This window comes from Sceloporus occidentalis, unplaced genomic scaffold, assembly GCF_023333645.1.
Source record: "Sceloporus occidentalis isolate IW3139 unplaced genomic scaffold, rSceOcc1.0.p SCAF_3, whole genome shotgun sequence".
NCBI lineage: Eukaryota > Metazoa > Chordata > Lepidosauria > Squamata > Phrynosomatidae > Sceloporus > Sceloporus occidentalis.
Window position 1 is genome coordinate 16,765,475 of NW_028316983.1, and position 142,055 is coordinate 16,907,529.

The following is a 142,055-nucleotide window of genomic DNA, read 5'->3' on the forward strand; positions in this document are numbered from 1 at the left end:
AAATGATTCCTGTTAAATGAAAGTGTCCTCCACAGGCCTCTAGCCAGTCTGTCTGCAAGCAGATTATTGCATGCTTTTAGCAAATTATCTTTAAGTACCAGCCTTTACCTACTCCTTTCTATTTATGCCTATTCTATGGTAAGGATGCTTACCACATCTCCATGAATACAATGGGCCCTTGGCATCTGCTGGGGTTTGGTTCCAAGACCCCCATGGATACCAAACTCCATGAATGCTAAAGTCCCATTATATAAAAATGGTGTAGTCAAATTGTATCCGTTATATAAAACGGCAAAATCAGTGTTTGCTATTGAATCTGACCATCAGAACTGAGCAGGAACTGCAGTGCTATTCTGGAAGCTTCTGTGGCATATGAGGGTGGTGAAGCATCTGCCCCTCTATCATAGAATGCTGTGGTGCAGAGAGTATTATCTCCCTATTTTGCTTCCAGGAGCAAAGGGAAGAGAAGATCTGGAATGGCTGGGGGTCTGAAGAGGAACTGGTGAAAGGAGAAGTTCTCAGCCTGCTCCAACCAGGAGGAAGTCCTGATATTGGTGCTGTGGGTGGAAACAGTTGCTACTAATTGTGTGATGACAGCAGTACAAAACAGAGGTAAAGGGGATACATGCAGCCTGTGAAACCCATATTACCCATTCTCAGATTAAATCCTTAGAGTAGACCACAAGTGAAATGTCATTGCTAATTGAAGTCTCCTTGTTTTAGTGGGTCACTTCTCTAAGTATGATGGACCTACATTTACCTTTATGGATACTCCTTTAGCTATACACATAAATAGAGTGAGAAATGGACAATTGAAGAACAACTTCATGAGTAACTATTGGAAATAAGTACAAGGGGTAATTTAGTTTAACAGTTGGAAAGGATGTATCTGTCCGTTTAGATGGCAATCGGTCCGGATGGTAGTAATGTGATAAAAAAGCATGTGCAACTGGAAAACCACATTGAAAATATTAAAAAGCACTGTTCTAATGATCTAGGGGGGAAATGTACAAGGGTATTCCAAAATGGACGATGAAACTGACCACCATAAACAATGGCAGCAATTGGAAGACCTACTGGAAATCATGGGAGTCAGGAATGCCAATTGAAATAAAGGCAAGCTAGAAATAGAGCAAGGAATGAATACTGGTCATAGGGATAGACCATCTTCATCACATTTACAGAAGAGGAAGGAAATGGATGGGGGACAGCAATAATAAATCCTGAAAGAAAGTAATGGCAGAAGTGAGATATCATTAAGCAGGGATGGCTGGTTGAGTCATTGCTGAGAGGACGAGAATCCACTATCTTATAGCAACTGCTCCTCTCACAACTTCCTGGATTTTTACATTACCTGTCCAGGCCTTCAACTCTATTCCTGTCCAGCACTGAGAGAGCTGTGCTACAACTCTGAAGATACTGGAGGAGAGGCAGATGTAAGACCAAGTGTGGACTCAACTCTACTCTTACAATAGCTCTGGGTCCCTCATTTTAAGAAGGCTAGAGACAAATTGGAACAGGTTCAGAGAAAGGCAACGAGGATGATAAGACGTATGGAGAACAAAACATGTGAGGAAAGGTTGAAGGAACTGGGCATGTTCATCCTGATGAAGAGAAGACTGAGGGATAGATATACTCTTTAACTACCTCAAGGGCTGTCACAAAGAGGAGAGGGAGGTCTGATTCAGAGGTTAGGGCCAGGTCTAATGGTTTTACGTTACATGAGGTTAGATTTCAATTGAACATTAGAAAGAAATTCTTGACAGTAAGAGCAGTTTGGCAATGGAACCAATTGCTTAGAGAGGTGATGAGATCTCCTTCTCTGAACGTTTTTTTAAAGGCTGAACAGCTACATGCTGTGGATGCTTTACCTGGAGATCCTCCATTCAGCAGAGAGACAGCAAAATATATGCTGAAATACAGTGAAAAGTGAGAGAAAGAACACTTTTGTATGTGGTTGCTGAAAGGAAGTTCATAGGTTACTGTTGAAAAGTATGTGGCGGTCATTTTGCCAGTTACACATATGATTGTCCGTTTAGATGACAATCAATAGAGATGCTAAAGCTGAGATAAAAAGGCACATGCAAGCAGAAACCATATAAAAATGCTCCTCAGATGATCATGCAATCTAGTCACATATTGGACTTTACTGACAGGTTGGGCAACAGAGTAAATGAAGGAAGCCCCTACCCAGCTACATCTAAGGGTGGTCAGGGAGAAGTGAATAACTACAGCAACAAGAGGTTGGAGCATAGTTCTCTTTTGATGGCTTGTTATCTAATATACATGTTCTTTTTATAAAAAATTGAAATCTGCAGAGATTTTTCCCCCTTGTAGATCTGTCGAAATAGGAGCGCTGTGCATCCTGGTTTCACTGAGGACCATCACAACAACTGAGAGCCATCATTTGCCCTGGAGTCATGCCCATAAATTTCCAGCTGCCAGTCCTCATCCTGGCACCACTACTCTGTGCTTATGTCTGCCACTCTCCTGCATCAGCTGCTGGCCTATACTTCAAGGAAGGGCAAAGTTGCTACAAGAAAATGCCACTCAAGACTCATGGAGTTAGGTAAGCTGACAATCCTAGTTATCCCTACTTCACTTTGTCCCTATATACCAGCTTAGATCTTAATTTAGTAATCTGCCACATCACACAGAGTTCTGATCAACTTATTGTTACCCATGAGAATCCTCCAGACGGGGGGATCTTGGAGCTATCCTTCCCACAAAAAAAAGGAGAGTGACATTCCTGGGGAAGGCGTATAGCTCTTCAACAGGATTTGAAAGGATCAGGTTAACCTGTTGTCCTTATCTTAGGAAGGAGCTTTATTAATACTATAACATGAATTCTGAATTGTTGCTTCATTGTTTGGAAAGGGCTGTAGCTCTTCACCAGATGCTTTATTTGCTAATCCAAAGAAAGAGATGAATGAAAGCTATTTGCTAGGTCCTTTTCCCACTTTGAAATAGAGCAAATTGCTGATCGGTGTAAATTAGCCTTGTTCCCATTTGAAACTGGTTCCTGTCGCAATGTGATTGATTCCTGTCACAATGAAGCAAAGCAAAGACAAACAAACCATTTTTTTCTAGAGAGCTGTTACAGACTGCCAAAATAAAGCTGCTTCGGGTCTCTTTGGAGGTATGCTGTTTAAATGATGCATGCACTCTAAGAATCCGGAAGCTGCACCAAAGCTGCACTCCAGTACTTAGCAATGGAGTGTGGCTTTGGCGTGACCTCCGGACTCTTAGGACCCATGCGTCATTTAAATAGCATACCTCCAAAGAGACCCGAAGCAGCTTTATTTTGGCAGTCTGTAACAGGTCAATAGTTTGAAGGAGGTTATTTTGAGAAGAATCAATTCTGAAGTGAGTTCAGTAAGTGGGAACAACAGCTCAGAATCGATTCTTTCTGGAGCGGAGGGACGAATGGCAGAGGGGGGTTTACCATCCCTCCTCAATTTGTGACAGATCCACGCCCCCCCACCCCCCCATATCAGTGCTGCCTTTGTGCCTCTTGTGTGACCAATCGGTCATGTTTGTTTGTTTTTAAATAAAATTCATAGAAAATTCAATTCATTGATGTTGCAACTACTTGCAAAGGCAGGTAGATGCAAAACCAACAAATTGAGTTTTCAATGAATTTATTTTTTTAAAAATACCCCTGCCATGCTTGGATCAGGAGATCCAGGGATCTGGGAGGGACCCGCTTACGTCATTGATGATGCACAAATGATTGACATGCATTTTGAAACAGTACAAACTAGTGGGGATGACAACTGCACCAAAAAAGAAGCGATTACAGGGAGGTAATGAAGAGATCCGCTTTCATAGTGAGAATGAGGGATCTTTTGGAATCGATTTACCAACATGGAGTGAATGTGAATCATACTCCAATTTCAATGTAAGTGCAATGAGCCCCTCAGAGAGAGAGGATGAGTGGAGGCTCCTGATGTGATAGGACTGAGTTAATCTGTTATCTCTGCCTTAAGAAGGAACTGTATTAATATTACAACAGCAAATCCCACCCTGGACCTTCCTTCAGATTCAGAGCTCTTCTTCTTTGGCAGAAGCTCTCTGAAGGAAAAGATGAGTAGCTTGATGAACCACATGCCACTATGGTTGACAGCAAGGATGTTCAGCATGATGTTGATGGCTAGATTTCCAAAATTTGCCAAGGAAACTAAAAGAAAAAAACAACAGTGGGGGTACTTATTTTCTCTTGTCAAACTATGGACAAGAGAAAGCGGGTCCCTCCCAGACACCTGCCATGCCTGTATTGCCCGATCCAAGCGTGATAGGAGTATTTTTTTAAACTAACTTGTTTTCATTCCTGTTGTCACATCACAGAACTTACCCTCGTCCCCATGAGTATCTGAAGATGTCTGAGCTCCCCAAGAACTGGGACTGGCGAAACGTAAATGGAGTCAATTACGCAAGCCCTACTCGCAACCAGGGCGTCCCACAGTACTGTGGGTCTTGCTGGGCTCATGGCACCACCAGCGCCCTAGCTGGTATGTGGTTGTTATTCAACTGTTACGGCTGTCATCCTGCCCATGTCCCCAACTCCAGTAGAGGAGGAAATGCAAAATGCATCTGTGGGGCTCATGCAGCCCACCCTGGGCCCCGATGTGATCTCTTAAGCTCCCCAGCTCCCCTCCACATCCCCCCCCCCCGCAATCTCCATCAAAATAGCCATAGCCATGTCCCCAGAAGCCTCCAGAGGCACTGCCAGTCATCAAAGGCTATTTGCATTATAGGCCCAAACTAGCCTTTCAGGTAGTTGGAAATGGGTTTGAAAAATTGACAGATTTTGATGTATAGTAAGTGACCTCTATATCATCTGCACCTGCCCAACTCAGTCATAGGGATACACTATGGGGGGAAACACACAAAGTAAATGTTGCTGTAGACAGAGACAGGGTTTCCAACAATTAACTTCTATCTACAATCTACTTCAAACTATAACCTTTTTGCACGGTCCCCCAGACTCCAGAAGTTGATTATGGGGATGTGGTATCACAAATTACAATGAATAATGGGACAAGAAAAAGCACTTGCTGTGAATGTAAAATGTGTGTCATTCCTGCAAAGAAAGTCAGGATTCAAGCCTGTTTACTTATTAATTTGCCTACATATCAATTTGATTTATATCCTGTCTTTCTCCCAGAAATTGAATCCTAGTCAGGTCACAATAATGTTGAAATGCAGATTAAAAAATGAAAAAATAACAGCCTTTTCAGACATATGTAGGGGTTGTTGTGCACGACAGAGTAAAACACAACAACATCCAAAAGCCACAAAACAGCAATACCTTTACGGGGCCAACCAAAATGCACAAAATGTATGATGCAAACTTTCAGTGCTCCACTGGCATTTTCATCAGGCAAATGTATTAAAATCATTCAGGAGGAAAAAAATCCTTTTCAAAGTCATCTGTGTCAAGGACATTGCAATAACTAACTTGTTATACAAAGAAAAGTGGGCAGCTGTGTATTGACATTAATCAAAACTCAGGTACACACGAATACACAATAGAAGTCACACTCAGAGTGGTTCCAGGTATGGTTTGTATTCCATGCCTCATTCACTGGATTTTGCAAGAACAGTATTTTTGATTCTTAGAGAAATTAGCAAAATAGACTGTGCTCCAAGAAAAAGCAATCTTGCATTGCTGGGCGATAAAACCCTGAACAAGGCAAATCACAAACTGCAACACTCACAATGGAAGAGGTGGTGTAAGTAGTTGTTGTGTGCCCTGAAGCCATTTCCCACTTAGAGCAACCCTAAGGCTATCTCTCATGGGTTTTTCTGGGGCTGTGACTCACCCAAAGTCGCGCAGTTGGTTTTCATGACTGAGCGAGGAATTGAACCCTGATCTGCAAAGCCATAGTCTAGTGTCCAAACTACTACACTACACTGACTCTCATCCCAAGTAGAGGTTTTCTGGTTTTCATGCCCACAATCATTTTTTCATCTGGTTTAAGCGAAGATCTTATATAATCATGGAATCATTTCTCTGAGTGCAGATCTGTGTGTAGCCTCACATGACTTCCAGTTCCTTACAGGGAGATATCAACCAGCTTGAAAAAGCTTGCAGGAAGACATATAAGCCTTAGAAGAAAACTAGGGAGGGCAGCCTACAAAATTGTCAGTTTATAATAAAGTACAATGTATTCTTAATTAATGCCCATGAAATGCTGACGGTAAAATGGAGGTTGTGGAAACATCATAGAGTATGTGTGAAATAGAGTGCTCTAGAAGAGGGCTCAGCTGGCTGGAAATGCAAACTCCAGAGCCCACTGGATGTATTGGAACTGCAAAATATTCACTAAGCTGCAGAATATTGAAAGTCCTTATTTATGCCTTAAACCAACCACTGCTTATATCTGTCTCTTAGACCGCATCAACATCAAGAGGAAAGGGGCCTGGCCCTCTGCTTTCCTCTCAGTTCAGCATGTTGTTGACTGTTCTGGTGCTGGGACCTGTGCTCAGGGTGGATATGACTTAGGCGTATGGCTATACGCTTACTTCCATGGCATTCCAGATGAGACTTGTAGCAATTATATAGCCAAGGATCAAAGTAAGTCCTGAATTTCTATAGTATTTATCCTTCTACTCTATCAAAAAAGTCTGTTTTTTTTTTTTTAATCAAGATTGTCTCACAAAGAGTTAAAACAGAACCTGCAGAAAAGTGTAATACAACTGAAAATACATGTTGGAATTTGCAAGTCTGCAGTAGCTTCTTCTGTGCCTGGCAAACACTGGACAAGTGGCAGGCTATTCCTCCCAGAAGAGGTCAGAACCTATAGATCGATTTGTTTTAAAAATGAATGTTGTATATCTTTTTAGGTAAGGATTTTTATTAGTAGTGTGATTTAAAGATTATTATACACATATTAACTTTTAAATAAACTAAAGGGAGTTAGATACATTAGGTAAAAGTGGGTATGCTGAAAGCCATGTTTTCCTGCTTCGTGAGTAGTATATTTTGTTTTTTGCTTTGTTTGTTGTTAATCATATTTGGTTTTTCCTTCTGTTTTTAGATATAGAAAACGTGTGTGTGAGTGTGTGTAAACTTATAGATGGATTTGAGCATTGATACCCTAATGCTTAAGGCCTAAAGACATGAGATCCGATGTGATCTTGGAAGCTAAGCATGGTCAGCTCTGGTTAGTACTTTCACGGGAGACCAGCAATGAATACCAGGTGTTTAGGCTGTATTTCAGAGGAAGGAGCTGGCAAAACCACCTCTGAGTACTCTTGCCTAAAAAAACCGTATGAAATTTATGGGGTCACCACAGACGACTTGAAGACACACGCATGCACATGTACACGCACACACACAACTTGATGCTGTAGGGATGACGAATGTACTTTGGAGTTTAATCCAAACTTTAAAAAAAACAATCAGAACAGTGGAACCCTGTTCCCAAAACTGTCCCAGCACCATGGGCTGCTCCTTTAAAGTTAGACTGGCCACAAATCACTTTAGAGTAGGGGTGAGAAAGGTTGGTGAGGCTCCACCTGAGCCATGCAGCTCGAAAGAGGACTCCTCCAGGCTTTGGGGCCCATGTCCATCCTGACCAGAGAAGGAGTGGGATGGGAGAAGGTGCCTCCTGCTGACTGAGTGACTAGAAAAGTGACCCACCCTTGGTGTCATCCATCTGGGAATCTCACCACTCACTCACCCAAATAAATGTTCCTCTGAGACTGAGAGACTGTGGTTTGCCCAAGGTCACCCGGTGGGTTTCCATGCCCCAATTGTGATTCAGACCCTGGTCTCCAGAGTCGTAGTCCAATACTTAAACCATGCTGGCTCTCCCTGCAAATTCAATTTCTGTACTTGCTAATACCCATAATAACTCTCTTTAGGTATCTAGGTATCTCTAGGTGAAATAAATAAATAAATAAATAAATAAATAAATAAATAAATAAATAAATAAAATGAACCAAAGCATGAAGGAAGGCAGCTATTGCAGAATTTCATCTCATTCTTTTTAGCCAGTGAATGGAAGGCAACTTTCCATGTCAGTCAAACGTATCTCTTATCAACATTTTTGCAGAGTGCAAGAAGTTTATGAAGTGTGGGACATGTGTTACTTTTGACAAATGTCATGTGATAAAGAATTACACCCTCTGGAAAGTGGGAGATTTTGGAATAGTCAGCGGGCGAGAAAAAATGATGGCTGAAATCTATGCAAATGGACCAATCAGGTAAAAAAAATGAAATCCTTATAGCAACTGACTAGATAATAATACATGGGAGGGGTGAAAGAAGGAATAATTTCAAATAAGCTGCTAAGACCACACACACAGACCACACACACACACACACACACACACAGCCCAGTAGTTCTCCCCATGGAAGTCTAGATACTCAGTAACATTTACAGTAAGATGAAAAAGCATGAGGACAGAGGCTTAACCCAGACTGTCCTGTCCAAATCAAAACAGTTAAGAAATATGGTAAGCCACTGTCATTTGTAAGAAACTGCTTGAGAACTCGGGCCAAATAATTGAACAAAGGGCTTAAGGCTCTTCACTCTGTTGACTAAATGGGCCTAAATTTGTTTTTTGGTTTTGCCTTGTTTCACATTATTTATTCATTCATTACCCTTTATTTCACGTTATTTAGGCAATTCACGTTATTTAGTCATTCTTTACCCTTTATTTCATGTTATTTATGCAATTCACAAATTCAAAATCAGTCCAAAGCAACCTTGTGCTTGGATTGAGCATTGGACTATGGCTCTAGAAGGCAGGGATCGAATCCCACTGGGTGACCTGATTGATGCAAGTCACACTCTCAGCCTCCTCAGAAAATGGCAATGGCAAACCCCATCTGAATAAACCTGCCAAGAAAACTCAAAAGCGGGGTGAGAGTCTCCAGATAAGTCTCCAGCTATGGGGGGGATGGGGGGAGAGAAGGAGTCCCTCCCATTTGGGAGAGCCTTGCTGCAGTGAGGTTGTGGGGGGCCTGGGTCCTCTCTGGTTCTAACCTGGCCCCTTGGGAGACCCATTGAAGGCAATGGCGCTGCCTCCTTGCCATGAGTTGGAGGAGGAGGGGGAAAGGGGAGGGGAAACTGTACAGGAATCAGAGCTGGTGATTAAGGCTACACCCACACTGGAGAAATAACCCAGTCTGGCACTGCTTTAACTCTTTGTGATTCAAGGCTATGGAATTCTGGGAGTTGGAGTTTGTTGTGAGCCCAGAGCGATGCCCCTGAGAGGAGGAAAACAGACCCCCATTCCCCAGGCTGCATCACTCCATCATCCCCCAAAGGAGGAGGAATGAGGGAAGAAGAAGAGATCTTTGGGGCTAATAAAAAAGGGGGGTCTCTCTTTTTGAAGCCCCCTGGCCCTGGAGGCAGGCAGGCAGGCAGAGGGGCACAAGGGGCCAGGAGCAGGGCAAGCCCCAAGCCCACCGTTTTGGGCAGAGAGAGAGCTTTCAGGACGCCTCATGGACAGCCACTCTTTCCTGTCAAAAACAGTTGCTTTTCCTCCCGGCTGCTGGGGAAGACCTAGGAGCCTTGGAAGCCAAAACAAAATGGAAGATCATGGGAATTGATGCGGGGAGAATACCAGGGCCACAGCAGACATTCATATCACACCAAACAACACTGCATTGAATGCAAAGTAGCCTGGGAATAGGATTTGTGAATTTCCTAGTTCACCGAATTTACTTAAGTGTGGATTGATGTGTGATTGCATTCACAGTGTGTTCGGAATGCGAGCGAATGCATCTGATAACCTTTCACACAATAACGTGAATACGCATGATTGCGTTCAGAATGACACGGGATTATACTTCCGATTTCAGTCTTGTGATATCGTCCATATCTAATGCTCAAACCACTATGCCAAACATTGGACTATGACTCTGAAGACCAGGGTTCAATTCTCAGCTCGGCCATGAAATCTGGGTGACCTTATGCAAGTCACACTCTCTCAGCCTCAGAGGATGGCAATGGCAAACCTCCTCTGAAGAAACCTGCCAAGAAAACCCCGTGATAGGGCCACCTTAGGTTCACCATATGTTGGAAATGACTTGAAGGCACACAACAACAACAACAACAATGGTGATATGACCTGGAGGAGCATTTTGAAATAACCTTTCCTTTCTCCAGCAGAGAGCCTTTTCTCTGATTGTTGGAAGAGGCTCAAAGTTCTGAGATCATCAGATTATGATCTTTTATTTTGGGGACAGCACTTAGAGTGTCAGATGATTCTCAACAGTGTCTTTAAAATTGTATTTTGTTGTTTTTAAACAGCTGTTCAATTATGGCCACTCCAAAGCTGGATGAATACACAGGAGGTATTTTTACTGAATACAACAAGACAATACTACAAAACCACCTTGTCACCGTTTCTGGCTGGGGGGTAGAAAATGGAATGGAATACTGGATTGTCCGCAACTCTTGGGGCGAGCCCTGGGTAAGACAAGCAATGGAAACACAAATGAGATGAGTGTATAGCTAAGGATTTAGCTGGATGAGCATAGTCCATGGTGGGGTGTAAATATGAACATCATTCCTTCAGAAACAATACAAGAGGAAGCAGATGCTCTCCACCCTTGGGATCATATGCAGTATTCACTGGGAATGGATGGAGCAAAAATTACAGAAGCGCTTCCATGCACACTATGCACAACACCATGTGGTCCATAATTTACATATAGCAATAGCAGATACATTTCTGTACCACTTATCAGTGAACTAAGCACTCTCTAGAGGTTTGCAATCTGTAAACCAATTGCCCCAACAAGGTGGATATTCATTTTACTGACCTACAAAAGGATAGAAGGCTGAGTGGACCTCGGAGCTCTCCTCTAGGATCAAACTTAAAATGTTGTGGCTGTTGTACCAGCATTTAACTACTTTGCCACCATGGCTCCTTATACACCCTGGCTATTTTTGCAATTCTTTTATACCTGTGCTGCCAGAATTGGTGTTGCTAAATTTGCATGTACAAATACTGGTATTTCATAAGCAACCAAAGCAATAACAAAAACCCTTCTCCCCTTCCTTTCCCAAAGGAAAGGAGATTGTCTAGGGAAAGTACCTTTATGTTTATTTGATGGAGGAGAATGTTCAGGTACCTTCTACAGTTATCTTGGTGGCCTCCAAGTGGTCTGAAATCATGCTGCCTCCTGCCAAGGGAAGTATTTACTCATCATTGCAGGAAATGGTCCATCCCTTCACACTTGTTTACATTATTATGTTCTTTTGCATTCCTGTATTATTAGCAATGAGAAGTTCACTGGTGAAAATGTTTCCTTGAATTTTGTTTCTTTGGTACCAGGTCCCCAGAGGCTTTGGATATGTAGTTGATTTGTGTATGTATGCAGCTTGATCATAAATGGAGGCTCACAACTTAAACACATTGCAACATATCTTGGTTCCCATCAGATTTTGAGGAAACCCACCAACAACAAACTGGGTGCCCCCAGTCTAAATTTGTTTTTGTTAAAAGGGATGCCTGGCCTCCAAACAGCTGGCCTAATAGATGGCATGCAGAGAGTTGGTGTTTTAGCAGTGGAATTTTCCAGTAAGCCTGTGGGGTGGGGTGGGGTGGGAAGATGGTGGGATTTTGGTTTAGCTCCTCTTTACTCCCTTTGTGACTCCCTGATCAGCATTATGTGGTTCCATACCTGCCCATAAACACCCAAATAAGGTTGCCATTTCACAGCTTCTGGTGGCACATTCACGTTTTTTTGACCTTGGGGAAAGTCCCATCCTGCCAAACTAGTGAGAGCTTTGGAGGAGGCAGGCAGAGAGGCAGTGCGGGTCTTTCTACAAGGCCTGGTATGCCTCACTGGGTGGGTGCTGCCAAGGGTTTTGGAAGGTTTCTCCAGAGTGAGTTTGCCTGGGGCTGAGAAAGAGTGATTTGCCCAAGGGTTTGGGGAAAGGAGTTTGCCTTTGCCATCCTCTGAGGCTGAGAAAGAGGGACTTGCCCAAGGGTTTTCTTGGAAGGTTTGTTCAGAGAGAGTTTGCCTTTCCTTGTGGCTGAGAGAGTGTGATTAGCCCAGTGGGTTTTTTTATGCCCAAGGAAGAGATCAAACCCTGGTCTTGATCCACTACTGCCTCCTGCCACGTTTCCTCAGATGCATTTAGTCTCAGAGGTGCTCCAAAATCTCTGTGTCCTTGAATATTATGATTATTATTATAAACTGAAAGAGTCTGCTTCCTCAGATGCATTTAGTCTCAGAGGTGCAACAAAATCTCTAAAAGGATTTATATTAATGTTATATATATATATATATATATATATATATATATATATATAAAAAAATATTGTTTGTGGCTTTTAGTTGCTTGTGTCCTCCATTTTCTTGAATGTCCTACATTTTGGCTTAAATTTTGTCCTACATTTTGTCCCGGTAGTGAATTATAGCAACTCTACACCCAAATATCCCACCACAAGCACCTGCATCCTTGGGAGATAGCCCAGGACAATTATTCTTTTCAGTGTACAGTACATTCAATTAACTCCTTAATGCATAAGCATTTTCAGAGCAGGATCATCATCATCATCATCATCATCATCATCTTTAATTTGAGCTCTTTCCAATATATCTATACCAATTAATATCTTACAGGGAGAACATGGCTGGTTTAGAATTGTAACAAGTGCATATGAAAATGGAAGAGGAGCTGACTACAACTTGGGTTTGGAAGAGGACTGCAGCTATGGAGATCCTATCGTTGCTTGACTCTGTAGCTGGCCTGACTTTGCACTCATGCTTCTGAAATGAATCCTCTCAAATATTTTTTTTCTTTCTTAAGAAGGGAAGGATAGCATTTTAGTGTGTAATACAGTGATGAAAAATTAGCATGGAGATGTCTGCTTATTTAGTTACTTTTTGCATTCAAAACTGCATATATTCACCCCAAGGAAGGGCAGTTGTTGACAGAGACTGAGGTGGGGAAGGAGGGAGACTTATGTGCTGTAGCTTGAGGCATTTCATGCAGTCTTCTGTTTATTTTGGGGTGCTTCTCATTTGGGGACACAGTTGGATTGCTCAAGAATGAAAGATGGATGACGTGTGTAATTAACTGCTGATTTACGTTCTGTGCAAACTGCTCTTCCTCCCCAATCTTTTTCCTCTCTGCTTTCAAAATATACTTCTATTGCATTTCATTAGTTGTCTGCCTCTGTGTTGGTTAGAAAAAGATAAAAGGGTACTGAGTCTCAAAAATATGCTGCAAAAGGGGAACAGTTTATGCTTTAGAGAAGAGAACTAGTGACAAAATTGCATGGAGACTGCCTGCTCCCTTCATTTTTATCTTTTCACTGTGGAAAGATTTAGGCCTTATATCTGAAGATCTTCAGAATAAATCTTAGCAGCAGCAGCAGCTAGCTTCCATGTCAGTGGGACAGAGAATCAATTTTGAGTTCTGGTCCAAACCTTAAAGAAGCTATGCAGAGTGCTGAACCTGTTTTGGAAATGAGATTCAGCACTTTGGATAGCTTCTTTAGAACCCAGAGCAGATTCAGTGCCCTGTGGATGTGGAAGCCACATCACTGTGACTCTCTGATACATTGCATCACAGTTTGGCAGCTCTACATGCTTATATCAACTTAATCTTATGCCAGCCTTCTAGTACTGCATATGCAAGATCTGAGGGGTCCATTTAAACATGAGACACAGCATGAATACTACATTTTATTGTTTATTTAATATAATTAAATTTGTGTTCCATAGAAACAAATGGAACATGAGACTAGAGATATGACTCAATGAAGCCCCAAAGGCACTGATTTATGATTAACCCAGCTGCCCTGTCCAGTTTCCAGCGTAGATTACTCAGTGAGCTTAAGGAGGGACTGAGGAGCTCAATGAACCTGGGTATCTTCACACAGAGGTGGCCCATAGGATACATACAGTTTTTGTTCCATCAAGAATGTCCCAAGAAATTTAGACAAAAAACATTTGCTAATTTTTTTTTCATTTGGCCTAAAGTTTGCTTCAATTGACTCCAGTGGAACCCAATTTGCCCCCAAAATGCCATTTTAAAAAAAGAGCTGTTCTAATTTCTGCACTTGATTGCAACCACTGTGACGTCCACATCCCCCAACAAAAGAGTATCAGAGAAATTTTATGTATCATTAGAAATTCTTTGCAGGCCCTTTCAAAAAGACACAGGTTCTTTATGGTGTGGAAAACTCTAAATTGACATTTCCTTATTAGTTGTAAACAGGTATCGGCTAAGAAGCTAAGCAGGTGAAGTTTAAATGGCTTGAGAGTTGCCATCTTGAGCTTGCTAAAGGGTTTTAATTCTTGAAAGCTGCCTTGAGTCTCAGTATTGGGGAAAGGATGGGATATTAATTAATTAAAGAGATGAAATATCATTACATCACAACACAGAAATCAAAACCATTCATGTTAGTCCAAAAGAAAATATCTTTATTAGGTACATCAGGCACAGGATCATGAACAAATTTTAAAACATCTTCATCAGTCTAGACCAGCAGTCCTTAAGTATTGTGCCCACAAGATATTTTGGACTACAACTCCCATCAACCCTTGTCAGCATGGTCAGTGATGAGTAATGAAAAGGCACTATGTTGGGAAAAGATTGAAGAATCAGGGGCAAGATGCAATAAAAGTCACAAACTACACATGTAAAGGCATGTAATGTGAGGCAAATACTGTGTTACACCAGAGTACCAAAATAAAATCCAGCAGGGATCCAGATCTGTCACTGCAACACAATTTATGACCTAACAAACTGACCAGCAATAAAAAGGTGTACACTCACCATGTTTTTTGGCTTTCCAGATGTCTGACAACCCTTGCCTCTGGCAGGAAAAAAGTGGTTTAGTTTATGAACGTAGGAAGGCTGGGAGGGTGCCAAAATTACACATGCTTTTCAGCCATAATCCTATCAAACACATGCACCGATGGGTCAGAGAAATAACTTTTCCCTTCCTTGACTCATTCCACAAATGAGGAACAGAAAAAGGACCACTATGTGAAAGCAATTTCCAGATTTAATCTTATAAAGGAATACTGGACTTCTACAACATTTAAGAATAGTTGGAAGCAGCAAATTTAGGGTTCGGCAAGCTGCTATCACTTCAGGAACCAGATAGGTTCAGATATGTGTGGAGGGCAAGCAGGCAAAAGACTGCAGGAGTCGGATATGTGCCTTGGTGCAGCCCTGGACCAAGCTGATTTAATTAAGAGCTGTATCTGGCCCTTGAAGTGAGAAGACAATTAATGTGATGGCAATGGCAAACCTTTCTTGTAACTATTGGATCTTGCCACTAGTCTGGACTGCACTGAAGTTGCTCCCCTCCATGTTTAGTCTTGCTTCTAACTGACCAAACAAAATTGGATTTTTTAGAAGTATATTTGCATCCCATGTTCAGGATGCTGTCAACTTACTTTTTTAAAAAAACAAAAAACCAAAGCATATGTTGGGTCCTGCTGCAGATCAGGACTTTGGAGTTGGAGGCCAGCTTAGCCTGTTCCATCCTGCTATGGCCTTTTCCCCACTGGGAGGCCATCTCATCTCCCACAAGGCTCCTACATGTTGCCACTAACTTTCAGCAACTTTTCAGAAGGAAATTTTAGCAGTGAAAACTGTATAAATCCAGATTTTAGGGGAAGCTAGGGGTGTATGGAGCTGCTTTCTCTCAATATAGTATAGAAAGAGAAGCTCAAGATGGATTTAATGATACATAAAAAGTAACATTCAATCTGGCCCTGAGCAGCCATTGCAACCATAAAAGGCAGGGAACAGATTTGGATTTCATCTATTTTGCAAGAAAATCCGAAGATCTCTCCACTTTTTTCTTCTTCCCTGCATTGCCTCTGTCCTTTGCCTCCCCCATCATCCACAATGTCTCAGTAAGAAGAGGCTTGAAGGGGATAACAGTAAAACATTGAAAAAGAAAGGGCAAGCATGCAGGGAAGAAAGTATTACAAAAGCAGGGATGCTCTTGTTCCACCTTAAGAGTTGTAGGCATCTTAAGGTTGAGCTCAACCTGAAACACGGCTCAGACCCAAATAAAACAAAAGGAATTATAAATACACACTGCATGTTTTTCCCCATGGATAAGTCTCTCCCTCAAACCCCCTACGTACAGGAAATGTTTATCACAAAAGTTCACAACCCCCTACGTACTGGAATTATTTATCACTGCAGTTCACAAAGCTGCTTCCTTGCCCTCGTTCTCTCTCATGGTGCAATCAGTACAAAAATTCATTTGGTTGTTTTTTTAGAAAAATCACACATAGAAACACAAAAAAGGTATTAGCACAGGAAAGTCTCAATGAGTCCTTCATTAGTTTAAATTGTAGTAAATCACGGCATCCCTTTGAAAAGAAGAGGTAACTGGCTGGAACAGTCCTTGAATTCCAAAATGGTGATCGCAAACAGAAGGCCGGGCTGACTCATGGAAGAACTGGGTCTCCATAAGTACACCGTGATTCAATACCAAGATTGTAGTCTGCTCCTTTGCCTCCTTTGTATGCACTTGTCACAATCCTAAGCCAGCCTTTCTCACCCTGCAAAATATTAAGGTGCATTAGTTATATAGGCATAGCAGCTTTTGTATGTCAGAGAACACTTACAGAAGGTTCATCCCCCGACCATCATGTCTGTGGCTAGACATTTTTCAAGTTCTTTTCTAAATAATATTTCTATGCCTAAATTGTGTATACACTTTGTTGGGGCGACTGCATCTCAATATAGCACATGGGCCCTTCATATAGTGACAGATTGGCACGGGCAGTTGTCCTGCAAAATGTGTCGCCAAGTGAGTAAAAGGATGCTAGAGGTCAAACTGTTGGATGGAAAGACAAAGTATCACACAGCAGGTGGTTCAGTATTGTCATCTCACAACTGGGCTCAAGTAAAAAGATTCCTGTTGACAGGTTATTCAAATGGATATTGTGCCACCTTTGAGACAGAGAGAAAAATGACAGTTGCATAAGCTTTTGTAGATGCATCAGATGCATCTGATGAAGACGACCGTCTACAAAGGTTATGCTACAAAGTTCTTTCTCTTAATTATTCTCAAAGATGCTACAATATCCCTTTGCATAACAATCCAGACTAACATAGCTACGTCTTCAAATTCTACACAGGCTTGGACCCAAGAGCAGCTTGTACAGGAAAGTACTTCTGCTTTGTTACATGAATGGAACCCATGGCCAAGCTGGGAGAAGAAGGGGCTTTCAAGTCTGCCTCAGCCTGCCTCTGGAACTGTGGGAACAATTGTGCATGAAACGGTCGATAATTATTTTGATTGACAGGTGACATATATTCCATGGGGCAACCACAGTCTTCTGTGTCAGGAGCACATGGCATGAGGCAAAGTTACAGGAAAGTTGTGTCATGCTATGTGGCATAGACTAATGGCTCAGAGCCAACCTCCTGTATAAGTGGACCAAGAGACTGGTCCCATCTGGTTAACTTGGGTTTGTTTGAAGAGTCGAATGTTGTATTATATTGTATTATATTGTGGACATTGCAGCTAAAGATAAAGCCTCCAGAACTTTGGATGAATGAACTATGTCTATGTTTCTTTTAAGTGTGAAAAGTGGTCAGTGCATTGCCAGTACCAATAGCTGGGTGTTTTTGTTTTTGAACTCTGCTATGATGTTGTTTTGGCTGCATCTGGGTAGACTTGTCCCCAGACTGTGCTGGTAGTTGGCTTTCCCCTCACCAACAGGAACATCCCCTCTGGCACTATATAAATGGCAGAATACTGTCAACAGATTGCCAACACCTGGAAACCCTACTGTGGGCACTATCAAGGGGGCTTCCAGGGCACAACTCCCATCTCACAGGCAGAACTCTCTCTCCTGGCTGAGCAACACTTCCACCATATCCCTTGGTCCTTTGCATTTTATACCCTCCACCCCATTTTCACACACACACAGAGGCTGGAATCCTGTATGGCACAAAGTACCATATTAGTTCCTCATGCATTACTAGAGAAGAATCTGGCTATGTCCTCATGGTCAGACACAGAGTGATTACATTATTCACTGAGGTCTGCCAGGATCTTCCGGAAGTCTTAGCAGATGACATAACCATTTTGCATCTAGCAACAGGTACATAGCTAGTAGCTTTTCCAATCCCCTCTGCCCTCCACCAGCCACAGAATAGCCATGGTGGAAGTGCAGCAGTCTGGAAATCTTTGGTTGCTGTGGAAGGAGGAAGGGAATACCAACCTCCACAATGACCAAATAAAGACATATGCAGATGTAATGTGGACTTATACTTGTGGTATGTCACTAACAGTCCTATGTGTTCGAAACAGCATCCAGAGTTTACAATGCATACATTGCCCATCTGTCACATGTATTTATGGGTGGGGGGGAGAGAGGGGGGGGGGGAGAGAGAGAGAGAGAGAGAGAGAGGTAAGGAGAAGGATTTTGTTTGTGTTCTCTTTCTGTTGCTTACCCAGGGCTCGCCCCAAGAGTTCCGTACAATCCAGTATTCTATTCCATTTTCAACTCCCCAACCAGCAACAGAGACTATGTGGTTTAACATATAAGCAGGCTGGTATTCTGTATAAATTCCTCCAGTGTAGTCATCCAGCTTTTCAGTGGCCATGATCGCACAACTGTTTTAAATGATATTATATTGATTTAAATGTTAACCAAAATCATACCCCTTTCGTTATCTGCTCTGAGTTCAACAGTTTCCAAATCATTTCTCAAAATAACATATGCCAGTTTTCTTACATATTATGCAAACCCATGGTCAGTAAGAGAAAAAATTGGGATGGATATTTTCATGAAATCAGTTGGTGCTTCCATAGATTCATCAGTATGATCCTGTATGTGTCTATGCCAGACCTGCACAACTTGGCAGTAAGAAGGAAACAAAATAAAAAAAGGCTAAACTTCATTGAGTCACAGACAGATTTTAATTAAATATAATTAATTAATAATATTAATAATATTATTTAGAATGAATTAACATTAATACTGCACTCCTCTTCCTTGAGGGGAAAGCATTTGCCTGTCCTCCTCCTCTTCCTCCGGAAAAAGCCAGGTGGCAGAGGAGCTTTGCAGGTCAAGCATTTGCCTCTCATTTTCTTCCTCCTCTACCCCCCTTTTTTTTCTTGGGAGAAAGCCAAGCATCAGAGGAGACTTGCAGTGCAAGTATTTGCCTGCCTTCCACTTCTGCTATCTGGCCTTCTCCTCAGGAGTAGCCTTGAGGGGCGAGCATTTGTTCATCCTCCTCCTCCTGGCCCTCTTCTCAGAAGAAAGCTGAGCAGTGGAGGAGCCCTGCAGGGCAAATGTTTGCCCATTCTCCTCCTTCTCCACCATGCAGCCTTCTTCTCAGGAGAAAGCCAGGCAGCAGAGGAGCTTTGCAGCACCAACATTCACCCTTCCTCCTCCTCCTCTCCATGGCCCTTTCCTCAGGAGGAGGCTGAGTGGCAGCAGAGCCTTGTTGAAGTCATTCCACATTTATGTGGGCTGCCCAAAATCCTTCGGTGGGTCCCATGTTGCCCTGGGCCTTATGTTGTGCAGGCCTGATCTATGGAGAAGTATGTCCTAGTGGGTTCAGCGGAACTTATTTCCTGGAAAGTGAGAACAAAATTGCATTCTAGAGAAATTAAATAAAAATTGACTAGTAATCCCCAATTGCTTTCTGGAACAAGTTAGGGCATCGCTAAATATGAAAGCAGTGTATCTTAAAGATTTTTAAAGAGAACAGAGGTGGTTGTAAGGAAAGCAATCATATTTGGCTGTTCAAAAGTCCTCCTGGTAGAAATCCAACAAGGTGAGTCTTGGTAACCTTTTTCTGTGTTAGCAGCCATCAAAATGCTTCAAATAAACACATTAAAAATTGCTGCTAATCCAAGAATAATTTAGTTATCAAACAAGAATCCATTATGAGGATTGCTGTTGGATCTGCCTAAAGAACCTCATTCAGAAGTTTTAGCCAAAGTCCTGTACCAAGACTGTTGTCCCTATGAATTTGTCCTATGAAACTTACAAACTGAATGCGTTTCTGTGAAGAACAAAATTATCATTGCAGATGCTATGTGGAAACTTGAAATAAGTTTTGTAGTTGACTTAAAAAATTGTGTCACTAAATTTTAAGAGCAAACCTAGCAGGTATGGTCCAAAAAGCAGAACATATTTTCTTAGAGAAAGGTGAAAAGAAACAGACCATGATCATTTATTATGTAACTTGCATGTTGCTTTACCTGATAGGACCATTCTCATAGATTTCTGCCATCATTTTCTCACGCCCAAAGAGAGATCCATAATCTGCAACTTTCCAGAGAGTGTAGTTCTTTATTAGGTGACACTGTCCAAAAGTAACACACGTTCCACATTCATTGAACTTCTGACATGCTGCAAAATAAACAAACAGAAAAGGGTATCAATCTACCATCCTTCTTGCAACAAAAAATAGAAAAGTTTACCATACAGAAGCTGCTATAATGTCATATTCATTTGTTTTCTTTCTACCCCATTTTATGAAATAAAGTGTTCCAAACTGTCTTACATGACAGAAGCAAAACAAAAATAACATGCAAAATATCATTAAAAACACAGCTGATTTTTACAAAACCAAGAAAACAAACAAAAACACAAAAAACTCAGTTATAAAACAATTTCCAGCATAGAACCATTATGAAATGCCATCTAAAAATGAGAAAAGATGGAGCCTGCCTGACTCCCCCAGGACAGATTTCCACACATGTGGGCCACCATCAATAAGTCCCTGTCATTCTCCCACAGTGGCAAGAGTGGCAGTTCTCTGATCCCAGTGCAACGTCCTAGGACTCTGGAAAACCATGATTTGAAACCATGCTTGGCCATGGAAACCCACTGCATCACCTTGGGCAAGTCACACTCTCTCAGCCTCAGGGGAAGGCAAGGGCAAACCTCTGAAGAAATCTTGCCAAGAGAACCCCATGATAGGTTCGCCTTAGCACCACCAGAAGTCAGGTATGACTGGAAGGCAGACGATAGTGACAAAAATGTATTTGCAAGGCTCCGTAAAAACAGCAAGAGGAATTGCTTGTCATTCGGGAAAGTATACAGTGACACCTTCCACAAACTGGACTACTGGAAGCACCGATAGTCATTGACTGCAAACCCCATCATCCTGAGTAAGTAACAAAATGCTGAAATAGCTTCACATATCTGGAATTGTTTATATATTGGATAATTATTATTCCTGTTCATTTCTTGTTAATCTTATTAGACCAGAAGAGATCATCCCAATGAACATGGCCAGTGGAATTTATTTGCAAAAACTACTATTAAACTAATGAAGCCATCTGAATTTCTTTCTTTTCTTTAAAACCAACTTTGTATAGGAAAGTAGCTTCTGCTTTTTTGCTCACATACGTTGGTCTTTTGCTTGGTAATTGTTGCAGGTCTCATCGGGGATGCCATGGTTATGAGCATACTCCCAGACAGGACTGTCGTCTCCTCCATTACAACCTCCCGCATTGGCACAGTCAATGACATGCTGAACAGAGAGGTAAGCTGAGGGCCAGGCACCTTTCTTCTTGATGTTGATGCGATCTGAGACAAAAAGAAATGAAATGACCTCTTCAACATTCTATAAAGCACACATAACATGGGACATATATACTTTATAATATAATATTATAATATGGGAGTTTCAAGTCCCAAATGCAAAGGCATATCATTAAACATCAAAGTCAGAATCTTCACAACTACAGTATTTCTGATTTCTATGTATGGATGTGAAAGACTTCTGACAGGAAGAAAATCAACACATTTGAAATGTGATGATGGAGGAGAGTTCTGCAGATATCATGGACTGCTAAAAGGAGCAATGCAATGCAAACTAGAATCAAGGAACATGAGAGACACTGCAGACTGGGCCAGCCAGAAAAATCAGCAGTGGCAGAACACATTACAAACCATCCTGGGCATAAAATACTGTATGAAAACACTGAAATTCTGGAGCATTCCAACAACTACCAAGTCAGGATGATGCACAGGGAAGCCATTGAAATCCACAAACAGCTGTACAATTTCAACAGGAAAGAGGAAACCCATAATAATAATAATAATAATTTGTTTTATTTATATACCGCTATTCCAAAGATCATAGCGGTGAACAGCAAGTAAGCTAATTAGCAAGTAAGCTAATTTGCCCCCAACAGTCTGGGTACTCATTTTAGCGACCTCGGAAGGATGCAAGCCTGAGTCGAGCTTGGGCCCTTTTGCTGGTCTTGAACTCACAACCTTGTGGTTTTGAGTGAATGGCTGCAGTACAGGCATTTAACCACTGCGCCACCAGTGGTTTACCGCCACCAGCAAACAAGATTTGGCGACCAGTCCTGAAAGATAGCAAGATGAAGACTCAACCAATGCAAATGAGAAATCTCCCAGCAGACAATAAGCACTAATCAAGCAGACACTCATCCTCCTCTTTTGCAGACCCTCTCAACCTGAGGCCTGCCATTAGCAACAGAACAAGTACATGCAAATTACTCCCGAATTCCCAGGTTCTCACAGTATATATATACCCAACTCCATTCCAGGCAAGCATTCTCTGAAGATGCCAGCCACAGATGCTGGCGAAACGTCAGGAAGAAATTCTTCTAGAACAAAGCCCAAAAAACCCACAATAAACTATGGATGCCGGCCATGAAAGCCTTCGACTCCACATTGAGGATGCCATACTTTGGACTTATCAGGAAATGTCATGACTCATTGGAAAAGATGATATTGCTCAGCAGAATGTTAGACAGTAGGAAAGGAGGGAGAGCGCATTACAGTTGGATTGATTTAATCAAGGAATCCAGGGCCCTGAGTTTGCAAGGCCTGAGCAGGTCAGCTGATGACTGGGGATCTTGGAGGTCACTCATTCATAGGTTCATCATAAGTCTAAGTCAACTTGATAGCAAATAATAACAACAAAAATGTGGGAAATCTGCAACTGAATCTTCTAATGATTTCATAGTTATTTACACACATCCCCCCCACCCTTAGGGTGGGGGACCTGAACTGGATCAGACTAAGGGGAAAGAGATACCTATTATTGCCAGCATTTCAAATTATTTACATTTTTGGGCTTCAGCCTCTCAGTGAATCAAGGAGTCGGAAGATACCACAAAGGCCATTCAGTCCGATCCCCTGCCATGCAGGAATGCACAATCACAGCACTCCCAACAGAGGGACATCCTGCCTCTACTTGGCTCTCAGAATCTCCTAGCCAACACTGGCATTGGCCATGATGGCTAGGGAATTATGGAAGTTGTAGTTCCAAAAAGTGATTTCCCCCTCCCCATTGCTATTACATTTTCCCAGCAAGGGGAGCGTCACTTTTCAGGGAGGAAGGAAAATGTTGTGATAAGGAGGAGGTGAGTTGTAAAAGAGTAAAACACGCTCCTTTCCCAGTGTTGCTGGTCTGATCCAACTCAAGAGCCTTCTCTAACCCACCTTTGCTTTTAAATGAAAATGAAAAGCATCAGAGCATCCAGCCATAGGACTCCTCCATAATATGTAACTGATTATCACTGAGTAACACTGTCAGCATACATGGTGCTTTACAAAGTAAAAGTTTGATACCTGCCCCAAGGACCTTAAAATCTAAACTGTTAAGAAGAGAAAACAGCTGAAGGAGAAGTAAAGGAAGGATTAAGCAGGCAAAGTGTGTGCTGTTATTTGAGTTACAAGTAGTTTGGCCAAGAGTTCATGTTTTGGAGACATCCTTAGAGAACAAGGCATGTAACTGGGGAAAAATATACAAATGGATTTTATATCACCTTTAAGACTAACTGAAAGAAAGAGGCTGGTAGCAGGAGCTTTCATAGACTTTACCTCCTGAGATGTATGGGGTGGAAGGGAATGGCCAGCGACAAACCCATTGCATCTGAGGAAGCAAACTCATGAAAGCTCATGCTACCAGCTTTTTTGTTTCAGTGAGCCTCAAAGAGATTACAAGATCCTTCTGCACTCTGATTCCCAAGACTAACATGACTATGTATTTGAATTCAACCGCTCTGGGGGGGAAATGCAACAGTGAAAACAAATGAGGAACCAGCACTCTTTGTGCCAAACACAGCATGTCAACCCAGCCCATCTGGCCCAAAGGGGTTCAGGACCAAGCTACATCCAAAGCCTTGTCCCTCTACCAGTGTGACAGGGCGGTAAACCAACTGTGCCTCAAGTCTTGATTAGGTCACTTCCTCATTCCCAATCAGTAACTGCTTTTAATGTTCTCAGGGATGGTGGCGTTACTGTAGAATTTCAAGATTTTCATGTAATGATGGTATTCTCTATGGCAAGCTTTCTTAACCTGGTGTTCCGTGACTCCCGGGGTGACAGACGGAATTTCACAGGATGCAAAAAAGAGTGGTTTGTGTCCTTGAGTGATGAGTCACAACTCAACACTCAGTTAGCTCCCTGTATCCCTTTAGAAGTGGTAGTAGGTAGCTGTGTTGCATAAATAGTAGTCCAATTATTTATTTAATCAAAAGGAGAGAATTTTACAATTTAAAATAGTTAACGTTTTTCCAATTGCTCAATTTAGATTGACATTTAATGCACTGAGTTAAAGGCTTATTTTTCTAAGTTCAGTTTCTTCACCAGCAATATTGTTTGCATTTCAATTTGTGGTTTAAAAATTAGAAATTAGATTTCTTCATCTTCAAATGCGGTATTAGTTTTTTAGGTGGTGCAGACATTAATCAATCGTTTCCTAGGGGTGTCGGCAAAGGAAAGGTTGGGAACCACTGCTCTATGGGTTTGAAAAATGCTAGCATAGTGTATCTCCATGAGTAGAAATTTTTGCTGTGCTGAAGGGATGCAGAATTGCAGCCACTGAGGATGACTTGTGGGGTGAAAACGGTAATTGAAAAGATAAATGGTAACTATTACTACCCCACACACATTACTTTGCACCTGCTACTGAGCAGTAAACCTCAGAAAGCTAGTAAAGAAAGCAGTACATGTCACAAAAAGCCCAACATCTGCTTACTTCTGCTTTAGGATTACTTTATCACTTCCTTCTCCTTTCTTCAAATCCCAGCTGCTCTCTCACTCCTGTTTCAGCTATGTCACTTTGTTCTCAAAATACTAAACCAAAGCACGAGTTATGAGCAGATTGTTAAATCTTAATTTTTGAAATCTTCTAATTCTAATCTGCCATTTTAATTTTTTAGATTACAGTTCCCAGAATCCCACAGGCAGCTTGTCCACTGAGTTGTAGACTACAAAATTATCATTTGCAAACTATGGTTATGAATGGCCAATTTCAGTCGTATACATAATATAAACGGGCTGCAGATTATAAAGCAGGTGGTTATGGCTACCCGCACAACTATCTCCACACATCCATTTTCCTATCAGTGAGGACAAGACTGGGCCTCTCCCAGAAACACCAGAACCAGCAGAGAGACTCCGGAGGCACAGGGGCCCAGCTGTTTTCCCCCCTATGGTCCTAGATTGTAATGTTTTAAGATTCTGTATCATTTATATTGTTTTTAGGATTGGGATGGGAGATTGAGAATGGGGATTATTTTTTATTTTACTTGCTTTGTTCATTTATTGCTATGTAATTTGCTTTGTTAATTTTATTTCTGCTGTGAATTGCCATGTATTTTTTGCTACTTATTGCTACTGTGAATTGCTTCGTTATTTTATTGTTATTGTTAATTTGCTTTGTATTATCTTTATTGTTGTAACCCACCCTGATTTCTTGTGATTGGGGGCTATAAATAAATCCATGATGATGATGATGATGATGATGACAGGCTGACATTTCCAACCCTTGCCAGTTCAGTGCAAGGAGGAAATGCAACTGGGTGGGAATTGAAACTGGGATCCTGTTGCATCAGAGTTCACTCATAGGAGAAAGGTGCAATCATCAGTCTGCTGTGTCCTGATCAAAAGGAGAAAAGACCCTGTTGTTGCTCACAGGGGCTTCTGCGGGGTAAGCCAGCGGGTGGGTGGACATGCTTGGAGATACTACTTAGCCAGACATAAAGGTAATTCTGTAACTAAGTATCTGAATCTCAGCCAGTGTCCTTCTTGTCAAACATGGCAAAACACAACAAATGAAAGCTGGCTCATTACAAAAGGGAATTTGTGACTTTTTACAAAGGTAAAGAGCAAGGAAAGAAAACCCAAGTGTTCTCCTGGATGCTGTGTGTATTCTGTAATCCTGCACATGGCCAAAACTGGTCTAGCCCACTTGGTCATACCTGCTAAGGCACTGGTGCTTCCATGGGCCCAACAGGACCCACAGTACTGAGGGATGTGCTGGTTCCGAGTAGTGCTTACAAAATTGACACCATTTACGTTTCTCCAGTCCCAGGCCTTGGGCAATGCAGAGATGTCCAAATATTCGTGAGGGCGAGGGTACGTTCTGTTTGGCAAAAAGAGAGTGAACAGATTAAATCTTGATTCCATATTTAGGAAGGGGTAGGCTACTATTTCTCAATGTTGTTTATTTCATTTATATGAAATCTTGAGGAGCACAAGGCAGTGTGTGTAGTTCTCTCCTTCCCACTTTACTCTCATAAAGTAGGTTATGCTGAAGGAAAGGGACAAGTTCACCCTGGGAAACTCATGAGTGAATTAAAGTTTGAATAAGCTCTCCATCCCCACAGTTCCAGTCAGACATACTAATCTATCCTTTCCCAAACCTGATGCCCTCCACAGAGGGATGTTATGTGACAGCACACCTCTGCTCAGATTTTAAGATCTTCAGAGGAGACACCTTTTGTCCCAATACTTTTAAGTGGCACATTCAAAAGAGTTTATCACTTGGAGGCAGAAACTAGATTTAAAGTGAAAACAATCCACTTTTGCAGGTAGTTTTTCACATGACATTCGGAGTTAACCTGAACAAAAAGTAGAAAAAACCCACAAATACGAGTTGTTTTTCAGATGACATTTGCGTGAAAGAGAAAAAAGGTGACATTAACCTGAACAGAAGGTCACCCAAACCTGCTCCTTTTTACTCTTGGGAACTTCTGAAAGTAAAAAGGAGTGGATTCTGGCTTGTATTTGTAGGTTTTTTCTACTTTCTGTTCAGGTTAACCCCGAATGTCATGTGAAAAACAACCCACAAAAGTGGGTTGTTTTCACTTTAAATCTAGTTTCTGCCTCTGTGTGATAAACTCTTTTTCTGTTCAGGTTAATGTTGCGTTATTTCTCCTTTACACAAATACGCCTGAAAAACAACCCACTTTTGTGGGTTTATTTCAGACTTTTAAATCCCGTTTCTGCACGGGGTTTAAGCAATTTGCCTCATGTGATAAACTCCAAAGAGAGGGCCTTCTCAGTGGCTGCTCCCAGTCTCTGGAATTCCTTCATTGGAAGCCTAGGATGCCCAACTGACAACTGTCCTTCCACAGCAAGGGGTTTTGGGGGGCAGGGGTCTATCTGTCTTCCTCAAACTTTGGCAAACTTCTGGCTACTGAGGATGGGGATTTTAACCCTCATACCTACGTAACCATATTTCATTTCCCTTTTTTACTGAAGTGGTTGAAACTGCCTTTTATTTGGTTATTGTTTTAAAATGATAATCTGTTTCATCGTGTTGCAGTGTTGCAACTCACTGTGTTTCTCTCTGTATTTTGCTTTTGGGGAAATAAATAAATAAATAAATAGTAATAAATAATTTGGAGGGATGCCATCCTGAGCTGGTATTCTAATCCAGAGGTGGAAACCCTTTAGTCTCCTAGATGTTTTGGATTCCAGCTCCCCAAATCCTCAGCCCACATGGCCAATGGTAAAGGAAAGTGGAAGCTGTGGCAAGACATGTGGGCAGCTATCAGTCCCCCTCCCCTGCTCTTATCTGGCATAGTCTGACCTCTCCTCACATGACTGCTCTTGCAACCATAACATTTTTCTCCAGCAAACATCTGCTCTTTCTTCAGAAACCTCATGTGATCACAGCCTAAAGTAGGAATTTGACCCGTCTCTTGCAGAAGTGTCTAGAAAAATGCTTAGATAAGTTAGAAAGACAAATATTTGGACCTTGTCAGCAGTTGCAAATAGACAAGAGGAGATTATTGTTGTGTGCCTTCCTATTGTTTCCAACCCAGGGTGACCCTATGTTATCACAAGTTTCCTTGGTCAGATTTGTTCAGAGGGGGACCTGCCTTTGCCTGTCTCCGAGGCTGAGAGAGTGTGGTTTCCATGGCTGAGCAGGGATTCAAACCTGATCTCCAGAGTGGTATCCCAGTGCTTAATGAGGTTGAAATTTGCAGACATCAGTGTGCAATATGTACACTGTATCTTTATGTATTCTCAGAGACCTGGGTTCAAATCCCTGTTCAGCCATGAAAGCCAACTGGGTGACCTTGCATGATTCACATACTCTCGGCCTAAGAGGAAAACAATGACAAATCTCTTCTCAGTAAATCTTGCAAGAAAACCCTGGGATACTATAGGCACATATACCGTATATACTTGACTATAAGTTGAGCTCATATATCAGTCGAGGACATGTTTTGGGGCCAAAATTATGGATTTTGATATGACCTGTGGATAAGTGGAGGGGCATGTAATGAAGGATGTAAAGGATGAAGAAAAGGAAAACAATGCCAAAGAACTTACAAAATTCCAGCAGGCATAACTGTTTGTGCTCATACTAAAGACTGTATGGATGAGAGAGTAGAAGGGGGCAGTGCTTCCAGGGCAGATTAAACTCTGGCCTTTCACCATATGAATGTTAAAATACAGTATCTACATTGACCTGTGGATAAGTCGACTCAGGTTTTTTGGGTCAATTTCTTAACCTAAATTTCTAGATTTATACAAGCGTATATACAGTAGGTACCTATATAAGTAATATATGTACATAGGTACATAGGTACCTATATGTACTAATAACCACAGCTTGAAAAACCTAGATTAACTTTGTGTGTTTTTTAAAAAGTGTCATTTGCTGAGCTGACATGATTGAACCTGAGTTTCCCACATGATCCACACAGGCTCTTCTAGGCTTCAGGCAAAGATCCTTTCTCAGCCTTATGGGATGCTTGAGACAGAACTTGGGATCCCCCCAAACACACACTGAAGATCCCATGCCCTCTAGCACCCTTCCCATAAAAAGTGGGGAAATGTTGTTGTTGGTTTTTGAAATGTCCTGCTGTTCTCCAAAAACCCAGGTTCAAGGCAGCTCATAACATTGCAAAGATGTAAACTGAAGTGTGCAATGGGATCTTGTAGCGTCTTTCAAACTGTGTGAGAGAAGTTGTAGCATCTGCGTCTATGAAAGCTTATGCTACAGCTTCTTTCGCACAATCTCAACTGTGCTCCAAGACACCTTAACATAGCAATATTCCAGACTAACTTGACTAAGGTCCAAAACACACTGCAGAAATAATCCAGTTTGAGACTGCTTCAACTGTTCTGGCCCAGTGCTAGAGAATTCTGGGAAATGTAGTTTTGTGAGACATTGAGCCTTCCCTATCAGAGAGCTCTGGTGCCGCAGAAAACTACCGTTCCCAGGATGCCATAGCCTTGACAGTTCAAGTGGCATCAACCTGGATTATTTCTGCAGTGTGTTTTGGACCTAAATCTCTAAATAAAAAGTTCCTTTAAAAAAAAACAACAACGTATAAATAAAAACGATGTGAGCTGGCAGAGTCCTGCGTTGAGTGTTGGGCTAGGACTCTCAGGGACCTGGGTTCAAATCCCTGTTCTGCCACGGAAGCCAACCGGGGGACCTGACATGAGTCACATACCCTTGGCCTAAGAGGAAGGCAATGACTAATCTCTTCTCAGTCAATCTTGCAAGAAAACCCTAGGAGAGGGTTGTCATATGCCACAAATCAAACAACAAGAAGCCAGAGTGCTGGCACTTACACAAAACTACCAATCCCAGGATTCAGTAGGAGGGAGCCAGGGCAACTCAAGTGCATTATTTCTACAGTGCAGATGTACCCCAAAAGTTGTGGAGGCAGAGAGAGGAAGGAGAGAACTGGGCCCCTTGGGCTAGTACTCCTTGGCATGTATGCCCCTTGCAACTCCTGCCCTGACCCTCGGGGCTGTTGTTGTGATGATGGTGCGTGCGCCTAATGGTGACCCTAAGGCGAGTCTATCTTGGGGTTTTCTTGGGAAGGTTTGTTCAGAGAAGGTTTGCCATGGCTTTCCCCTCCAAGGCTGAGAGAGTGTGACTTGCCCAAGGTCACTCTGTGAGTTTCTATGGCCAAAGCAGAGGATTCGAACCCAGGTCTCCCTTTCCCAGGACGCCTCCTCCCTTTCCACCTTCTGTCCAGGAGGAATGCCAAGATGTCCTCCATTCAGAGCAGGGCTGTTTCTTACCGGAGGGAAGGGGGTTTCCCCGGGCGGGGCTTGTAGCAGCTGCGCCTGGCTCCCCGGAAGAAGGCTCCGTCTGCCAAGGAGAGCCCCAGCAGCAGCAGCAGCAGCAGCAGGAGGAGGAGGAGGGCAGGGAGCCTGGCCATGGAAGGAGGGAGGGAATGCCAAGGGCCAAGGAAGGAGCAGCGCAGGAGCTCCGGAGTCAGCAGCTGAGCAGCCCCTGAGCCTGGGGCGCCTGCTGCTTTTGAAGGGGAGCCGCAGGGGAGGAGGAGGAGGAGGAGGGCGGAGGAGGAGGAGGCAGAGCACACTTTCTTCCAGCCTCCTCTGCTTTTCCTCCCCAAGGGACTGAGGGGCTCTTTCAGCTTCGTCCAGAGAGTTGCAAAACCGGAGAGGAACCCCCTCTGAAGGCCAGCCTTGGAAGCCAGGGCAGTCCAAGCGGCCTCAGACGGCAGGGTTTCTGCAGGGAGTCTTGGGGACCCGGAGCAATCATCCACTTTGAGAGAGACCGCTTTAACTGCCCTGGCATTTGGCAGACATCGAGCCTTCTCTCTCAGGTGCCACAACAAACTCTACTTCCCAGGATTCCTTAGCACTTCAGAACTGGATCTTTTTCTGTAGGGTACTCTGGACCATCATGGCATCGTGGTTTGAGCCTTGGACTCTGGAGGTGAGGGTCCAGAAAGGTCAGGAATAAACTCTTCTAGAACCCCCAAAAAACTCCACAAAAAGCCCCATGGATGCCAGCCGTGACTTGAGCCTTTGACTTGAGATGGCAACATCTATATTCTGCATTTTGGCCCATGTTTTTTCATGTATTTTTCTGGTGAGTTTATCTTCCTTAAAATCCATTGTTTGGAAGATTTGTGTTTGATTTTGCTAAAGGGCCAACATGGCCAGCCCTGTGATAAACCTATGATTTCATCCCAGGTTTCTTTCAGCTGCTCTGGGCAATCCCTCCAGCCCCATGGCCGCCTGCAAGGAAAGGCCCTGGGGCTGCAGAGGCTGGCTGACCCCTCCCTTGACCCTGGACCCTCTCCTCCCTCCCTTGGAGAATACTTGCCCATTGTGAAAACAGACTGGCCCATAGGAAATAATAGGAGAATACTTGCCCATGGGAAATCAGTGGGGAATACTTCTCCATAGAGAATCAGTGGAGAATAGTTGCTCATAGGAAAACATTGGGGAATACTTACCTATAGAGAATCATAGGAGAATACTTGCACATAGAGAATCCTTTGTGGATTCCTTTTTTGGTGTTGAATGTTTTAGCAAGCCAGCCTCTATGTTCTCTATTGGCAAGTATTCTCCAGGACTGTCTGATTTGTGTATGTTGTACTTATATCCATTGGAGGTGTCACACTTTCACTTTTTGTGCATTGCCACCCCAACCGCTTGTGTGTGCCAGCTCTGTCCTTTTTTTAACATGCACCTGCACCGGTGTGTTTATCTGCAGCTTTAGGGTTAGGGTGAGGATGGATTGCTCCTTCAGAACCCCTTTGCATCAGGCGTTTATATGCAGTTTGAATTTCCGCATTTTCCATGCTAAGTCAGAATAACCTGATTTCTTTTTTTGCTCCGGTTTTTAGTCCCTGAGTACAGCTTCAATCCAGTTTCCACCCATTTTGGAGGCTTGTGTCATCTAAACGCCCCGCTTTCAAAGCAGGTGGAAACCACTTTATTTGGCCTGTCTGTTCACCTCAGAGTGATAGACAAGAGTATACTGGGTTGCCATGCTTAATTCTATATACACTTGTCCCTCCATATTCACTAGGGTTAGGGGCACAAGACCTCCATGAATATGGGAAAATGCAAATAACAAAAACACCATGTTATTACCTGAGAGGACACTGCTCTAGGAATCTCTAGGTCCTCCAGTGCAACTCTGTGGTCAATGTCCAACAGACACTGACCATAAAACTGCACCAGAGGAGCTACAAATGCCTAGTAGAGTATTCCCTCTAGGAATCTCTAGGTCTTTCTGTGAAACTTTTAATTAAAGTTGACCATAGAGTTTTGTACTTTGTATTTTGCACTGTTGGTTTTTGTTGTGATCCTGCCACGATCCTCAGGGAGAGACGGGAAATACAAATAAAACTTCTTATTATTATTAATCAAGGAGATGAAATATCATTACATCACAACAGAGAAATCAAAACCATTCATGTTAGTCCAAAACAACATATCTTTATTAGGTACATCAGGCACAGGATTATGTACAAATTTTAAAACATCCTCATCAGTCTAGACCAGTGGTTCCCAACCTGTGGGTCAGGACCCCTTTGGGGGTCGCAAGAGCCGCCTCTCCAGAAGCCTCCCTGCTGAGAGAGAGGCAGAATGGCCTCTTGGGGGCCATGAGGCCAGAAGGAGGAGGAGGAGGCGTTGCCTGGGAGCAGAGCCTCTTGCTGGCCATTTGGCCCTCTCTCTCTGGGGCATGTGAGGGAAGGGAGGAGGCTGCCATGATGAGGAAAAGCAGGGGCTCCTCCGCATGGTCCTGCTGGCCACTTCCCTCCAGTCCCTCCCTCCTCCTCCTCTTCTCCTTCCAGAGCAGCCTCAGCCCAGCTGAGCTACTCATTCACACTCCCTCGCTTTTCTCTCTCTCTCCCTCTCCCTGCACTTTGAGACCCCTTTAACTGCCCTGGCTCAATGCTCTGGAACTCTGGTGTCTGTGAGGCATTTAGCCTTCTCTGTTAGAGAGCTCTGGTGCCACAATAAACTACAATTCCCAGGATTCCATAGCACTGAGCCCTGGCAGTCAAAGCAGTGTGTTTTGGACACAGATATCCTCCTTTTGTGAGTTAATGAATGAATCCAGTCCCTAGCTTTTATATCTCTCTCACACTCTGCAGGAATAATAACCCACTTTGAGACTGCTTTAACTCAATGGTAGGGAATCCTGGGAATGCTAGTGTTTGGGAGACATTGAGACTTCTCTGTCAGAGATGGCTCTGAAACCACAATAGACAACAATTCCCAGAATTCCCCAGCACTGAGCAGTCTCAAACTGGACCATTTCCTCAGTGTGGATGCACCTGGTGAGGAATTCTGGGCACTGCAGTTCAACTACGTTTGGAGGGTTATGGGACACCCGGTCAGAGATAGCTCTCTGGGGCATAATCAAAATAGATAATAATAGATAATCAAAATAGATAAGAGTTAGAATAAAAGGTAAATTGGTGGTAAGGAAATAGCGAGTGAGGATTGTATGTGGGGTGGTTGGATGGCTGGGGAATATGGGGGGCTGAGAACGTAAAGGAATAATGTAGCTATGCTTATTTTATGTGTTTACCATATTCTCCTTTTCTTTGTATGATTGACAAACGTGGTCTTTTGTTATTTGAAAAATTGAATAAAAATTATTTTTTAAAAAAGAGATAGCTCTGGGGCCACAGTGTACTACAATTCCCTGCATTCCCCAGCACTAACCCAGGACAGTTAAGTCACTCTTGAACTGGATTATTTCCTGAGTGTGGATGCATCTTTGGTGAGGAAATCTGGGCATTTCAATCCAGCTATGTTTTATTTCTGCAGTGTATTTTGGACCAGAGACAAGGTGACCAGACATCCTCCCCCTTTTCCAGGACATGTCCTCTTCTGTCAAATTTCAAAATGTCCTCCATTTTGATCATGGCTAAGAAGCAGGAATTTATAATTACATGGGTGTTTTTAGCTGTTATTTTTGGTCATCTCCTACATTTTTTGCTTGAGTGCCCTATATTTTGGGGTGAGGGCATTGGTCACCTTGGTCAGAGAGTTTTATAGGGGTTTAACTGACAATTCTGCTGTGGTGAGAGTGAAAGCAGTGTCAAACTGCTTTAATTCTGCAGTGTGGCAGCAGCCTAAGTGTGCTTAATGCAGTTCTTAACATGGTGCACCTCTTGCATACCGAGTCTCGTGAGACTTTTTTGTTTAACAACTTGTACCCATTAACTCCATTTCATGTCCCCAATACAGACAAAACAAGGCAAAAATTAATTAATTGATTAATATCCCATTTTTCTCCCAGTACAGAAACCAAAGCAACATACAACTTCAAAAACACAATACAATTCTTTAAAATCCTGTTAATACCTAACTTAAAAAACAACTAAACCAACTTTAATTTAAAAGAGGTCTATCATATATTGTAGTGTAGTGGTTTGAGTGTTGGACTAGGGCTCTGGGAGACCAGAGTTGGAATCCCCAAAACCCACTTGGTGAACTTGAGCAATCACACTCTCTCAGCCTCGGAAGAGGACAATGCCAAACCCCCTCTGAGCAAATCATGGCAAGAAAATCCTGTGATAGGTCACACTTAGGGTCTGCCGTGTATCAGAAACGACTTGAAGGCACAGAACCAGAAAGTGAAACAGAACCGGATTCAGAAGGTTCTGGAATGCTGTGAGAAGACCAAGACCATTGGAAAACACATATTTCCGATGGTCTTAGGAACTGAGACACCACCTCAATATGGTTGGGGATCACTGCAACATGAGGAACTGTATTAAAGGGTCCGGCATTAGAAAGGTTGGGAACCACTGGTCTAGACCAACAGTCCTTAAGTATTGTGCACACAAGATCTTTTGGACTACAACTCCCAAGTTGGGAGTAATGAAAAGGCACTATGTTGGGAAAAGATTGACCAGCAGGAAACGGGGCAAGGTGCAATATAAGTCACAAATTGCACATGTAAAGGCATGTGATGTGAGATAACTATTGTGTTACACTGGAGTACCAAAATAAAATCCAGCAGGGATCCAGATCTGTCACTGCAGCACAATTTATGACCCAACACACTGACCAACAATAAAAAGGTGTACACTCATTAATGTTATGGCAATGGCAAACCTTTCTTGTAACTATAGGATCCTGGCACTAGTTTGTACTGCATTGAAGTTGCTCCCCTCTATGTTTAGTCTTGCTTCTAACTGACCAAACAAAATGGGTTTTTTAGAAGTATATTTGCATCTCATGTTCAGGATGTTGTCAACTTACTTTTGTAAAAAAACAAACAAACCAAAGCATAAGTTGGCTCCTGCTGCAGATCAGGACTTTGGAGTTGGAGGCCAGTTTAGCCTGTTCCTGTTATGGCCTTTTCCCCATTGAGAGGCCATCTCATCTCCCACAAAGCTCCTACATGTTACCACTAACTTTCAACAACTTTTCACAACAAAATTTTAGCAGTGAAAACTGAATAAATCCAGATTTTAGGGGAAGCTAGGGGTGTATGGAGCTGCTTTCTCTCAATATAGTATAGAAAGAGAAGCTCAAGTTGGATTTAATGATATATAAAAAGTAACATCCAATCTAGCCCTGAGCAGCCAGTGCAACACTTAAAAAAACAGGGAACAGATTTGGTTTTCCTCTATGTAGCAAGAAAATCCAAAGATCTCTCCACTTTTTTCTTCTTCCCTACATTGCCTCTGTCCCCTGCCTCCCCCATTATCCACAATTGATGTTTATCACACTATACTCTTAAAGTGCTACTATTCCACTTTGACTCCTCTAGCTGCCTCCTGTTGCATTCTGGGATTGGCAGTTTTAAGGAGGGGTATTTAGAATTTCTGCCTGCGAATTCTAAATACCCCTCCTTAAAACTGCCAATCCCAGAATGCAACAGGAGGCAGCTAGAGGAGTCAAAGTGGAATAGTAGCACTTTAAGAGTATAGTGTGATAAACATCAATGTCTCAGTAAGAAGAGGCTTGAAGGGGACAACAGTAATACATTGACAAAGAAATAGCGAGTGTGCAGGGAAGAAGGAATTACAAAAGCAGGGATATAGGCATCTTAAGGTTGAGCTTAATTTGAAACATGGCTCAGACCCAAATAAAACAAAAGGAATGATAAATACTCTTGATATTTTCCTCCATGCACAAGTCTTCTCCCTCAAACCCCCAACATACAGGAGTTTGAGATTTAAAGAAATGTATCACAATCAATTCAAGTTCACAAAGCTCTCTGGTTTCTCATAGTGCAATCAGTACAATAAATTCATTTGGTTGTTTTAAAGACAGCCCTGATTTTTTTAAACACACACACACACACGCACACACATATACACACACAAAAATGGTATTAGCACAGGAAAGTCTCAATGAGTTCTTCATTAGTTGAAATTGTAGTAAACCACGGCATCCCTTTGAAAAGAAGAGGTATTGCAAAATGGTGATCGCAAACAGAAGGCCGGGCTGACTCATGGAAGAATTGGGTCTCCATAAGTACACTCTGATTCAATACCAAGATTGTAGTCTGCTCCTTTGCCTCCTTGGTATGCACTTGTCACAATCCTAAGCCAGCCTTTCTCACCCTGCAAAATATTAAGGTGCATTAGTTATACAGTGCTACCTCGGGTTACGAAATTAATTCGTTCCGCGGCACCGTTCGTAACCCGATACATTTCACAACCCGAAAAGGCTTTCCGTTAGCGCTGGAAAGCCGCTAGCCGCGCTTCGCATTTGAATTTCACGCCGAAATGAATTTTGTAACCCGAAAAATCTTTCGTTACCCGGAACAGTTTTTTCAAATCTAACTTTTTCGTACCCCGGAAATTTCGTAACGCAATCAATTCGTATCCCGGGGTACCACTGTATAGGCATAGCAGCTTTTGTATGTCAGAGAACACTTACAGAAGGTTCATCCCCCGACCATCATGTCTGTGGCTAGACATTTTTCAAGTTCTTTTCTAAATAATATTTCTATGCCTAAATTGTGTATACACTTTGTTGGGGCGACTGCATCTCAATATAGCACATGGGCCCTTCATATAGTGACAGATTGGCACGGGCAGTTGTCCTGCAAAATGTGTCGCCAAGTGAGTAAAAGGATGCTAGAGGTCAAACTGTTGGATGGAAAGACAAAGTATCACACAGCAGGTGGTTCAGTATTGTCATCTCACAACTGGGCTCAAGTAAAAAGATTCCTGTTGACAGGTTATTCAAATGGATATTGTGCCACCTTTGAGACAGAGAGAAAAATGACAGTTGCATAAGCTTTTGTAGATGCATCAGATGCATCTGATGAAGACGACCATCTACAAAGGTTATGCTACAAAGTTCTTTCTCTTAATTATTCTCAAAGATGCTACAATATCCCTTTGCATAACAATCCAGACTAACATAGCTACGTCTTCAAATTCTACACAGGCTTGGACCCAAGAGCAGCTTGTACAGGAAAGTACTTCTGCTTTGTTACATGAATGGAACCCATGGCCAAGCTGGGAGAAGAAGGGGCTTTCAAGTCTGCCTCAGCCTGCCTCTGGAACTGTGGGAACAATTGTGCATGAAACGGTCGATAATTATTTTGATTGACAGGTGACATATATTCCATGGGGCAACCACAGTCTTCTGTGTCAGGAGCACATGGCATGAGGCAAAGTTACAGGAAAGTTGTGTCATGCTATGTGGCACAGACTAATGGCTCAGAGCCAACCTCCTGTATAAGTGGACCAAGAGACTGGTCCCATCTGGTTAACTTGGGTTTGTTTGAAGAGTCGAATGTTGTATTATATTGTATTATATTGTGGACATTGCAGCTAAAGATAAAGCCTCCAGAACTTTGGATGAATGAACTATGTCTATGTTTCTTTTAAGTGTGAAAAGTGGTCAGTGCATTGCCAGTACCAATAGCTGGGTGTTTTTGTTTTTGAACTCTGCTATGATGTTGTTTTGGCTGCATCTGGGTAGACTTGTCCCCAGACTGTGCTGGTAGTTGGCTTTCCCCTCACCAACAGGAACATCCCCTCTGGCACTATATAAATGGCAGAATACTGTCAACAGATTGCCAACACCTGGAAACCCTACTGTGGGCACTATCAAGGGGGCTTCCAGGGCACAACTCCCATCTCACAGGCAGAACTCTCTCTCCTGGCTGAGCAACACTTCCACCATATCCCTTGGTCCTTTGCATTTTATACCCTCCACACCATTTTCATATACACACAGAGACTGGAATCCTGCATGGCACAAAGTACCATATTAGTTCCTCATGCATTACTAGAGAAGAATCTGGCTATGTCCTCATGGTCAGACACAGAGTGATTACATTACTCACTGAGGTCTGCCAGGATCTTCTGGAAGTCTTAGCAGATGACGTAACCATTTTGCATCTAGCAACAGGTACATAGCTAGTAGCTTTTCCAATCCCCTCTACCCTCCACCAGCCACAGAATAGCCATGGTGGAAGTGCAGCAGTCTGGAAATCTTTGGTTGCTGTGGAAGGAGGAAGGGAATACCAACCTCCACAATGACCAAATAAAGACATATGCAGATGTAATGTGGACTTATACTTGTGGTATGTTATTAACAGTCCTATGTGTTCGAAACAGCATCCAGAGTTTACAATGCATACATTGCCCATCTGTCACATGTATTTATGGGTGGGGGGAAGAGAGGGGGAGAGAGAGAGAGAGAGAGAGGTAAGGAGAAGGATTTTGTTTGTGTTCTCTTTCTGTTGCTTACCCAGGGCTCGCCCCAAGAGTTCCGTACAATCCAGTATTCTATTCCATTTTCAACTCCCCAACCAGCAACAGAGACTATGTGGTTTGTGATGTAAGCAGAATGGTATTCTGTATAAATTCCTCCAGTGTAGTCATCCAGCTTTTCAGTGGCCATGATCGCACAACTGTTTTAAATGAGATTATATTGATTTAAATATTAACCAAAATCAACATCTTTCTGAGTTCAACAGTTTCCAAATCAGTTCTCAAAATAACATATGCCTGTTTTCTCACATATTATGCAAACCCATGGACAGTAGAAGAAAAAAATTGTGATGGATATTCTCATAAAATCAGTTGGTGCTTCCATAGATTCATCTGTATGATCCTATATGTGTCTATGCCAGACCTGCACAACTTGGCAATAAGTAGGGGCCAAAATTAAAATAAAACAAACTTTTTTGGGCCACACACATATTTTAATTAAATATAATTAATTAATAATATTAATAATATTATTTAAAATTAATTAATATTAATTTCACCCTCCTCTTCCTCTGCCCTGCCCTCTTTTCAGGAGAAAGGTGAGTTGCAGAGGAGCATTGCCTGTCCTTCTCCTCAGAACAGGCAAGCAAAGGAGGAACCTTGAGCATTTGCCCATCTTCCTTCTCTGCTGCCCAGCCTTCTCAGGAGAAATCTGGGTGGAGGAGAAGCCTTGCAGGCGAAGTGTTTGTCTCTCCTCCTCCTCCTCCTCCTCCTCTTCCTCTTTCTCTTCTTCCACCCAGCCTTTTTCTCAGGAGAAATCCAGGCAGTAGTGGAGCCTTGAGGGGCAAGCATTTGCCTGTCCTCCTCCTCTTCCTCCTCCTCCTCCTCCTCCTGAGAAAGCCAAGCAATGGGCTAGTGTTCAGATCCTTGATAAACTGCTGTTGAAGTTGATTTATCTTGCAAAACCTACAGGCTTAAATGCCTTTGCTGTGCATTTTCATTAGAGGTGCAACAACAGCAGGTTGAGTGTTTGCCCGTCCTCCTATTCCTCCAACCATTCTTCTCAGAGGAAAGTCAGGTGGTGGAGGAGCCTTGAGGGGCAAGAATCCTCCTCCTCCTCCTCTCAGCCTTTTCCTAGGCAGAAAGCCAAGCATCAGTGAAGCCTTATGGGGCAAGCATTTCCCTATCCTCCTCCTCTGCTATCTGGCCATCTCCTTGGGAGAAAGTCAGCCAGTGGAGTAGCCTTGAAGGGCAAGCATTTGTCCATCCTCCTCCTTCTGGCCTTCTTCTCAGGAGAAAGCTGAGCAGTGGAGGAGCCCTGCAGGGCGATTGTTTACCCATTCTCCTCCGCCACTCAGCCTTCTTTTCAGGAGAAAGCCAGGCAGCAGAGAAGCCTTGCAGGGCTAATGTTCACCCTTCCTCCTCCTCCTCCTCCTCCTCCTCCTCTGCATGGCCTTTCCTCAGGAGGAGGCTGAATGGTGCCAGAACCTTGATGAAGAGATTCCACATTCATATGGGCCACCCAAAATCCTTCGGAGGGCCACATGTGGCCATGGGCCTTATCTTGTGTGGGCCTGGTCTATGGAAAAATATGGCCTAGTGGGTTCAATGGATCTTATTCCCAGGAAAGTGAAAAACAAACTGCATTCTAGAGAAAGTAAATAAAAATTGACTAGTAATCCCCAATTGCTTTCTGGAACAAGTTAGGACATCACTAAATATGAAAACAGTGTATCTTAAAGATTTTTAAAGAGAACAGAGGTGGTTGTAAGGAAAGCAATCATATTTGGCTGTTCAAAAGTCCTCCTGGTAGAAATCCAACAAGGTGAGTCTTGGTAACCTTTTTCTGTGTTAGCAGCAATCAAAATGTTTCAAATAAACACATTAAAAATTGCTGCTAATCCAAGAATAATTTAGTTATTAAACAAGAATCCATTATGAGGATTGCTGTTGGATCTGCCTAAAGAACCTTAGTCAGAAGTTTTAGCCAAAGTCCTGTACCAAGACTGTTGTCCCTATGAATTTGTCCTACAAAACTTGCAAACCTAATGTGCTTCTGTGAAGAACAAAATTATCATTGCAGATGCTATTCAGAAACTTGAAATAAGTTTTGCAGTTGACTTTTTAAAAAACTGTCAATAATTTTAAGAGCAAACTTAGGTATGGTCCAAAAAGCAGAACATATTTTCTTAGAGAAAAGCAAAAAGAAACAGACCATAGTAATTTATTATGCAATTTGTATATGTAGCTTTACCTGATGGGACCATTCTCATAAATTTCTGCCATCATTTTTTCACGTCCATCAAGAGATCCATAATCTGCAACTTTCCAGAGAGTGTAGTTCTTTATTAGGTGACACTGTCCAAAAGTAACACATGTTCCACATTCATTGAACTTCTGACATGCTGCAAAATAAAGACACAGAAAAGGGTATCAATCTACTGACTTTCTTGCAACAAAAAATAGAAAAGTTTACCATACAGAAGCTGCTATAATGTCATATTCATTTGTTTTCTTTCTGCTCCACTTTCTCAAATAAAGTGTTCCAAACTGTCTTACATGACAGAGGCAAAACAAAAATAACACGCAAAATTAAAAACACATAGCTGCTTTTTAAAAAACAAACAAACAAGAAAACAAACCAAAAAACACAGCAAATTCATTTATAAAACAGCTTCCAGCATGGAACCATTATGAAATGCCATCTAAAAATGAGAAAAGACGGAGCCTGCCTGACTCCCCCAGGACAGATTTCCACACATGTGGGCCACCATCAATAAGTCCTTGTCATTCCTGCCCAGTGGCAAGAGTGCCAGTACTCTTATCCCAGTGCAATGTCCTAGGACTCTGGAAAACCACAATTTGAATCCATGCTTGGCCACTGGATCTTGGGCATGGTACATTCTCTCAATCTCAGAGAAAGACAAAGGCAAACCTCTGAAGAAATCTTGCCAAGAGAACCCCATGAAGGTTCGCCTTAGCACCACCAGAAGTCAGATATGACTAGTAGGCACACAACAGTAACAAAAACTTATTTGCAAGGCTTTGTAAGAACAGTAAGAGAAACTGCTTGCCTTTTGGGAAAATATGTAATGACACTTTCCACAAACTGGACTACTGGAAGCACTAATAGTCATTGACTGCAACCCCCATCATCCTGAGTAAGTAACAAAATGCTGAAATAGCTTCATATATCTGGATTTTTTCATATATTGGATAATTATTATTCCTACTCATTTCTTGTTAATCTTATTAGACCAGAAGAGATCATCCCAATGAACATGGCCAGTGGAATTTATTTGCAAAGACTACAATTAAACTAATGAAGCCATCTGAATTGCTTTCTTTTCTTTAAAACCAGCTTTGTATAGGAAAGTAGCTTCTGCTTTTTTGCTCACATACGTTGGTCTTTTGCTTGGTAATTGTTGCAGGTCTCATCGGGGATGCCATGGTTATGAGCATACTCCCAGACAGGACTGTCATCTCCTCCATTACAACCTCCCGCATTGGCACAGTCAATGACATGCTGAACAGAGAGGTAAGCTGAGGGCCAGGCACCTTTCCTCTTGATGTTGATGCGATCTGAGGGACAAAAAGAAATGAATTCAAACTAGACCTCTTCAATATTCTATAAAGCACACATAACATGGGACATATATACTTTCAAGTCCTGAATGCAAAGGCATATCATTGAACATCAAAACATTCACAACTACATTATTTCTGATTTCTATGTATTGTGACTAAACTGAAGACGCCATACTCTGGAACTGAATGTCATACTCTGGAGATGGAATGTCACGACTCACTGGAAAAGATGATATTGCTCAGCGGAATGGAAAAGAGGGAGAGCACATTTAAGGTGGATTTATTTAATGAAGGAATCCAGGGCCCTGAGTTTGCAAGGCCTGAGCAGGTCAGCTGATGACTGGGGATCTTGGAGGTCATTCATTCATAGGTTCATCATAAGTCTAAGTCAACTTGATAACAAATAATAGCAACAAAAATGTGGGAAATCTGCAACTGAATCTTCTAATGATTTCATAGTTATTTACACACATCCCCCCACCCTTAGGGTGGGGGACCTGAACTGGATCAGACTAAGGGGAAAGAGATACCTATTATTGCCAGCATTTCAAATTATTTACATTTTTGGGCTTCAGCCTCTCAGTGAATCAAGGAGTCGGAAGATACCACAAAGGCCATTCAGTCCGATCCCCTGCCATGCAGGAATGCACAATCACAGCACTCCCAACAGAGGGACATCCTGCCTCTGCTTGGCTCTCAGAATCTCCTAGCCAACCCTGGCACTGGCCATGATGGCTAGGGAATTATGAAGTTGTAGTTTCAAAAAGTGATTTCCCCCTCCCCATTGCTATGACATTTTCCCACTAAGGGGAGCATCACTTTTCAGGGACAAAAATGTTGTGATAAGGAGGAGGTGAGTTGTAAAAGAGTAAAACACACTCCTCTCCCAGTGTTGCTGGTCTGATCCCACTCAAGAGCCCTCTCTAACCCACCCCTGCTTTTAAATGAAAGTTGTCATTAACCTGGTATTATAATATTCTAGTAAGAACCTCCCAGATGTTCTGAGAGTGCGGGGCGGATTATGTAGGGAAAAGCGCTCTTGCAAGTAACTTGGACCCGAGCCATATAAGGCTTAAAAGGTAATAACCAACACCTTGTATTGCACCCGGAAGCTAATTGGTAGCCAGTGAAGAGATTTCAATATTGGTGTTATATGGTCAAACCTAGATGTTCCGGTGACCAATCTGGCTGCTGCATTTTGAACCAACTGAAGCTTCCAAATTTTGTACAAGGGTAGCTCCAAGTAGAGCGCATTGCAGAAATCTAACTGCAAGATTACCAGTGCAAGTACTACTGCTTCAAGGTCCTTTCAGTCCAGGTAGGGATGCAGTTGGCGTATCAACCAAAGCTGATACCAAGCACTCTTGGCCGTAGCATCTATCTGGGATGTCAATTGTACGGCCGGGTCCAGGAGTACTCCCAAGCTGCGAACTTTGTCCTTAGGGGTAAGTGTGACCCCATACAGGACTGGGTGACAAAACTCCATCCCTGGACTTGGGGTACCTATTGCGAGTACCTCCATTTTCTCTGGATTCGGTCTGAGTTTGCTTTCCCTCATCCAGCCCATTACCGATTCAAGGCAGGCATCCAGAGGAGAGATGCCATCCCTAGACACTGCAATAGTCAGGGACATAGAGAAATAAATTTGGGTGTCATCAGCATACTCCATGACTCCAGATGTTCTCTCCCAGTGGCTTCATGTAAATGTTGAAAAGCATGGGGGACAGGATGATGTTCTGAGGGACGCCAGATGTCAGCTCTCTCTTGAAAGAGCACCTGTCCCCCACCATCACCATCTGCAGTCTGCCTGAGCGGTAGGAATGGAACCACTGGAGATCAGTGCCCTCAATACCTTACTCCCTCAGGTGTTCCAGAAGGATACCATGGTCTATGGTATTGAATGCCGCTGAGATGTCCAAGAGCACCAGAAAGGTCACACTGCCCTGTCGATGCCCAGATGGAGATCATTGACTAACACTGTCAACATACATGGTGCTTTACAAAGTAAACATCTGATACCTACCTCAAGGACCTTAGCATCTAAACTGTTAAGCAGAGAAAGCAACTGAAGGAGAAGTAAAGGAAGGATTAAGCAGACAAAGTGTATGCTCTTATTTGAGTTACAAATAGTTTGGCCAAGAGTTCATGTTTTGGAGACATCCTTGGAGAACAAGGCATGTAACTGGGGAAAAATATACAAAGGAATTTTATAGCACCTTTAAGACTAACTGAAAGAAAGAAGCTGGTAGCAGAAGCTTTCATAGATTTTATTTCCTGAGATGCATGGGGTGGAAGGGAAGGTCCAGCGACAAACCCTATGCATCATAGACTTTCAAATTTATGAAAGCTCATGCTACCAGCTTTTTTGTTTCAGCGAGCCTCAAAGGGACTACCTTTGCACTCTGCTTCCCCAGACTAACATGGCTATGTCTTTGAATTCTACCACTTTAGGGGGAAAAAATATGCAACAGAGAACACATATGAGGAACCAGCACTCTGTGTGCCAAACACAATATGCCAATCCAACCCATCTGGCCCAAAGGGATTTAGGACAAAGCTACATCCAAAGCCTTGTCCCTCTACCAGTGTAACATGGCAGTAAACCAACTGTGCCTCAAGTCTTGGGTAGGTCACTTCCTCATTCCCAACCAGTAACTGCTTTCATATGTTCCCAGGGATGGTGGCATTACTGCAGAATTTCAAGATTTTCATGACCATCCTATCCCACAAAATGGGAGAACTTTCTCTTTTGGATTACCCCCCAAACTACCTAGCTAGCATCAACACTGACCATGTTGGCTACAGGATTCCGGAATTTGTAGTTCAAAAACTTCTCCAAGCCCTAAGTACAGAGCTCTCTATTTGGCTGCATGGGCTGGCATCTTGTTCATGATATATGCATGTTCAAGTTGTATTGTACATGCAGAGGGAATTATTTGACAATGCACAGTGGACATGTAACAAAACATGGGATCCTGCACTGATATCCCCATTCATGTACTTCATCACGCTATGCATTGCACATTATGCAATGATGCCTATACACAAATGTTTTGGTGTGTAATGCTGCTATTCTCTAAGGCAAGGAATCTCAACCTGGGATTCCCTGACTCCCAGGGTGACAGATGGAATTTCACAGGGTGCAAAAAAGAGTGGTTTGTGTCCTTGAGTGACAAGTCACAAGTCATCACTCAGTTAGCTCCCTGTATCCCTTGAGAAGTCGTAGTAGGTAGTTGTGTTGTATAAATATTAGTCCAATTATTTATTTTATCAAAAGGAGACAATTTTACAATTTACAATAGTTAACGTTTTCTTCTAAATAAATTAGAATCCAATTGCTTAATTTAGGGCTGTACAGACCACCCTGAAAGGGTGGTCTACAGCCACCCTTTCCGCTAACGAGGGATGCTGCAGCAGCCAAACCGTGTGGTGTCCCTCTGCCCCTAAAAGAACCCGGGAAACTGGGTTCTTTTAGGAGCACATAGCCAATGCCACAAGTGCGCCATTAGCGGACTGTGATGCATAAGTGACACAAGTATAGCGCTGCTACATACAGACGCTACGCGGCACTTGCTTCATGGACATGCCCCCCAGGTGGGCAGGGCTGCACAGTCATGGTGGCACCCATACATCCTAGGGTTTGGGGGCGTGTGGTTGCTGTGCACTCCTGAACCATAGTAATGGCAGTGGCATGCCATGTTTGGCCCGTCTGTCCCGGGCCTTAGATTGACATTTTATGCACTGAGTTAAAAGCTTATTTTTCTATGTTCAGTTTCTTCACCAGCAGTATTGTTTGTGTTTCAATTTGTGGTTTAAAAAGTTAGAAATTACACTTCTTTATCTTCAAATCTATTATGCTTGTACATGATGTAAACATTAATCAATCGTTTCCTAGGGATGTTTGCAAAGGAAAGGTTGGGAACCACTGCTCTATGGATTTGAAAAATGCTAGCATAGTGTATCTCCATGAGTAGATATTTATGCTGTACTAAAGGGATGCAGAATTGCAGCCAATGAGGATGACTTGTGGGGTGAAAACGGTAATTGAAAAGATAAATAGTAACTATTGCTACCCCACACACAATTACTTTGCACCTGCTACTGAGTAAAAAACCTCAAAAGGCTAGTAAAGAAAGCAGTACATGTCACAAAAAGCCCAACATCTGCTCATTTCTGTTATAGGACAGACACTTGCCCTAGGAATACTTTATCACTTCCTTCCCCTTTTTTCCAAATCCCAGCTGATCTCTCGCTAAAGTTCTCTATTGTTTCAGCTATGTCACTTTGTTCTCAAAATATTAAACTAAAGCACGAGTTGTGAGCAGAACGTTAAATCATAATTTTTGAAATCTTCTAATTCTAATCTGCCATTTTAATCTTTTAGATTACAGTTCCCAGAATCCCACAGGCAGCTTGTCCACTGAGTTATGGACTACAAAATTAGAATTTCCAAACTCTGGTTATGAATGGCCAATTTCATTCATATACGTAATATAAACTGGCTGAAAATTACAAAGCAGGTGGTTATGGCTACCCACACAACTATCTCCACATATCCATTCTCCTATCAGTCAGGACAATACAGACTGACATTTTCAACCTCTGCCAGTTCAGTGCAAGGAGGAAATGCAACTGGGAATTGAAACTGGGATCCTGTTGCATCAGAGTTCACTCATAGGAGAAAGGTGCAATCATCAGTCTGCTGTGTCCTGATCAAAAGGAGAAAAGACCCTGTTGTTGCTCACAGGGGCTTCTGCGGGGTAAGCCAGCGGGTGGGTGGACATGCTTGGAGATACTACTTAGCCAGACATAAAGGTAATTCTGTAACTAAGTATCTGAATCTCAGCCAGTGTCCTTCTTGTCAAACATGGCAAAACACAACAAATGAAAGCTGGCTCATTACAAAAGGGAATTTGTGACTTTTTACAAAGGTAAAGAGCAAGGAAAGAAAACCCAAGTGTTCTCCTGGATGCAGCCCACTGGGCTGCGTGTATTCTGTAATCCTGCACATGGCCAAAACTGGTCTAGCCCACTTGGTCATACCTGCTAAGGCACTGGTGCTTCCATGGGCCCAACAGGACCCACAGTACTGAGGGATGTGCTGGTTCCGAGTAGTGCTTACAAAATTGACACCATTTACGTTTCTCCAGTCCCAGGCCTTGGGCAATGCAGAGATGTCCAAATATTCGTGAGGGCGAGGGTAGGTTCTGTTTGGCAAAAAGAGGGTGAACAGATAAAATGCCGATTCCATATTTAGTGAGGTAGGCTATTTCTCAATGTTGTTTATTTCATTTACTGTATATGTAGCCTTGAGGAGCACAAGGCAGTGTATATTGTTCTCCCCTTCACACTTTACTCTCACAACAACCCATAAAGTAGGTTATCATGGGCCTGTTACAGACTGCCAAAATAAAGCTGCTTAAGGTCTCTTTGGAGGTATACTGTTTAAATGATGCATGCACCCTAAGAATCCGGAAGCTACACCAAAGCTGCACTCCAGTGCTTAGGAATGGAGTATGGCTTTGGCGCAACCTCCGGACTCTTAGGACCCATGCATCATTTAAATAGCATACCTCCAAAGACTCGAAGCAGCTTTATTTTGGCAGTCTGTAACAGGACATAGACTCATAGAATCACAGAGTTGGAAGAGACGACAAGTGCCATTCAGTCCAACCCCCCCCCCCCCCGTCATGTAGGAACTCTCAATCAAAGCATCCCTGACAGATGGCCATCCAGCCTCTGTTTAAAGACCTCCAAAGAAGGAGACTCTACCACTCTCCGAGGAAGTTTGTTCCACTGTCAAACAGCCCTTACTGTCAGGAACTTCCTCCTAATATTGAGGTGGAATCTCTTTTCCTGGAGCTTGCATCCTTTGTTCCAGATCCTAGTCTCTGGGGCAGCTGAAAACAAGCTTGCTCCCTCCTCAATATGACATCCCTTCAAATATTTAAACAGGGCTATCGTATCGCCTCTTAACCTTCTCTTCTCCAGGCTAAACATCCCCAGCTCCCTAAGTCGTTCTTCATAGGGCATGGTTTCGAGACCTTTCACCATTTTAGTTGTTCTCCTTTGGACACGCTCCAGTTTCTCAACATCCTTTTAAAATTGTGTTTCCCAGAACTGGACACAATATTCCAGGTGCGTCCTGACCAGAACAGAATAGAGTGACACTATTAGTTCTCTTTATATTTTTATTGACGCAGCCTAAAATCGCATTGGCCTTTTTAGCTGCCACATCACACTGTTGGCTCATGTTCAACTTGTGGTCTACTTGGACTCCCAGATCCCTTTCACATGTAGTTTCATTCAGCCAAATGTCCCCCATCCTATATCTGTGCATTTCATTTTTCATCTCTAAGTGCAGTAGCTTACATTTCTCTGTGTTGAATTTCATTTTGTTAGCCTTGGTCCAGCTTTCTAATCTATTAAGGTCATTTTGAATTTTGATCCTGTCCTCTGGAGTATTAGCTATTCCTCCTAATTTGGTATCATCTGCAAATTTGATAAGTATGCCCCCAATTCTGTCATCCAAGTCATTGATAAAGATGTTGAATAGCACTGGGCCCAGGACAGAACCCTGTGGGACTCCACTGGTCACTTCTCTCCAGGATGAAAAGGAGCCATTGCTGATGGTTATGCTGAAGGAAAGGGACAAGTTCACCCTGGGAAACTCATGAGTGAATGAAAACTTGAATTAGCTCTCCATCCCCCCAGTTCCAGTCAGACATACTAATCTATCCTTTCCCAAACCTGATGCCCTCCGTGGAGGGATGTTATGCACATCTCTGCTTACATGTCCCAATTATTTTAAGTGGCACATTCAAAAGAGTTTATCACACAGAGGTGGAAACTAGATTTAAAGTGAAAACAACCCACTTTTACAGGTTGTTTTTTAACATGACATTTGGGGTTAACAAGAACAGAAAGTAGAAAAAAACTGCAAATGCGTATTGTCTTTCAGATGATGTTTGGGTGAAAGAGAAATAACGCAACATTAACCTATATGGAAAGTCGACAAAATCTGCTCCTTTTTACTTTTGGGAACTTCTGCAAGTAAAAAGGAGTGGATTTTGGTGACTTTCTGTTCAGGTTAATGTTGCGTTATTTCTCCTTTACACAAATACGCCTGAAAAACAACCCACTTTTGTGGGTTTATTTCAGACTTTTAAATCCCGTTTCTGCACGGGGTTTAAGCAATTTGCCTCATGTGATAAACTCCAAAGAGAGGGCCTTCTCAGTGGCTGCTCCCAGTCTCTGGAATTCCTTCATTGGAAGCCTAGGATGCCCAACTGACAACTGTCCTTCCACAGCAAGGGGTTTTGGGGGGCAGGGGTCTATCTGTCTTCCTCAAACTTTGGCAAACTTCTGGCTACTGAGGATGGGGATTTTAACCCTCATACCTACGTAACCATATTTCATTTCCCTTTTTTACTGAAGTGGTTGAAACTGCCTTTTATTTGGTTATTGTTTTAAAATGATAATCTGTTTCATCGTGTTGCAGTGTTGCAACTCACTGTGTTTCTCTCTGTATTTTGCTTTTGGGGAAATAAATAAATAAATAAATAGTAATAAATAATTTGGAGGGATGCCATCCTGAGCTGGTATTCTAATCCAGAGGTGGAAACCCTTTAGTCTCCTAGATGTTTTGGATTCCAGCTCCCCAAATCCTCAGCCCACATGGCCAATGGTAAAGGAAAGTGGAAGCTGTGGCAAGACATGTGGGCAGCTATCAGTCCCCCTCCCCTGCTCTTATCTGGCATAGTCTGACCTCTCCTCACATGACTGCTCTTGCAACCATAACATTTTTCTCCAGCAAACATCTGCTCTTTCTTCAGAAACCTCATGTGATCACAGCCTAAAGTAGGAATTTGATCCGTCTCTTGCAGAAGTGTCTAGAAAAATGCTTAGATAAGTTAGAAAGACAAATATTTGGACCTTGTCAGCAGTTGCAAATAGACAAGAGGAGATTATTGTTGTGTTTGAGAGCACTTTAACTGCCCTGGCTCAGTGCTAGGGAATTCTGGGAACGGTAGTTTTGTGAGACATTGAGCCTTCTCTGTTGAGAGAGCACTCTGGTGCCACAACCAAAAACTACGGTTCCCAAGATTCCCTAGCACTGAGCCAGGACAAATTAAAGCGGTCTCAAATTGGGTTGTTTCTGCAGTGTTTTCTGGATTTATGTTTTTTTTAAAAAAGCCTGCCTAAATAAACATGTTTTTGCTTGACACTGGAGAAATCACGCGGTTGTGACACCACTTTTAAGTGGCTGTTGTTGACGTGTGTCTCCAGGTGCCCCACCCAACTACTGTTCCCAGAATCCCATAGCATGGAGCCATGGCAGTTAAAGCAGGGTCGAACCGGATTGTTTCTGCAGTGCAGATTATCATCATCATCATCATCATCATCATCATCTTCAGTGCAGATTATCATCATCATCATCATCATCTGCAGTGCAGATTATTATTATGAACATCATCTGCAGTGTTGGTTATTATTATTATCATCATCATCTACAGTATGGATCATCGTCGTCGTCGTCATTATATGCAGTGTGGATTAATTATTATACAGTGGTACCCCGGGATACGAATTGATCGCGTTACGAAATTTCCGGGGTACGAAAAAGTTAGATTTGAAAAAACTGTTCCGGGTAACGAAAGATTTTTCGGGTTACGAAATTCATTTCGGCGCGAAATTCAAATGCGAAGCGCGGCTAGCGGCTTTCCAGCGCTAACGGAAAGCCTTTTCGGGTTGCGAAATGTATCGGGTTACGAACGGCGCCGCGGAACGAATTAATTTCGTAACCCGAGGTAGCACTGTATTATATATCATTATTGCTATCTGCAGTGCAGATTATTATTATTATCTGCAGTGTGGATTATTATTATATTATATTATATATTATTATTATTGTCTGAAGCACAGATTATTATTGTTATCATCATCATCTGCAGTGTGGATTATTATTATTATCATCATCATTATATGCAGTGTTGATTATTACTATTATATTATATATTATTATTATCTGCAGCACAGATTATTATTATTATCTGCAGTGTGGATTATATTATTATTATTATTATCTGCAGTGCAGAATTATTATTATTATTATTATTATTATTATTATTATTACAGTTTATCTGTCCAGGGCCATACATTGACATGGTCCTTGACACAGAGAGATATTGCAGCCCCTTGAAGACTGAGAGAGAAAGAAAGACGTTGGCAGCAGGAACTTTTGCCTAGACTTCAGCCTACTTCCTCAGATGCATTTGGTCCTTTTTACAGAAAGAGAAACAGTTCCAAACATTCATTGCATCCTGCCAAAGGCTTACAATCGAATTACAGTGGACCCTTGTTATACGCTGGGGTTTGGTTCCAAGATCCCCCGTGTATAACAAAATCCGTGGATGCTCAAGTCCCATGAAATAGAATGACAGAGCAAAATGGTGTCCCGTTTTCAAATCAAGGTTTGATATTTGAGATGTATACTTTTTGGGAACATTTTCAAAGCGTGTATGCTTGAATCCGTGTATAAGAAGGGCCGACTGTATATATAGAGTAATGATAAACAAATCCGGGAAATATAATGCAATAGCAAGTGAGCTATAATCCAAGATGCTATGCAGCCTAAAGAGTGGCCCATTCCCTAGTCCGGGGTCCCCTTTCTGCTTCTTACCGGAGGGAAGGGGCTTTCCCCGGGCGGGGCTTGTAGCAGCTGTGCCTGCTGCTTCCATGGAAGAAGGCTCCCTGGGCCAAGGACAGTCCCAGGAGGAAGATCAGGAGGAGGAGCTGGGCCATTGGGAGGCTGGAGGAGAGGGCTTCCTTCGCAAAGGCCAAGGAGAGCGCAGCGCAGGAGCTCCGGAGTCAGCAGCTGAGCAAAGCCTGAGCCTCGGGCGCCTGCTTTTGAAGGGGAGCCACAGGGAAGGAGGCAGCAAAGAGGAGGAGGAGGAGGAGGAGCAGCCCAGGGGGGGGAAGGCTTCTCTGGGGGAGGACTCAGGGCAAAGTCTGCAGCGCCAGAGGGACTGGGGAGGGTTGGCTGCAAAACCTGGGGCCAAATCACAGCCGGACTCCAGGAGGCGAAAGAGGCCAAGGCACCGCAACATGGACAGGGTTGGAAGGGAGCCCAGGGGCCATCCAGACCAACCCCATTCTGCCATGCAGGAAGTCTCAGTCAAAACATCCCCATTGACAAATGGCCATCCAGCCTCTGTTTAAAGACCTCCAAGGAAGGAGACTCCACTACACTCCGAGGAAGGAGTGTGTTCCACTGTTGAAGAGCCCTTACTGTCAGGAAGTTCCTCCTAATGTTGAGCTGGAATCTCCTTTCCTGGAGCTTGCATCCATTGTTCCAGGTTCTATTCTCTGGAGCAGCAGAAAACAAGCTTGCTCCAGCCTCAATATGACACCCCTTCAAATATTTAAACAGGGCTAACATATCAATTTTGTGTGCCTTCAAATCAATTTCTACTTATGGCAACCCTATCATGGGGTTTTCTTGGGAAGGCTTGTGCAGGGGAGGTTTGCCTTTCTTTGCCTTCCCCTGAGGCTGAGAGTGTGTGACTTGCCCAAAGTCACACTAAACAATCCTCTGACAAAAAGTGCTTCTTTAACACCAGCAAAAGGCAGCGGGGTTGGAGGGGAGATTGCAATGAAAGGAGACAACAATTACTTCTCAAGATATTCTGTCTTTCTTTATAGTTTGTCCATTAAACTCAGAGCTTGGCCATGTTACTGTTTTAGAGTACAGCTCTCAGAATCTCACAGCCAATACACAGGAACTGGGAAACCTGGCTGGAATATTCTAGTAGCCAAAGTCCAAAAAATAGCTTTGCCAAACTCCAGTTGGAACATAATGAATTTAGAAATCCACAATGTGCCAAGCATTGAATGAAACCGTTCTTCCAGTGCTACCATACTCCTGTGGCACAGAGCCCATCTGTGACAAGTACACAGAGTTCATACATGTAATAACTGACAAATGCCCCAGGCCTGGATGTTCCCTTCCTATATGCTGCCAACTGCCATTATTTACTGGAAGTCTTTAAAAGTCCCATATAGCTTAAAGACAGTTCAGAGACGGAGCATGGATTGCCATGCTTAATTCTATATAATTCCAAAACAAAAATGTATGGAAACTTGCAAAGGGGGGTTTGGAAGTCACTTTTACTCTCTCCTGCAGAAGCAGTATGCCTTTTTTCTCTGAAGTTCAAAGCCCCAGTTTTGGATCAAGGCCTTTTGCTTATTGTGATGATATGCAGAATGGGCATTCAAAGCAGGCTGTTTTTACTCGCATCCTAAAAGTGTTTTGGTATTGATTATGTTGGTTATTAATCTTCAAACACCTGTGGATCATGGCTTCTCCAGGGATGGATTAATATGCTAAAGCAGTTTGTCCAGAACAGAAACCACTGAAGATAAAAACACTATAGTCTCTCAAACCACATCAGTGATGGCATTACTGACAGAAATGGGATTAAATACAGTATTGGGTTGTCCAGAACTCTTTGTGTAAGCTCTGGTTAAGATGGGAAGTGTACCTACAGGTGTCAATGACTGTTATTCTGCTAAACATTCTGCAACATCTTTTCACCTGCCTTTGCCCCCTAAAGGCATCATTATAACTACTTGTATAACAGCACCACACCCACATCTACAAGTTTTGCACTTCTATTGTTAGTCACACATGCAACCAGAACATTCATAGCTATAAAGGTCTGTTCCTAGGAACTTTGCTCCATGCATCTTATGAAGTAGACTTAAGTCTATGGCCTCATTCCCACTACAGAATCAACTAGTTTTTGAGGCAAATTGATGATGCTATTTAGTACTGAATAGACGTTCACACTATTCAAACAGCAATCGAACCTTACCTGTTTCATAGTTTTTTGTAGGGTTTTTTGGGCTATATGGCCATGTTCTAGAACAGTGATGGCGAACCTATGGCACGCGTGCCAGAGGTGGCACTCAGAGCCCTCTCTGTGGGCACATGTGCCATCGCCCCAGCACAGTTTGCGCCAGAGTTTGTTACTAGAAAGCCAGAGGGGCATTGCACTTTGCAATAAATAAGTGGGTTTTGGGTTGCAGTTTGCGCACTCAGCCTCTAAAAGGTTCACCATCACTGTTCTAGAAGATTTTCTTCCTGACGTTTCGGCAACATCTGTGTCTGGCATCTATGAAACTATGTGTGAAAGGGATCTAGGAGTCCAAGTAGACCACAAGTTGAACATGAGTCAACAGTGCGATGCGGCAGCTAACAAGGCCAATGCGATTTTAGGCTGCATCAATAAAAGTATAGTGTCTAGATCAAGGGAAGTAATAGTGCCACTGTATTCTGCTTTGGTCAGGCCCCACCTGGAATACTGTGTCCAGTTCTGGGCACCACACTTTAAAAGGATGAGGAGAAACTGGAGCGTGTCCAAAGGAGGGCAACTAAAATGGTGAAGCATGCCCTATGAGGAACGACTTAGGGAGTTGGGGATGTTTAGCCTGGAGAAGAGAAGGTTAAGAGGTGATATGATAGCCCTGTTTGAATATTTGAAGAGATGTCATGTTGAGGAGGGAACAAGTTTGTTTTCTGCTGCTCCAGAGAACAGGACCCAGAGCAATGGATGCAAGCTCCAGGAAAAGAGATTCCACCTCAACATTAGGAAGAACTTCCTGACAGTAAGGGCTGTTCGACAGTGGAACAAACTCCCTCGGAGTGTAGTGGAGTCTCCTTCCTTAGAGGTCTTCAAACAGAGGCTGGATGGCCATCTGTCGGGGATGCTTTGATTGTGAATTCCTGCATGGCAGAGGGTTGGACTGGATGGCCCTCGTGGTCTCTTCCAACTCTACGATTCTATGATTCTAAGTGGAAGAAATACTTTGCTATTTATTACAATGACACAACCTGCAAACCAGTGATGGCTTAGTGCAGCAGATCCAGAACCAATTTTGTGCTCCCACAGATCCTCTTGGGGGACATGTGGGCTGCCAAAAATGTTAAAATGGCAAATATTTTCCATGCATTGCCATACTTCCTTTCAACACATTACTGTATTACTGGAATCTCTTTTCCTGTAGTTTGAATCCATTGCTCCAGACCTATTCTCTTCTGAGGAAAAAAGATTCCACCGGAACATTAGGAAGAACTTCATGATAGAGCTGTTAGACAGTGGAACACACTCCCTCAGAGTGTAGCTTAGTCTCCTTCCTTGGAGGTTGTCAAACAGAGGCTGCATGGCCATTTTTTGGAGGTGCTTTGTGCATTCTTGCATGGCAGGGAGTTGGACTGGATGGCCCTTGTGGTCTCTTCCTATTCTCTCTCTCAAACCTTCTTTTCGGTGTCCAGGAGTAATGGATTAGTGAAATGGAATTACGCTACTGGTCAGAGAGACATCTCCCTGCACTGCACACTGTGAACAAATTTTAGGATCTTATATCTTGGTTGTGAAGGGAGTAAAAAGATGAGGCCACTGTTTTTTCTAGGAGATTTTATTGGAAAAAGTAAGGCTAATGGCACATACTTCTATTATGACAGATCAAAACACACCAAGGCAAGTAGGGAACAGCCACCATTCTTCCATGACTACTTGAAGTTTTACTGGGCCAAATTGGCTGTGGAGGTGGAAAGGCAGGCACCCAAATCAGGATTTCAGGGAGCACCTTGAGCGGAGCCTGGTGGTCCACTCTAAAGCAGGACACAAATATCTAGGGCAAAGACAGTCGGTAGGAGTCCTTTTGGGAAGACAGACACAGGGGACAGGAAATAGCGTCCCTGCTCAATGCTAGAGCACATGATGTCCATGGAGAAGGTCTGAGATTCAGTCTCCAGGTAAGGCGGAGAAATATGCCTCCCTCCCTGGAACCCTGAAGAATAACTGTTGTCAGTTTACTTTGGCCCCTTTCAGACTGACCCATAAAGCCTGGTCAGATCCGGGTCGATCCGGAAGGCCCCTCTTCGGGTTTACCCAGTCGCGAGTGCCCATTGCTTTTCCACCTTCGAAGCCACCCGCGGCAGTTTGACCCGGGTGAAAGTTCATATTCCCGCGATCCGAATAAAGATGGGGTGTCTTACCCGGTCATTTGCGAACCTGTTCGGTTTTTCCTCATGTTAAGATCTGTCAATCAAGTGACGTAGGTGGCGACGTAGGTGCTGACGCACCCGGAACAGACCGGGGATTTTTTTTGTTTTGTTTTGCTTTGGGTTGAAAGATTATGCGCATGCGTGCGTTATTTATTCACCCCGTTCTTTTCCCCTAGTGCTTTGTTCGCTTCGATTCATTTTCCGGACATTAACCGTCCCTTCCCCGGAAAGATTTCATTCTGATTGAATCTTCAACTTAAAAAAAAATACTTTAATTTTTGAAAACATATGCGCATGTGTGTGTTCTTTCCCCCCCAGTTCTTATTCAATCCCGTTTATGAACATTCACAGTTCCGCCTTCCCCAGAAATTTTGCATACATATCTCACCCTCCCCTTTTAACACGAAAAAATACATTATTTTCAATTTTGAAAGCTTATGCGCATGCACGCCGTTTCTTTCTCGTGAGGTTTCCCAATAGTCACGTGTCTTTTTTGTTTTTGTGTTGGTTTACATGTTTACTTCCGCTGGTGGCAATTGCCTCGCGACCACACATCTGCTGTCGCCATTTTGTCCGGCATTTGCAGTTCCAACAGTGAGAGCGGAAGATGCATCCCTTGTTGTATCTCATCCTGGCCCAACAAGCTATAATCAGGTCTGTTATTGCGTTGTTGCGGCGCAGGCATAGGCGCCTCCAACTGTTCCACTCTATGTTCGCTGCGAACAGGAGGAGGACGAGTAGGAGGCAGCACGGTCGCAGGAAGAGCAGCCTCGTGGTTGGTCGCCTTGCCCAGCAAACTGTAGCGACTGCGGGTGGGAGAGTTTCCCAATGTCTCCGGCCATTGCCCAGGAGGTGGTGGGTCTACCCACACGAGACGGACTTCTGGCCGAAGCTGTTATGCACCGTTTGGTCCGATGAAAAATGGATAGAGCATCTGAGGATGCCTAGGAGGCTTTTCCTGCTTATTGTCGAACAGCTGCGTCCGGAGATCTGCAGGGAGGACACCCGTCTGCGCTCCGCCATACCGGTGGAGAAGAGGGTGTCAATCGCACTTTGGATCCTGGCTAACCAGGGGTCCTATGGCACAGCGGCCACCCGGTTCGGCGTGGGGAAATCGACAGTGTGCTCCATTTTTATTTCTGTAGTCCTGGCTATAGAGAAAGTCCTCCTTCACAAGACAGTGTACCTCGGGGACCACAGGAAGGTATTTAATATTGCTATTGCTGCCACTGATTACACCCTTTAGGGTAGGGAAAAGTCTAGATGCATTATTAACAAATTGTGAGCAAACCTTGGCTTTAGGGTGGGGATACCATAAATGTTATTATTAACCTACTTGCAATTTTTCTCATAATATTGCTATGATTACTTCCCATTCTTTCCTGGGGCCTCAGCTCACTGCTGATTTGTGTAAGTCTTCCCTCCCCCCTTCTTGCAGATCTACTTGTATATTTTCCTGCTTTGCATATAATAGTAACTACAACAACACTAACCACAAAAGTTATTATCATTCAGCAATGGTTCTAGGTGGGGTGACACGCAATATCTTGTGTTTCTTTTACATACATGCAGGTTTGTTCCATGACTGCCGACCTTTAGCGTTACTGTGCTATTTACAGGTGTGCTGTTTCTATTCCAGATCATGGCAGGCTTCGAGGCTATGGGATTCCCACAAGTAATCGGGGCTGTTGATGGGTGCCACTGTCACATCATTTCGCCAGTGCGTCAGGGTGGGGAGTACATCAACCGCAAGGACACGTACAGCATGCTGTTGCAGGGAACAGTGGACCACACTGGACTATTCATCAATGTGTGCATTGGATGGAGCGGGACCTCACATGACGGCTTCGTTTTCCGCCACTCTTCCATCTACAAAACCATGCGTGCAGGCCTGTTTGTGCCAGGGAATCCTACTGTCACCATCTGTGGCAAGCAGGTGGGCCCACTGCTTATTGCAGATGCGGCATATGGGGTGAAAAACTGGGTCATGACCCCTTTCAAAGGCACTCTCCAGCCGCGCCAGGCCCTGTATATTCGCCACCTCAATAGAGCCAGGAACACAGTGAAACGTGCCTTCGGCCGCTTGAAGGCAAGATGGCGGTGTCTCACCGCACCATTGGAGCTGGCAGAGGAGAACGTTAACTCTGTCATAGTGGCATGCTGCGTTCTCCACAACCTCGTGGAGACTGGGGGGCGCATTTTGGAGGGGGCACCATCTCGGCCAAGGCGATTTGTGCTTAATGCTGCCAGTTTACGCAATGCAAACGCTGACCAGGAGAAATCAGAGGGTGAGAAGACAAGGGAGGCACTGGTGCAGTATTTCTGGAATTTAAAGCATCGGGTCCCTTGAACACAATGTTGTCTACCACCGCTGTTTTCTGTTTTTTGTCTTCACTGTTGCAAAAATAAAGGTTTGCCTTTGCTATCACTGTTTCCTTATGTTTTCCTTTTCTTCCCTGGAAACACAACATGCCATGAGCGTACAGCAAGATTGGGTGCGCGTGTTTAGGGATGTCATGACATTCACCCTGCATCTCCTTCTAGTGTTGGTGGGAGGGGGGAACTGTGAGAGCCATCACATGCCACGTTCAGTGGAACAAGCTTTGCACTCCAATTCAGTGGTGCAACTGTAGGTTATAGCTTGGTGGTGCATAAATCTCCTCCCATTACATTGTCTGCAGCTTTGCTGTGTTGGAACAGTGGAGGCCCAGACCACATGCACAGTTGTGCGTTTCGCTGGTTTAATAAGCCACACCATTTGTTCCCTGTCCCGTCCACTACCTGCTTCCCCCAACTTGCAATGCGCTGGCCTCGCATGGAGCACCCCAATACAGGTCACCAACAGTCATATAGTTTAGGTTGGGACACTGCTGTGAGCCAAAAAATAATGCTACAACGGCGAATAGTACAGAATGTGTCATGCAGAATTCTTAAGGAGGGAGCAGTCTGGTTTCCTGAATAGGAAACAAGATCCAACCCTTTCTTCATGCAAGCGTTTACACAACATGTGACTGCCTAACAACATTGACAATTTATGCGCATGCACGCTATGCGCATAGTTGTAGGCCGCCCTGGGCCACCGTAGAGGACGGGGAGTGATGTCACCGGCTGCACTCCTCCTCTAACGGCGCCAAGCTTGAGTTGACTACATTGTAACAAATTACCTGTGGAGCCCTCCAGCCATTGGCTAACAGGTGTAGGGCTACTTTTTGAAACTTTGGGCCCATGTGTGCGCAGAGTCTGTCCGTTGGGGGGGAAGATGGCGCCGAGGAGGCTCGCAAGGATCGAGCATTGGACGGCACAAGAAACCGACCTCCTGCTCGATTCTCTCGGCCGTACAGATGCGGGGTTGAGGCGGCTGATGCGATCCAGCAGCCACCCCAACCTCCATCTGTACGAGAGAGCCTCCCGGCACCTCGAAAGGCGCGGGTGGAGACGGCTTCCGGTGCAATGCCGGACCCGGTTCAAAAACCTGAAGGCTGCCTTCTTCAAGGCCCGGGAGATCGCCCAGGGCAGCCCCCCGCGACATGTCCGCCCGCCTTTCTACCAGAGGCTGGCGGACATGTGGCGGAGGGCTGGGCGGCCTGCAGCTCGGGAACGGAGGCCCCCGCCAGGTATGTGTCAAAAGTTTGGCTACCGGTGGGGTTGCGCAGTGGGGTTGCACAAGTATGGGGACGGAATGACTAATTGTGCGCATGATCCTTCCTTGAGACCTCCGTTTATTTTTTTTCAGCCCCCGCCTCTGATCGGGGAAGGCCAAGGAGGAGGAGGGGGTCCCGGCGCCGTGAGCCTTCCTCCTCGCCGTCTTCTGAAGAGGAAGAGGAGGAGGAGGGGGAAGAGGAGGAGGAGGAAGAGGAGGAGGAGGAGCCCGCCGTGTTGGGAGAGGAGGGAGAGCCCGAGGCACCTGCTGTCCGCAAGTCACCAGCGAAGGAGGAGGAGGCGGGGCAGATCGAAGGTACGTTGGATCAGGGAATGTCACGCAGGAGTTTGTTTTGGGAATTAGGTTGCAAAGGAAGAGGAAAACTAGACCGTGGGACACTATGTGGTCATCCACTCTGACCCTTCCAAGGGAGGTGTTATAGAAGCATATTTTGCTGTCAAGCCCCATTTCTGTTGGAGGCAATGGCAAAGCAGTTGCTACGAGGTATGTTAGGACGCCCCCACCACCCCCCACCCCCCGCGGCCGGTTAAACTGTTACACACCAAGCCAAGAGTAATGTGTACTTTACTATTCTGTCCTACCCAACAGCTGAAGAATCGCAGCCTGGACCGTCCCATGCTGCTGGGATCGCTGCAGCGGCACCACCCGCACTTTGTGAGTTGCCAACATGTTTGCTTTAGTTAATTCTTGTGATTTATGTCCTACAGTACTATTGGCGGGCAGCATGACTGCAGACAATTGTGCATGTATGTGTCCTGTCTATTCCTAGCAAGCTGACACATCAGTGTACATGTATGTTTTTTGTGTGGAGGAGTGCATGCCACAAAGCGGTTGCCACAAGCAGGGCAACACTGTGGCACATAAGTGTGTGAAAGGTTGCTGTTACATGTCTGCTAGACACATCATGTTAAGAGGAATAGTAGATAGAGTAGTTTTGGTGCTAGTGAATATGTGACTGGCACTTTGGGGTGAAGAGAGTGTTGACACATCTATTTGTTCTTGTTTGTTGTCTGCAGGGTACTCCAACATTCTGTTGCGAGTAGGGGCCCAAGACCAGAGGCTGGCCCTGATGGAGCAGAGGCTGTCCAGGCTCGAGGGCCTGGAACAGAGAGTGGAGAGGCTGGAGCGTGTCCTGCGCCAGCGCTGGCCGGAGGACTTTGAGGATGTGTAAATAGTGTATATATTGTGTATACATTGTAAATAAACAGTTTATATTTTTCGAAAGAATGTTTCCTTGTGGTCATTTTGCACTGCTACATGTCTGCTGGAGACATACATATTACACACAACTGAACATGTTTATAGAACATTGGTTTAATTAGGCCAACTCAAAACAACACACAGTACAAAGGCACATACATGTCCAGTCAGACTGTAAATGTGTGGTGTGTACTCACAGCCCAAGGACTAAGAGGCCAATACGTAATGTAAAACCATTACAACAATTTAACTCCTTAACAGGAAACATTCGTAATGTAAAACCATTACAACAATTTAACTCCTTAACATGAAACATTCGTAATGTTAAACCATTACAACCATTTAAGTCATAAACAGGATACACGTCAAATGTGGAACCATTATAACTAGTCAAGTAACTACTGTCATAAACAGTTAAACCAATGTAAACATTGGAAGCGAGGCAGATGTTATGTAACATGGTCCAAAACTTTATTCATGGGGACAGTGTTACTGGCTTCTTAATCTTGCGGATGGGCCTGGTACTTGGTCCAGGAACCGCACCCCCAGATGATGCTGTAGACCCTCCTTGAGACTCCTGCTGGTTGACAGAAGGGCCAGGAGGGGAATTACTTGATGGTTGCATGGAGCCCGGGGAACGCTTAAAGCGCTTCTTCCTAGGCATGCCAGTAACATTGCCTTGTGGACCCTGCGACTCCATCAGCTTGTACATTTTTTCCATTATCTGGTTGCTGGCCAGCAGAGCACCTGTGAGTTGCTGCATGCTCTCTCTGTCCTCTGCAATTAGTTGTGTCATGACGCCGAGTGACTTTTCTTCCCTGGCCTCATCTTTTTTACTCTCCTCCCTCAAAAAACCCAGAAGTGAGTTCATCTGGGCAGCTGACTGGGTGGCAATCTTTTCAAGGGCCGCAGTGGCAGAGTCCCTCACCTTCTTACGTTTAATGAGGGCCAATCTCTCGGCAGGAGTCATCACTGCAAGGGGGTTCATGATGGCACAAGCTGAAAGAGAAAAGGAATTTTAATAGGGAACTGTAAGTGGTGAAGCAGGAAGGCAAAGGAGGAAGACATTACCATGGGGGCCAGATATAGACCTGTGTATGCTGATATCCCATGAGGGCAAAACTTTACTATTGTTATTATTGTTGGAGGCCAAAACCATTGGCCATCCCAAGGCGGATGCCTGGCCATTAGCCAAGGTTTGCAGTGGGTTAATGGTACTGAAGCGACCACCCATTGTTTATGCCCTTCTACAAGCGGAAAACAATTAAGAAACCATTTCCACAGGTCCTACTCTCAAAGGGTGTCCCTTTTCCTGCCCTTCTAGCGGCTAGAGGAGAACAAGGGAAATATCAGGCTTTACAATAAAAACAATTACAGTTGAGGCTACCTCTATTCAGCAGTCCAAACTCAATTTCCATAACAAAAGTAAGGGTGGAAGATTTTGAATGGCATTCTCCAGTCTTTTAAATAGTAGGCACAGCCAGGGTTGAAAAGAAACCAGATATTCCAGTTTGGGGGGAGGGGGGGAAGGAAAATGGCAGAGTTGGGGGAACCCCAGATTTTTGAGTCTTGCCATGTGCTACCTCCATGGGTGATAAGGGGAAGCTCAGGTTGACCCGTGTTTGTGATTTTATGCCAAGATTACAGTGTTAATGAAGGTGCTGGTAGGATGCAATTAATGGAGGGGAGCCCATACATCGAATGTATTTTGAATACAGCCTATACACATAACATATGCAAAGCAGAAGCCGAAAGTGCATTCTGTCATCAATGGAGAACCTACCATTGCTTCCCGCCCGGGTTTGGGATTGGCTTCCGTTAGACCCCGAGCTGCTGCCCGCTGGTTCCTGCTGCTGCAGTTCTTGCACCAGGGTCTGCGGATCAATCTCCTGCAGCACCAGATTTATCTCCTGATCAGGATCCTGAGTAACAACAGTCTCTGTAATGCAGAGATGAAAATGCACAGTTAACCAGCCTTGCTCGGATGCCACAGGCACACGAACACATAGAAACGGTGTGCAGGGATTCATGAGCGGCTCTCCATTGCGGCGGCGGGCCACATAAGGGGGCCTGGCACACAGCGGAAACCGACTGCTCACATGGCAAAACACTAGTGCATATAATATGGAACAAATGCGCACATTCTTTCAAAACTTTTTGATAGAGGAAATTAGTATTGGCATGTTACCTTGGGAAAACAGATCCTGCGAGTCCGCCAAGGGATCCTGCGATTCCGCCAAGGGGTCCTGCTCCGGGATGGGTCTAGAGGGCCCTTCCCCCACCAGCTCGAGGCTCTCCCTGTCGTGGTAGGACACCTCCGTCTCATCTGACACCCGCTTTGCCTCCACGCTGGCATCGCCCGCTAATATTCTGCGCAGCTCGTGGAAGAATGGCATTTCTACCGCACCGCTTCCGCTCATTCTAGATTTTTGATACTCCTCCTTGAATTTTCTTTTCAATGCCTTGGATTTCGTGCGACATTCTTCCGCATTTCTGTCATGGCCCCTCCTCCGCATTTCTCCCGGATGATTTCCTGGCAGCCATCTCCGAAACGCCATGTGCTTGTGATCCCGCCATTGGTAAGGGTCGTGATGATCTTACCAGGTCGAGGTTCAAAACAGCAATGGCGCCAAGCCCCAAAAAAGGGGGAGTGGGCAAATTTGAAAATGAGGGAGGTCCGGGGCTGGCATCGCCCACCTGGCAGGTTACAAGCCTCGCCATTGGCTGGGCAGCCAATAGGTGCCCACCAGGTGACCCAAAACTGGGGTTAGGTCACATCCGCCGTCTGCTTGGGGGAGGTGCCACTGAGGACGAGGGATAAGGGGCGAAAGGTTAATGGTCAAGTTTCTGGGCATCCACCCACAACCTGGCATGGCATTTAGTCATGGCGCTCGCAGGAGTGGCGGCCAACATGTAGAACAACACATTGCACTTTTGGGAAAACAGAGGGGGGGCGGGTTTCAGGGGCCCATTACATGTCCCAGGGTGGTAGTGGTACTAAAGTCCACAAAAGAGGGGGGGGGGAAAGGTGTGATACAACTGACAAAACACCCCCCGATTGAAGCGCCCCATTAATATGAAACTGTGCGCATATTCTATCAAAACAGCATTCCAACCAAAAAAAAAATTCCTAGGAGACGGGAATGGAATGCTAATCACAAGGGAAGGAGAGGTGGGGCAAAGGGTGCACAGTAACCAGTTGAGAGAGGAGAAAGGGTAGCGGACTGCCGGCCAGACAGCCATCTTTCAGCGCCCCCAAAGACGCACATCGGCGCGCATAATTTGTCAAAGCGGCTGCTTAAACAAAAAAAAATAGTTGATGGTGGGAGCCGGCTACAGCGACACGGACATGTGAAGGAGAGCGAGGGCCGACCGTGGGTGCACAGTTACCGGCCGGGGAGAGAGGGAGAAGGGTGTAGTTTCACCTGCGAACCCCTATGGCACGAATTGGAGAGGCGCGTCTGTGCGCTTAATTTGTCAACGCAACAGTAGTTAAAAAAAAAATTATCCGGGGGGAGCCTGGTATGGATAGCGACGAGGCATAAGAGGGGATGTTCGTTTCGGCCAGAAATGCCCACCGCCCGACCTGTCCCTTCTCCAGCCATTGATTTGAACGTGGGCGGGAAGGAGTCGTCTGCGGCTGCGCAACATAGCGCTCGAGAGTGAGGGGGTCATGAGGGGCGGGCTCTACTGCCCACCCACAGCAACCTGGCCCTCCCCCTGCGACTGCCCCGATCACGACCGGGGCGAAGTTCATATTTCCAGGAACCGTTTTTTTTAAAAAAGTAATGGTTTATAACCCGGTTTCAAAAAACCCGCGCCAGGGGCCATTTAACACGGAACGGGTGTGCAAGCCCCGGATTCGCTTGTGTGAGATTCGGGGTGAGTAGGAACTTCACCTGATTGAATCGGTTTCAGAACCGATTTTTTTTGTAGTGTGAATAGGCCCTTTGATAAAGAGGCTAGAACGATTCCCAAACTTTAGTCCTCCAGGTGTTTTGCACTTCTACTCCCAGAAGCCCCAGTCAGCTTGGCCAACAATCAGGAATTTTGGGAGCTGACATCCAAAATATCTGGAAGAGCAAAATTTGGGAACCACTGGGCTAGATGAACCAAAGGTACGACTCAGGATAAGACAATACAAGAGATAGCCAGAGCAAGATAAGAAGAGCTCCTCAGTCCAAGGTTTCGGACAAAGAAGAATTCAGTTAAACAAAAAGAAAAGGTGATTGGATTTTTTGAAAGAAAGAGGTGCTGGACTCTGGAAGGGTGTGTTTCAGGACTAATCAAAAGTTTACACAAGAGTTTTGGGCTCTCAATGGCCAACTGATATGAGGTCAGAGAGAAAACTGCAGCAAGATACAGGAGATTTGTGGCTTCTGTGTTTTCAAGAGTTTCTGACCTCAAGTCAGATATGGCCACCATGGCTTCTTGTGCACATCAATGGAAGCTGGTTGGTGTCTCACCTTGCAACCCAGGGATGTGCAAATGCAACATGTCCTGTAACCAATGGTTCTTCCCCCACCCTTATCCTCTGCAGCCCACATAGACTGTAAAATTAAATAAATCAGCCAACCCAGAAGTGGCCAGAAGTCTGCTTTTGGTTTTAAAAACAGGAATTTTGACATTAAATAATGAAGGTGGTCATACAACCTCTATTATCATGACTACCATTTTGTTTATTTCTTCATACCCTCCATTTTTCCCAGCAGTGGGATGCAAGATGCCTTATAAAATTTAGAACAGATATAGATTTTAAAAAGTCTCTGCAAAAAGGTACATATGCAAATATATAATTAAAAGCAATTTAAAATGTATCCATGAAAAAGCAAGAATTAAAAATAGAACAGCACACACACAAAAAGTCTTCAGCTGCTGACAGAAGGACCCTAGCTTATCCTCTGTAAGAAGAGTGGTCCAGAAAATTAGAGTAGAAAGTAAAAAAAAATCTCTTTTCCATATTCTCATCAGACATGTCTATGGGAGTGGTGTCACTGAAAGAAGGACTTCCTCGGAAGATTTCAAAGCCCAGGCAGGCACACATGAGAGAATGGACTCAGTTAGGTTACCATTCCTGAGTCCATAAGTAAATTGATTTATCTGTTTGAAGAGAAGAAACAACCAGCTGGCAGTGTCCTTGCATTCCAAAACCACAATTGCAAACTGAACTGCATACAAACTCAGGAAACAATTGGGTCTCCATAAGAGCATTTTTCTTCAATAGCGAGGTTGTAGTCTGCTCCTTTTCCCTCTTTATATGCGCTAGTCACAATTCTAAACCAGCCTTGTTCACCCTGCAAGATATTAAGTGGCATTAGTTATATAGGCATATCATAATGAACTTGGCTTCAGCTACCTTTTCTCTCTTACGCAGAGCTTGGAAACTTTACATTTTTTGGACTACAGCTCCCAGAAGACTCCAGCTATCATGGCCTACCATGTACCTGATGCCTTACAGAATAAAATAAGCAAAACAGAAAAAAAACAAAAAGAAGCAAATTATAATAATATTCAGAACCAAAAACAATGCAAACTCATAAGTCCTGAGAAGTTTATAGTCTAAAATAGCAAAGTGTGTGTATATGGAAAGTGAAAACAAAGAAAGCTACAGCAGCAAAACTTCTGGATCTCTGAAGCCAAAGAGGGTCTCAATGGATAAACCAGCCTTGTCCCCCAACCTAACTCCTCCCAGGTTTTTGGGATAAAAGTTCCAGTATTACCAATAATTGGCTATTCTGGCTGGAGTCCAAAATATCTGGCAGGATCAGGTTGATGAAGTGTGGTGTATATGTGTCTGCGCCTACAAGTCACCTGTTGACTTATGGCGACCGCATGGATGTCATAGGGTTTTCATAGGCAAGGAATACTCAGAGGTGGTTTTGCCAATTTCTTCCTCTGAAATACAGCCTACAGCACCTAGTATTCATTGGCGATTCCCCAACCAAGTACTAACCAGGGCTGACTCTGCTTAACTTTTAAGATCAGAGGGTATCTAGTATCTTTAGGGTGCAGACAAAACTAGTGGTCTCATTCAATGCAAGGCAGCTTCCTATACACCATCCTGGCCATGATTTGTTCCCTTTGCAAGTCTCTCTTAACACCTCTGCTCATGCAATTTCAAAACTTTTTCACTAAAACTCTTGTACAGCTCTTAGTATTCTTTATTCTCTTTCTCTTTAGACCAGTCCTTTACATCTGAAGAGGATGGAAATCTGTGGCATAGCAGCTCTGCTGGCTCAAAGGGACCAGAACATCACGAGGAGAGCAACCTTTCCATGTTTTCATGTTACTAGTACTCCCTTTGCCTTTAACTGTCCTTCTTCCACTGAGAGTGAGGCACTAGTAATTAACTAAAGCACCTGAAGATCTGGCATAGTTTTGGGTGCAATCTCTGAACATCATGGTGAACAAGGGGGCTTTTGATTCTGACAATCCAAATGCATCCTCAATGTTTTCACGGAAAAATCTGCTCAGGGCTTGATAGCTGGCAAGATCAGTTTCTGCAGTACCTTGATTCCCAGAAACATTTTTGTGGGTATATCATGGGGGCCTCCAGAGTACAGTTGGCAACTCGATGGCAGAGAACATTTCTGCCACATCCTTTTGTGAGCCTTTGAATTTTGAGGGGAATTTTGCCTTAGTTGTTTTAAAATCAGTGTGGTGTAGTGATTGGAGTGTTGGACTAGGACTCCAGAGACCAGGGTTCAAATCCATGCTGGGCCATGAAAACCAGCTGGATGGCCTTGAGCAAGTCACACTCTCTCAGCCTCAGAGGAAGGCAATGGCAAACCCCCTCTGAACAATCCTTGCCAAGAAAACCTTAGGGTCACCATAAGTCAGAAATGACTTGAAGGTACAGAACAACAACACATTTCAAAACTAGCTTCTACATTTTACAATGGAGATTATCGCACTGCGTTCTGAGAACGTTCCTATCATCACGTGATGAGAACGTTCCTGGAACAGATATTACTGCATTAGTAAACTAGAACGTGATCAGAACGTGATCAGAACTGCATTTTACCGCACAGCGATTCCTGAAACCATTCCGAGAACATATTCCACCAAGGCCGCCTCCGTCTCCTGATTGGCTGAAAGAATGACAGGCAGGGAGGCAGGAAAGCAAGCAGGCGAGCGACTGCAGTGAGGGAAGGGGGGTGTGTGAGAGAGAGAGGGGGGAAAGGAGAAGGGAGGGAAGAAGGAGTTATCGGGAGGAAGGCAGGGAGAAAGAGAAATGAGGAGAGATGAGCCTTGCAAGTTACATCCCAAACCTCCTTTGCAAGGCTGGGAAGAAGGAGGAGCTCCATGCAGGTCTCTTCAAGCCGAAGAAAAGCAAGTTGCCAGGGAGGGGACTGGGCCAAGGGCAGAGCCCCGGCAGCCATAGCAGCTCTTTAAACCGGTTAGAAAAGAAGAGTCCTCTGCTGTCATCCCAATTCCCCATTTTGGCTGCTTGTCAGCCTTTTGCCTCCTGTGTGTGTGCGCATGTAATGTGTGCCTTCATAGAATCATAGAATCATAGAGTTGGAAGAGACCACAAGGGCCATCCAGTCCAACCCCATTCTGCCATGCAGGAAATCACAATCAAAGCATCCCCAACAGATGGCCATCCAGCCTCTGCTTAAAGACCTCCAAGGAAGGAGACTCCACTACACTCTGAGGAAAGAGTGTGTTCCACTGTCGAACAGCCCTTACTCTCAGGAAGTTCCTCCTAATATTGAAGTGGGATCTCTTTTCCTGGAGCTTGCATCCATTGCTCCGGGTCCTAGTCTCCGGAGCAGCAGAAAACAAGCTTGCTCCCTCATCAATGTGACATCCCTTCAAATATTTAAACAGGGCTATCATATCACCTCTTAATCTTCTCTTCTCCAGCCTAAACATCCCCAGCTCCTTAAGTCGTTTCTTGTAGGGCATGGTTTCCAGACCTTTCACCATTTTAGTCACCCTCCTTTGGACACGCTCCTTTTTGAATTGTGGTGCCCAGAACTGGACACAATATTCCAGGTGGGGCCTGTGAGCTTCCCTCCCCGCTTTAATTCTTGTCTGGCTCTTTGCTATGGAATTCTGGGAGTTGTTTGCTTGCTTTTGTGTGTTGCTCCAAACAGAGGAGCTTTTGTGGGTTCCTTCCTGGAGGGAAGGAGGAGAAGGTCCTGGGCATCCCTGCCATCCTTGCCTCCTGCAGGCTGCCAGCACAGGAGCCCCGCTGGACATGACACTAGAGGCCCCCGCAGAAGCAGCCAGACCCTCTCCCTCTTGCTCTCTGCTCTGGCCCCCCTGTTTCCCTCTCTCTTTCTCTCTCTTTCCCTTCTTTCCTCTTCTCTCACTTGTCCCAACTTTCCTCCCTTCCCTCCCTCCTTCTTTCCCCCCTCACACACACACACCTTCCCTCACTGCAGTCGCTTGCCTGCCTGCCTCCCTCCCTGCCTGTCATTCTTTCAGCCAATCAGGAGACGGAGGAATGAGAGAACGGATTTGAGAACAGATAAGAATATCGCACATACCTCTGTTGAAACGTTCTCATCACGTTTCAGCTCTCTGGGAACACATTCATATCTGTACCCTCCTGGAACACATTTGGAACACATTTAAGCGTTCTGAGAACCCGATTGGAACACATACGTGCGGTATACTCAAATGCGTTCCGTTCTCATCACGTGATGAGAACGGTCTCAGAACGCAGTGCGATAATCTCCAATGTTATACTCTCCTCCTGCCTCAGGAATCATCAGAAAATGAGAGAGAGAAAGAGAAATGGATCTTGTCTGGAGCATTTGTCTCCTGCTTACTTACCCAGGGCTCACCCCAAGAATTCCGGACAATCCAGTATTCTGTTCCATTTTCCAACCCCCAGCCAGCAATGGAAACAACGTGGTTTGTAGAAGGTGAGGGGTTATATTCTGCATAAAGTCCTCCAGTGTATGCATGCAGCTTTGGTGTGCACATGATTGAACAACTGTTGAAATCAAATGATATTAAAAATACTAGTCAAAATCAGCAGGTTCCTTTATCAGTCCTGAAGTCAACTTGCAATTGTTTCAGATTCCCAATCTAATTCTAAAATATACACAGTTTCTGATCATTTATTATACAAAATTATGCAGAGTTGGATGAAATAGTAGTTTGGATATTCCCTTGAGATCAGTTGGTGTTTCTATGGGATCAAAAATGCTGTCCTATATGGCTCTACTCAAAGGTAAGACCTATTGAGTTCTGGACTTACTCCCAGGACATAGGAATAGAGCAACCAAGGATAGAATAACCAGGACAAACACTATCCCAACAAATCTTTTGTGTTTTGCCAGTGAGGTTACTTTTTTTAAAAAAAAGTCAGCCAATGTATCATATTGGGACAAAAAAAATGTGCAATGTCATTTTTGGGAGACCATGATGCATCAAAGCAGAATTTTAATCTGGACATCAGCAGGTTAGCCCAGTTCACCATGGCACTAGAATTCTCATTGAAATCAGGAAATTCAAGAAGTGTATCTTGACCCTCACCTTCAATACTCTTGGAGGTCAGAAAACACAACACAACTTGCTCAATGCAAGAGGCCTTTTTGGTTGGTCTTAATGCAAGTAAGTCAAAGATAATAGCAATATCTGCTAAAGATTCTCTGACAGATTGGAATACTTTTTACCTGATAGGACCATTTTCATAGATTTCTGCCATCATTTTTTCTCGCCCACTGACATGGCCATAATCTGCCACTTTCCAGAGAGTATAGTTCTGTATCACATGACATTGTCCAAAAGTAACACAAGTGCCACATTGGTTAAACTTTTCACATGCTGCAAAATAAATGAACAGAAAAGTTTATCAAGACAGTTTGATAATGTCCATCTTGCAACAAAATTTATTTCATTAAGCTTCATTGAATAAAAGTTGGTGTTGTGACATATCCATTTGTTTTATTAACTCTACCCTGCTTTGCGAAATAAATTTCCCAAAGCTTCTTATGTTAAAGCAAAACAAAAAGTAAATACAAAATTAAAACAAAAATTAAAAGCACACGCAACAAAAGCAAAGAAAAAAACCTAGAAGACGTAATCACAAAGCAGCTTCCAGAGTAGAAGCATCATCAAAACCCAATTAAAAATGGAAAGCAGAAGGAACGTGATCACCTTCATGTGAGAAGGTGGCCATTGTAATTTGACCTCACATACCTTGGTCTTTAGCTTGGTAATTGTTGCATGTCTCATCTGGGATTCCATGGTTGTGTGCATAACTCCAGACAAGACTGTGGTCCCCACCGTGACAGCTCCCAGCCCCGGCACAGTCAATAACATGCTGAACAGAGAGGAAAGCTGAGGGCCAGGCACCTTTCCTCTTGATGTTGATGCGATCTGAGGAAGAATAAAATGGTACGGTCAGGGAAATGGTGTGGGAGGGAGGCGTTACATATTCCTTTTCCCCTAACAATAACTTTCAAAAGGTTATGGTTCATCGAAGGAAACTGGTAATTGCCTCCACTGCTGACTGACACAGGCACACACATACAATTTTGCACCTGATACTGATTAGTAGGATATGGAGTTCTTGTAAAAAGCTAAAATCTACTAAAATCTTCTACTGTAGGTCAGGTGCCTTTTCAGTCATTTCTTTCTCCTTGCTACAGATCCATACCCTCCAACTGTGCTGATTTGGCAGGAACAGTCCTGTTTAATTCTTTGTCCTTTCACTTTTTCGGCTGCTTCCAAAATGTCCAAATTTCTCTCTCTTCCTCCCACTTTCCCCTTTCATCCTGGTTTACATCAGTTGTGGCATACTGAGTTTAAAAAGCTGGTTATGACCTATAAAGCTCTATATGGCTCAGGTCCAGGCCATATCTCCTGTATGTACAGGCCTGGGCTCTGAGATCTTCAGGAGAGGCCCTTCTCTCAGTCCCACCACCATTGCAAACACAGTTAGTGGGGACACAAGAGACAGACTTCTCAGTGGTGTCCCCTAGACTGTGGAACCCCCTTCCCAGGGAGAACAGAATGGCCCCCTCCTTATTGTCCTTCCGCCAGCAGACTAAGACCTTCCTGTTCAGACAGGGATTTAAAACAGAAAAAAAATTAATGAACATCCTGTGGGGGGTTGTATTATTTTAAAGTGTATGGTTTTAAAGTGTTTTATCCTTTTTAGTTGTATTCTGTTTTTAAACAAATGATCTGTTTTAATATTGTAATAATTTAATTCAATTTTAATTGTCACTTTTGTAGGTTTTTAATTGTAGTGTGCTTTTAGGCTGTAAGCCGCTTTGAAAATGGGAATTAAATAAATATAATGATAATGATAATGTGCACAAGAAACTTTTACTCAATTAGGGGGCAGTACAGATGGGTGGCTGGAAGCCGCCCCTTTCTGCCCCGGGTCGATGCTGCAGCAGCTGCCGCACATTGTGGCACCGACCCACTCCCTAAAAGCTGCTGCTCTGAGCAGCTTCCTGAAAGGGCCGTCATAGGCGCGCTTGCATGCCATGATGACACCCTTTCTGGCCAGCGCTTGGGCGTTGCATGGCATGGACGTCATCATTGTGTACGCTTTGTGGATGGGCGCACTCCATGATAGTGGCAGGGCAGCAGGACTAGAGCTCGGAGCATGTGAATGGTCTGCCATAGTTCAGCTCTAGTACATGATCAGGTCGGCACACAGTGCTGGTCTGTACTGCCTCTAACTCAGGATGGGAAAGGAGAGAGCAGAATGTTGTCCTTCCCAGTAGACTCAGGCCAAAGCAAACTGCTGCAGCCCCTCTTCGCTTGTGTGTTCTTTTTCATTAATATTTGCCATCTTGACTACACTTTGATGTTGCTTGGCCACATGTGTCCCAATCCCCACTGCTTGCTCAATATGATCCTCGGCTTCTTCAGCCATTCCACTTTGCTCTTAAAATATTCACCTACTGCAGAAGTGAACAGGAGGATTTTAAGCGTTTTAGGCCAGGTAGAGAGCTTCATGGCTTAACTCCATGCTCCCAAAAAGGTTGTGGAGCTGAGGCACCTTCCTCCTCCCAAATACCCACAACATCTTCTCCATCACACATGGCAAGCCATAGCTAATGAATGAAGGCAGATTTCAAAAAACAATTTGGGAACTGCCACACAGGTAAGAAGCAATGAAAGAAAACCTATGCATTCCCCTAGGGCTATGTGTATCCTGCAGAACAAGAACAGTCGTCGTCTCTGGTAGCCCACTTGACTACCACTTGGCCATACCTGCTAAGGCACTGGTGCTTCCATGAGCCCAACAGGATCCACAGTACTGAGGGATATGTTGGTTGCGTGTGGCGCTCACATAATTGACACCTTTTACATTTCTCCAGTCCCAGGTCTTGGGCAACGCAGAGATGTCCAAATATTCATGGGGGCGAGGATAGGTTCTGTTTGTCAGAAAAGGATAAACAGATTAAATCTTGGTGAGTAGGCTCCTGTTTCTGAATGTTCTGTTTATTTCATTTATGTACAACCCTAGAAGGAGCTGAAAGCAGCCTGCATGCTTCTCCCCTCCCCACTTTATTCTCACAACAGCCCTGCAAGGTAGGTGAAAATAAAAGAGAGCAACTAGTCCAATGTCACCCAGATCTCTTTAAGGAGAAGAAGAGATTTGACTTGTGGCCTCACCATTCCTAATCTAACACACTGCAGCCTCATCTGTACTGCAGGATTAATGACATTTGATCCATATTTTTAACTGCAATGGCTCAATGCTATTGAATTCTGGGATTTGGCATTTTGTGAGATATTCATCCTTCTCTATCAGAGAGCTCTGTTGCCACAACAAACTATAAATCCTAGGTTTTCATAGCACTGAGCTATGGCATTTAAAGTGGTGTCAAACTGCATTATTTCTGCAATGCAGTTGCAGCCTCCCATCTACCACTAACCCCAGAGACAAGAAGTCTATCTTATCTGGAGTGAAAGAGACTGGGAGAAGATATTCTGATTCAAGGCTGGGGAACCTTTGATCCTCCAGATGTTTCAGATTTCTACACTCAGAATCCTCATCCAAAGGTAAGGGATTGTGGGAATTGTAATCTGGAGGGCTAACAGTTCCCCACTCCTGCTCCTATCATCACCACTATCTTGGCTTAATCTTTGCTCTTTGTTGCAACTGCATGACTGCTCATCATGTGACATTTACATTGTGTCTAAGCAGTCCTGTGATCACCTATGAGGCCAATGTTCCTTCAGGTCTCTTGTGAGTTAACAGCACACTTTGAACCACAGGAAGGCTGGACCTGCTTCCCTGTTTCTGTTGCAAAACTGCCAACGAAAATGCTTAGATTAACTAGCACAAGGAACATTTGGGAGGCGGGATTGACACTTGTAAATGGACAGAATAGAAGAGGGGTGTTGAAATTTATAGGCATTAGCATGGAATCTCAGCTTTAAGACGTTGATATTTTGGACTACATCTCCCACTGTTTCCTAGCCAGTGTGGCCATGGCCATGCTTGCTAGCTATTCTAAGGAGTTGTAATTTTGGGGGGAAAACACTTTTACAATATATACTATTAGCCAACAGTGGTCCCCAAACTCTTTAATCTTGTCTAACAATCTTTGCATGCTCCCCCCTTGCCAATTTCTTGATAACAGATGCATGCCTCAAAGAGATTACAGCTTCAATGGGATGAGTTTACTAGAGGTAATAGGTTAGGAAGAGAGGACATACTTTGCATGCAGAAGATCCCAGGAGACAAGTGGGCAAGAGACTGCAAGCCCTATGAAGGTATCCAAAGGCCACATCGTGGAATCATCGAGTTGAAAGAGACCCCCAAGGGCCATCCATTCCAACCCCCTGCCATGCAGGAATACACAATTAAAGCACCCCAAAAGATGGCCATCCAGCCTCTGTTTAAAAACCTTCAAAGAAGTAGACTCCACCACACTGGCAGTATGAGTTTTTTTAGACTTCAGTCTACTTCCTCAGATGAGTTTTCTGTGTCTGAGAGTCTGTGACCCATCCAAGGTCACCCAGTGGGTTTCCATAGCCAAGTAGGGTATCAAACCCTGATCTCCAGAGTCATAGTCCAATGCTCAAACCACTACGCTATGCTGGCTCTCCCAATTTGTCAATACCCTTGTTGAATTCTGGTGCCCAGAACTGAACATAATACTGTAGGTGAGTTCTGACCAAAGCAGAATATATTTTTACCATTACTTCCCTTGATCTGGACATTATAGTTCTCTTCCTGCAGACAAAAACTGCATTGGCCTTTTTACCCTTCTGCATCATATTGTCGACTTATGCTAAGATCTTCTAAGACCCATAGATCCTTGTCATGCAAACTGCTGTGACATCAGCCATCCTATATTCATACACCTGACTTTTCCTAACTAAATGTAATACAGTACCTTTCATTTGAGAGCCATGGTGGTGTAGTGGTTTGAGCACTGGATTATGATGCTGGAGACTAGGGTTTGATTCCCCACTCAGCCATGGAAAATTACAGGGTAACCTTGGGCGAGTCACACACTCTCAGCCCCAGGAACCCTTGTGATAAGTTTGCCTTATGGTTACCATAAGTTCAGAAATGACTTGAAGGGACATAACAATAACAAACTTTTCATTTATCACTGTTGAAAATTACTCTGTTTAGGTTGCTTGGAATTCTGATTCTGTCTTCTGATGTGTTATCTACCCTTCTACCTTAGTATCATCTACAAATGTGATGATGCCCTCTATTCCTTCATGCGTGCATTTAAAAGGATGATGAACAACACCGAGGCCAGAATAGAGCTCTGTGGCACTCTGCTCATCATTGAAAAATGAGACCTGAAACACTCGTATTTGCTATATCTATCCCATGGCCCTGTCTCTGGCCTCTCCATTCTACCCCATGCATCTGAGGAAATAAACTTAAGTCTACAAAAGCTCATGCTATCAGCTTCTTGCTTTCAGTTAGTCTCCAAGGTGCTACAAGATCCCTTGGCATGCTATATCTTATAAGCCTCCCCCCCAAAACTCCACCCTGACTTCCTACCCATCATCCACTGTTTCTTACCTGAGGGAGGGGGATTCACCTGGTAGTGGCTTGTGGCAGCTCTGCCCTTCCTTGAAGAAGATGTTGGCACCCAGGGAAACACCTAGAAAGGATGTTAGGAAGAGGAGAACCAAACGGAGAACATATCCCAACATGATGCTACTAAAAAGGCTGTTTTGGTGTCTTCCTTCTCACTTGAACTCCACTCTCCTTCTTGTTTAGGCTGCCTGGTTTTTAAGGTTGAGGAGAAAAGTCAAAAAGCCAATAAAAAGAATTGGGTGTGTGTAGAAGTGGACTGGATTGACTAGGTTGGGCAAAATTTTAGACAGCTGGAATCCCACAACCTGTAAGATAAAATTGCAGCTGGGCCAAGTGAAAGAAATGTCCCCAGCTCCTCCATTCATCCCAATCTTATCTGCAGTAAAAATGGCAGTGATAAGAAATTAAATAGGCACGTACTGCACTTTCATCATACTTGACACATCCTGGGTGAGGCAGTCCTCTCGCTTTGTCAGACTGTAGGGTAGTTTATCTAACTGAGGGGACATCCTAAAGAAGGAAAAAGTGGGGGTGGACTCAGACCTTCTTGCTTTTTATATGGAGACACTGCAATTGACCCACCATCCAATAACAGGTTGCAGTCCGATGCGATCCCAAGTACCCCAAAATATGTTCAGGCAAAGCACTGCCTCTGAAGCCACGGCTGGTACAAAATGCAGCTGCCCAGGTGCTAGTGGGAGCCTAAGGGTGCATCTACCCTGTAGAAATAATGCAGTTTGACACTGAGATTGATTTCTGTAGTGCTGGCAAGTGAGACCAGTAGAAATACAGTACGGTCTATGTAGCCAAAAAAAGGGACAGGAAAAGTTAGCAAGGGAATTAAAATACAGCAAATAGAAGAGTTCTAGATGTGAACAATTTTCACTGTCTCACTCCTGGATAGAAATTTGGGGACTGAAGGAAAATTTAATGGCAGGAATGGGGGAGAGAAGTCTTATTTTGGTGGAAACAATGCCCTCATTCCTCTCCCAGCTACACTGCTGAACACTCCAAGACTATAGGGAGACGTGAGATGGGATTGGGTGCACACCCACCAGTCGTAACCACAAATTCTTCAAAAGAAAGAATATGACAGAAGCAGGCCTGCTCCTCCTTCCAAGTGTCTTGGGGCCAATGCCAAGTTCCAAAGAACTTTGGGAGTATTCAGTTGGATTGACCTTTCCACAGTCCCCCAGTTTGCATTAAGAGAGGTTGGCTCTGAGGTATCTTCTCCCCCCCCCCCCCCCCGACAGCCCACATCAAAGTCTTGTTCGAGGACATTGTAAAGGATTTTAAATGGTGGGTATCTAGTAGCCCTGTGCAGAGTTAAACAAAAAAGCTGTGAGAAGAGATGGTCAACTGGATGCAAATGCAATCCAACAGAAACATCACTCCCATGGGCCTTCAAGACCCTGCCACATAGAAGGGATGATGTCCAGAGAACTCTCATGCAGTTTAGAAATGGGCCCCATTGTATGTGTGTTTGTTTATGCATATGAAAAGCCAAGTTCTTAAAAGTGTCAGGATATGCAGGTCAGCATAGTAAGTTGTGACTGGATGAAGGTGTAGCAAATGGCAGGTGTAACCAGGATAAGGGAAGCCAGCAATTAGTAGTTAAGAGAGCAATTGGCCAATTTGGCCAGGTGGCTATGATAGCCAGTCTGCAGACTATAACTGCTTTGAAGCCTGTTGGGAATTTGTGAGCATACTGGTATTGTTTGCTCTCTATGCTGGTGGGAGCATACAGGGATCTGTAGCGCTTCCCATGATGGTACATGCTGCTGGGAATGGTAATGTTGTACAAACTGAGTTAGTATGCTGATGTACTAGAAGCTATGCTATGTTTATTTTTGCTCTACTAGAAAAAAATCTACTATGTTTTTGCTGCAAGTATTTTCTGACTCTGCTGAGTAAAGCTATTTTTTGTTAACATACCTCCAAGACTCTGCTGTTATTTTTTTATCTCAACACACACCCCAATAAGAAGCTGCATCATGCAGCTTTTCAGTCTTCTTGCCAAACCCCTATATCATTCCTTGTTCCATCTGGCACATGACAAGGTGTTGCAACCAACAAGCATATACTGCCAATAAAACAGCTTTGTGTCTATGTAGCCCTTGAAAGATTATTGGATTGTAAATCCCATCAGCCCTATCCAGGATAACCAGTGGTGATGGATGATGGAAGCTGGAATCCAACAACATTCAAAAGACCACATGTTCCCCAGTCTCGACCAGTGCTGTGTCATTGGTGCATTACCTTCAGCTGACTAGCTCTTAGTCCCAGAGGAGGTTGTACTGCATTAACACTTGCTTGCCAGCTCAACTGCTAATGTGACTGCACTTTAATTATGGAGAAAACGAAGCTGATAAAGGTCAAGCTGTAATTGTCTTGGTCCTGGGGAGGGGATCAAGTTACTAATTTAATGATAACCTACTAGAAACATATTTCTAGAAAGCACTAGCTTGTCCATTGTTTTTGTCACCATGTTATCACCTTAACTCATGATCTCAGGATTACAGGGCTGAAGATTCAGGACAGGCTGCATTTGCAGGATGTGTCAGCCCCAACCTCTCACGATATGGACAAAAGTCCACCGCACTATTCTCTGATTCAGGATAAGAAGCTCTTGAAAATACAATCCAGAATCCACAAAGCAGCAATATCTTTATTGGGCCAACTCCAAAGCATAAAATACAAGCTGTATTCTTGAAGGTACAGATACCTTAAATCCCTGCATCTTGATGCAACCATGTCAACACCCAGCCACTTATCTCTTGTTTATTGATACTGACCACTTATCACAAGTTCTTCTGTAACCATCCCAGGTAGTATCAAAACATAGCCATCTTGAGTGCATGACCACCTCCATTCAGAAAAGGACAATCATTGTCAACTTTTTTGATTAATCTAGAAATCTCCCTTTAGAAGGCACCTATTAGGTTCTTCTAAGGTGTTTATCACACTGAGGTTTTTGCAGCTTTTTGCAGCTCAGATCCGACGTGACTGCGGGTCCAACGATGCGAATTCACGCTATAACATGATGTTATCACACGCGATTCCTTTCTATGGGGGCTCCTTGCGTGGCGCTTCCTCAGTGATTCCAAAGTGACCCCTCATTTTGGTGAAATATGTAACAAGCGAATTCACAGAAATTGTTTCTAAGCTCACTTTGATTTCACTCCGAATTGGTCTGGTGTGGAATGCAACTTTGCTTCTGCTCTGGTACACCACTGCAAAGCGCCCAGATTGCAAATTTCCGATGATGCGGCACTGCAATTTCCCCCCATTTCCTTTCGATGGTCCTTTCACTTTCAGGGCAACTCATTTTTTTGGAATATATGTGTGTGTGTGTGTGTGTGCGTAAATGTGAATATACAGATATGTATGTATATCTATGTGTGTGTTGAAATTGCTGAAATGGAAGGGAAAATAAAAAGGGGGATGAAGAAGACACAGAAATATTCACGAGGCAAATATTCACACAATCACGCAATTACATGAAACAGGGAACAAGAGCTTGCGCCCCTTTTTACCCCAGAAATGTACAGGGTCACGATGCATTCAGACCACCACTGAGCATGCGCAAGGGTACCGATTCAAATCGTTGAATCCCACCGGTGTGGTAATACAATTTGCACACACTCCACTTTGCTTAAATCTGCATCATGTGACTTGCCTTGGATTCAATTCCCCCTCAATTCGGAAGGGCAACCAGGTGTGATAAAACATTGATGTTATAACGTGAATTCACATAGCTGAACCAGGAGTCACTCTAGATCTGAGCTGCAAAAACCTCAGTGTGATAAACATCTATGGCGGGTTACAGACTGCCTATTTGGGGCGGGCTATACCCACCCCTTTCCCCGGTGTATTGGGGCCTCAGTGGCTAGAACGGCAGCTGCTGAGGCCCCGATCCGCCGCTTTTCAGGCTGTGGGGAAGTGGCAAAACGCAGCTTCCCTGCAGCCTGAAAAGCGGTGTCCTTGGGGCTTCAAGCCCCAAGGACACCCCGCAGCAGCGGGGAGGGGGAGAAAGGGGCCGCTTGGCCCCTTTCTCCCTTGCTTCACTGGGTGCAGCCGTCTGAAGGCTGCGCCCAGCGAAGCAAAGCGGCACCTCAAACCAGGAAGGAGCTCCGAAACGGAGCTCCTTCCTGGTTTGCGCAAAGGGCGCCCTAGGCGCCCTGGCGCGGAGCGAGGACGTCACGTCCGCGCTGCCCTGTGTAGAGGTGGCGCGGCCATGACGTCCTGATGATGGTGGCCGTCTGGAACTGTCGCTGTCATTTTTTACGCGCAGAGCGCGTATTAGGGTTAGGGAGGTGCGGAAGCACCGCACCTCCCTAACCCTAGTACGCGCTCTGCACGTACTTTAATGGTGGTCTATAACCCGCCTAAGTCTCCGACTGACCTTGGCCCTGTGGACTTGCCCATCTTTTATTGTTCTTTGTTGAAAAGTCTCTTCTTCCACCCCACAGGAATACAGGAAGCTAGCTTGTTGTCCAGCTCAGGCTCATCAATATCCACCAATAGTGACACTACAAAGTTGCAGGGAAATATTTCCCAAACCAACCAGTAAAATGAACCTGGGACCATCTGTACGCAAGGCATGTCCTCCACTCCTGAGCTCTGTTCCTTCCCCATTCCACACTCTGCCTTGAGGAAGTCAGTTAAGCTGCTGTGTCCTCCCACCACTTTTTCTAGACTTTCATCTGCTCCTTGAGATGCACTGGCAGGAACTATTCTGACCAACTTCCTAGTTTTGTTGCCCACCTTTCTGCCCAACAAATCTTGTCTGGCCTATTAAGCCCATGCCATGACTCCTGTTTCTTCCTGATTTATCCCTATGCACAGGATTCCAGCTCCTCTCCCCTGGACAGATCATAAAGGACTGGTACATCATTTGCCTTTTAGTCCGAATTTATCTATGCAGTCCCTTTTGTGGAACATCTCCAGCTGCATCTCTGGTCCTTCCTCCCTTTTTAAAAATATCTTTATTCATTTTCAAAACATAAAAATCCAACCATCATTCTCCTCATTCTTTAACAAACTTACAAAAATTACTACAAACTTCTAACAAACACTAGCCATTCAGGACTTCCTCATTTTTTGCCTTCTTGGAGTTTGTTTCTATATTTACAAGTTGTCCTGTACTATCTCCTTGTGCAAATTAATTGCACATTTATGTTATTTCTGTTTATAGCTTTCTAAATCAGGTTCCAAATGTATATATTTTTAAAAAATCCTCCAAACTAGTGTGGTAACAAGTATTTCAGAGTGCAACCATATTTCACCTGCTTTTATCTCTCAGGACATTTGTAAGTGGTCTACTCTCACTTGTCATGCTTTAGGGGAGGGACAAAAAAGGAACCTTAACTCATATTCCCATTAAGCAACTGTCTCCTGGTTGGTGCCCTCCAGATGTTTTACACTATAGATTTGATAATCTCTCATTTATGCAGAATGCTGGGTGGAGCTGATGGAAACTGCAGTGCAAAACATATGGAAGCTTCAGGATGTAGAATGTTGACCCAATTTTACCCATTATTTTCAGTGCCATTAAAAACAATGAGGTTTAAGTTAGCCTTGACTATCATATTTTATCTTTTTCTTAGGTCCAGTTTAAACAGATGCATAATAAAAAAAACTTGTTAGTGTTCACTTTTCCTAATGGGTCATTAGCTGCTATACACACAAAATGTGCATGATAGTGTGGGATTTGCCTGGTCTGTGAATCTCCAAAATGCTAACATTGCACATACAAGTAGGGGAGCAAAATCTCAGAGTCTGAATCAAAATGTCAGTTTTAGCTTCATTCTCAGTGTCTCTAGAGGTAGAGTGAAATGACTGTCCATGTGGGAGCAAGTGTCAAGTCCAGCAGGACACCAGGTTCATAAATGCATGCTTCAGTAATTAAAACTCAGTAAACCTTTATTCAGTAACTACAGAGTCATTCCAGAGATGTTCATTGTCAGAACTAAACAGCAAGCATTAACATTACCTAATTAAACTGTGCACAATTTCAAATCATGGCAGGCTTAATTCTCATTTTTATAGGGCCTGTACGCATGGGCCAAAAGGCCAATATTCTCCCTGGCTTGGTACCTTCCTGTCCAAAAGACACAGGTCATTAGCCCCAGCCCATAATCAGCCAGTCCAGATGCCGATCCAGTAGTCCCAGACCATTCCCAGCTGAAAGGGGCCTTAATCAAGGCCAAAAAGACTAGCTGTTTGCCATGGAGTTTCCTGGGGTTTCCAGATGGCCCTGTGGGCCCTTACTTGCTGCCCACATCCACTATGGCCTCTGACACCAGAAAGGGTGCCTAGACACATTGGTGTAGCCAAGAGCCCCATTTCTGTTCTTACTGGCCACAGCGGGGGCCTTGAGGATGGAAGCAATAGTAGCGTCAGATAAGAGGCACGTTGCGTCAGCAGGTACATGGCACAGCATTAGGCATGCCTGGAATAACCCATCTGTCACCACAACACCCTGGGAACTGACCTGGGTCAGAACCAGAGGCAGGCTTGGCCCATGGTATCCTGCCTTCTGCTCATACCCTATATTAATAAAAAACATTTGCCTCTCTTGCTATAATACTGCCCTTTCTTTGTTGTTACTGCTAGACACTATGGCAAGCAAGGTGCATTTGCAACTCCTGACAGCAAGAGGGAAGATTATCTTCATATGGTCTCATTCACAACCTTTCCCCCTCAACCTCTAGAGTATTAACTGTCTCCATGTTATAACACTGTAACCTTCTTGTTCTTTCGGTATCAGAGACCAATTCAGAGGCAGGCGTGTGCGTGTGTGCATGCGTGTGTGTGTGTGAAGCACATAAGAAAGCATACAAGCAATGTGAGTTTGTGCTCCTGTTTCAGTAGTTTCTGATATAGGCTGAGGTAAATGATAAACATCTTTTTCCACTATCTGTGTTCCTTACACCATATTTTTTACCATCTCACTGATGATATTTTGAATGAGTGTGTGACCTTTACCATGAAGGTTTTCTACTGACTTTATTCTCTCATTACATTTCTGTTACTAGACTGACTGTTTTCCACCATTATTTTTAGAGTTATAGTGCTAAAGTAATACAGCCTTATGTCACTTCATCAGTATGACTACACACAAAATCTTGAAAATAAAACTTTCAAAGCAGAATATAAACACATTTCATAATCTCACCTTCTCTATTTGCACAAATAAGAGCTGTTATATACAGGGTTGAATATGAAAAATGAGTAAATTCATCTCTGTGTTAAGATATTGTTATGTTGTTCTTTGTTACTAAATGCTGTCAGATCAGCTCCAACACATGATGACCCAGTGAATGGGAGACTTCCAAGACATGCTGCTATTAATAGCTCTGCTCCATCTTGCAAACTCAGGGCTGTGGTTTCCTTTTCCACCTATAATGCCTATAGTCTTCCTCTTTTCCTACCAACCTTTATAAAGTATAGCAAAGCCTTTGATTGTGTAGCCCATGTAAAACTATGGATCAGGCTAAAAGAAAAGTAAAATTGTACCATGTGCAACTTAAAATCAGTCCTTCCCCTTTGTTAAGAAGAAGAGAAAATCTTGCTGCAAGATCCTTTTCATTTCAAAAGGAGAAGTACCAATAAAGCTCAAAGAAGGATGGGGTCTCCATAAGCACAGTGCTGTTCCACAGCCAGGTTGTATTCTCTTCCTCGTCCTCCTTTGTATGCGCTTGTCACAATCCTAAGCCAGCCATGCTCCCCCTGCAAGGTGTCCATTTGTATTAGTAGAGGCATACAGGAAGAAGTACTTACACTGAAATTAGTGTTTCTTGCAATGGCAACATCCTAAACATTGCCTGCATGTCAATTTTATTTTACCTATTTTATTTCAGGCATTTATTTATTGCCTTTTTACTCACCAAGGCTCTTGAGATGATCCATAACCAATAAAACACTTTAAGAACTTTAAATAATTAAAAACCAACTAAAATAAATACCCAAACTTTTCTTTTAAAGTAGTTCTAAAACCAGACACACATTTCTAATTTTAACACAGACGTTTCTAATTTTAAGAACCAAAGGCTATGTAAAACAGCACAGCCTCCAGAGCATGGGAAACTCAGAAGGCATGAGGCCAACCTGACCTCCCTTGGGAGGCAGATCCACAGTTGAGGTGCTGCTACAGAGAAATCCCTGTTATGTGTGCCCATCCACCTGCCTAGCCTCACAAGATGGTGAGATATACAACAAGATCCCTGCTGATAAACTTAGCTTTTAGGCAGGCTGAGATGGAAAGAGCCAATCTTTCATATCAAATCAGTTAACTGAGTTTTAGTTTTTAAAAAGCAAGGACAATTTCTCTGGATATGCTAACAAGCATGCTGGTAGTTGCTGTGGAATATTTGGCTGTTTGTGTCTAGAGTTTGGAACTATATACATGCAACTGCTGTTTTGCAAGTTATTTGTGTCAGAGGGCCCTTGTGATATTCCCAACTTCTTCAGGGTGCAAGAAAGAGAACAGCCAAGATCCTACTTCCCACCCTCAAAACAGCCTTTGAACGATTTCTTTAACTATATTCTTTTGGGTTAACTGCTTTTAGGGGAGGAATCCCTTCCAAAGAGACCAGATTCAGCCGTGGGGCCCCTAGCTGCTGATCCCTCTTGGTTCAGTACTGCAGGAATACAATCAAATTTGTTTTTTATCCACTTCAGCAAGACTGAAGTGAAGCACACATTCATTACATGCATACACTTGTGTGCGCGCACACACACACACACACAGACTGTAATCCTGTATGGCTGACTATACCATAGTTTACTACCTTCTGGCTGAACCCCTCCCTCCCCCCATACACACACACCCCTGAAATGACCACTGCATGCCTAGAGAAGCGAGGACACAAAAGGATCTGGCTATGTAGCCAGAAGCAAAGTGATTACATCCTTCACTAAGATCCACTGAGGTCCTCTGCAGGTCTTGGCAGATGATGTAACAATTTCATGTGTGGCTTTAGAGATATAGCAAGTTGTTTCTCTGAACCCCCATTGCTCTATGCCAGGCATGGAATGGCTGGTATGGTGGTGCTTCAGCAGCTGTATGATAGTTTGGGGAGATAGACTTTGATCACTGTGGAGGAAGAGAGAGAATACCAATCTTCACAGCAACCACACACATGCACATGCAGGTTACCTTGACTGCACATTCCACTAACAGGATGACAGTCAGTTTGTCTAAATTGAAAGTGATGTTGGATCCAGGTGCTCCTAGTGGCAAAGAACATCTTGCTCTTGACTTTCTACAAAGCTATAACTAAGCAGGATAATATGACCTTCTTCCCATTAGAGTCTGTGTGTGCTCTATTTCAACAGCTGCATTCAAGAGAAATGCCACTTCCATCCTGTTACAGCTGTTTCTAATGGGGCACCATCCCCAGCAGCTGTAGTTCCTAGAGTGGGGTGTATTGACACATAGGTCATGTCCAAAGTGAAATGCAGAAAATACATGGAGTTTAGAGCAGGGCAGCACAACCTGGGTGACCTTCCAAGCCCAATGCTGCTTGGTAAATAGGTTAGCAGTGGCTCAGTGAATGGCCCTATTCACTCCCTCCATTCAGTCACAAAATCTTTGGAGGGGGAAACATGCTGGAGGGGGCCTGCATTGTGCCTAGCAGACCAAAATTATATGGACTGGTCTGGTAACACACTAAAGAGATCTCTTTTTTATTCAGTAGAGTAAAATGCAGATCCATACTTATGCAAACACTTTCAACTCCTGGATTCTGCCCACTGTTCCATCTTCTCCTGGGTTACCAAAGTTTGTCAAGGTCTATTTTGAAAATTCAAGCCATATCCCAATGTTACCCCATCCCATTCCATCCCAGCATTTCCATTACATATTGGAATAAAGCCCATCTTCACATCCTTCAGTGAATTTTGCCCATTTAACTAAATATATAGAACGCAAGCATAGATTTGCATTTGGATTCTATAGCTTTCCTTACCCAGGGCTCTCCCCATGAATTCCGTACAATCCAGTATTCAGTTCCATTTTCTACTCCCCAGCCAGCAACGGAGATGATATGGTTTATTATAGGCAATGGTTTGTATTCTGCATAGACTCCTCCACTGTATTCATCCAGCTTTGAGGTGGCCATGATCCCACAACTGTTTAAACATTAAAAACAACAAAACCTTTTTAGGATGCTAGTGAAGACAAGCAGTGTTGGATGTTCAAAAGCCACAATCTGGATCTAGGGCTATGAGCTTCATTCACCAGGTAGAGGAGTGAGCAAAAATCACTTTTACAATCTGGGCCCATTGGCCAAGATTCAAGCAGCTGATAGATGGAGATGTAGGCCTTGTCTGCATGGGCCCAAAAGCCTGTTTTTCCCTCATTCTGATGTTGACCCATTTGGACAGTGCACAGCCCAAACCTCAGTTCTGGTGTGGACAGTCTTGACAATGTCCAGCATATCCCACACCAGCACCAGGGCATAGAAATTTTAATATAAACTAAAAAAAAATCTTACCTGTTGCTGCACATCTTCTAGAAACACCTGGAGCCCTCTGTTTCTGTGCCAGCATGACTGTCTGCATGGGCATCCCACTGGGCCACTCATGGTGTCTACCACCACAGTGAGTTACTCATTCTGAGGTGAGAAGGAGGTGCTCAGTATTAAATGTTTCATTCTGACCTCAGAACAAGTGACCCACGGTGGCAGTGGACATGCCGAGTGGCCAAGCAGGATGCCTGTGCAGATAGCTGAGAAGGTACAGAAACATAGGCCATGATAATGGGCTCAGATTGGGGCAACTGCAGGGCCTAGATACTCTGGGTTGCTCCTGACCAGTGCAAACAAAGGGCTAAGTCTCCACCAGCATACCTAAACTAGTGGTCCAAAAGGCAAAGCCTGCTCCTTCTTCAGCTGTGTTTATTTTCCCACTGTGCGAACTCAGTCAGGATGCTCCCAGGTTGAGACTGGGGGCCTCAGTTATCTTGCAGCATCACTGTGGGTGCCAAGACATTGACTTAGCCATTACTGTAAATGCTGAGATAAAAGCTTTCCCTTTCTTGTGTTTGGGCACTTTTCTGCAGTCAGTCAGTAGCCAGTGGCGGGCAGAGCTATGTTGCACACTGTGCATAACAACACTGCAGAAGGAGGTACTAGAAACTCCTTCTGCAGTGTCAAACGATACACAAACACTGGAATAACTGGAGGTTAGTGCATGTTGTCAACAGGATTCAGCCTATAACTTCAATGGCCTTTCATTGGCATCTTCCCTTCAGCTTTTATGTTAATGTAGACATCCATGTGTGAAGAGAGAAGCTGGATAAATCTGTGAAGAGGGGCTTTTGGGAGGGAAAGCTATAACCTAGGGTGCATCTGGACTGTCAAAATAAAACAGTTTGACACTTTAGGTGATATAGCTCTATCCTGTGGAATCCTGGGATCTGTAGTTTTGCAAAAATCAAGTTGCCAGATGATTGAGGCATCCAGCCTTGGCTTTGATCTAACTACCTTCTAAAGGAGGACACAAGTTCCTGGTCTGTTAGCACAGGAATGTCTAACCTCACTGAATCAGTGGACTTAATAACTCCAAATTTTTTGTTCATTATTTGGCAAAGTTCTTGGGCTAATTCTCAAATGACATAGGATTAATCAGACAAACATAAACACCCCAGAGTCCCAAACCACCTGAGCACAACCACTGAGCTTTTAACTTTTTATATATAATTGGGTGTGTTCTCAGCAATCGAATTCTCAAGAATTTAATCTTTTGTGGATCAGCTAGCATACTGGTGCATGCACTGGCCGATCAGTGTCACTAAACAACCCACAGACAGAACCTAGCAAGAAATGGTGTTCTGGCTTGTGTTTCTTCCACAAGCTAGTCTCCCTCATTCCACAGATTCTGGCTTGCTGAGGAAGAAAATAATCCAGAGCACCAAGTCATGACAGGTTTGCTAAACAAACCACAGAGTGGAAGGAACTGATTTGTCAAGGCCCTCCCATTGCCTGAATTCCTGTGGTTTCCTGACTTCTTTTATAGTGTGTGCCAGGCCACTGTGGCATATTGTTCATGGGTTTCCATTGGTTATCACACCATCTCTATATAATAGTCTGTATAATATAATTATACACACACACAATATATATATATATATATATATATATATATATATATATTGTAATATAGTATAATATAATACCAGTACACTCTATAATGTAGTACTCTGTATAATACAGTTGGCCCTCCTTATCCACAGATTCAAGCATTCACAGCTTAGAAATATTGAAAAACAGTATAAATTCTAAATAGCAAACCTTGATTTTGCCATTTTACATAAGGGAAGCCATTTTACTATGCCATTCTAAGGGAGGCTGGGACTATTAAAATAGAATCTAGTCTGTGGATTAGTATACTCACCTATTGGCAAAAATTGCATAAAACTTCTGGAGGTCTGACAAATTTAATTTTCCTGGATTCCTTTAAATCCTCTTGGGAAATTTCCCTCCTTAAGAAATTAAATGAGCTTGGTCTCAATAAAAATGAAATTTTAAAGCTTGACACTGATAGAGCCAAATCTACTATTAAAAAAAAATCCTAGAAGCAGAAAGATATATGGACTCAACTTCCCTTTCAAAATATGTCATGTTCAGTGCTCAAGTTTTGGTCCCCTCCCCAGCTCCATATCTGTTCCATGTTACCCTCCCGAAGTTTAGAAGGGCTCTAACTCTGGCACGTTTCAATGTGTTGCCCACAGCCATGTTGGAAGGTAGATTTAAAAAAAACACCTTTTGAAAACCGTTTTTGCCCATGTGGCTCAGGCGCTGTTGAAACCAATGAGCATGTTTTCCTTTATTGTCAATTCTATAGAGATATTCGTCACCAACTGATTAGCCCACTACTGAGTAAATTCCCAGACAAAACTGACTCCTTTTATTTACGCCTCCTATTGGACAACAATGATCCTACAGTATCCCTTAAGGTGGCTAAATTTTGTTATATTGTTTGTAAACTGCGCCCTCAACTGTCAAATGGTCATTTTATTACCGTAGAAAGAACTGTTTGATACTGTACACGTACAGTCTACCAGCAGTTTATATTTTAATCTGTTATTGTTATATTGATATGTTGCTTGTATGATTTTGTTTTTATACTGGTCATTGACCAAATAAATGTTATTACTATTACTATGCCATTCTATTTAATGGGACTCAAGCATCCACAGATTTTGTTATCCACGAGGAGTCCTGGACCCAAACCCCAGAGGATAACAAGACTCCACTGTAGTACAGTCACTGCTGTCTGCATGTTTCCTACGGCATGGGACCAGATACTCGCAGATACTCCCGGTTCCCCCAGGACTGAGATAGCAGCTGGCAAATATCACCTGCTCCCCTGCCTGAAAGGGATATAAGGGGCTGCCTGGGTGGCCTGAGAGAATCAGTACACTGTGGAGGAAACACCACCATCACTCCTGCAGTGAGACCTGTTCCATCATCCTAATGAATTTTATTTTCAGTGAGTGTTGGACTATGACTCTGGAGACCAGGGTTCAATTTCCCACTCAGCCATGAAACCCACTGGGTGACCTTGGGCAAGTCACACTCTCTCAGCTTCAGGGGAAATCAATGGAAACCTCCACTGAACAGATCTTGCTAAGAAAATCCCATGATAGGGTCATTTTTGGGTCACCATAATTGGAAACCACTTGAAGGCAAGCAGCAACAACAATATTTTAGTATATATATATATAAGTATGTTACAGTGCTGTGTTTTTATTGTTTTGTTTCTGATTGTATACATTTGATGTTCTGCCCTTTAGTGGAAATAAATAAATGTTATTATTAGCCTCCTGCCACTAAGGCTGCATTTCTTTACCTGATTGGCCCATTTGCATAGATTTCTGCCATCATTTTTTCTCTCCCACTGACAGTTCCATAATCTGCAACTTTCCAGAGAGTGTAGTTCTTTATCACGTGACATTCCTCAAAAGTAACACACGTCCCACACTGGTTGAACTTCTTGCACTCTATAAAATTAATGAAGATATTTAACAGGCCTTCTTACATCCACTTGCTATACACAATAAAATGAAATTTCTCCAATACATTGCTCTGTGATATTTAGTCTGCCTATGTAGACATGGACACACAATTGCACGTGTGGCTCAGAAGGAACTGTGGGGTCAAATAAGCAGCCTCTCAGAATATCCAAATACTTTGAGGGGGACAATCCTTTTCATTTTGATTTTACTTGCAGGATTAGAGTAGCCTCACAATGTTTCAGGCTGTATACTTAACTGCAGTTTGAGGGTTACGAGAGGGTTAAACAAAAGCTGGATGTTTTTAAAATATTCTCTTAAGTACTGCTATGACATTTTATCATCTATGGAAGTGATTTTGGGGATGCTTGGTAACTGTCACAACGATCTGGGGAAATTAATTTTTGGACCTTCCAGAATCCTCCAGTCAGCATGGCTAGTAGATATGCTAGCAGGCTGGGAGATTAAACAATTTAAAAGATTTGATTGGTACAAAGGTGTATGGCTGGTGGCCCTGTCTGAATCTGGCAAGGTGAGTTCCCCAGCCTGTGATAACAATTTTAGAGAGTAGCAGGAGATAGAAGAAACAGAGAAAAAAGCCAGTGTTGCAGGAAGAGGGAGGTGGTGGTGGACAAAGATGAATATTGCTTTAGATTTTTGACATCCTTAGAAAAACAAAGAATTAAAAGTAATCTTAGACCAACAGCTCAAGCCAATGCATTTTTGTAAATGTTCACTGATATCCGGTATTGGCTACTTAGTTATAAATGCATAACTAAGTAATGCCTCTTTGCCTGAACCTCCAAGCCCACCTTAACAGCCAGCATTGAACAGAGGTCTGTTGAGCTGGTAATTGGGGTGTGCAAGGAGGTGTCTGGGACCCCATTGTCTTTCCCCTTAGCTCTGGAGATTTCTGACTGTGTCTTTGCAGAAGGAAAGTCATGCAGCTGATGTAACTTGTCCAGCTGATGGCCCTGTAGAGGTTGATAGTACAGGTTTCAAATCTTCACATGGAAGTCCCCATGCACAATCCTGCATGCATGAAACCCCTCTGTCTGTAATCTAAAGGCATTCACACCGTGAACAAGAAATCAGGACAGAAACATTCTTGGCACATGCCACCGTAACCTGCCCAACCATTAGGTAGAATGAAGCAATTGCCTCATTGCAGCAAATCCAGGGGTGGGCAGAGAGTGACATATAATTGCTGAAGGACAGAGTTGTATCTGCTTCACACAGCCTGCCCAAAGATGGCCTGCCACCCTCACATGTAATAAAAGTGACCAACATGGTAGTAGGATCAACTGACAGTCTAACATTCCTCTTTCATGCTGGGTACAGGATTCTGAGATTTATACTCCAAAATGTAATGATTCCAACCAGAGACAAAGACTGGGGAGAGGGATAGGGATATTGAAAACTAGGGTTTCCCCTTAATCTCACTTTGATCTTTTGCTTGATAATTGTTGCAGGTCTCGTCCGGGATGCCATGGTGGTGAGCATACTCCCATACAGCCAGGTGGTCTCCCCCATGACAGGTCCCTGCCTCGGCACAGTCGAGAACATGTTGAACGGAGAGGTAAGCTGAGGGCCAGGCACCTTTCCTCTTAATATTGATGCGATCTGAGAGATGGAGACAACCAGCATGTAGTGTGAGACATGAAGAGGGACCTGCAGCATTTTGCAGTTCATGTAACGTTTTACTTTAAGCTGACAGATTTAATTAAATGAGTAGGAACTACAACAAAATGCTGCAGCATGGAGAGTCCCTGTTAAGGCTTGCAGCTGGGAATCCATGCTCAAAGCAAAATTCACAGTGTAGGGCTTTTGCTCTTCACTCTTCCATCGCCACATCTCTTTCTCACCTGGAGATCTGAGGTGGATAGGGGAAAGTTGGCAATTGTGGGAAATACAGAGAAACTGAAAATAGAAGGGTGAATTGGTTGTAATGAGGGGAAGAGAGTTATTATGGGAATAGAAAAGAAACTTTGGATTTAAGCACTGGAAACATAGCTATTAAAAAGGCCCGCTCTATGAGCCAAAGAGCAGGTTTCAGGTCATTTGAAGGGTGGCAAATTGCTCCCTTAGTATTACTGGAAAAGATGAGGAAGGCTGTTTGTGGGGGGTTTCTGCCTCCTATTGCAAAATACCTCAACTGGTCCAAGAGGTGAGCAGAGTGTAGCCCTTGGGGGCCCCATACCCTTCCCTCAATTTTGTTTTAAATGGCATTGATTTGGGGTGATTTTGATTGCTTGAAAACCTGCCCAAACTGACCTCAAATGGCTGCAAATGTGGCAATTTAATTTCCCAAGCTCCTCAGAGCCCCCCCCCCCATAAAAAAAGACCCAAAGGCTATAAATTGCCCAAAATTCATCTGGAAGTAAGGCAGTATCACTTTTGGTGTTCTAAAGCATGAATGTGTGGCTCAACATGGGGGCAAGGAGGCCGCACTTCTTCCATTGTTGCCCTCCCCAGCTTTAAGGTGGCATATGCAGCTTTAAGGTAGGATATGCAGTAAATCAGATAGTCAAGCATTTTCACCTGGCCTTGATTATTAAATACTGTGTATTTCAATAGCTAAGGATAGAACTTCCATATTCCAAGACAGTATATCTCCGGTGGGTAATGTGCAGTCATGAAATATCATGAAGCTGAAAGACTTAACTCCTGTGGACCATCTTTTTTCTGACCAATGAAGAGTATTTGCTCTTCTGGGGGGCACTTGGAACAACAATTAACATTTTAAATAGGTTTTAGAGGCTGCAATTTTAAATATTTTTCCCAATTGTAAATACTGTTAAACCCTGCTTTTCAAAATCAGAAATAGATGTTCACTACTGGGTATGTCTGTTGTCAGTACAGACAGTTTTGGAAAACTTGAGAGAGTCCCGGGACAGAAAGCTGGCCCACAGAGCCATCACAACTGTTCACCATTACTGACCTGAATATGGAGAAAAGCACAAGGAGGCAACCATAACCATACCACCAGAACCACTTACCTGCCAGGGCACTGGTGCTGCCATGAGCCCAACAGGATCCGCAATATTTTGGGATGTGCTGGTTGCGAGTGGAGCTCACGTAATTGACTCCATCTATATTCCGCCAGTCCCAGCTCTTTGGGAGTTCAGATGGGTTCAAATACTCATGTGGACGAGGGTATGTTCTGTTTGAAAAGGGAGGGGAAAGCAATAAGAACAAGTTAATACTATTTCCATTCTCTGGACAGAGGAAATAAAATCATTCCCACTTTTAGGATGATCTCAACTTCTCTCTTTGGTTGGCAGTCACAGGACTGCTCCTTGCAGGGAACTTCCTTCTGAATATTCATGCTAGCAACCATGCTTTGCAAGTGAATTAGACACAGTTGTGCCTTTATATCCCATTTCTTGGGGTGGGGGAAGGATTCAGGTTTGTCACTGCTTTCCCGAGGCTGAGAGAATATGACTTGCTCAGGGTCACCCAGTGGGTTTACATGATTGAGCCAGGATTCGAACCCTGGTCTCCAGAGTCCTAGTCCAATGCTCAAACCACACCACCGCCCTGCTTCTCACAGAATTTATGGGACCACAGCATTCATTTCCATGCAAGCAAAATTATACTCAAAATTCTGCAGCACAGACTCTGATCATGTACATGGAGAGAGAAATCTCAAAGATGCAAGTGAGGTTTGAGAAAGGCAGAGGCACTACGGACTACACTGCAGGATGGTTAATGGATGGCCATAAGTGAGAAATTATTTGAAGACACACAACAGCAACAACAGCAAGGAGGTTTCATTTGTTAATGATGGTATAAGCCCCTATACCAGGAAGAAAACAAGATAGATAGATAGATAGATAGATAGATAGATAGATAGAGTAGGCTACTGGCTGGCCTTGGGCAAGTCACAATCTCTCAGCTTCAGAGGATGCCCTTGGCAAACCTGTTCTGAACAAATCTTGCAAAGAAAACCCCAGGACCGGTTCACCTTAGGGTGGCCATAAGTCAAAAATGGCTTGGAGGCCCACAGCATCAAACAATGGGGTAATCTTGAGCAAGTCACACTCTCTCAGCCTCAGGGGAAAGCCACAGCAAACCTCACTCCGACCAATTTTTTCCAGGAAGGAAACCCCAGGACAGAGTGGCCATAAATGGGAGAGACCTTGAAGGCACACAAGAGATGATACGATAGCCCTGTTTTAATATATAAAGAGGTGTCATATTGAGGATGGAGCAAGCTTGTTTTCTGCTGCTCCAGAGAACAGGACCCAGAACAATGTATGCAAGCTCCAGGAAAAGAGATTCCACCTCAACATTAGGAGGAACTTCCTGACAGTAAGGGCTGTTCGACAGAGGAACAGACTCCCTCAGAGTGTGCTGGAGTCTCATTCCTTGGAGGTCTTTAAACAGAGGCTGGATGGCCATCTGTTGGGGATGCATAGCAGAATGGGGTTGGACTATATGACCCCTGGGGTCTCTTCCAACTCTATGACTCTATGTTGCTTTCATTTGCTATCATCTAGGCACTGATTTATGGTGACTTTATGAATAAGAGAATTCTCAGACCTGGAAAGCTGTGGTCTTCCTCTTATCCTGTGGCCTTCCACTTTATTGAGCCCTGTCATCTTTTCCAAGCTGCCTTAATCATCATCATCATCATCATCATCATCAAGGCACAGACTGAAGAAGACCTCAGTAACCTGAAGGTCCCAGATTCCTTTTCCAACCATGGGAAAAGCAATTCCAGCTCAACCTTAGGAGGAACCTCCTGACAGTAAGAGCTGTTTGAGGTTGGAACACACTTCCTCAGAGAGTGGCAGAGTCTCCTTCTTTGGAGGTCTTTAAACAGAGGCTGGATGGCCATCCGTTGGGGATGCTTTGATTGAGTGTTCCTGCATGGCAGAATGGGGTTGGACTGGATGGCCCTTGGGGTCTCTTCTATGGAGTTTATCACAATGAAAGAGATTGGAAGTTTATCCTGTGAATATCCTGGAACAATTGCATAACTAGGCAAAACAATTTCACACAATGTTGCGCAAAACCCGCCAATAAAGCGGTCCCAAAGATGCATTAAATATGCATTGTTTTACTTGGGGGATTTCAGCGAAAGCGTGTTTCCGATGTCGCTTTATTTGCGCAATTGTCTGTGATAATCATTTGTTCAATTCCTTGCCATTTTCGCTTTCTTGGTGGGATGCTTTAAATGCGCTTTACTCTCTCTTTAATGCCTAAATCAGCCCCAGTGTGATAAACTCCTACAGTTTATCTATATCGACTATACACTATATATATATATATATATATATATATATATATATGGTGTGTGTGTGTGTGCATACACACTGTATAGTATGTATATATATATACACACACGCATATATATATATATATATATAGAGAGAGAGAGAGAGAGAGAGAGAGAGAGTGATTGTATGGGGTGTCTCTAGAGGGGCAGGAAGGGGGTCTGGCTCTGACCTGATCCCCGGAGGCTGCCTGGGGAGCGGCGTGGAGCAGCTGCGTCCTTCCTCCCAGGAGAGACTGGCGGCGGAGGAGGCTGCTGCAGCTGCTGCCAGGGCCAAGGGCTGGAAGAGGAGCCCCAGGAGGAGGAGGAGGCCGGGCGCAGGCATCCTCTGGCCGGAGGGGGCTGGAGCTGATGGCTCTCCCGGGCGGCCTCTGCTGCTGCAGACCCTCCCAGCCCTGGCCCAGGAGCAGCCCAGGCAGGCAGGCAGGCAGGCAGCAGGCAGACCGGCCCCAGGAGGACGGAGGAGGAGGAGGAGGAGGCTGCGAAAGGCAGAGCCCAGGGGGGAGGGGGAGGGGGAGGGGGAGGAGGGGGGGCTGCTGCTGCTGCTGCCTCCAGACTGCAGAATTAAGCCGACTTGGCACCACTGGCACTGCCCTGGCTCAGGGCCATGGCATTCTGGGAATCCCAGGAAGGAGAAGCAGAAGCAGAAGCAGCAGGGCTTGGCTCCACACTGGGAGAGAGAACCCAGCTTGACACCCCTGGAACTGCCCTGGTCCAAATGCCCTAGAATGAAGGGGGTCCCAGGAAAGGGAAGCAGGTGCTGCGTCCACACGGCGGGAATAATCCGGTTTGACACTACTGGAACTGCCCTGGCTCACTGTAATGTAAACCCACTGGGCGACCTTGGGGGAGTCACACTCTCTCAGCCTTAGAGGGTGGCCAAAGCCCCTCTGAAGCAACTTGCCAAGAGACCCCCATGACCTTAGGGGCGCCATAAGTCAGGAACGACTTGAAGAAGAAGCTAGGAAAGGTAGAAGGTAGTAGAAAGAGAGGAAGAAAGAGAGCATGCCAGATGGATAGACTCAGTCCAAGAGGTCACAGGCCTGAGTTTGCAGGAGCTGAGCAGAGCAGCAGAGGGCAGGGGCTCTTGGAGGGCTCTCATTCATGGGCTGCCATGGGTCAGGCTCAGCTCAAGGGCAGTTCATAAGAACAACAAAACAGCACAGAAGGTATTATGCCCAACCCATCTTTTTCTTGCCTGGCTGCCTCCCATCTTCAGCACTTGCTTATGAAACACCCCTCTATTTCAGAAGGGAGTTTTATCCCACAGCAGAGGAAGGCATTGTGCCCTGAACAACCACAGTTAACCTGCTGACCAGAAAATGAATGGTGGGTGTTCTCTCCCAGTATCCACAGGGCCAGAAGGAGGAGGTGCCAGCCTGCAAGTAATACCCCTCCATATCATCTGAACCAAGAACAACAACAGCAAAATACAGGCCTAGGATTAACGTCTCCAGGTTTTTTTCTCCTCTGTGGTCTTTAATGCTTTCTCTGATGCAGATGCCAGTCGTCCAGTACAGCTTCGAAATCTTGCAACACGTATGTTATGCATTTTGGCTTTCCCAATACAGATATCACTGTTTGGTGTTGTTTTTTTACTGTCTGGCCAACACAGCTTGGTGCTTTTGACAAAAACAACAACAACATGAGAAGCAGCTGCAAGAACTGGCTGCAGTGGAATCAAAGATGAAGACATATGAACCAGAGGAAGAGTTTGTTTAGTTCCAGAATGATTTCCTCATTCATCATGTGGAAACTATTAACTTGCTCTTCTCAGCACCCCTCCCTTGCCTTATCCACATAAATATTTCTGCATGTCAAAACTACCCAAAAGCTGGGACTGGCAAAATGTAAACTGAGTCAGTTACATGAATCACAACCAGAGCATCCCACAGTCCTGGACAGTCCAGGTCAGCACCAGCTCCTTGGCAGCTATATATGATCTGTCCTTGTGCTTGTTCCCACATGCAGCAGAGCATTGAGCAATCCATAGGCTACATGGACTGGGATTGGGGGGGGGGGTAATGTACCCCTTGGGGTCCCCAGACCCTAACTAACCAGATTATTTGAAGAACCGTTATCTGTCCATATGAACCTGCCAGAACACTAAGATCTTCAAGGAAAGGCTCTCTCTCAATCCCACCACTATTGCTTGGTCAGGGCACTAGAGAGGCTGCTTCCATCCTCTGGAAGGCTCTTCCACATGGGAGGCTAGTCTGGCTCCCTCCCTGCTTGCCTTTTGTTGGCAAGCTAAAACGATTTTATTTAAATAGGCATTCAACATATACAGTCACCCCTCAATTTTTGCGGACTTGAGATCTGTGCCCCTCACATATACGTGAGTGTGAAATGAGGGGAAACAATAGGCTGTGCACCCATGGCACAGACTGGCAGTTGCCCACAAGAGCACTCCTCCATTCAAGCCAATGGAGCTTAGCACATACGTGAATTTCCATTTTTGCAGGGAGGTCCAGAATGGATCCCCTGCGAAAATGAAGCAGTGACTGTGATCATGCCAGGTTGGTTTTTACGGACTATGTGTGTTTTAGTTGTGCCTTTTAATTTTTGTATATTTTGATGTAATTTTATACTGTTTTTATAAGATCTTGACAGTTTTAATTTTTATTGTAATTTTTTAAAAAATGTTTTTATCTGTGAGCTGCCTTGGGTCCCTTCTGGGGGAAAGGCGGCATACAAATGTAAGGAAAAAAAACAATCTCCCAAACCTATATAACACTGCAAAAAAAGAATGAGCTAAAAGTTGTTTCACAAACTTTTCATTTTATGTTAGAATGCTTTCATTACTTTTTAAAATTTTATTAAACATTTATACACATATAAAAACCTAAAGAGATACATATAAACATGTAACAACACGTATAAAAGTTAACCGCTATTCCACTCACACCATAGCATATTTATATTATGATAGTCCTGCAAATTTCTTTGTTGCCATCTTGCTACATTTCCTATCCAATTCTCTCATATTTACAATTTTCCAAACTCACTTCCCTAAACTAAACTTCCCATGCCTTCTCAAACTCAAATCTTTCTTCCTTGTCATTTCATTCTTTCCGCACTTTACAACTACTAACCCATGTCTCCTTCTCCCTCTCCTTTTTCTCTTTTCCATCTTATATCCCAATCACACTTTATTAACCTGTCATTAATAGATCTCCATGGCTTGGATCCCAGCTTTGTCTCTTGTGGGTGGCCTTATGGTGGGGGAGGATGTCTCCAAATTCCCATTTTATCTGCAGCCCATCTTACTATAACCCATACCATTTCCAAGGGACTTCCAGCTTCCTAAGGTTGATTTTCATGGGTACATGGGGAAAGGAAGGAGAAGGTAACCCTGTTCTTTGAATGTGTGTACTGTGTATCATTGCTGGAAGGAATGTTATTTCCTTTGTGAACCCATTTTAAAATGCAGAAGAGTTACAGTGAAAGCAGTATAATAAAACAAGAATATTACAATCCATCAAGCTTTATATTATGAACAGCTGTGTTAAAAGTTAAACAAAAGTGACACATTTTTGTTAACTTTTAAAAACTTCGGGCTTTATCAGATGGGAGGCAAGTGTCATTAAATCAGCATTCGTTCCCATGCAATATGGGTTTTCATATGACATTGCAATTATCCCATTATCCCGTGAATAAAGTGGCAAAATTGGCCACTTTTTATTCACAGGAAAATCGTGCTTTCGCAGCTTTATTCACAGGATAATGGTGCTATAATGGCGATGGTGTGTAAAAATCAACCCGTTGTGCGTGATATTGATGGGATTTAATGCCGATTTAATGACACTTGCCTCCCAAAAGTCCCTAGTCAATGATGGCACCACCATGCGATCCCAATGACCATGCATGGGCTCTTCCTGCTGCTACTGTTCAGTGCTTCCCAATTTCCATCTCTGCCTCTGCTGCTAGGCTCTCTTGAGCCAAAGGATGAAGGTGTTTACAAATTGCTTCCGTGCAAAACTCTTGGGCTCAACTGGGGCACCGATTCCACCCCTCCACTCTTGTCTTGCCACTCCCTTGCCTCCTGATTTGGAAAGGGCAAGTTAGCTGGAAGGAGTGAAATCATCAAAAGACGGGTGTGTATGCTCAGTGTAACCCTATATATTCTGCACTTAGATGTATTAAGGGTCCCCAAAGATACCTCTTAGCAGAGGCTGGACCACTGAATGCCAAGAGACCCATCATTCACAGTGTCCCCCAAGTTATGGTGCAAGAGAATGACAGCTGTCTTTGAGAAGAGGGGATCCCATGCATTCCTGTTCTAGTTATGCTTAGAAAATTACCTCCCAGTTCCCAATGATCAACTGAATAGAAACCCATTTACACTCTGGCAGAGGATTCTGGCAGAACTTGCCATCCCCTCTAGACTCACTGTTAAGATACATTGGATTGTGACAAAAAGAAACAAACTCCAGTAACTCCTGAAAGCATCCAAACGTCTCCTAATATATTTATTAATCCAACTAGGCTAGAGTGGTCCCAAGACCTCTGGAACAACTCTATGGTCAATTTCCAGGAGAGTTGTGCTGGAGGACCTAGAGATTCTTAGAGAAAGCATATTAATCAAATCCGCAAATGATCAAATTCGCAAACGTGGAGGGCTGACTGTAATTAGGTATAACAGTAGGTGCCTGCATGCACAGATGTGGCTGTGATAGCATACGTAGCACTGGAATAGGTAGTGTGAATGACACTTAGCAGCCCTGTGGAAAGGCATAGGGATGGAAGAGCTGCAGGAAGAGAACCACCACACACACTGCATTTCTGACAGAAACCAAAAATCCAAGAGGAGTTGTCAGATCAAACAAGACTGGGATCCCCCTCTTCATCTCTTGCCCTCTCATTCCTGGGAATTCCAGATCTTGTCCAGGTGTTGCAAAGTCCATTAACTTCAATCTCTCTCATCTTCCAAGTACCAAAACAAACCTCCTTATTTTGGAAACCTTTTCCAGGTTCTGTTGAGGGGCAATCAAACTTTTGGTTTTCCACTGAACCTGTGTAGTGTGGTTGGTTTATAGATATACATAGCACCCCCAAACTTAGCCTTTTTGTTGCATTCTGTTCCCCTTCTTGCACAGTGACTGTTGTCCTCAGGCTTCAATCTGAGTCACCACTGCTTTGTCCATTCCTGTCTGCTTACTCAAGCCTTGTGGTTTCAGCCGCTTCTGAATCATCTCTTCAAGATATATCCCCTTATCCAACCCTCAAACTCCACTATCCCCTTTCACGTTTCTGTATTCAGTTAGCTCTATATGTTGTGTGAGAGAGTGAGTTACTTTAGTACGTGTGTTATTTTATGTTTCTTCTAATAAAAATTCATATAGTTGCCTGGAATCTCTAGTATAGCTGGTGCTCCATTCCTGCATGTGTTACCCCTCACAATGCCAGGCTAAACATTCCCCAAATTAATTAAATATACATTGCAACTATCAGTGGAGGCTCTACAAGCCCCACACAGGGTAACACTCCTGGTACCACCCTCATTGTTGATTTCAATATCTACTGTCTAATTTCTTATATCACAGAACAAACCAATGCAGGCTGCAAACTGGTGGAACAAATGTGGTCCACTAGGTCTGTATTCCGAGCCAAGAACATCAGAACTGGATTAGGCCAAAGGATCACTCAGCCACACTGGACTAGACGCTTATAGGGAGACACTGAAGCAGCCATGAAGGCAGCATCATCCCACTGAGGTCCCTCAAGAAATGGGATAAAAAGGCATGACTCCCTCAATGTGTCTCAACTGACTTCAGCATCTAGTTTTCTTATTGTCATGACCTACCCCACACTTTGACTGTTAAAGTTACAAAATCAAGATACATTCGTTACCCAAAAGATAATTTATTAAAAATTACAGGCTCTCATATATCGTATTGTTTTTCATCCTACGCAGGTAATGACAAAGGTGTATTAAGAAACATTATACTGTATACTTCTAAGTGGCTGCTATGCAGTCAAAGAAATTTAACTGTATTTTCACACAGTAATACAACTTACCATTGACAGTTTAAAAAATGGCATTAAAGAACAACAAAGACAGATTCTTCGATAGGGGCTGCAAAGAACATGTGATAATACATTAACATATGCAGTACTCAAATATATAAAGGTTGCAAAAAGACATGAATTTGTGAACATGGGGTCCAGGTCCACAATGTTTTTCTGGAATGCAGTGAAAACCAAGAGTCCTGCAACTACTCAGCAACTGACAATTCATGCTATTTTCCAAACCATGTCATTAATAGGATTACTATTGCCTTGATTTCCAAAATTAGACTTGACATAAAGACATTTTACAACTGGTGATGAGGGAGAGCTACAACCAATCTTGTCAATCATGCCATAACAGATGTTTACAGGATTATCATGAAACAATAAACAATTTGAGATTTTTGTATCACTTTTCCAGTTACAAAAATTACTTGTGTGTACAGGATAATGGTAATGCAGTGGATCTTTCTCTCTGGGAAACAGAACACCAATTACCACATCTTGAAGTAATGAATTATCCCAGCCAACACTGTCAGGAGTATCACCTCTAGCTGTTCCATTGCATTCATTTTATTCTTCCAGACAACTATGACAGGTCACCTGAAGTTAGAAGCAACACCCTTCAGCTTTCACGTTGCTCTGTCCTAGGTGTTTTGAGTTCACAATCCAATAAATTCAGAAAAAGTAATGAAAATAACAACATCCAAGAAAAGTAAAATTAAATTTGAAAACACATCAGTGTGAAGTTCCTGAGTCACTTGAAGCATCAACCAGTAAACTGTTTTTTCCTTTTTCAAAGCTGTTTGTGTTATTCTCTTCTGTAGTACACAAAGGAAGGATAATCCATGGGATCAGCAGGTGGTATATTTTCTCTCTTTCAATTGACCACAATGAAATTTGATTTACAGTGAGCTTGAAACAAAACAAAAACAAAACAGGTTGGTCCATTAGACAACCAGTGTGACCAAGTCTTATTTATTTTAACACAGTGATCCAAACTAAAAGTAGAAACAGATCATACATGTTCATCCATAAATTTATTTCATGTTGAAAAAGAATGACATTTCCCTCCCCATCCAGACATACACACAACATTGCTCTCTACCTGTATAATCACTGAAATCTGGGCTTCTGCTTTCACCCAGGAGAATGTCTCCAGTATTTCCCCAGACCAGCCTCAGATAGGCCATAGCAGATGTTGGCACCAAGCTGAGATTGTATGTGGGTGGTTTTGTGTGAACAGGTACTGAATACCTCCTTATGCACTGGTTTATAGATGGTTATGTCATGTATATCACTGATGGGATTCTGGCCTATACATATGTGATGCAGTTGGCCATCTAAAAATATTTGCACCATAGAACATTTGTGTTTTAACACACCAAGAGTCACTTTCTTGTTTCAACTCCTGAAATGTAACTGTAGGCTATCTATGGTTGGTATAGTTGACAGTAGTTCAAGATATCTGATATGTGGTGCATGCTGATGAATTCTATACTCCTGCATTGTGTTCTCCAAGGCTAAGACCATGGAGTGGTGACATACTGAAACATAGTGTTATCCAATCAACTGTGTTCAGAAGCCTTCAGTTGATGCAACTTCTTAGGCTTGGAGATGACTGAGTAAATTGAAATGCCCAAGACAAAAATTGTGTGGGAAAGAGTTTACCTATGAATTCTGTAACAGGATCATGTTCGCCTTCTGCCTTAATAGTGCCTGCAATGCTGTCATTCTCCAGCATTGGAAGAAAAAGCTGCACAAAATCAGAGGTATATGGAGGAGCAATCACATCCAGTACCTAAAGAGATGTTAGATGGCAAAAAGAACATGGCTTAGCAGGATTTAAGATACCACAATAAAGACACTGGTTAGTTCATCCTGCCCCGGCCCCCGAGATCAGTCAAAAGGAAACAACTCACAGTTTTACAACCATATATATTTGTGATATATATACAAAGACATAATAAGCAGAAGACAAACAACTTGATGTTCCTGCCAACAGAGAAATGCTGTCTAGGCCTGTAACCATGAAGTAAAGTGAAAATGTAACAATCAGAAATGTCAGCAAAAAGATTTATTTCAAAATTCAAATGCATTTTGGCCTTTGCTTCATCATAACAGAAGGAAAGATCAACTGTTTGAGAGATGAGCTGAAAAGAAGTCAGTTTTTTAAATGTAAAAAACATGCTATTTAAATATGGTATTCATGCAGAAAATGCATGCATCACCATTATCCAATCTAATTCTGACCGAAAAAAGCTACTAATATAACTCTAGACAATGAAAATGTATACAATACAGGATGAAAATATACAGTTTCACCTTGCGTTTAAATCAAGAAAAAAGTTATAATGTCCAAATTGTATCTGGCCCTCATGAATTCAATGAAGGGATCCAGGAACAGACAATATTTTGTCTACTATCTCTTAAACAAATATACTATGTTAACTTAGTCATCTCTGCAATCTTCCAAATTTTACATAGTATGCTTTCAAAGTGGAGCAAACATTACTCCTTCAACTTGAGGCATGCAAAAATCCCAGCTGGAATTAGCAGATCCCGTACTATTTATGGGATTTATCTGTCCACCTAACAAAGCAAAACTATCAGGGGATTATGTGATTTAATAATCTGTGCAATTACTGATGTTATTGATATATAAATGTCCTTCCAAATTAATTAATTAATTAATTAGAGAATTATTTAGCTCAAGGAAGTTTATCTTTCTATAAAATCTATTTCCATGATAATGAACAGAGACTTGAAATGCACTGGGATTCTTCAGAAAACAATTTGGTAAATTTGGGCTCAATTTTAGATGAGAACAATAACATATGAGAAACTGGATAAAACTAGTGCCTCTTTAGTCCAGTCTTCTGTCTCTACTGTGTGTTATGCAGTTGGTCATGGAAAGTCTATCAGAAGGACACAAGTACAGCTAGAATTAAGTCATAACGAATTAAGCCTTTAAAGTGGCAGAATTCAAAGATATAACCATGTTAGTCTGTAGTATCAGTATGTAGAAAGATCTTGTAGCAGCTTTGAGTCTAAGGGCCGAAAAAGACAGCCTGGATGAGGTCACATGGAGCCTTCCCACCCGAAGACGGATGGGGCTGTGACAGCCACATGCTGTGGCTCCGATCTGTTGCAGCACCAGCTGAAAAAGGAGCAGTTTTCAACCGCTTTTTCGGCCATGGAAAAGCCACCTTTGGCAGCGTTTCCATGGTCATGCAGTAGCTTCCCAGTGTGTTGGGGGCTTATGGCTGGTAACTGCCATGCTCCAAAGATGCGCAGAAGCTGGCTGGGTGCCTTCAGGGCATCATGGGAGCATGTGGTGTATACACGGTATGCCCCCAAGCTGCTTGCAGCCACCTAGAAGGCATCTTTTAGTGCCGGGCTGTACTGGTCCCAGCTGAAAGAAAGAAGTTGGCAGCATGAGCTTTTGTAATCTACGAAAGCTCATGCTGCCAACTTTTTTTCCCCAGTTAGTCTCAATGGTGCTACAAGATCTCTCTACATAAGGCTTAAAGGTTGATCATTTCCCCTGGATTGAGACTCTAGTTCAAGAAAACTTTGGTTCTTTATAGCTAGGCTGAACGTAATCAGAGGTCAGTCTGCTCTTGAGGATGAAACATGGAACTGTGGATTGCTCCTTCAGATAGACTAATGAATTTGAAGATAGGACACCTGCATTGTGCAGCCTTCAAGGTTTCCTCCTAGTTAAAATTACCCTTGAAACTAAGGTACAAAACACATTGCAGAAATCTAGTTTGAGATTGCATTAACTACCATGGCTCAATGTTATAGACTTCTGGGAACTGTAGGTTTGTGAGACATTTAGCTTTCTCTGTCAAAGAGATCTGGGGCCACAATAAAACACAATTCCCAGGATTCTCTAGCACTGAGCCAGGGCAGTTAAAGTGGTCTCAAACTGGATTATTTTTGCAGTGTGTTTTGGACCTTGGAGCTTACATCTCAATTACCTTGATGGTTCTGAAATGACAAAGAGACAGACAAAAGTAAAATAATGGGTTTTTACATGCTTCAGATTATAGCTATGTTTTTATGTATTGCCTTACATTCTTTTTATCAAATAATATTAATGACTTGAGTTCAAAATAACATTTACTTCTAAGTCATTAACAGTAACCATTCATTTCCCAATGTTTTCAGGTAACATTTAGTGTTTGTGTGCTTGTGTTTTGAAAAGGATAAATTTTAATGCCTTTATAGGTAAGTAATAGGATTTTGTTCCTTTATTATAAGCCTGTAAAAAAAATTAAAGGCCTAACAGAGGTGGTGTATTTAAATTCATTAAAAAATTAATTTTTAATCAATGTCTGTTTCCTTCGGATTTGCTGTTTGCTTTTCATAACTACATTTGCTTCTGAAACCCTTTTAATGATTCATACACTAAATTAGAAATGGGGAAGAACCAATGGAAGGGTAGAATGGAAGAATCAATGGAACTTGCTGAAAAACCAATGGAACTGTAGAAATATTATGAGTGAAACTGGGATTATTAACATTGGGAAGAGTCCAAAGTCTCCTCCTGCTCCTTGCTTTGCTGTTTTACAGATCCTCATTTTGTTCTGGAGTTTACTAGACTTCTCTTGGAACAAAGAATGTAAAACATATTTTGCTGATTTTTGCTGAAATTATCTCCTGGGTTTTTCCTCATTCTTATTTGGAAAAACATCTTAAATAGTTTGGAGGTAATCTTTGCCATATGCTTCTGCTATACTTATGCACAGAGGTAATCTTTCTACACCTTTAGGTTTCCATAATTTTTTTAAATCTTTGTGACCAAATTCTGTTGAGGGACACTCTACACCTAAAGTCAGGTACATATGTGCTTTGCATTTTGTTCTTGGAATCTTATGTTTACTATCTGATTGTGATTAGGCTTGCACAGGATTTACTAAGGATAAATAAGTTACTGGAACTTAGCTGGATGAGACAAATTTAACAGATACTTTGTCAATGATTCCTTGTATTTTTAGCTGTTCCATTTTTCTGGTTTTCTTTCTTCTTCATGTACACCTTAGACATTTTATATTTTGCCTTAGCACACTGTATTTAGTCTTCAGCAATAACATTTATCTAAAAATTTTCTCTTATGGTAGTGGGGCTGGAGAATATTTTAGGAGATGTATAGTTATTTTGTATTTGAAAAATTGTGCCTTGCTTTGTGCTTATTCTTTGATGTGGTTATTATTTTTATTTGTTGCCACATTACAATTTCTTAAGTTATGCTATAACAGCAACTATAACTACCACCGTAGGCTATATTATTCACCAGTTTATATTCTTTATTGCTTTTCACCATTTTCTCTGTCACTTCAATAATTTTTAAATTTAATTTATTTTTGATGTGCTTCTGATTCAAGGACTATTCCCTGCTCAATGGAGCAAAATACAACAGCAAGATATTAAAAAACCTGTTTTTCAGCTTCATGATGATCTAGGCTGGCCTAGTGCTGTTATGGCAATGTAAAGCACTTTTTGGAGCAGTGCCCAACAGCAGTGGAAAAACAGAAGAGAAAGTTATCTCTGTTACCAAAAAATGCCCAACCAGCTCCCAAGCATCCTTGGAGCCGGCAGAGCAGTTTTATCTCTTAACAAAAATGACTTTTGTCATCCTGCCACCTATGGCCAATTTACCCTACAGTATTTTGCCCTTTGGCTGCATCCATGCTGCAGAAATAATTGACATGAGTTTAACTGCCATGTCTCAATGCTATGGAATTCTAAGAATTGTAGTTTGTTGTGGCACCAGAAGTCTCTGACAGAGAAGGCTAAATATGTCACAAAACTCAAGATCCCAGAATTCCATAGTATGGAGCCATGACAGTGAAAGTAGTGCCAAACTGGATTATTTCTGCAGTGTTGTTGCAGCTTTACTCAACTATGCAAATGTAGTTATGCCAACAGACAGGATCACAACATAAGTTTGACACCAGCTGATATATTTAATGCTGCCAATTACTGATGTTCTGGTAATGTGGAGAGCATATTACAGTAATGTGTTGAATAGGGGTCAACTTTCAAAAACCATTCAAAAGTTCCATATGATTAATACGTCTGCTGTGAACTTATACATGCCAATCTTTTCTCAGTATGAGTAGACCTTCACCCGCTTCCACTTTGCAGGTTCAATTCAAAATTATGAGTTTTTAACCTATACCATGCTAAAGGGCTTTGGACCTGGACAGTTGCAGGATCATTAACACTCATATATGCCTGTCTGCTTTTCAAAGATTGTGTTTAGAAGCCCTTCTGCAAGTGCACCAACTTCTGAGATTATATGTCAGTAACTAAGTAAAGGGCATTTTTTGGCCATGAACAGAATTTCTCCGCAAAATTATCCACTTGGCCCCAAAATACCTTCTTGTTTACATACCAAGTAACACAGTTTTATTTTCTGGAGCTTTTAGTGGGTGGATGGTTTTAAATTTGGATACTGTTATTTACTTTTACTCTTTGCTATTTACTAAGTTGAGTTAGAGATGGCAGTAAGCCATTTTAAGTTAGAATACTTGGGAGATATAACCAAATGGAAGATATAACCAAATGACCAAGACACAATTTTTAACGGTCTCCATCTAATGAACTTTAGAAAATTAATCTGAATAAACCCAGTTTTTTAGGCTCCTGAGATTCAGGTACTTACTAACCTCAGTCACAAAGTATCTGATCAGAGAAATGTCTGTATCCAGCTTTTCCAGGCACTTGCGGATATAGCCAACCACTGGAAGGACGTATCCTCGGCTTAGCAAGTGTACCATCCTGTCCAGGAGGGTCTTTTTCAGTTCCAGCTGAAAGGACAGAAAAGAAGACAGTATGTTTGATGCCCAGCTTGTTAAATGGTGTTAGCCATGTTTTTGCCAAAGCAACATGTTAGGATGATGATACAACAGAAATTTCTTAATTTTCTCCCAAGAACTCATAGATGCATAACCCATAGTCCCATAGGAAAGGACTATGAAAGCCATATAGCCCAAAGGTATGAAAAGTGTGGTCCAAATGAATTCACAACCCCTTTTCTGGCCCCCAAATTTTCCCTTTTGAAAAACAAGTTTCAGGTGATTTTTGTCTCCAAGGTGATTTTCATAGAATCATAGAATCATAGAGTTGGAAGAGACCACTAGGGCCACTCAGTCCAACCCCCTGCCATGCAGGAAATCCAAATCAAAGCATCCCTGACAGATGGCCATCCAGCCTCTGTTTAAAGACCTCTAAGGAAGGAGACTCTATCACCTTCCGAGGAAGTGCATTCCACTGTTGAACAGCCCTTACTGTCAGGAAGTTCCTCCTAATGTTCAGGTGGAATCTCTTTTCCTGTAGTTTGCATCCATTGTTCCGGGTCCTGTTCTCTGGAGCAGCAGAAAACAAGCTTGCTCCCTCCTCAATATGACATCCTTTCAAATATTTAAACAGGGCTATCATATCACCTCTTAACCTTCTTTTCTCTAGGCTAAACATCCCCAGCTCCCTAAGTCGTTCCTCATAGGGCATGGTTTCCAGACCCTTCACCATTTTTGTCGCCCTCCTTTGGACACGCTCCAGTTTCTCAATGTTCTTTCTGAATTGTGGCGCCCAGAACTGGACACAATATTCTAGGTGGGGCCTAACCAAAGCAGAATACAGTGGCACTATTACTTCTCTTGATCTAGACACTATACTTCTATTGATGCAGCCTAAAATAGCATTGGCCTTTTTAGCTGCCGCATCACACTGTTCACTCATGTTCAACTTGTGGTCTACTTGGACTCCTAGATCCCTTTCACACGTAGTTTCATTCAGCCAGGTGTCACCCATCCTATATCTGTGCATTTTATTTTTCCGCCCTAAGTGCAATACCTTACATTTCTCTGTGTTGAATTTCATTTTGTTAGCTTTGGCCCAGCTTTCTAGTCTATTCAGGTCATTTTGAATCTTGATCCTGTCCTCTGGGGTATTAGCTATTCCCCCTAATTTGGTGTCATCTGCAAATTTGATAAGTATGCTCCCAATTCTGTCATCCAGGTCATTGATAAAGATGTTGAATAACACTGGGCCCAGGACAGAGCCCTGTGGGACCCCACTGGTCACTTCTCTCCAGGATGAAAAGGTGCCATTGTTGAGCACCCTTTGGGTTCGGCCGGTCAACCAATTACATATCCATTTAACAGTTCCTTTGTCTAGCCCACATTTTACAAGCTTGTTTGCAAGAATGTCATGGGAAACCTTGTCAAAGGCCTTACTGAAATCAAGATATACTATATCCACAGCATTCCCTTCATCTACCAAGCTGGTAATTTTGTCAAAGAAAGAGATCTGGCATGACTTGTTTCTCTGAAACCCATGTTGACTTTTTGTGATTATGGCATTGCCTTCTAGATGTTCACAGACTCTCTGTTTAATGATCTGCTCCAGAATCTTTCCTAGAACTGATGTCAGACTAACTGGACGATAATTGTTGGGATCCTCTTTTTTCCCCTTTTTGAAGATGGGGACAACGTTTGCCCTTCGCCAGTCTGCTGGGATCTCTCCTGTTCTCCAGGAGTTTTCAAATATGATTGCCAATGGCTCCGATATTAGTTTTGCCAGTTCTTTTAATACCCTTGGATGGAGTTCATCTGGTCCCGGAGACTTAAATTCATTTAGATTAACAAGGTGTTCCTCTACTATCTCTTTACTTATTCTGTGCTGAAATTCCCCAATTCTATCCTCTGCTCCATTATCCTCAGGTTGAGCACCCTTTGCCTTTTCTGAGAAGACTGAGGCAAAGAAGGTGTTGAGTAATTCTGCCTTTTCTCTATCTCCTGTTAGCATTTTGCCATCTTCTCCACGCAGTGGCCCTACCGTTTCCTTCTTCTTCCTCTTGCAGCGGACATAGCCAAAAAAGCCCTTTTTATTGTTCTTAACCTCTCTAGCAAGCCTGAGTTCATTCTGCGCTTTAGCTTTTCTGACTTTACCCCTACACATGCCTGCTATTTCTTTGAATTCCTTTTTCGTGATTTCCCCCTTTTTCCATTTCTTATACATGTTCCGTTTAAAACTTAGCTCGGTTGAAAGTTCCTTAGTCATCCATCCTGGTTTCTTGAGACACCTCCCGTTTTTCTTTCTCACTGGAACTGTTTGAAACTGTGCCTTCAGTATCTCCCTTTTGAGAAAGTCCCATCCGTCCTGAACTCCTTTATCTTTTAGTATTTCTGACCATGGAATCGCCCTCAATACTTCTCTAAGTTTACTGAAATCCGCTCTCCTAAAGTCTAGGATGCGTGTCTGACTATGCCTGGCTTCTCCTTTCCACTGTATTACAAACTCCAGGAGAACATGGTCACTTCCACCTAATGATCCCACCACTTGCACCCCATTAACCAAGTCATCCTTGTTGGTTAGGATCAGATCTAAAATAACTGATCCCCTTGTTGCCTCTTCCACCTTTTGGACCATGAAATTGTCTTCCAGGCAAGTGAGGAATTTGCTAGACCTTGAGGATTTTGCTGAGTTTGACTTCCAGCAAATATCAGGATAGTTGAAATCGCCCATCACTACTACATCTCTCTTTTCTGACTGTGTGGTCATCTGTTCTAGAAAGATATCATCCAATTCCTCAGTCTGACTTGGGGGTCTGTAGTAGACTCCCACCATAACACCCTTGTTGTTTCCCTCCCCTTTGATTCTTATCCAGATGCTCTCCACCTGGCTTCCATGATTGATGTCCAGGATCTCTTCACTGGTGTAAATATCTCTGACATATAGTGCTATTCCTCCTCCTTTCCTGTTTGGCCTATTTCTCTTAATAAGGTTATACCCCTCTATTTCCACATTCCAATCATGAGACTCATCCCACCAGGTTTCAGTGATGCCTATTATATCATATTTGCTTTGTTGTACTAGGAGTTCGAGTTCATCTTGCTTATTTCCCATGCTCTGTGCATTAGTGTAGAGACATCGCAGACCATGGTTCCCTTTTACTTGCTGCCTGTGCAAGTTTTTTTGCCTCCCACTGTTGGGTCCTTGCACTGTTTGCCTTGTTTCCTCTATGTCAGTTTGACTATTTTTGCCATCCCTTTCGCCTTCCTTAATATTGTCTCCCTTCCCCTCGGAACTCAGTTTAAAGCTCTCCTGATCGAGTTCTTGAGACTGTTGGCAAAAACATTTCTTCCAACTGGCGTGAGATGCAACACGTCTGTTGCAAGAAGTCCCTCCTCATGGAACCGCAGCCCATGATCAAAGAATCCAAATCCTTCTCGGCGGCACCATTTGATTTTTGTCTCCTTTTATGTAGTGAAAAGCCCAGCCCGTGCAGAAATCCACAATTAATGCAGCTCTGAGAGGTGGCTGTCCAATCTTTAAAAAAACCTTCAATGAAGAGTCCACCACTTTCCAAGGTAGTCTATCCCGCTGTTGAACAGCTCTTATTGTGAAAAATGTATCCCTAATGTTTAGGTGGAAGGTTCAAATAGTAGATTTATATTAAAAAGAAAATAACTGCCTTATAAAATGACCCATATATTTCAGCACTTTTTGTCTTTGGTCTGATTCACACCATGAAATGAAGCACCACGGGTGAAGAAGCTTCCAGGTACTGTTGGGATATGTAGGTCTCAAGAGGAGCTATATTTTCTTATGGTTGGGCATCACCATTCTGGCTTTTCCTTTGCTCTGGACAAGAAAAGAGCTGCCAGTTGCTTCTGTTTTGTTTTGTGTCCCCCCCCCCCTCTGGTTAGAGGAACATGAAGTCACTTTGAGATGTTTGCCTTTACTCTTTCTTTGGGAGGACATGCAACAACCACTCATTTTTGTTTCAAGCGTATGAATCTCAGGAGACATTCTGACTGAACAATGGTATTCCAATTACCTGATTAGGATCACAGCAATTCATAAATCTTAACTTCCATGGCTGGAATAATTTTGGGGCATTACACTGGTATAACTACTGATTATTCTGGCAGCTATAATTTAATAATCCTTATAATTTAATAATCCTTCATGCAAACTGTTCCGCATTCAACCACCAGAAAATTATGGGGAGGCAAGAACTCCAACACCCCACCTCAGGACTGGACTGGACTCTGGAATGGCTGGCAGCCTACCAGATACATTGTCTAACCTCCATCATCACTTACACTCTGTATGCATAAGTACAGCAGGAGCTTGTGCTCAGTATTGTTAAACAGGACCTTAGCCTATGTCTCCTCTAACCCAGAATATGTTGTCCTCCAGATATGGGACTCCCAGCTCCCATCAACCCCAGCCGTTATGGCCACTGGTGAGGAATAATGGAAGGTGTAATCTAAATAATCTAAAGCTGGAGATCTATAAATTGACAAAATCACAATAGGAATCTAGCCATGGGGGTGGGCTACTGTATGGCAGACATTTATTCTCCCCTGACTGCTTCACAGGCTGCATTAAAATCCCAACATGCCACTAATACCTTATTTTCATTGGTTTCCCTCCAAAATGGTGATCAGAAGTAACATTACTTTCTACTGTCATTTTGGAAGGGAAATGGAGGAAACAAGTGTATTGGAAAGAGGGTGGGTGGGAAAGCCAGCATGGTGTAGAGGTTTGAGCATTGGACTATGACTCTGGAGACCAGCGTTCAAATCCCCTTTCAGCCATGGAAATTCACTGGGTGACACGGGGCAAGCAATCTTGCCAAGAAAACCCTATGACAGATTTGCCTTAGGAGTGCAGCAAATCAGAAATGACTTGAATGCACACAACAGAGGGACGGTGTGTGTGTGTGTGTTCTGAGTATGTTACACATCTACATGCATTTGGGGAGCTTTTGGATACAATTCGTAGGTGATTTTCACCCTAAAATAATGAGAGAGAGAGAGAGAGAGAGAGAGAGAGATGGTGGCCCACAAGCTGCATTTTCCCCACTCCTCATCCAGCCACTTGCATTTTTAATGCAGAAGTGAAAAAGAAAGGTAAGTTTCATCACCTGCTCCATGACATCAAGCTGAGAGTGTTCTGTCTCAAAGAGTTTGACAAGAAGCTGCAGGACAAGAGGATGAAGCAGCTGATGACATGTACTGATCTACAAACAAAAAGGTAAATATGTAAGATCACCTGCATTTCTATTAACACATAAACAGGGTCAAGAAGAGACAAATGTTTTCATACCATGCTTTTAAAACCCACACCACATATTGCTGCTACTCATCCCTGTGTTCTAAAGTTGATTAACAAAGGCAATTACCATCAAGAATTTCCTGTTATGGCAAACATCCAATCTGAAATGCTTAACTACAGAGACAGGGGCTGTATCTGCACTGCAGAAATAGTGCAGTTTGTCACCACTTTAAATCCTTCTTAATTATTATTCAGGAGTTATAATAAAAATGTTAAAGTGCTTTATCACTTTGGTTATGTTTTAGGATCCTTTTCATTTATTGCTAGCAGTCCTCTCCCTTCCTTGATCTCTCATGTTTCTTGGCAGTGGTCATTTTAGCCAGGATAACGCAGCCAGCTAGCCAACTATGGAGAGGTACATTTCATTTCAGGAAATACTGGACTAATTTAAACTGAAAGAGAGAGTAGGAATAATAAATCTGTGTAAGTGTTTGGAGTTCCCTGGGGCTTTCTGTTTTTTCCAGTTTGTCATGATGGCCCCTATGTGGGATTTATTTCAGTCTATTTACTATCTGATTCAACTGGACTACTTTAGCTGGGACTGCAAATGGATCTAAACCTAATCTGCAATAAATTTAACAGATGATAAGGGAGAAAGACTATTGTCTCAGCTCTTTGATATGATGTATTGGTTTCCCATTTATAGAGCTTTCCTAAACACAGGAGACCATTCAAAAATGAGAACTTATCACCTGTAATCTGATATGGTGCAGTCCATCCTACCACCTCATGATGATGGATGCCTCCATAGACAAAACCTAACACATTCCAATACACTTAATGGTTAGTCCTTGAAATGGAATTTGCATGCTACATTTGTGAGCTGTTTCTTTTGAGCATGTCTCTATGACAGGCACAATAAAGAGCAAGAAAAGAAATGTGGGGCAGGGGAAAGAAAGAAGCAGAATTGGGGAATCCCAGGGACTCCAGACAATTTCCATGAGTCTTCAACTTTCATTAGACTGTCTAGCATTGATATAAGTTGCAGACAAACATCATCTAGAGAGACACATATCCTGCACTCTTGCCAAAAATGTGAACCACCCCTTTCTTTGGATTAGCAGAAACAAAATTAATTAGATAGGTAATAGACTTCATCTTTGTTTTTTTTGGACCAAATTCATTTTTGACCTTAATGTATCAAAACTACAGAGAGCTTTGGTCTTACCTCATCCAGTAATGCCAAGTGCACTGGAGTGTGATCAGTCTGAAGCTGGAAGTATCGAGGCTCTGACACTGTCCAGTCAACCCATTTCAGTACGCCCATTGCTACTACTGGAAACCTAAAGATACAAGGAATGAATGTACAACATGAAGTTTAGAGTAGAATCCTATCATCTGTTGTCAGTTGGAAGTTTCCAGACCTGAATGTCTACCAAGACTTCTCTACTGTCCACTTAGGCAGGTACATTTTTAACAGTCTGATGTTGCCTCTTCTGATAATGAGACAGCAGCCAAATCTGGAAAACCCTAAATAAGTTATCAATAATACCAAACCATAAAAAGGGATGGGAAGGAGGTGCATCAGACAGTTAACACATGCCTCAATATGTAAATTTCAAAATATGGCACGGGTGCACTGTACCTGAGACCAATGCCTGGTAAGCTACATGGGTCATATTGAGAGAGGAGGTACCTAGTCGTTGATCACCAATGCAATGCTCCCACCATTATCTCAAAAGTTTTGAAGCTTTTACAAGCAATGCCGCACATACAGGGTTTTCCTTTGCTACCCTAAGAGCTAGAAAGTTGCTCGCTTCATATGTAATTTTAGAAGTCAGACCATCAAGCCTCTGAAATAGCTACTGGATTCTCATGTTTTTTGGCACTAAACTGGCTCTTCATATTTCTCAGCCCAGTCTCCTCTTATGAATGCTGATGTGAAAGAAACAGTCTGATGAAAACATTAAATGCAGAAGAAAAACTGCACCCCTCTGAAAATATGTTTCCTTAACACATTTTAATACAAGTTTTATGTTTAAACAAATGAGTTCAAAATATATGGAGGTGCATACCTGATGCACTGGTAGAGGGTACTCAGCTCTGCTACAAGTTCAGAAGCTCCTTTATTCTCATTACAGCAGAGATTGTGAACAGTTTCAACTGCTTTTGAAGTGGATTTGAGCTCATCTTTATTTATGCTTACCCTCTTGTTCTAAGAGATAAAATATGATTTCAGAGACGAGAAGAGTCATGAATGCTTTGCTGTTTACAACTGGTGCACAGTACATATCATCATTTTGCCACCTTTTCAAAAAATCTAATAATGCTTTTTATATTGTCATATTTCATTTTTCATATTTCAGTTTAAGTGGTATCATTAAGTTAGAATTTAAAGAAGCCAAAGCTTCACAAGCATTACCATTTTTAGAAAGACAGGAGTCAAGCTTTTAATTTTTTTTTCTAAATGATGACAGACTGTAATCTGACTCACCCCTTCTCTTATTTTGATGCACCAGTTTTGGAGCAATCCTGAAGTAGCAGAACAACTCCATTTAATTTACCTTTTTCCATGTTTCCACAACACTAGCTGCGTAAGCCAAAATATGGATATATTTATGTTTATGGTCCTGATTGATCTTAGCACCAGGCTTAAACAATGACAGCATGAAGAGATCCAGGAAAGCAGGAACTCTGATCTGCAGGGGGGGAAACATGGCAAGAGTGAACTTCTGAAAAACTATATTTAAAGAAAGAATTAAAAAAAAGAAGGCATTTAATGGGCAGATTTTATTAAGGAGCCTCCTGTTAAGACTATGAACCACAAAATTCAAAAGACCAAGTCAACAAGCAGCACTTCTGACAGGTTTGTTCTGGATCCCAGAAGGATGCAATTAATCACTTAAACTATATACATAGACATATGTATTTATCAGAATGAGGTACAGAACTATTTAATTATATTAGCAAACATTTTGGCTTTTGCCTCCTTCATCTGCTCAAAATATAAATCTGTCTGTGTGTGTGTGTGTACATGTACATATATGTATATATGTATAATGTGTGTGTATGTATGGAGAAGTGGGAAGAGAATGAGAGAGAGAGAGAGAGAGAGAGAGCACATTCTTATTTTAAAATAGATAAATATACAATATACTGTTGAAAGCAATGCTCCTTTAAGCTGGTTATAAAATATTTTGTATGGCTAAAGTGGCTGAGATTGTTAAGTCACAGCACTTGAAATGATGCAAGGCTTACAATAGGAATGTAACATCCCTTAGTTAATATGTTTTATATAAATGTACTAAATCCCAATGCATGTGTGGAATGAAGATAGTGGGTTGATGATGGTGGAGTGTTGGTTGAAGAGTATTGGTGGTTTGTTTGAATACAGCAGAAGTTGATGAGAGTCAAGAGGAGTGCTTGTAAATATTTTGTTTATATTGCAAGTACTGGAAGTAAAGAGCCTCCAAGGATTTGGAAGAAATCAACTGTTTCTGTGAATTATGCAAGTGTGGTCATCACATTGCCACTGAAAACTGAGCTGGTGCTTCCGTACTTTGCTACTCCTGGATACTGTTGAGGATAATTACCTCAGACAGTGGCTGGAAGGTGGCATTTCTGGTGGGCCTAGATAGAATTTAATTTTTGTTACTGCATCTCAAGCAGGATATAAGAGAGCCAACATATACCTCAAACTATTAGAAAGTCTATTAAAATGATGGTCCAGAGAATAAGAAGACTGAAAGCGCACACATGCATATATTATCCAGGGCATAATATTCTCATGACACAGAACATAACAGGACAAAATGTTTAAACATTTCAGCATCTTTTGAAGTCATTGCAAGTTCAGGTTTATGTAATAATTTAAAAGTGTGAACTACAGGCCAGAGATTGCCAGTTCAAATGTTGCCTCAGCCTCAAATTCATGAGATGATATAAAACAAATCTTAGCATCTCATCTGCTGTATGAGAGGAGCAGTTGGCCTACTTTACAAGTCAGCTATAAGAGTATCCTGAGACAGTATCATGAAATAGCCTTTGAACAATTAAGGCAGATCTTTTGAATACATTTGCAACTATTAGGATTAACCCTCTTGTGAGTCTGAGATTTCTTCTCATATTCACAATGTCCATACAATTGCTAATACCCCTTGCAAAAGCCAGAGAGGATGAAGATATCCTAGGAGAAATAGAGCCAAAAGCATGCAACTTCATAGGAAGAGTCTACATCTATATTTACATCTATATCTACAATCCAAGTGCCATTATTAGGAAATTAAGTGGGATAATAATAATAATAATAATAATAATAATAATTTTTCAATAGCTGCACACTGCCCTCAAGAAAGGGCAGGAAGTGTATTTACATAATTTGTGGATAACAGAAAAGTTGTATTCCCCATTTGAATATGTACAGAGTTAATAAATTATTAATGAACTGGGGACCCAGTCCATGATGCTGTTGAAGGAGAAACATAGAAAGCTGCTACTAACCAGTTCTACAGGCGGAGGATCCATGCTGGTGAACATTTTAAAGAGGACTGTGATATCTGCTGGGTTCAGAGCTCCTTTTGATAACATGGCACCAAGGGCCTGGCAGGCACGAGGGTATGAGGCAGCAGTTCCAAGTGCTAAAGTAATCTGACTAGCATCATGGCCTCTTGATAAAATCAAAACAAAGACAAAATAAACAAAGAGAGCTCATTTTAAGCAATCTACAGAATAGATAGCTTTGGATAGACTACAGTAGAAGACAATTACCATAAAATCTCCAAAGTTTGATGAAAATGTTTAAAAGCACTAAACAGAATCACATTGCTAAGACTGCAAAACAACACCCTTCACACTGGTTTTGGCCTTTCTGAAACAGTTACTATCAAGAGATTAGACCTATGTGGTATCTAACTTGTTTCACATTGTACTTTCAAAAACGTAGTATGAACATAGTATGAACATAGTATTTTTTTTTCAGGCTAGGTTCTGTTCTCAGAGTGTAATGATAAATGTTCCTTTTGTGTGGGCATGCAATGTGCTAAACCAAGAACGAAGGGCAAGGATAGCTAGAGAGCAAATCAGGGAGGACAGTTTTAAAATGTAGTAAAATCTTACTTCTCGTGAGCAAACCGCTGAACCTCCTGAGCAATCCTGCGCACAGCAGATCCACCTTGTTCTTCTTGGGCTAATATGGACATGATAGCTTGGGCAAAGAGATACGTGTGTTCACCATGGCACACCATTTTCTGCAAAATCATTGAAACACTTATTATCAGCTCTTTCGATGAGTAGCAACAATAATGTTTTATTTTGATATACCATCAAAATTGTGCAATTGATAACTAAGCAAAGAGTGAGAAAAGCTCTTTTAAGTCAAGTCATTATTTGTGGTTTCCACTGGCTCATATATTTCCTGGCACAAGCAATGAATTTGAAGAGTGGGCTGTTTGTCATTGCCTTAAGCTTTACCAGAACATATGAGCAGTAACTCACTATTGCCATCATATACAAAAGCCTACGGGGAAGGGCAAGAAATCGCCCTCTCTCTTCCCCTGAGTTCTCCTTAAAATAAAAGAGAGCCAGTACTGTGCAGTAGTTAAACTGTTGGGTTGAGATTTTTGAAAACCAAATTCTAGTTCCTATGAAATGGTGAAACCCACTAGATAATGTTGGGTCAGTCACTTTCTCTGCCTCCACTACCTCATAGGGCTGCTGTGAGGAGAAAATTATGCATGCTGTCTTGAATTTATTAAAGAAATAGCAGGATAGAAATGTAACCAACAATTGTGCAGGGCTTCTCCAGGAAGTGGTAGGAATAAGACAGGACAGCCTATGAAAGCCCAGCTCACAGAAAAGGTGACTTTTTCCTCCATGATGAGGAAAAGCTGTGTATATGGGAGGGAACCTCCCATGAACCTTGAAATGTCTGGCAGTGCAAGAGGTTCCCCAACTATTCTTACTGAAAAGGGCAAAAAAGCAAAACTTACAGCAAATTCAGGTAAATTCTTCTCCAGATTTTCTTCTCCACCATCTAAGATGGTGGCCAGAGAGGTACGCAGTACTCGAGAAAAAACTTCTAACTGCTGACATGCTGTTGATACGCTGGTTATCTCCCCTTGGTACCCAGCATCAGAGATAAGCTGCAACAACAGCATCAGCAGCTGAGGTAACAGTCACACTGCAAGTCATGGTTCACTAGAAGATCTATATGCACTTTTTACCATTACACTGCACTAGTGGAAAATAGAAACCAAACTTTAACAGTGCCAAAATTTTCAAAAGAATTCCCCCCCCCACCAAACCTGGGGGAAATGTGAATAAAGTATCTTATCTTATGCGAGGGTATTTGCTTGGATCAATTCCTTGGAAATACAAATCTTGGATTTCAAACACAGAATTCTTGCACAACCAAAAACAAAAATTGGTAAGAATGTGTGACACAGTGATTACTGCTCCCCCAGTAGCATCTGATTTAAGTGAAAACTGCTGTGTGCCATTTTCACAGAAGCAAGTATTCCCTTTATTTTGCTGACACCTAAGTCAATAAATTGCTTCAGTTAAATATTTCTTCATGACAATGTTAGTGATTGTTTTGCTCTTGAAAATGGTCAGGAACTGTCATGCTTTTCAAGCTAACCAAAAGACATTACCTTGACAGTAAAGTTTAGCATGAGGCAATCTGGATGAGCTTCAGCGAGTTTGTAGAAGAGGTCCCGCCATGTAGTGTGCGCTATCATTTGTTCAAGCCATGCTGGAGTCTGCCAAAAACGACAGCAATAGAATGACATGGAGTAAGGAGCAAGGAAAATCAATCAAGGTCTTTAGAAGAACAGAATTACTAAAAGGGAAAACTGTGTGGGACAGCAGAATCCTTGCACAAAGGATTCTGGCTCAAATGCATAATCATAAATAATAATAAATAAATGTTTTATTTGTATACCGCCCTTCCGTAAGATCAGGGCAGTTCACAACATTTAAAAATACAGAAGAAATTCAAAAAACAGTATTAAAATTACAAAACAATACAAAAAGTAAAATAACAACAAATGCCCCCGGGTTAGCCAACCATTGCCTGTGCGGCCTTTACGGTGGGGGGGCCTATAAGGACTTAATCAATTATGAAGTCATTACCAGTCACCTTGCAAGTTACTTATAAAACAATTTACATATGAGAAAAAGCATGAAATCTATGACAAGGAAGACAAATGTATTTTACTGTGCATAGCTAGTTCAGTAAGGCACTGGAGATAATAGTGAACAACAAAATGTGAACTGTGGAAAAAGACTAGTGCATCTTTATGCAAATACATGTTTCATCTCCATGTTGTAAACAAATAATGGATGACGCAGGTGTATAATGAGTGATGCATACATATGTCTCAGGATCAGTTGTCTATCAGTAAAATGGGAGGCAAAAGTCCCACTGAACACTCTGAAGAAACCAGCATGGTCAATTTCATTTCTAGCACAACGCAACAAGAACATTGAAAAACTATAGACATCATTCTGAGAAGCCACAAAATTATTATCCTACGGGAAGAGGCAGGAAATAAATAAATAAAAATATTATTATTATATTATTAGTTGATCTAGGTAGAGCAGTTTCCAGAAGAGAGTCTGTCATTTCTACTGTGCCCTTTTAAGTCCTCTGAGATGACCTCAGTCAGCAGTTGTTTCAAGAAGGATTCTGATTTATAATATTTAGCTGCCTTATGTGTATTACCTCTCCTTCCTCTGTGAAAATGGAATCTGCTTTTCGAGGGTCAAAATGTTTAATAAGCAAGCTTTTTAAATGGTTTTCCACTGTCTCCTGGACTTGAATTGGCTCAACACCTGCAGTAATAAAAAGAGGGAACTGTATTTGATGTATGTATCTACATTTGTCAAGAAGCAGTTCCTTGACATTTCCTGTGTTTATTTCTCATGGGAAAAGAGAACACATCCTCTACTAAATTTAACTAGGAGGCAATTACAGTCAGAAGATGTTCATTTTACATTGATTTGATTTTGCACAACAGCTCTCATGTGATGCCTCTATTTAAATTTTAAAAAGTTAGCTACTCAGTTAACTCATTCATTAAAAGTGCAGCCAATTCTGAACCATAGGTTTATGTCTTGCCTCCATCAAAAGTAACTCAAAGAGCAGTAATAATAATATTGATAATGATAATGTTAATAATAATGTTTATTTATAACACTCTTTTTACAAAGGATAGAACAGCATAACATATACAATAAAAACAAATGATAAAATGCACTACAAAATGCTAAAAAACTAAAATAATATACAAAATGCTAATTTTCAAATGTTAAATCCTCATATGCTAAAAACAACATCTTCAGTAAGAGTATTTCCCCACTTAGTGATTAATAAAGAATGACGACTATAAAGGCAACAGCAAGAAAACTGCCATCGCCAGGCTTGTTTTTTTTGGCCGTACCATATAAAATGAAAATCAGTAGTCGCAGAAGAAAAGTTCAAGGGAACATACCTGTCTGAATGAGCCACTCAGCCAGCAAATTTACTGTCTGGGCTACAGCAGTATAGTTCTCTGATAAAAGCTGGATCACATTTTCTGGAGAGCCACCTGCCTGGAAATACCTGTAACAGGATACAGTCATTCCCATTTGACCCATATCCTAAAGAATTACACAGCCTCAGATTTTAGATTTTAAAATACAAGGTCTATCAAATGATTGCAGGTTGTACAATCTCCTCTTCCACCTACAGCACCTGTTATCCTATACTCACCTTTTTAGAGTATTAAATATGGATGGCTCCATGATATAATCTCGGGTAGAAAACTTGTGCAAACACTCCTGCTGAACTTCAGCATCATCTTCTTCTCCATAATCATCATCTTGCTGTTTGAAAGCAAAGAAGTGCAATTGTTAATTTTTACATGCAACTGTTAAATTTTCCATCACACTTTTTTTTGTCTTATATTAGTTGGCAAGGACAGCATTTCCCCATGGTTGGCATTTAGATGCCTCAACGAACACAGAAACCCAAAACAAAGTAGCAAGAATCAAAGCATGTTACCCCAACCCACACAGGTCTCAAAAGAAGGATCTCAGAAGAAGTAATCTTTTTGTATTGCTAATGGGACTCAAATTTTATCTCCTGGACTTTTAAATGCTTTGTTCCCAGTGCCACTTGGCCAGAACGAAGAGGGGCCTGCTTGCATCGAAATCCCTCTGGAAACAACTCAACAACACCTTGAGAAAATAAAGCCTGTAACTAATATTGTCATTATATATATATATATATATATATATTTTTCCTCATGTATGATCTTGTAATGCCTTTGCCTGATGAAGAAGCCAGTGGAGCTTTGAAAGCTTGCATCATGTTTTTTGTGAATTTTGGTTGTCCAAATAAAGGGATCCCTGTTTTGTGGATTCGGGGCGTTACTGTACGTTGCTATAGGGCAAACATGGCTACCCCTGAATATAATCCTTCTCCCCAATTTTCTACAGAGTGATGAGGAAAGGAAGCACCTGAATGGCTCTCTCTCTCTGTGTATGCCTTCACTTGTAAAAACACACCAACATAATTGTGACCAACACATGTGTATCTTGCGCCTTCAGTTTGCCTGACTTACGGTGACCACGCAAATTTCATAGGGTTTTCTTAGGCAAGGAATTCCTAGAGGCGGGTGGTTTTGCTATTTCCTCCCTCTGAAATATAGCCTACAGAACCTGGCCTTGGGTGGCCTTGGTTGGCGGTCTCCCACCCAAGTACTAACCACAGCTGACCCTATTTAGCTTCCAAGGTCAGACAAATGCCTTTGGGGGTATTTTGTCGTTATGGTGTGCCTCCAAGCCATTTCTGACTTAGGGGTGACCCTAGGTTTTCTTGGCAGGTTTCTTCAGAGGCTGAGAGAGTGTGACTCGCCTAAGGTCACCTAATGGGTTTACATTGCCCAGATGTGATCTGAACCCTGGGCTGCATCCAGACTGGAGAAATAACCTGGTTTGGGACCCCTTTAACTTGTTCTGGCTCAAGGCTATGGAATTCTGGGAGCTGGAGTTTGTTGTGGGATCAGAGCGGAGCAGAGCTTAAGGAACGAAGGCGCCACAACAAACTCCAACTCCCAGGATTCCATAGCCTTGAGCCAGAAAGAGTTAGAGGGGTCCCAAACTGAGCTATTTCTCCAGTCTGGACACAACCCTGGTCTCCAGAGTCCGACGCTCGAACCACGGCGCCATGCTGGGTATTTCGGCCTTAGAAGACAGAGTGTGGCATATAGTGCAGTTTATCTTCCTCCGTCTTGGTCGAGTCACACTCTCTCAGCCTCAAGGGCAGGCAATGAAGAAACCTTGCCAAGAACACCCTAGGATAGGTTCCCCTGATGCAATCTCTTGCTCGAGTCACACTCTCTCAGCCTCAGAGGACAGCCATGGCAAAAAACCCTGAGAATGAAGCCCTGGGTCAGGCTCTCAGTCAGGAAGGACTTCAAGCACAGAACATAGAGAGGATTACATGGATGCAATAGAGGCTGCAGCAAATGAGCTTCTGGGGTTAATAGTCTTAATATTGGCGGTGATTCCAGGGGAAAAGGAACGTCTCCAGTTTTGTGGCCAAAGGAGGGAAAGGGAGCGGGAAAAGGTCGGTTAGCGGAAGAAACAAAGAGAAGGCAGCCCCAAAGGCGCCTCCCTCCTTCTAGTCCCAATGGCGTCTCCTGCCTGGAGCCCCTTCCGCCCCTTTCCCTCCGGGGCCTGCCCTCACCGCCCCGCCGTCGGTGTCGTCGCCCCACTCGGCCGCGCTGCCGCCCCCGAAGTAGTCGGGCTCCTCCATGAGCGCCGCTCGCTCCGCCTCAAACCAAAGCCGGCCCTCTTTCTTTCTCCCGCTCCCTCAGCGACCCTTAATAGGCCATTGATGTGTCACTTCCCCCGTGGAATCCTGGGATTGGGCCCGGCGGCGGGAAACCAAGCAGCCCTCCCTGGACTCCGAGCTCCAGGGCTCCTGAGGGGATGCCTCTCCTCTGGAATCCTGGGAGGCCTAGCCGTTCCCTGGCTGAGAAACTCCAGGATCCCTGTGAGGGAATGGCGGGGAGCCATTACTCCACTGTGACTGTTAGGGCTGCCTCCGTGGGATCCTGGGAGTTGTAGTTCAGGGAGGGGCATTCAGAGAGGCCTCACTGAGCCTCATATCCCAGGGTTCCTTTCAGATAGTATTAAAAAAAATAAAAATTGTTTTATTTATATACCGCTATTCCAAAGATCATAGCGGTGAACAGCAAGTAAGCTAATTAGCAAGTAAGCTAATTTGCCCCCAACAGTATTGCTCTTCAGCTGCTATGGCTGCCTCCTGTGGAATCCTGGGATTTGTAGTTATAGTAGTTCCTGCCTGTCTGTACTTCTCTCTCCATTTGTAACCAGTTTATCACAGCGAACTGCAGTTTGGTGCAGTACTCTCTCGGGGTGCATCATGTTGCTGTTGCTGTTGTTGTTGCTGCTGTTGTGTGCCTTCAAGTCGTTTCCAACTTATGGTGACCCTAAGGCGGGGAAGCTATCATATGGCAAGTTTCTTCAGAGCGGGGTTTGCCATTGCCATGCTTTTGTAAGACATAAAGGCCATAGGGATACATATTCCAGGCACAAGGCCCCTGCGCTTTTCTTCAGGAGCAAACTCTATCAAGGCTTTCTCCAAGGATTTCTAAGGGCTTCTGCTCCAAAACACTCGAAAATGGCGCCTCAATGCGAACCATGAATAATCTATCCAGATAACGGAAGGTTCACTCTTCCAGAATCTTTATCTATCTTCTATGGAGACAAAACACTGTCGCGGAGGCTTGTGGGTAATGGCGGAGGAGGAGGCTACGAATCTTACGCGGGCAAAGCCAAAGAGGGTTCAGTCATGAACATCGACAACACTTCAGGAATAAAGCGACTCCCTCGACGCTCGAATGCTGGTTTTGTTACCATAGACGTGTCGGCTAGAAGGGACGGAGCTGAATACCATAGAGGCGCATGGCCCTCTAGCTCAAAACCGGAAGTTGAAATGGGTGCTCCTGTTAGTCCTTCCGCCCCCTCTCTTCTAATAATAGAGGCTAATTTTATAATATTATAATATTATATTTATATTAATATAATATTAATATAATATTATTGTTATTATATTATATTAATATAATATTAATATAATACTATATTATTATTATATTATATTAATACTATAATACTATATTATTATATTATAATAATATTATTATACTATTAATATAATATAATATTATTAATTGTATTAATGTAATATTAATATTATAAATCTTTTTATATTTATAATATTTATAATAAATAATACTATAATAATAATAATAATAATAATAATCCTTTTGGAAAGGCAGGATATAAATAAAATCTAATAATAATAATAATAGATTTTGTTTATATCCTGCCTTTCCAAAAGGATCAAGGCGGGTTACAATGAAACACATAGATAAAACACATATACATGCATAACTAAAATTACATATCCCCTTTATCCCTTACCCTGCAATTAAAATAACAATGCTAAAAATAACAGCAATAAAATTTAAGTTAAAATTAATTAAAATAGGCAAGATTTGGAGAGAGACGTTTGGGGCAAAATGTCTTTACAGGCTTCTTGCGGGCAGCAATCTCTGTTTGGGAAAGTGGTAGAGGAAGGCAAACAGCCCCCTTTGAAGCATTGTGGCTGGTTTATTCATAACATTTCATGTCAGTTGAGATGTAAGAAGGGAGAAATACTCCTGAGCATAGATGGAGTGCTTGAGGTAGTTGTCATGGGTTACATTTTGCTTTGCTGGATGTTGTTGTTGGGCACCTTCGAGTAGTTTCCGACTTACGGTGACCCTAAGACGAATTTATCATGGGGTTTTCTTGGCAAGGTTTGCTCAGAGGACGGTTACCATTGCCTCCCTCTGAGGCTGAGAGAGTGTGACTTGCCTAAAGTCACCCAGTGGGTTTCCATGGCCGAACACTGGTCTCCAAAGTCATATCCAGTGCTCATGCCATTAAACCATACCATTATGTTGTTGTGTGCCTTCAAGTCATTTGCGACTAAAGCAAACCCGTCACAGGGTTTTCTTGGCAAGATTTGTTCAGAGGAGGTTTGCCATTGCCTTCCCCTGAGGCTGAGAGAGTGTGACTTGCCCAAGGCCACCCAGTGGGTTTCCATGGCAGAGCAGAGAATCAAACCCTGGTCTCCAGAGTTGTAATCTTAACACTCAGACTGTTACATGCTACTAAGTCTGTGTCTTAAGACTGATTAGGATCTATAATTGGGTGTTTATTTTGCAAATGGTGCTCAATTATACTTTCAAGAGACGCCTCAAGACAATATGTAACATAGGTGAAGACGCTGTGAAGATGCTGCGATAATAAGGCATTTGTTGTTGTTAACCACCTTCGAGTCTATCTGAACTCATGGTGATCCTGTGGATGAGACACCTCCAAGGAGTTTATCACATGGGATGAATCCTGTGCAGAAACTAAATTTAAACCGAAAACAACCTGCATTTGCAGGTTATTTTCAGACGACGTCCAGGGTTAACCCAAACAGAAAGTTGAAAAAAACAACACATTTGCGGGATGTTTTTCAGACAATGTTTGCGTGAGAGAGAAATAACGCAAAAATAATCCGAACACAAAGTTGTCAAAACCAGCTCCTTTTTACTTTCGCTAAATTCCGAAAGTACAAAGGAGCTTTCCATTTGGATTATTTTCGTGTTATTTCTCTTTCATGCCAATGCATCTGATGATACCTGGATTTTAAAATCCCGCTTTTGCAGGGATTTTACCAATTTGCCCACTGTGTGATAAACTCCCAAGACTCTTTTTCTTCAACTGCTCTGCTTAGTTCCTGCAAATTCATACCCATGACCTCCTTAATTGAATCTATCTAACATGCAGCCTGTTACCGAGTATGGATTTATATTAAATTTTGGGTGCCATGCGATCTGAAGCCATGTCCCCTGACTGACCCCACAGCAAGCCCCCATTAACCTAAAGGTGAGCAGACCAGGAGACAGCAGCCTTGCAAAGGGATGGTCTCAAGATCTGAAATTTTCCAGAGGAAGTTTTGGGAGTTGCTAGACCAGATTTGCAGAGACCCATTCACAGAGGACAATAGATGTGGCTTCCTTCTTAAATGAGCCAGTGATTAACTTAACGGCTCAGCCATCAAGGTATCTGCTCCCCTGAAAGGTGTCAGACCTCTTGCATTGTACAACCATTGTGTAGATTTCAGCTTAGACAAAGATAAGCAATCAGAGCCTTTAGATAAGCTGCCATCACCTGAGGATACGTTTAGCAGTATATAAGGACCCCACTTTTCGCCCTTCAGTGGGCTTGTCGAGCAGTAAGTTCCGAGCCTGAGATTCCAAGAGCATCTTGCTCTGCTGAAATCACTTGAGCGAAGCCAAGCTCACTGTCACCAGGCCTCTGGTTAGCTTTACCGCCGGAACTCAGCTCCAAAGCCACCACGGCCGCTCTTTCCTTTCCCCTTCCCGCGGCCATGATCCACTATCCATCCTACATCTCATCCGGTTCATTGCAGAAGACGTCTAAGGTAAATATTCCCAACAGTGCCTCTCTCTTCCTTCCTTTACTCCCCGAACTCACCCCTTCCTTGCTATAGTATTGAGTGTGTGTGTGTGTGTGTGTGTGTGTGTGATCCCTTTTGTTGTGTGGCTTTAATAAATGTTCATTGTTTAATTGCACCTCATTGGCATTCTAGTCTCTTTCTCTTGGGGGTGGACTAGGTGACCTCTGGTATACACTAAGGGACAAGATCCTGCTGCGTGCGTTGTTAGGACATGCCTCTCGTAATATTTGAGATAATTAAAATTCCCCTAATTTGATCCTTCCTAACAAGTCTTCCTCTCTTTCTAGATCCCTCCTCTTTTCCTAGCATTATTTTCCAGTGAGTCATGCCTTCTCATGATGTGGTCAAAGTACGACAGCCTCAACTTAATCATCCTGGCTTTCAGGGAAATTTCAGGCTTGATCTGTCCTAGGACCTGTTTGTTTGTTTGTTTGTTTTTTGGTTGTCCACAGTATCTTCCACACTCTTCTTCAGCTCCACATCTCAAATGAATTGATTTTATCTTTTTACCTGCTTTCTTCACTGTCCTGCTCTCATGGACATATGGGCAATATAGTGATTTGGACGATTCTAACTGGTTCTCAGTTGTATATCTTTGCACTTTAGGATCTTTTCTAGTCCTTTCATTTGCTGCCCTTCCTATTCCTAGTCTTCTTATTTCTTGGCTGCAGTCCCCATTCTGATCAGTGTTTGATCCAAGTTTCGGGATCTCTTTTACCATTTCAATTTCCTCATTGCCTAGGTTGAAAATAAAAAAAATGTTTTTGGGTGTTACAGTTTTAATGATTTGAAAGATAAAGCCCTTCATTAGGAGCTGAGGATGGCATACACTGAAGTATACAATGGGTCCTTGGTATCCTCTGGGGTTTGGTTTCTGAATCCCCTGTGGATACCAAGACCCATGGATGCTCAAGTCCGATTAAATACAATAACATAGTGAAATAGTGTCCCTTATATAAAATAGCAATATCAAGGTTTGCTTTTTGGAATTTATATATTTTTAGAATATTTTCAAGTAATGGATGGTTAAATCCGTAGATAAAGAATCCACAGATATGGTGGGCCAGCTGTATTTAAGAACAATAAAACAGCAGCTAAACTGCTTCACAGTTATTAAATTTACAACAGTGTAAAATGCCTTGGGGAATAAAAATGAAGCACACACACACCTGTCCCAAAAGGCCTGAAATATAGGCATTTGGAGAAGTGAATTCCATACCCAGGATGCCTCTGTTTAAAAAGGTTCGCTTTGTTGTTAAAATTTTAAAAAGGCATATGGAGGAAGGACCTAGACCAGGGGTCGGCAACCTACGGCCTGTGGGCCACATGTGGCCTGCCGAGCCATTGGGACCGGCCCCAGCTCGGTCCTGCCGACAATTGCCGCTGCCAAAGGCCCCGCGGGGCCTTTGGCCTGTCGCAGAAACGTGTGGGGTCTCTAGCGCAGGCGCACGGGGAGGAGGAGGAAGGAAGGAGGAGGAAGAGGAGGAGGACGAGGGAGGAAGGAAGGAGCAGGAGGAGGAGGAGGAGGAGGATTTCCATTCCATTTTTACAGGTCTGCTTTGTTTTAACAATGATGATGATGATGATGGTGATGGTGATATTGATATGAGCCAGCTTCAGAGGCACGGCCAATGTAAATTGCTGTGATTTTTACAAACTCATGCGCAGTGAAGAAAAACCAAAGTCCCTTGACCAAGTACACACTTCTGAGAAGTACACTTGGTGCAAGAACTGTGAAACCATCTTGACATGTTCAATATGCATAGCCATGTGAACCCATGTTCAGTGTGAAACCCAACGAGTTTGGTTATGCAATAAGCCTCTGAAATATGCAAGAGGCCATGTTAAGTAAAGCCATGTTCAATGCCCAAATGTGCTGTTTGGAATGGGGGGGGTTGGCCAGAAAGGGAAGTCCATTTCTGCCATCTGTCTAGGAATAATGCCCAAATGTCCTCCATTTTGATCATGCCTAAGAAACATGCATTTAGATTAACATTTTTAAAAAATCATCAATTTTTTTGCATGTCCTCCATTTTTAAAAAATGTGTCCTACATTTGAAAATGTTGTCCTATATTATTTAATTATTATTTTTTTTTTGTTGCTCCCCCCATTGTCTGGGGACACCAACCCAGCCCCTGGCTCAAAAAGGTTGCCTACCCCGTCCTAGACTTTTAAAACATGGCAGTTTGATACAGGGTATCTTTCTTTAGGTGTTTGGATCCCAGGCCATTCAGGCCTTTAAAGGGAAGCGGACTGACGTGATAAGCTTTTGTTGGCTCATCATCTTTCCCCGATGTAATTAAAGGAACAACATAAATAAATAAATAAATAATTTTTTTATTTATATACCACCCTTCCACAGATCAGGGCGGTTTACAACATTTTAAAAACAATCCATTAAAAACATCAATACCTTTACAATAAAAAACAGAAAAACAGAAGAAAGCCCCGAGTTAGCCAGTCCCCTTGCCAGTGAAGAGGAAGGAGGTCCATAGGACATCTTAATCGGGGAATGCAATACCAAAAAGGAAGGTCTTCAAATCCCTTTTAAATTGGGCCAGGGAGGTGGCCGAGCGGAGCTCTATGGGCAGCGTATTCCAGAGGGCCGGGGCGGCGATGGAAAATGTCTTCCTAGTAGTGGAGACGAGCCTAGCCCCGGGAACCCTAAGTAGTTGCTGCCCAGATGTTCTGAGGGTGCAGGACGGAATGTATGGGGAGAGGCGGTCCTTCAGGTATCCTGGGCCCAAGCCATTTAGGGCTTTATAGGTCATTACCAACACCTTATATTGCGCCCGGAAGCGAATCGGCAGCCAATGCAGATCTTTTAACACCGGTGTAATGTGGCTGGCCCTGGAAATACCAGTGACCAGCCTGGCTGCCATGTTTTGTACCATTTGTAGCTTCCGGGTTTGGTATAAGGGTTGCCCCATGTAGAGTGCATTGCAGAAATCCAGTCTCGAGGTTACCAGAGCATGTACCACAGTTTCAAGGTCCCTCTGGGCCAGGTATGGACGCAGCTGGCGAATAAGCCGAAGCTGATGACAGGTGCTCTTGACCGTCGCATTCACCTGAGCAGTCAGGTGAAGGGACGAGTCAAGAAGCACCCCCAGACTACGCACGGAGTCCTTCACAGGGAGCATGACCCCGTTCAGGACAGGTGGAACCACCGCCATTCCTGGACCAGGGGAACCTATCACAAGTACCTCCGTTTTCTCTGGATTCAGCTTGAGTCGGTTTTCCCTCATCCAGCCCATTACTGACTCCAGACAGGCCACGAGAGGAGAGACGCCATCCTCGGTCACTGCATCAGTCGGAGACATAGAGAAAATTATTTGGGTATCATCAGCGTACTGATAACCCCGCGCCCCATGTCTCCGGATGATCTCTCCCAGCGGTTTCATGTAAATGTTAAATAGCATGGGAGACAGAATGGCTCCTTGAGGGACCCCAGTTTTAAGGGCCCTCTCGTCGGAGCACACGTCTCCCAGCTGCACCATCTGGGACCTCCCAGAGAGGTAGGACCGGAACCACTGGAGCGCAGTGCCCCCGATTCCCACCTCTGCCAGGCACCCCAGAAGGATACCATGGTCTATGGTATCGAAAGCCGCTGAGATGTCCAAGAGCACCAACAGGGACACGCTTCCCCTGTCGATGCCCAGACGGAGATCATCGACCAAGGCGACCATGGCCGTCTCAACCCCGTAACCCGCCCGAAAGCCAGTTTGAAATGGGTCCAGATAATCCGTTTCATCCAAGACTGCCTGAAGCTGGATTGCAACCGCCCTCTCGATCACCTTCCCCAAAAATGGCAGCAGCGAGACTGGCCGATAATTATTATGTACCAGGGGGTCGAGGGAGGGCTTTTTTAATAAAGGTTTTACAGTGGCCAATTTGAGATCAGATGGAAATTGCCCTTCCCTCAAGGATGTGTTAATAATCCGGCGTAACAGTAAAGTCACTGCCGGTCCCCCCTGGGCTGCTAGCCATGAGGGACAGGGATCGAGAGAGCAGGTCGTTTTCCGAACACTTCCGAGGATCTTGTCCACATCATCGGTACTTACCAACTCAAACCGATCCAGTTTAACAAAGTCCACTGAGGCTCTGGATGCCTCTACCCTAGGTTCTGCTTGAATGTCGGCGTCAAGACCTTCGCTTATCTGAGAAGTTTTATCCGCGAAGAAGTTGTTAAATTGGTCACAGCAGGCCTTAGAAGGTTCAAGGATCTGGTTCGGGGCAGGAGGGAGCTGAGTTAGCTCCCTGACTACCCTGAACAACTCTGCTGGACGCGACTCCACGGACGCGACACGAGCACCATAGAACGAATTCTTAGCTGCTCGTATCGCCTCTCCGTAGTCCACTAACAGTTGGTCTAGGAGAGTCTTGTCGTCTAAGCGTAGGTGTTTCCGCCAAAGGTACTCTAGCTGTCGCAGTTCCCGCTTCCTCGCCCGGAGATCTTCCGTATACCAGGGCTTACGTTTGGAAGCGGGTCTGAGAGGGCGCTTGGGAGCGATACTGTGTATAGCCCTCGATAGACCGGTATTCCAGATACCAGTCAGGGCATCAACAGAGTCGCCGTCACTTCCAACCATGTATCCCTCTAGGGCTTCTTGGAACCTTTTGGGTTCCATCAGCCTTCGAGGGTGGACCATCCTAATAGGTCCACCACCCCCGGGAGGGATCTGGGTAGAGACCTTGATTTTTGCCTCAACCAGGAAATGATCCGTCCATGGCAGGGGGGAAATATTAGTTATTTCCGCCCACGGATTTTCCGCATCCGAACAGAAGACCAGATCAAGAGTATTACCCGCACAATGCGTGGGACCCAAGATCAGCTGGGACAGGCCCATGGCCGCCATGGTATCCATGAATTCGCGAGCTGCACCGGGTGGAACATAGCTGGCCGTGAGGGAGATGTTGAAGTCGCCCAGGACAAGTAGCCTGGGCGTCTCCAGCATCAGTTCAGCGACCAGCTGTGTCAGCTCGTTAAGGGAGTCCGTTAGCGCACGGGGTGGCCGATACACCAACAGAATCCCTAGACTGTCCTTCGCTTTTAGGGTCAGGTAGATACACTCGATGTAGGACGTCTGACGAATGTGGTTCCTGGTGAGGGACACGGTGTTCCTATGTATCAAGGCCACACACACCCCGCCCACCTAACCTGGGCTGGTCCTTCACCGAGAACCCGGCAGGCAGGGCCTGAGCCCACACAGCATCCCCTTCAGGCCCAAGCCAGGTCTCGGTAATGCAAGCCAGATCGCAACCTTGGTCCTCCAGCAGATCGTGGAGGATGTGGGACTTGTTGTTAATCGATCTGGCGTTGCACAGGAGCAGCGACAGGGTTTGTGGCACGGTTGGAGCGACCCTCAGGTCCCTTAGGTTGGGAAGGGGACCGGAAGGAGAGATAGATATGATGCATCGATCTCGCCTTCCCCTGGAACGCAAGTCCCTTTTCCCACCGCCATACCTCCCCCTGCCCCACACAACCTCAATGGGAGCTCCGCTCAAGGCGATGTTATCCCCTTCCTCCCCAGCCCATGCATCCCCCGCATCCATGACCTCCCCCCACCCTCCTCCAGCAACTCAGAGAGCAGAGGTTAGCCACCACAGGCATCCTCTGCTCTAAGGCTAACCCACACCCTCCCTAGCCCAATAGAGCTGCGCAGTTGCGCAGCTGCACGATGGTAGCGCTGCGGAGTCCCGCAGCGGTCCCCTTTTGCAGTCCGTGGGCGGCACTCCTGGGAGGAGGCCGCCCGGCAGAAACGCGGCTCTGGCGGCGGTGTCCGGCGAGGAGGCGGAGGGGGCGTGGCAGGAAGGTCCGGACGCCCGGCTTTATGCTCACCGCTCTCACCTGGTGAGCCTCCTCCTTGCCTTCCCCCCAGGTGTTCCTTAAAGGGCCCCTCCCCGGCTGCCGCAAAACGCCAAGGCAAGCCAAAAGAAGAAAAGAGTCCCGCAGCGGTCCCCTTTTGCAGTCCGTGGGCGGCACTCCCGGGGCGATGCGCAGCTTCGCAGCTGCGCACCTCCGACACCACTGGGAGGAGGCCGCCCGGCAGAAACGCGGCTCTGGCGGCGGTGTCTGCACAGGATCCTTGTTTGAGATCTTCCACACAATTATTCACCCTTCAAAATTCTTAAATATTAGGACCATAATATTTCTGAATAAAGACCTGCCTCCTTGTTATTACTCTTACTTAACTTTATACCTCACCTGTTATCCCTCTTGCCAATTTGTATTTATTCCTCTTGCCAATTTGTCAACATGCCTTTATTGTAATAGTTACACATTTTTGTCCATTCTTGTAGTCTTTTTCAGTTGTACATATTTTGAGGCGTATGGTTTCCTTGACTAAATGCATTTTAGGTACAAAAAACATGACCATGTTTCTGAGCATTTCCCCCCACAGACTGCTTTGTAAATCCAGAAATGGAAGACTATCTCACTAGAAGTCATATTATGCGTCATAAAGATACAGATCAAAACATATACAGAGACATATTAAAATGGGAGATGATGCTAGCAAGGTTTCACTTAATGCCTTCCACAGTCCTGGATGGCAAATTCCCAAATCCCCCTTACCCTCTATGCTACTGCCACTGTGGTCTGGATGAAATTGAGGACTTCCCTCAGTATTTGCTTAGCTGTGCCATGTCAAAGGGAATTAGAGAAAGATACCTTGAAGAAATAATTGGTCCATCCACCAAAAAACAGATTTTTAAAAACTTTTTAACAAAGATTCTAGTATTACTAGAAGAGGTGCAACTTCCTTAATGGCATTAGCTAAAGCCCGTGCAAGTTGTTATGAAGCATTTCACAACGTTTTAAGTTTTACTGTTTTATGCCTTTATATTGCATATCCTGTACATTTATTTCTTACTGAATGTTTAGTTGAAATAGAAATGGTCTTTGAAATTTTATATAATACCTCATATATTTTTATATTTTAGCTGTTATTTGATATTTGTACCATATTTTTGTTTTATATTGTGATGACCTGTGGTTATAGGCAATTAAAATGTAACTGAACTAAAAAGTTGTTTGCCAATATTCAACATTAGCTACTACGTTTTGACCACCCTGAACCTACCTTAACATCCTGCAGCCGCATTGGGCAAAGGAGGTCTGTTCAGCTATTGATGGGCGTGCAAAGAGGAGGTTGTTTCCAGCTCTCTTTAAATAGCAAGTGACTCTATGGCAAGGAATTGCAACAAGGGTCTCACTTTTGATTGTTTCAGACTCACTCTTTTGTGGGAAGTGGCTGGAAATATCCAATGAGCTGAATAGAGCCTTGTCTGATACACCTCATAGTTAAGATGGGTTGGGAGGCATTTATGGTCATGGCAATAGTGGCACAATCATGACTACATAATCTTCCTGAATACTGTGCATTTATGGATCTGCACAACAGAATGCCATCCGTTGTTAAAATGTGATTAATCAATCAGTGGAATTAAAACCTTTAAAAACAAGTCCATAAAAATGACAGAGAGACAATAAAACAGCACAGCCATTAAAAGCCCTTGCAGTTAGACCCCAAAGACCTGTTGGAATGGAACAAGTTTTACTTGCCAACAGAAAACCACTGAGGAGAGAGGCTTCTCCGATTGGTTTTAGGAGATTCTGATCTGAAACTCTGAAGAACCTCTGCACATCAGCATAGACAGTACTGAACTAGGTAGGCCTGACTTGGTATATAGCAGTCTTTAATGTTTCTAAACTGTGTGCATTCAGAGGCTGGGATCTCAGTCTACTTAGGCTCAGAGAAGGAGCATGTGCTAACTTACGAATAGCAGACTCCCATGCTTTATTGAAAACTGCTTTTACAATCAAGTTGCCACGCAGCAGGATTGTGTACGTGTAATGTTTATCTCAATTTCTCCTGGGCTGACTTAACTACTTTCATGGGACTTTGAAACCTCACTATAATCTATGAAATTTATCATATAAAATGTGTTTTGTAGCCACAACAAAGGATACAAACAGATCAGTGGGAATTGTCAGGGAAGGGTTACCAAATATAGAAGAGATGGTAAAGATGGCTAACTTACGCACCATCAATAAAATATGGAGAACCAAAATGATCAGGTATATAGTATACAAGCCCTGACAAACAAAACTAAATATTTGTTTGAGGGACCATTAAATTAAGATAAGCAAAACCCTGGGTGAGAATGTAATTAAAGCCTGTAAAATTGTGAATCTGTTAAGTGCATCAGTTTTGCTTCTTGATAGGAAAAAAATGACCACAACACAGAAGGCAGAAAAGAAATGAAGAGATAAAGTGAACAGGAAAAACAGAGTAAGTTTTTTTTTAATTTTCATGTAACAGAGAAAGTGCTAAATATATTACATAAGATAATTGTTGGGCAGGAATTCAGTCAAACGCACAGATTTCCTAACTGTGTGTTCTCAATGTAGAATGTGAAAAATTCTTTTTTTGGACTATCAACAATGGGCTAGGATGGATGTAGCTCAAAAAGGAACTTTTCCAAGCTCTGCTGCAAGGCACTTGCTTTAGTTCAGAAAGGTGACCATATTCACCAACATGTCAGCTACACATAAACATCAGGATTGCCAAAGGTAAGGAAGCAAAAGTATTTGATTTGTTATAAAATCTGAGCCAGCATGGTATACAGAGCCAAGCATGGCTGGACAGCAGAGTTCAAATCTCTGGTCAGCCATGGAAACTCACTGGCAAGTCATACATTCTCAGCCCCTGAGGAAAACAAAGAGGCAAAACTCACTCTGAAGAAAACATGCCAAGAAAACCCTGTGATAGGTTAACCTTAGGGTCGCCATAACTTGGAAACTAGTTGAAGGCACACAACAACAAGAATCATATATTTGGAAGGGACTGCAAGAGCCACATAGTCTAACCTTTTGCCATTCACAACTAAAACAGAACCTGGCAGACTCGACACTTTGGGGGAAAACATGTTTTTAATACTGACTTAATGGTATTTTTGCAGTACATTTGGTTAGTTTCAACTGAGTTGTCTTATTTTAGATTTCCTATTAATATGTACAGTGATATGTTTGTTTATTGTGCTTATCAAGATTTTGCAGTGGTGGCTTTTTGATATATCTAATACAATTACTGAATATTTGGAGAAAGTTTCAATTAAAATCATACTCTCTAATTTGTTACTGCAAATCCTGTACCTGAGGATTATTTTCTTGGAAAATATATAGAAATATCAAATGATACAAAATGTGTTGCTTGAGTATTACCGGGAATTTACAATACAGTATGGTATATGTAACTCCAGGACAGTATTGTGTTTTGATTTGTTTCTGTGTCAAAAACAACCTAGTGCTGTTTCCTTCAAAGTTTTGTCTGTCCTGGCACCAGGATATCTCAAGACCAGTGTTCCCCAATATTAGGGTTGCCATAATTGTCCACTTTTACCAGGGACAAAATGTGGAACAAATTCAAGACCAAACTGTAGGACAACTGCAGGACAAAACTCAGCCCAAAATGTAGGACATTGAAGAAAAATGGTGGACCTTAAATGTCCTACATTTTGAGCTGAGTTTTGTCCTGCAGTTGCCCTACAGTTTGGTCTTGAATTTGTCCTACATTTTGTCCCTGGTAAAAGTGGACAATTATGGCAGCCCTACCCAATATGGACCCTGCCCTTTCATCCTGCTCATTGCCCGAGGCCTTGCTCTGTCTCCTTGCCACTGGAGATGGGGTTGTGTCCTTTCAGACAGAACCTTTATTGATGTGCTCCCAAACTATTTAATGTGGGGACCAAAAGTTATATTTCCAGTGTTCCAGGGACTGGTACCAATGTTGTGTCCATTGCCTACAATTGTTTCTTTCTTAAAGACTCTTCCTTTTCATCTTCATAATGAAGACCTGTCCATTTCAAGAAGGCATTGGGGTGTATCATATTAGTTTGAAAGCAATGTATCTCAACATTGAACATCTTGTTGGATTTACTCAAGTTTCTGCTGCTTAGTTTAATTACATGTCATTTTCATGTTTGGGGGTTTATCTATTTCTTTGCAGATTTGATAGAAATATTTAAATAAGGATTGTAACATGGTGCTTTCAATTAATGGCGCTTCTTGGTAGATGCATTTGAAATCTTTTTTGTTAGGCTCACTTGAGGGTTTGCCAGACCAAAATATAACTGATGTATGTCCTCACACCAGTATTCTTGGCAATAGCCCAGTACATATGTTAACAGTTCAGAGTCCAAGGGAAGGATCAAGAAACATGCATGCATACATGCCAAAACCAAAACAAAACAAAGTTACATGAGATAAATCAGATGTAAATATATTTCTCTATGTCTTAAAAAACAGCCTCTGGAAGGGCAGGGTGTCTCCTCTGAATGAATGCCTGGTGGAGATAATGGCCTGGATGAGGAAAAAGAATTTGAACATGAATTCAGATAAGACAAAGGTGTTTATTATCAAAGGTGCTAACTTGGGTTTGGAAGTGTGTCAACCAGTTCTGGATGGGGTTACATTCTCCTGAAAGACTGTATTCACAGATTGGGGACGCTTCTGGATCTGTCTCTCCAAATGACAGCTCAGTTAGATGCAATGGCCCGGAGTGCTGTCAGCTTTGGCAGATACGTTAGCTGTGCCATATCTAGAGCTGGAGGACCTAAAGATGCTGGTGCATGCACTGGTAGCCTCAAAGCTGGACTTCTGCAATGCGTTATACATTGGGATAACTCTGTCCCAGGTTTGGAAGCTTCAGCTAGTTCAAAACATGGCAGCCAGACTGATTAGTGGGACATTCAGGAAAGTGATCACATTATACCAGTATTAAAATCACTCCACTGGGTGCCAATTCATTTCCGGGCAAGGTACAGAAGTGTTGGTTATTACCTTTAAAGGCCTACATGGTTTGGGTCCAGGTTACCTACAGGATCGGCCCCTCCCATATAATCCGCTCTGTACAATCAGGTCCTCTGGCGGACATTTACTCCAGTCAGCTAGGACTGGGTTGGCAACTGTCAGTCAGCCTTTTTCTTCAGTCACCCCTAGACTGTGGAATGACCTGCTGGGAGAGATTCGACAGTTGAATACGCTGTTTGAATTCAAAACAGCATTAAAGACCAATCTCTTCTAGAAGGCTTATCCAGATGATTTTTAAACAGTGAATTTTAAATGATGGATTTCAAAAGTGGATTGTTTCAATATGTGTATATCTCATTTGACTTTTTAAATTGATGTTAACTGATGTTAAGTTTATCTGTTATTGTTCCCCGCCTCAATCCATGAGGAGAGATGGGTCAGAAATAATACTTTCCTTGGGCCCCATGCTAAACCTCAATCCTACATTTCTAAGCAATTATACTAACAGGGCTCACTATTATTATACAGCTGTACAACTCTGATTCTGCTAAGTCCATGGCTGAATGCCTGTTTATATGGTCATAATTATACTACATGTATGCATTGCAATGATGATCTTATTTGTATTTACTTATTTGCAGCTATAGCAACCAAAGGTGCTGATAAAAATCCCACTCATATATATATCCTAATGGTACTTCAACATGAAAATGTGGCAGAGTATGGTAATTATGTTCATTGGGAGTAAGAAAAAAGTTAATTAATTTTCAATTAATTAAATAAGAAAAATAAAAGAGAAGGGGAATAGGCAGTAGCACATATTGCAGCATATTGTCAACCAATGATTTAAACTGAATAACATAACTGTTTTATAGTACATAGAAACTATGAGGTAGGAAAAAAGGCTTAAATCCAACTGCTATTTCCAACTAGAGTTGATATACTGAGTAAATGAAATTTACATTAAGTGCTGACTTCCTATTGATTAATGGGTCTACTCTAGTTGGGAATACCGATCGCATTTAGGCCAGTGTTTGTAATGTATCCATAGATCCATAGTTGTGGTTAAACCCTAAAACTAGGCTAAAAGTAACAAAAACCTTAACAGTACTATTAATAAGAAATGTGCTGCATCCCAAAAAGTCATCAAATGTCTGTTCTTTTTAACCCTCAGTTTAATAAAGTCAGGAAAATTGGTTCTTCTTTAAAGATGGGTTAAACAGGGATTTCGTCAATATAAACAATGGTTTCAGAATTTGTTCTCTCAAGATATTTTCAAATATTTAGGAAGAAACAGGTGACATTTGAATGCCTATTTCAATGTTAGACATGTTTTGCAAGACTGGATTAGAAAAGAGGGAGGTACATTAACTCAGTTTGAGCAAATAATCAGTAAACAGACCAAATTCATCACTATATTATATTATGCATATTTTGCTGAATCAAAATATTTATTTATTTATACTAAATAGAATAGGGATCTTAAAACATGTATGTCTTCAGAAACATGGATGTATCTTTGGAAACTGGTAAATATACAATACAGTATTCACTTTTATGAAAGAAAAAAGGCAAATAAAGTGGTTAGAGTGTTATGACTGTACCTAGGATTCCACAGGTTCATTATGGATATTTGTTAGAAATACAGCAGTGGGAAAGGGCACTTTTATCTTTGGAAGTTTCTGTAAAGAAATCTTAGCGCCCGACAATAAGACAGTAAAGGTGGCCTCCTGACACTAGAATTTTGAAAATAATGCAGGGTTGGATTAGTAAGGACAAATACAGTATTTATCTGGCACATGACTGGCTGCTGTATGCAAAACACTTGGGATCTACTCATTTTCAAAAGCTGGAGGATGATTTATAAAGCATTAGGAATTGCCAGACTTAAACAAATTAATATGGATTCTAAGAACTAGTCAAGTAAGGAAGTCTTGAATTAGGTTTGACCAAGAGCAGAACTGGGTATGTTTAGCCTGGAGAAGAGGTTTAAGAGGTGATATGATAGCCCTGTTTAAGTATCTGAAGGGATGTCATATTGGGGATGGAGCAAACTTGTTTTCTGCAGCTCCAGAGATTAGGACCTGGAGCAATGGATTCAAACTACAGGAAAAGAGATTCCACCTCAATGTTAGGAAGAACCTCCTGACAATAAGAGCTGCTCAACAGTGGAATATGATGCCTTGGAGTAAGATGGAACCTCTTTCTTTGGAGGTTTTTAAAGAGGTGCTGGATGGCCATCTGTTGAGGGTGCTTTGATTGTGTCTTTGTGCATGGCTGGGGGTTGGACTGGATGCCCTTTGGGATCTCTTCCAAGTCTATGAGTCTATGGTTTAAACTATTTTGGAATCATAGTCCCGGTACAGACGGGCCCCGAAGGACGCACTTGTCATGTGTGAGGGGTGGGCGCCCACATTCCCCTCGCATGTGAAGAGGGCATCCTTGCTGTGCGGTGCCAATTAGATGGTGCGTGTAGTGATGACGTCACTGCTGCACGGCCTCCAAATGGAGCTGCGCAGCAGTGATGTGTTTGCACCACTGCCAGCTGTTTGCGACAGCGCAAAAGGAGCCACTTTTTAGCAGTGCTTTTTTTTGCATAGTTGCACCGTGCAATTTGGTTGCTGCGGCACGGCTACGCAGCAAAGAGAGGCGGTTCCTGGCCACCTCTTCCTGGTGCTCTGTACCGCGCCATAATCAACTTACAAATTACAGCCCATTTCTGTTCAGTTAATGGTGTTTTATATTATAGTTCTGAATTAACTGAATAGGTACAGTTTAAAAAAGGAGAGAAGTTAGTGAAGATAATTTCTTGCTGCCAATTTGTTATGAGTATTTAAATAACAATATGTGGATGACTACTTTTAGTTTGGTTGGAGGCTTTGAGCCCTTCTCCATTTTCCATTTCTGCTTTCCAGTTTTGAAATGACATAGAAATGCTTGTTGTTTTAACTGTCCTTGAGGTGAGCCTGACTCATAGTGATACCATGCATGAGACACCTCCAAGATCCCCTATCCTCCACTGCTCTGCTTATGTCCTGCAAACTCAGGTCCAGGATCTCCCTGATTGAGTCTATCCATCTGTCA

The 142,055-nt window shown here is 43.0% G+C and overlaps 8 protein-coding genes across 13 annotated transcripts; 2 read left to right on the top strand and 6 right to left on the bottom strand.

Moving 5' to 3' along the window:
• Positions 1-250: 250 nt before the first annotated feature.
• LOC149315596 (cathepsin Z-like) lies at positions 251-13,140 on the top strand. 3 transcript variants are annotated; one of them, XM_089518482.1, is made up of 7 exons: positions 251-612; positions 2,338-2,569; positions 4,348-4,511; positions 6,398-6,580; positions 8,064-8,214; positions 10,272-10,434; positions 12,599-13,140. In XM_089518482.1, exons 2-7 carry the CDS (start codon positions 2,421-2,423, stop codon positions 12,710-12,712), a joined length of 924 nt encoding a protein of 307 aa, XP_089374608.1. In that variant the 5' UTR covers positions 251-612; positions 2,338-2,420; the 3' UTR covers positions 12,713-13,140. The 3 variants fall into 3 exon arrangements, with proteins under 3 accessions (XP_089374608.1, XP_089374607.1, XP_089374606.1); XM_089518481.1 differs by lacking the exon at positions 251-612 and adding an exon at positions 2,152-2,243; XM_089518480.1 differs by lacking the exon at positions 251-612 and adding an exon at positions 2,157-2,243 and having other exon boundaries at positions 2,319-2,569.
• A 1,244-nt stretch (positions 13,141-14,384) lies between these two features.
• On the bottom strand, positions 14,385-30,396 carry LOC149315597 (cathepsin Z-like). Its single transcript, XM_089513325.1, has 6 exons — positions 30,257-30,396; positions 26,179-26,342; positions 21,341-21,520; positions 20,185-20,335; positions 18,423-18,585; positions 14,385-16,516 (listed from the first exon to the last, which is right to left on the bottom strand). Exons 1-6 carry the CDS (start codon positions 30,394-30,396, stop codon positions 16,403-16,405), a joined length of 912 nt encoding a protein of 303 aa, XP_089369451.1. The 3' UTR covers positions 14,385-16,402.
• A 5,672-nt stretch (positions 30,397-36,068) lies between these two features.
• LOC149315598 (cathepsin Z-like) lies at positions 36,069-52,146 on the bottom strand. Its single transcript, XM_089518483.1, has 6 exons — positions 51,917-52,146; positions 47,278-47,441; positions 42,049-42,228; positions 40,901-41,051; positions 38,684-38,846; positions 36,069-36,534 (listed from the first exon to the last, which is right to left on the bottom strand). The coding sequence occupies exons 1-6, from the start codon at positions 52,036-52,038 to the stop codon at positions 36,421-36,423; spliced, it is 894 nt and encodes a 297-aa protein (XP_089374609.1). The 5' UTR covers positions 52,039-52,146; the 3' UTR covers positions 36,069-36,420.
• A 4,639-nt stretch (positions 52,147-56,785) lies between these two features.
• Positions 56,786-59,530, top strand: LOC149315599 (uncharacterized). Its single transcript, XM_089518484.1, has 2 exons — positions 56,786-57,509; positions 57,945-59,530. The coding sequence occupies exons 1-2, from the start codon at positions 56,913-56,915 to the stop codon at positions 58,653-58,655; spliced, it is 1,308 nt and encodes a 435-aa protein (XP_089374610.1). The 5' UTR covers positions 56,786-56,912; the 3' UTR covers positions 58,656-59,530.
• A 1,782-nt stretch (positions 59,531-61,312) lies between these two features.
• On the bottom strand, positions 61,313-63,459 carry LOC149315600 (uncharacterized). Its single transcript, XM_089518485.1, has 2 exons — positions 62,950-63,459; positions 61,313-62,165 (listed from the first exon to the last, which is right to left on the bottom strand). Exons 1-2 carry the CDS (start codon positions 63,194-63,196, stop codon positions 61,642-61,644), a joined length of 771 nt encoding a protein of 256 aa, XP_089374611.1. The 5' UTR covers positions 63,197-63,459; the 3' UTR covers positions 61,313-61,641.
• Positions 63,460-65,987: 2,528 nt separating this feature from the next.
• Positions 65,988-76,283, bottom strand: LOC149315601 (cathepsin Z-like). The gene is made up of 6 exons (XM_089518487.1): positions 76,150-76,283; positions 73,362-73,525; positions 71,328-71,507; positions 70,802-70,952; positions 69,954-70,116; positions 65,988-66,460 (listed from the first exon to the last, which is right to left on the bottom strand). Exons 1-6 carry the CDS (start codon positions 76,281-76,283, stop codon positions 66,347-66,349), a joined length of 906 nt encoding a protein of 301 aa, XP_089374613.1. The 3' UTR covers positions 65,988-66,346.
• A 5,662-nt stretch (positions 76,284-81,945) lies between these two features.
• On the bottom strand, positions 81,946-95,891 carry LOC149315602 (cathepsin Z-like). Of its 2 annotated transcripts, none has more exons than XM_089513716.1 (6): positions 95,645-95,891; positions 93,190-93,353; positions 91,634-91,813; positions 90,028-90,178; positions 86,142-86,304; positions 81,946-83,901 (listed from the first exon to the last, which is right to left on the bottom strand). In XM_089513716.1, exons 1-6 carry the CDS (start codon positions 95,794-95,796, stop codon positions 83,788-83,790), a joined length of 924 nt encoding a protein of 307 aa, XP_089369842.1. In that variant the 5' UTR covers positions 95,797-95,891; the 3' UTR covers positions 81,946-83,787. The 2 variants fall into 2 exon arrangements, with proteins under 2 accessions (XP_089369842.1, XP_089369843.1); XM_089513717.1 differs by lacking the exon at positions 81,946-83,901 and adding an exon at positions 85,125-85,267.
• Positions 95,892-101,320: 5,429 nt separating this feature from the next.
• LOC149315603 (negative elongation factor D) lies at positions 101,321-124,557 on the bottom strand. 3 transcript variants are annotated; one of them, XM_089513719.1, is made up of 15 exons: positions 124,297-124,557; positions 122,317-122,429; positions 122,057-122,166; positions 121,288-121,397; positions 120,215-120,322; positions 119,552-119,704; positions 118,680-118,810; positions 118,065-118,230; positions 116,129-116,263; positions 115,640-115,779; positions 114,793-114,907; positions 113,434-113,529; positions 108,164-108,304; positions 103,155-103,284; positions 101,321-102,398 (listed from the first exon to the last, which is right to left on the bottom strand). In XM_089513719.1, exons 1-15 carry the CDS (start codon positions 124,363-124,365, stop codon positions 102,364-102,366), a joined length of 1,752 nt encoding a protein of 583 aa, XP_089369845.1. In that variant the 5' UTR covers positions 124,366-124,557; the 3' UTR covers positions 101,321-102,363. The 3 variants fall into 3 exon arrangements, with proteins under 3 accessions (XP_089369845.1, XP_089369847.1, XP_089369846.1); XM_089513721.1 differs by lacking the exon at positions 124,297-124,557 and adding an exon at positions 123,170-123,998; XM_089513720.1 differs by lacking the exon at positions 124,297-124,557 and adding an exon at positions 123,066-123,998.
• Between the last annotated feature and the right edge of the window lie 17,498 nt (positions 124,558-142,055).

What these genes read in the sequence shown, in the direction of transcription:
- LOC149315596 (XM_089518482.1), top strand. Translation starts at nt 2,421, where the DNA reads ATGCCCATAAATTTCCAGCTGCCAGTCCTCATCCTGGCACCACTACTC. An exon ending in TTATATAGCCAAGGATCAAA is followed by an intron (nt 6,581 to 8,063) that starts GTAAGTCCTGAA and finishes ACATTTTTGCAG; the next exon opens with AGTGCAAGAAGTTTATGAAG. An exon ending in ACTCTTGGGGCGAGCCCTGG is followed by an intron (nt 10,435 to 12,598) that starts GTAAGACAAGCA and finishes AATATCTTACAG; the next exon opens with GGAGAACATGGCTGGTTTAG.
- LOC149315602 (XM_089513716.1), bottom strand. Translation starts at nt 95,796, where the DNA reads ATGCCTGCGCCCGGCCTCCTCCTCCTCCTGGGGCTCCTCTTCCAGCCC. An exon ending in CAGCACCAGTGCCCTGGCAG is followed by an intron (nt 91,814 to 93,189) that starts GTAAGTGGTTCT and finishes TCCATCTCTCAG; the next exon opens with ATCGCATCAATATTAAGAGG. An exon ending in TATGCAAATGGGCCAATCAG is followed by an intron (nt 86,305 to 90,027) that starts GTAAAGAAATGC and finishes ATGTTTAAACAG; the next exon opens with TTGTGGGATCATGGCCACCT.
- LOC149315603 (XM_089513719.1), bottom strand. Translation starts at nt 124,365, where the DNA reads ATGGAGGAGCCCGACTACTTCGGGGGCGGCAGCGCGGCCGAGTGGGGC. An exon ending in TGCTAAACTTTACTGTCAAG is followed by an intron (nt 119,705 to 120,214) that starts GTAATGTCTTTT and finishes CTGTTGTTGCAG; the next exon opens with CTTATCTCTGATGCTGGGTA. An exon ending in AGCTTGATGTCATGGAGCAG is followed by an intron (nt 108,305 to 113,433) that starts GTGATGAAACTT and finishes CTGTCCTTTCAG; the next exon opens with CTGGAACTGAAAAAGACCCT.
- LOC149315599 (XM_089518484.1), top strand. Translation starts at nt 56,913, where the DNA reads ATGCATCCCTTGTTGTATCTCATCCTGGCCCAACAAGCTATAATCAGG. An exon ending in ACCTCGGGGACCACAGGAAG is followed by an intron (nt 57,510 to 57,944) that starts GTATTTAATATT and finishes TTTCTATTCCAG; the next exon opens with ATCATGGCAGGCTTCGAGGC.
- LOC149315600 (XM_089518485.1), bottom strand. Translation starts at nt 63,196, where the DNA reads ATGAATCCCTGCACACCGTTTCTATGTGTTCGTGTGCCTGTGGCATCC. An exon ending in AACCCGGGCGGGAAGCAATG is followed by an intron (nt 62,166 to 62,949) that starts GTAGGTTCTCCA and finishes TTTCTCTTTCAG; the next exon opens with CTTGTGCCATCATGAACCCC.
- LOC149315601 (XM_089518487.1), bottom strand. Translation starts at nt 76,283, where the DNA reads ATGTTGGGATATGTTCTCCGTTTGGTTCTCCTCTTCCTAACATCCTTT. An exon ending in TATGAAAATGGTCCTATCAG is followed by an intron (nt 70,117 to 70,801) that starts GTAAAAAGTATT and finishes TGATTTCAACAG; the next exon opens with TTGTTCAATCATGTGCACAC. An exon ending in ATTCTTGGGGTGAGCCCTGG is followed by an intron (nt 66,461 to 69,953) that starts GTAAGTAAGCAG and finishes AATATCTTGCAG; the next exon opens with GGTGAACAAGGCTGGTTTAG.
- LOC149315598 (XM_089518483.1), bottom strand. Translation starts at nt 52,038, where the DNA reads ATGGCCCAGCTCCTCCTCCTGATCTTCCTCCTGGGACTGTCCTTGGCC. An exon ending in AAGCACCAGTGCCTTAGCAG is followed by an intron (nt 42,229 to 47,277) that starts GTATGACCAAGT and finishes TTTGTCCCTCAG; the next exon opens with ATCGCATCAACATCAAGAGG. An exon ending in ACTCTTGGGGCGAGCCCTGG is followed by an intron (nt 36,535 to 38,683) that starts GTAAGCAACAGA and finishes AATATTTTGCAG; the next exon opens with GGTGAGAAAGGCTGGCTTAG.
- LOC149315597 (XM_089513325.1), bottom strand. Translation starts at nt 30,396, where the DNA reads ATGGCCAGGCTCCCTGCCCTCCTCCTCCTCCTGCTGCTGCTGCTGCTG. An exon ending in AAGCACCAGTGCCTTAGCAG is followed by an intron (nt 21,521 to 26,178) that starts GTATGACCAAGT and finishes TTTTTGTCTCAG; the next exon opens with ATCGCATCAACATCAAGAAG. An exon ending in TTACCAAGCAAAAGACCAAC is followed by an intron (nt 20,336 to 21,340) that starts GTATGTGAGCAA and finishes TTTATTTTGCAG; the next exon opens with CATGTCAGAAGTTCAATGAA.